The 124,733-nt window shown below is 35.6% G+C and overlaps 2 protein-coding genes, 3 long non-coding RNA genes and 2 pseudogenes across 5 annotated transcripts; 1 reads left to right on the top strand and 6 right to left on the bottom strand.

Annotated features, from left to right (window-relative positions):
* Window positions 1-2,727: 2,727 nt before the first annotated feature.
* On the bottom strand, window positions 2,728-15,583 carry LOC125679799 (uncharacterized; annotated as a pseudogene).
* Window positions 15,584-15,734: 151 nt separating this feature from the next.
* On the bottom strand, window positions 15,735-20,410 carry LOC125679719 (uncharacterized). The gene is made up of 3 exons (XR_008800558.1): window positions 18,650-20,410; window positions 17,927-17,950; window positions 15,735-15,928 (listed from the first exon to the last, which is right to left on the bottom strand). It is a non-coding gene; the product is annotated as an uncharacterized LOC125679719 (long non-coding RNA).
* Window positions 20,411-21,783: 1,373 nt separating this feature from the next.
* Window positions 21,784-23,063, bottom strand: LOC125679720 (uncharacterized; annotated as a pseudogene).
* A 6,517-nt stretch (window positions 23,064-29,580) lies between these two features.
* LOC130052181 (uncharacterized) lies at window positions 29,581-33,733 on the bottom strand. The gene is made up of 2 exons (XR_008800559.1): window positions 33,568-33,733; window positions 29,581-31,438 (listed from the first exon to the last, which is right to left on the bottom strand). It is a non-coding gene; the product is annotated as an uncharacterized LOC130052181 (long non-coding RNA).
* A 6,078-nt stretch (window positions 33,734-39,811) lies between these two features.
* On the bottom strand, window positions 39,812-43,606 carry LOC125680906 (uncharacterized). The gene is made up of 4 exons (XR_007372098.2): window positions 43,499-43,606; window positions 42,796-42,912; window positions 41,797-41,820; window positions 39,812-39,986 (listed from the first exon to the last, which is right to left on the bottom strand). It is a non-coding gene; the product is annotated as an uncharacterized LOC125680906 (long non-coding RNA).
* An 8,436-nt stretch (window positions 43,607-52,042) lies between these two features.
* Window positions 52,043-118,341, top strand: LOC125678692 (arginine--tRNA ligase, cytoplasmic-like). Its single transcript, XM_048917333.2, has 15 exons — window positions 52,043-52,176; window positions 54,953-55,099; window positions 56,728-56,910; window positions 57,311-57,400; window positions 57,994-58,172; window positions 58,751-58,934; window positions 59,665-59,794; window positions 60,687-60,791; window positions 62,216-62,394; window positions 66,876-66,985; window positions 100,160-100,265; window positions 103,630-103,743; window positions 109,941-109,999; window positions 111,426-111,673; window positions 117,941-118,341. Exons 1-15 carry the CDS (start codon window positions 52,135-52,137, stop codon window positions 118,048-118,050), a joined length of 1,986 nt encoding a protein of 661 aa, XP_048773290.1. The 5' UTR covers window positions 52,043-52,134; the 3' UTR covers window positions 118,051-118,341.
* On the bottom strand, window positions 81,786-87,469 carry LOC125678693 (uncharacterized). Its single transcript, XM_048917334.2, has one exon. It carries the CDS (start codon window positions 84,787-84,789, stop codon window positions 83,104-83,106), a length of 1,686 nt encoding a protein of 561 aa, XP_048773291.2. The 5' UTR covers window positions 84,790-87,469; the 3' UTR covers window positions 81,786-83,103.
* Window positions 118,342-124,733: the final 6,392 nt, after the last annotated feature.

Consider the following 124,733-nt stretch of genomic DNA (forward strand, 5'->3'; position numbering starts at 1 on the left):
TCAGGGAGGGAAGAGTCTACCACAGGCAGAGAAGCATCAATCCCAGCAGATCCAAGGGAAACAACTGGTGGTGAACAGGGAACAGCAGGAGATGCTTACTCCTCCTAGAAACCTGATTCCACCTCTGGTATATCCAGGGGTCTGTGTTTGCTCAACTATCTATTTTGTATTGCTTATAGGAGTTATGAGATTGATCAAGAGACAAAACAGGGGAGGAGGTAGCAGAAGGGACCAAAGCAGGCTTAACTGGTCTCTTCCGGTATTCCTAGTGGCAGGTGGACTCTTCCACGGTCAGGGACCTCATCATCTCTCCTAAAATTGAGGAGTTGTCCCGGACTGCCATGAAATCAACCTAAGCACTCTCTGCCTTCTCTCCTGCCAACATCTTATGGTCCAGATACCATTTGGGGTGCTTCAGGAACTTGGCCTTTTGGACGGATGAGAAGTTACACAAAGTACAGAAGAAAGGATACTTCTCATAAGTCAGATGTAGACATTAACGGCAAACTGACAACTCAACTGTATGACAAACGGGATGATTTCAGCTTCTTCATCGTCAACTTCCCACATTTATGTAGCAATATTCCATTATCACCTGCATATGATGTTTATATATCTCAACTGATTCGATATGCAAGAGCTTGTTCTGGGTATAGTCAGTTTTTAAATCGAGGTAAGCTACTGACAAACAAGTTGATGGTACAGGGATTTCAACAGTCTCGATTGAAGTCAGCATTTCGCGAATTCTATGGTCGTTATAACGATCTGGTTCGTCAATACAACCTCGCGTTGGGTCAAATGCTGTCTGACGTGTTTCATACCGATTGTTAAGCCGATCTTTGCACACTGATTTGACTGTGGATAACTATGTTTACCTGATCAGGATATGGGGCTCACGGCGGGTGTGACCGGTCAACAGGGGATGCTTACTCCTCCTAGGCACCTGATCCCACCTCTGGTGTGTCTAGGGGTCCGTGTTTGCCCAACTATCTATTTTGTATTGCTTGTAGGAGTTATGAGATTGATCACTGTTCGTTATCTTCACCTTGCATCGTCAAATGGTGATCGAAGTATTGGCTCCCGGAAATATTACGCGCGTTAACCATTGACTATCTTTTATTTACACAGTACACAAGGACCCATGACGTCAGACCAAAATACACGAAAGTCCTTACATCTAGTCGATGCCTGTCAACGTCATTCGATGTATAGTTATGACGTCATCAGTTTACTTTCATATTGATGAGATAGAAATTACATGACAGCAGTATACTATTCCATATTTCTTTGGATCTTAGTAGTTGCATGGTTTATTTTATGCATAAATAAAACGTACATATAAATAAAATTGGAATTCAATATATACTTAGTTATACAAATACAAATATTTATTGGCACAAACACAATTACAACTAGTAATCCTAATTGTTCGCGAACAATTAGAGGGCTTTCCACCTACAATGATTTACAAAAGATATTTAAGATGATGTACGAAACGCAACACGACCTTGAAAATTAATTAATAATTTTCAGGATGACATTTGACCTTGACCTCATTTTGAAGGTCAAAGGTCATCGCTCTTAATGCAAGTGATCCCATGTCTCTATCTATATTAATGTAAAGCTATAAGCTTAAAACATGTTAATCAAGACATTCAGGGGCAATAATTTGTTTAAGGGTTTTCGGTTAGCTTCTCAATGCTAAAAATACTTTGAAAGACCTTGAAAATGGGGGGGGGGGAATCATTTTGATGATGACTTTGACCTCATTTTGTAGGTCAAAGGTCATAGGTCTTAATGCAAGTGGTCCCATGTCTCTATCTATATTAATATAAAAGTTATAGGCTTAGATAATGATATTGGAGACTTTCAGGGGCAATAACTATGCTTAAGGGTTTTTGTTTCCCTTTGATTAATTTTTCTTTGCAAGAGGGTTTTACTGTGAATTCATTAGCGAAGGTTTCGTTTCTCTATGACATTCCATTAAGTAGGAGTAGCGATAACAAGGTTTTCGACGCGAGTCTCCGAAATTCACAGGAGGGTCAAAGTTCAAAGTTGTAATGCATACTATCAAAACCAATCAAGAATTCAATACTTACCCATATAATATTTCAACGCTATCTTAAGCAAGAAAGAGAGTATAAAAAGTGCTATTTTTTCCTCTTTTCTGATGACTTTGACCTTGACCTAATTTTCAAGGTCAAAGGTCACCGATCCTATTCCAGTTGGCCCCATGTCTCTACGACAAACCGTGCTCAAGCTCGACATGTTTTACGAATAAATCGCAAAACTTAAAGAGGCATTAATTCCCTTTAGGGGACACCGAATCCCTTCATTTTAAATTCTTCTCTTTTACTAATTACCCTCTATGTTTTAGTAAAGGTTTCATCCTCCTATCATTTACGGTTACAAAGTAGAAGCGCTAACAATAATTTCTGTGAAAGGTCAAATAACTCCGTAAGGGGTCAAAGTTCAAGTACGCAGGGTGAACTGTATTCGTTTCTCAAGAAGTACTATATGATGGACTATAAACTTTTTCGATAAGTCTTAAGACGAAATTTTTTTTTGACGGCAGGAAAATAATAAACAGAACAATAACAATAGGACTTTCCACAGAAAGGTGGAAAGTCCTAATAAACAAAACAATAACAATAGGACTTTCCACAGAAAGGTGGAAAGACCTTATAATTGGCAAAGGCCCATTGAACATCAATACATAATGTTTACATAATTTTTATGCAGTTGAAAGTAATTGACTTCTGTATTCAAAACAGTCTCTAATAAATTTCACAGTAATTTTAAGACTATGTATATCACTGTTAAAATATATTTGTAACAGGTATATTTCATTGTCCAGAGTAATATTTTTCTGTGTTATATTATAAATCTGTCTAAGGTAAGTGTTTCTTAGCTTATAATAAGATTTACATTGAAATAGAAAATGAATTTCATCTTCGATCACACTAGTATTGCAAGCATCACATCTTTCATTCATTGCTGTGGAATTATATCTACCACTTTCTATTGCAAGTTTATGTGCACTTGATCTATTTCTACTAAGAGAGGATCTCTCAGATCTTTTTCTGAGTAAATCAATATGTGGACTTCTTTTTCTTGTGTATAATTTTTTTTTTTTTTTATAAAATTAATGTTTTTTTAACCAAAGATTGTTGATGATTGCTCCTGGGTGCACTGGTCAATGATTCTTTGTTTTATGTTTGGTAAAAGGTGTTGAATTGAATCTTTATATTTTGTAATGTTTGAAAATCCCAGATTATCTAGAATAGAAAATATTTTCCTGGTCGAAGTGTTGTAATCACTTGTTGATTGGTAAAGTTTAAAAGCCAAAGAATCAGACGTTATCAGATGATTCCAATATTTAAAACTTGAGAATGAAATTTTGGACCAAAGTGGTAGTCTATCAAGTTCTGCTAGACAACCAGCATTGGACATTTTACAATGCACTCCAAGGATATCTTTAATAAATTTTAAGTGAAATTTTTCTAGATTTGAAATATCTTTGGATGAGAGATCCACTCCCCATATTTCACTACAATAAAGAAGAACTGGAAGTGCAATAGCATCAAAACGTTTTTCTAAAAGTTTACATGGGTTGTCATTACCAATGAATCTTCATTTTAAAACATGCTTTTCTGGCTTTTTCAATAAGCACAGCTGTTGCTAAATTAAACCTCCCATTACATTTCATCATAACACCTAAATAACAGTATTTTGGTACAATTTGTATTGTATTGCCATTAATAGTAAATTCATTCCTTTGAGGTTTACCATTTGAGTTAAATATCAAAACTTTAGATTTATCTACATTGACTTGCAGTTTCCAGTTTGAACATTAGTTACTGAGAATATCAAGGCTGTTCTGTAAACCACTTACATGTATACTTATTTCAATTATGACGTCACATTCTTTCACGGATTTTATCCCAGTAAAGATTTTCATAACCTGCCTTAACGTACCCGCGTAGTTGAAATGGATCTCAAAATATCTACATGTAATTACCTAGTGGTTCAAGTATTAAGTACCACACAACTACAGTCATGATATATCATACATATATAAAGTCCAACCCCCACTCACATTATGTGCCTTTACTTACCCAATTCGTTACTATTCCACCCACATTAATAAAATTTCGTCCCGAAAGTGTAATTTTACAATGAATTTCAAAATGTCTGGGTGTCATTTTCTCTTGTATGTAATGCACGGGGATCCATGATCCAAGTCTCGGAAAGTAAGTATGTTCTTCCATCTGGAAAGTGTACAAATTCATCTATCTGCACCTGTAAATATCCAGAGGGAATAATCCTTCCTCTGTAGTTCTGAGAGTGTTGTTTGGTTGCTGTACGTTCGCCCCGTAGAAGTGTTGCAGTGTGTCCCTTCATGAGCAAACAGGGAGCGTTTGCAAAACGAAACGGGGGTCGGCTTCGAAACAACTAGGATCCCATGGATCTGTTTCCTTAGCAGTGGTGGTGGTTGAGACCCCCATGGTTTCAGTGTGGGCGTCAGCCATGATGACTGGTTGAGGGATCCGACCGTCATCTATCTGGACTCCAGAATCCACCATGGTAACTGGTGGCATACGGGAATACTCCTCCCGTGGATCCGTGTGGATGTTGTTAGCTTCCATGGGAGTTGGCTGGTCCTGTATGTCTGGTGCCATGGCTTCTTCTGAGTCCAGGAATGAAAGAGATGGACAGTCCGGCTCCATCCACCCAGTCGCTGGCATCTGTAGGTCATTCCACAGGGCCTCAAATTCCGGGTCGTACTGTAGACCTTCTTGAGTAGATGGAACCGCTACAGGTAGGGCACATGAGGAGTCCTGGTCATTGGCATTGATGGTGGCGGTTGGATTTTCACAGACTTGACACGTGGTTGTCGGGAGGAGCGTCTTCTGTGCATCTCTTCATGCTTCCGAAAGACATCAGCTCTTGACTTCGGACACTCATAGCCACATCCCAGTACTTCACATGTCAGTCGTTCTCCATGGCTGCTTTTTATATGCCGGAGGAGTTTAGCTTCAACATTCCTGACACTGGAATTCCGGGGGCAATGCACAAGCATAAGCGAAGTCTTTGTACTGGAATCTTGACATGACTGGAAAGACTGAAAGAGATCATATCATAGTAAATCATCTCCATTTACATAAAATCTACGATTTCCCTGGTAATGGGGAAATAAAATGTCTAAATCAAAGAGAACATTTATCATTTCTGAATCAATAGTTTCTATAAAAACAGTGGACTTCACAATAACAAAATAGGTGTAAATAAGTTCCTGGTGGATACTCGCTGTGGTAATCTCATGGGAGTAGGATCATCATCCATTTCTGCATCATCTACAGAAGAATCTTCTTGTATATCTTCAGACGAAGGTCTTGAAACGCTTCTTGTACATCTTTTAATGCTGATTCAGGACCTTGATCATCATTAGTGACATCACTAATGGACAATGGAGCGTCCTCCATACTCTGGTCTCTCCAGGTCTTGGTACTGGTACCTACATGTAATACAAAGACATCAGATTCATCATCACAGTCATCTTCATCCTTTGATGAAGGTAACATGGGCTGATTGTCTTGACCTGAATCCTTTGGCTTGATCCTTCTCGTGTTGGAAATGGCATAGGAGAGGGAACATTTGTTCCTATGGGAAGGAGCAAATTTCTATGCAAAGTTTTGCATCTACCTTCACCGTCCTCTCTACTTGCCTTATAGACAGGAATATCAGTGTTGGGTTGACTTATTACGACGTAGGGGCAATCTTCCCATCGGTCAGCAATATTGTGCTTTCCTTCATAAGCAACCACTTTCACTAACACCCTGTCTCCAACACTTAGATTAACTCCCTTCCTTCTTTAGTCATAGATAGCCTTGTGTCTTGATTGGCTATTCTTTGTGTCTGTATTAACAATGTCGTAAGCAGACTTAAGTCGTTCCTTAAAGTTTTGAACATAAGTTGACATACTTTTAGTTCACTCAGTATTGTCTAATCCAAATAGTAAGTCAACAGGCATTGTATGTATGGTTCAATGATCCTATAAAAGCTTTCCAATTTGACTTCTGGTCAGGTGTGAGTGCCCCAAGCATGGATATCAAAGTTCTATTAAATCTTTCGATGATACCATTGCCCATTGGGTGGTATGGAGTGGTCCTTGACTTTGAAATTTCTGTAATTTGGCACAATTCCTGAATGAGTTTACTAGAAAAATGTGTTCCTTGGTCCGAATGAAGTTTCCTTGGAAGTCCATATGGAATAATGAAATGGTTTAGTAAGGCATCTGCTGTAGTTTTAGCAGTCTGGTTTCTAGTTGGGGCAGCAACTTCAAATTTGTTGAAATGATCTGTAATAACTAAAATATTTTGAATTCCACCCTTAGATGGTTCCAAAGTCAAATAATCCATACATACAAGTTCAAGAGGCTGAGTCTTAGAGATGCTGACTAATGAAGCACGTTGGTTGTCAGGTGTCTTAAACTTCAAGCATCTGTCGCACCGATCAATCCAGGTGGTAATGTCTGCGCATTCTTGGCCAGTAGAGTCTGTCTATCACTAGTGCTGTAGTCCTCTCCCTGCCTGGATGTCCCATCCTATCATGGAGGAAGTCCATTATAGTAGGAATGACTTCTGGGGGAACAACTACTTGATGACGTTCTCCATCCTCAGCACTGGTGACTGACTAGTAAGTCATTAACAACTTTAAGCTTCTTGAAGTGTTTGTATATGATCTGTCGTGATTGAGGTTTTCTTGGGCCTGTCCCAGCGTGAGCGCCAAAATGTAACAGACTTGTGTTGACTTGACAATTACAACAACGCTGTTGGTTCGTTTTCAACAAGACGGTCTCTTTATTATGGATCAATAAGAATAAGAAAACCCTGTAACAAATATTAAATATTTGTCGTATAACTATGACTATAGATATTATCATCAAAGGGAGATAATTCAATTACATGAAATCTACAAATTCAAGTCTCCCACTTCTTTAATCAATATATATTCATCACAAAATATTTACAATAATTATCCTTATAAGTATATGAACAGAATTGATTATTGCAATTTATTTAAAGAGGGCAACAATTCAATTAGAGAGATCATTAATTCAATTGTGGATATGTTGAATTGAAGATATCTTTAATTATATAGTTGCTCTCTTTTAAAGAATTATTGCTCTCTTCAATTGAATTAAAGATATCATTAAATCAATTATTGCTCTCCTCAAATGAATTAATGCGCACATCATCTTTTAAAGAGAAATATAATGATTACTTACGTGTAAGTTGTGGAATAATTATGATGAATATTTATATCTCAAATTATATAGTTACTCTCTCTAAGGAAGGTATTGCACACATCAATCACAGTAATGATATTGATTAAGAGTGCAACAATTCAATATTTAGGAGTAGTCACAATATCATATTTTATGAGCTGAAGAGTAATGTCCTGTAACAAACGGAGTGATTTCAGCTTCTCCATCGTAAACTAATCATAGTTATTAACAATATTCCATTATCACCTGCATATGTGTTTATTATACACCTATCGAAGATGGGATGTATTACGCTATACCTATCTCCGTCTGTTTGTCCATACATTGTAGGCAACATGCAAAATGAACAGTAAGCTCCAGGATTTTACAACTTGTTACATTTGATCACCTTGATGAGAAGAACATGTCTATTGTTTTCAAAGGTGAAAGGTCAAAGTTGTAATATCAGTTAATAGAAAACCTTGTAGGCAGAATACAAACCGAAATATTAGGGCTAGGACTGTCAAACCTGGTACACATACTCCTAATGCCAAGTGGAGGAGGTCTTTTTTTCTTCAAGGGCAAAGGTCAAGGGCGTAGTATCACTTAGGAAAACCCAGTAGGCAGAATACAGACTTAACCATTGGGGCTAGGTAGGACAGTCAAACTGGGTACACATACACCATATGCCAAGTGGAGTTTGTCTATTGTTTCTCAAGGTCGTAGTACATGAGTCACTTATTAAAGAAACCTTGTTCTCCTTTTCCATATTTTTTTTTCGCTATGAATGCAGGCTGAAATTTTTTCAGAACCTCTCTCAAATAGAAATACAATTACAAAATCTATTCACATTTCAACTTGATTGGTGCACAATGAACTACTTTAGGGCTAAAAGTAGGTTAAATTGATATCTGGATTTTTTCCTATCATTAATACAGATATTGCACTGAAGTTCTTACAAATTGTATATACATCTAAGATATTTTTTTTCTTTTAAGAATATGCATGGAGGTGGACCAAAGGAATACCCATGTGTTTCATGTGGCAGAAGAACAAAAGCTGACCAAAGGCGATTCATTATTGGATCTTCATACGAAAGTTACAGAGTGTACCTAGGCATCACCACCTGTCAAGAAAAAGACGTAACTTGTACTAACTGCTATTCCAAGTTTTACAGAGCAAGTCATATTCGGAATTCAGTTGACAAAACTACAGATTGTGTTTCAAATTCATTGTATGACAGTGATCCAAATTATGAACCATCAGTTAAAACAAGAAAGACATTGTCCGTGAAAAGCCCAAAAGTGATTCCTCTTCCAATACAGTATTCTGGGAAGAGCCATTCCAGTTGTGTAATTTGCAAAGGAAGAGACTCTAAGTTGCTAACAGTGTCTACAGATATCAGACACAGAATATTTATTAGGACAGGTCACATGTTACTGTCTTATTTTTTGTTTGCTATAAAAGTTATTCACTGTTTCCAGAAATCTGTGATTTTTTGTGCAAAAATCGCTTGTTTTCCCCCAAAATGAGGAATTTAAGCTTATCTATTGTTCTCAATGTTTTCCAATGTAAAGTTGTGTAGTGAGTTCTTATATATGCAGTGGGTTTTTGTGTTATTTTTTGTTTGCTATAAAAGTTATTCACTGTTTCCAGAAAACTGTGATTTTTTGGGGTGCAAAAATCGCTTGTTTTCCCCCAAAATGAGGAATTCAGGCTTATCTATTGTTCTCAATTTTTTCCAATATAATACTGTGTAGTAGGTTCTAACATATACAGTTGATTTTTGTGTTATTTTTTGTTTGCTATAAAAGTTATTCACTGTTTCCAGAAATCTGTGATTTTTTGGTGCAAAAATTGCTTGTTTTCCCCAAAATGAGGAATTTAGGCTTATCTATTGTTCTCAATTTTTTCCAATGTAAAGTTGTGTAGTGAGTTCTTATATATGCAGTTGATCTTTGTGTTATTTTTTGTTTGCTATAAAAGTTATTCACTGTTCCTAGAAATCTGTGATTTTTTTGTGCAAAAATCGCTTGTTTTCCCCCAAAATGAGGAATTTAGGCTTATCTACTGTTCTCATTTTTTTTCAGTGTAAAGTTGTGTAGTGAGTTCTAATATATGCAGTTGATCTTTGTGTTATTTTTTGTTTGCTATAAAAGTTATTCACTGTTTCCAGAAATCTGTGATTTTTGTGTGTGCAAAAATCACTTGTTTTCCCCCTAAATGAGGACTTTAGACATATCTATTGTTCTCAATTGTTTTCAATGTAATGCAGTGTAATGAGTTCTAATATATGCAGTGGGTTTTTGTGTTATTTTTTGTTTGCTATAAAAGTTATTCACTGTTTCCAGAAATCTGATTTTTTGGGGTGCAAAAATCGCTTGTTTCCCCCCAAAATGAGGAATTCAGGCTTATCTATTGTTCTCAATTTTTTCCAATATAATACTGTGTACTAGGTTCTAACATATGCAGTTGATTTGTGTGTTATTTTTTGTTTGCTATAAAAGTTATTCACTGTTTCCAGAAATCTGTGATTTTTTTGTGCAAAAATCGCTTGTTTTCCCCGAAAATGAGGAATTTAGGCTTATCTATTGTTCTCAATTTTTTCCAATGTAAAGTTGTGTAGTGAGTTCTTATATATGTAGTTGATCTTTGTGTTATTTTTTGTTTGCTATAAAAGTTATTCACTGTTTCCAGAAATCTGTGATTTTTTGGTGCAAAAATTGCTTGTTTCCCCCCAAAATGAGGAATTTAGGCTTATCTATTGTTCTCAATTTTTTCCAATGTAAAGTTGTGTAGTGAGTTCTTATATATGCAGTTGATCTTTGTGTTATTTTTTGTTTGCTATAAAAGTTATTCACTGTTTCCAGAAATCTGTGATTTTTGTGTGTGCAAAAATCACTTGTTTTCCCCCTAAATGAGGACTTTAGACATATCTATTGTTCTCAATTGTTTTCAATGTAATGCAGTGTAATGAGTTCTAATATATGCAGTGGGTTTTTGTGTTATTTTTTGTTTGCTATAAAAGTTATTCACTGTTTCCAGAAATCTGATTTTTTGGGGTGCAAAAATCGCTTGTTTTCCCCCAAAATGAGGAATTCAGGCTTATCTATTGTTCTCAATTTTTTCCAATATAATACTGTGTACTAGGTTCTAACATATGCAGTTGATTTGTGTGTTATTTTTTGTTTGCTATAAAAGTTATTCACTGTTTCCAGAAATCTGTGATTTTTTGTGCAAAAATCGCTTGTTTTCCCCGAAAATGAGGAATTTAGGCTTATCTATTGTTCTCAATTTTTTCCAATGTAAAGTTGTGTAGTGAGTTCTTATATATGTAGTTGATCTTTGTGTTATTTTTTGTTTGCTATAAAAGTTATTCACTGTTTCCAGAAATCTGTGATTTTTTGGTGCAAAAATTGCTTGTTTCCCCCCAAAATGAGGAATGTAGGCTTATCTATTGTTCTCAATTTTTTCCAATGTAAAGTTGTGTAGTGAGTTCTTATATATGCAGTTGATCTTTGTGTTATTTTTTGTTTGCTATAAAAGTTATTCACTGTTTCCAGAAATCTGTGATTTTTGTGTGTGCAAAAATCACTTGTTTTCCCCCTAAATGAGGATTTTAGGCATATCTATTGTTCTCAATTGTTTTCAATGTAATGCAGTGTAGTGAGTTCTAATATATGCAGTGGGTTTTTGTGTTATTTTTTGTTTGCTATAAAAGTTATTCACTGTTTCCAGAAATCTGTGATTTTTTTGGGTGCAAAAATCGCTTGTTTTCCCCAAAATGAGGAATTTAGGCTTATCTATTGTTCACAATTTTTTTCAATGTAATGCAGTGTAGAGGGTTCTTAGATATGCAGTTGATTTTTTGTGTTATTTTTTGTTTGCTATAAAAGTTATTCACTGTTTCCAGAAATCTGTGATTTTTTGTGCAAAAATTGCATGTTTTCCCCCAAAATGAGGAATTTAGGCTTATCTATTGTTCACAGTTTTTTTCAATATAATGCTGTATAGTGGGTTCTAATATATGCAGTTCATTTTTGTGTTATTTTTGTTTGCTATAAAGGTTATTCAATGTTTCCAGAAATCTGTGGATTTTTTTTGTGTAAAAACCATTCGTTTTACCCCAAAATAAGGCATTTAGGCATATTTATTGTTCATTATTGTTTTCAGTGTAATCCTGTGTAATGAATTCTAACATGTGGAAATGTTTGTTTTGTTATTTCTTGTTTGATATAAAAGTTATTTTATTGTGTCCAGAAATCTGTGATTTTTTGTTGTTTTTTCATTAATTTGCCCCAAAATTAAGAAAAAATATCAAAATCAATATAAAAATGACTGAAATTGATGACACTAATCGCAATTAATCAGAATACCAGCAAAATATAGTGTTTTAACATTGGGCAAATTTTGGCCCTTAATGTCCCTTGTCCTTTGTAGCATTAATTATGAGTTATCTATAGCTGCAGTGCTTTGAAATTTAAGTCATTTTCACGTTTTTGCCCTTTATAAAATGTTTGTCTGGAGGACAATATATTAAAGTGGTACCCTTATGATTGGTGGCTACACACAAACATAAGAGATGCGAAGTCAACAGGGTACCAGTTTAGGCAAATGAGAACAGAGAATTATTTTGTAATAACTATCGTATCCAATGTGTTTGTAAACATTCTGAGGAACTTTTTGTGATTTTCTAGTTATGATCTTTTATTTCGCCACCTTTTTGGAACATGCAAAAGTTTACCAATATCTTAGACCGTATGCCTTTAAGTATTTACACACAACTTTATATTCAAAGTCTCACTCTCATTAATAATTTACTCCAGGAAAAGTGATTTGAGGAATTAAGTGCATAATGACAGATTTAACATTTAATGAGGATTTAGATAATAATAATATATTAAACATTCGTATCAAAGAATTACTTACCATGCAAATGGAAATCACTGTCACGGTCTAAATAATACAAACTCAATACTAGTCACCAACACTCAAAAACTGTCCAACACTTTCAGAAGCTAGATAAGGTATGAACCAAAACCAGAAAAGAACTTTTGGTGGGAAACACAAGAACCAACCAAAAAGCATAAAACAAATTAAAACACCAATGAAATTAAGATGCAAAATAACCATGACCAGAATATAATTAGAGAATATAATTACATTGCTATGTACATGTATATGTGTATAATGTAAAACTTATACGGTACCAATTTTGATGCACCAGATGCGCATTTCGACAAATAATGTCTCTTCAGTGAAGCTCAACCGAAATGTTTGAAATCCGAAATAACAATGAACTATTATAGGGAAAAACAGTGTGCCAAAAAAGTGGTGTTAAATTCGTCTAATTATATAAAACACGAGTCTGTCACATATATAATAAAATAATGCAAAAAGAACAAGGTACGGTTGTATACATAAAAAGGCCCAAAAAATTTCTCTCTATAAAATGTGTCTGGAATTAACCTTAATCAGCGTTTTAAGAAAGTAAAATAAATGCCAGGTATACTATGTCAACAAAATCAGAATGATAGTCCTAAATGGATAGCATTATGACATCATGAATAAGACATTTCCCGCCTTTTTCTCAAAATAAGCCTGAAAACTGTCAAATGTCATACAAATTATTGCTCAGGAAAAGATGTGCGCATTTGTCGAGCAAAATGAAAATTATATATATTGTGTATTATTTTGAGATGAAAAACATGCTTCAATATGAATTTGCTCGACGCATGCGCTGTATGTTTTCTAAAAGGAAAACCACCTGAATTTGTGGATATTTTCATTGAAAATGGCATTTTGCAATTTTATGCCAACTTCTAGCTCTCGTCATATGACACAGATCATTTTGCTGATCAAACTGAGTGAATTTTGGGTTTGCTAAACTATTCCTTAATTGAATGCCAGGATTTTAGCTCCAAGTGAAATCATCAATATTTTGGGCCAGATGATTGTAGAAACTGTACCTACTTCTTTAAAATATTTTTGATTTTTAGAATCAACAAAATTGGACCATTCCTACACGGCTGTACGACCATCTATTGGAAAAGACTATACAGTAAAGACAGACAACTCTTTGCGCCTTAGCCTGTGTATTTTAGTTTAAAACAAATTTGAGTTATCTCTCTTTGGTACCAAACCTTCATGATTAGTAATGATTTGCATATTCATTCAGCACAATAGAAATGAGTGGTTTTTACACACAATTTCGTGTTTTAGATTTCAGATGGAATAGCTTAGGACACCGACCCTTTGTCATTGTAAACTGATAAATAAACAAGATGACCCCCATGTCTATAGTTCCCATGCGACAGGGTATCCACATGGCATTCTGCACAGGTAAAACGGTCCCAAGACTGTTTGGATGGAGACACCCGGAAATTCCACATGGCGTTGCTATTTCTAAACTACGAAATGTCTGTGTCGCATTTTCTGAATTTCTGTCACATTTTTTTCTGAAAACTCGCAAAATGTGACAAATGCGACGGGACAGTCCATCAGACGGCGCAGGTATGCGTGCCTTCTCTTTAGTGAGGTGTAACACTTTCACAGCAAACTGCTTGTTCAGCTGTTGAGGTACAGAAACATTAATATAAATCTAGAACTTCATATCCATAAGATTATATTTCCTTACTGATTGTCCATTCTATGTTGAAGAGAGAAATATGTTTTTTGATGGTATATACAAGCTCAACAAAAATTTTATCTAACAAATAAGGACAAATTTACTTGGTTGATGATTAATGAAGACAAACCAGTAATTGTCAAATTGAGTGAATATTTAGTGCAAACTTTCAGAAAAAGAAGTGATGCTTTAAAACTGCAAAAATCATTATAGTTTATTATTCATATATTGGTATAATACTGATACTGTCCATTTACTTGTATATATACATGATTAGCAATTCATATATGTATGTACTTGTTTCCCCAACATGCTGCATCCACATGCAGTTTGCAGTATACGTAACCTGTAGTTAATGTTGTAAACTTTCTTTCTTTTTGAATTTCCTTCTTTATAAACTGTCTTACTGTTATGCCCTCTGAGCCCAAAATTGGAATAAACTTATCTTATCTATTTCAAATTGAAAAAAAAACATACATTCTGTTATCATGCAATATGACGTTTGTAATGCTTGGAAACCGTTTTTCAAGTTAAGAAAAAGTCATGTGAATAAAAAAAACGTTCAAACTGAAATACAGCAAAGTCACATATGACGTGGTAATTTGAATGTCTTGTGAAGCGTTTGAAAGAGAATCATTGTCCCTGATATAAACTATATTTTAATTATGTTCAACTATAAATCAAATACATATAAAAAGACGGACTAAATAGAGCATTACAACTATTGCTGTTGAGAAAGATTAATAAAATAAAATGTACGAGACTCCAGTATCTGCTAGACTTTTTAAGTGGTCAGGCAGATGGAATCTCTATACGGACCGTTCAAAACGCCCCAAGTATAAGGCATAATTTAGGGATTATTATTCTGACCTGATAAAAGAATCACTCTTGAGGCAGAAGAGCGTTATCCAACACCAAATATCTATATGTTCTATTTGTGAAATATGTATCGTGTAAAGTGCACAACTATCGCAATAATGGATATGACATCCATCTGAAATAGCATTAAGCAATACGTGTTTTAACCATGCACCAACGCTGATTTTATAGTCTTCATCTATAAGGAATGATTGTACTGTTTTGCTGCTCAGTCCATGCATGTTCCGGAATGGAGAATTTCTCTTCGTGACGTGAACTAGAGAGGTCCTTTTGAGTACGAGGGACAGTCCATCGGACGGCGCACGTATACGTGCTGTTCTCTCTAGCGAGGTTAATACATTCATAGTAAACTGTGTGTTCAGCTGTTGAGGTACAGAAACATTTTTATATCCATGACTTCATATCCATAACATTATATTTTGAATTTTAAAAGAATACATTCCGTACAAGTTAAGAAAACGTCATGTGTCAAATAAAAAAACCCATTCAGACTGAAATGCAGCAAAGTCACATGTGGTATAGTAGTTTAAATATCTTTTGAAGCGCTTGAAGAAGTTTTTACTTTGGTATGCTAGTGTAACTTCAGAAATTTCCAATAGACGTTTATAGTCAGTTTTCCTCTGAGACAGCATCTACCGCGCGGCATCAAATAAATGATGTGAATAAAAACACCCATACTGAAATCCAGCAGTCACATATGGTGTGGTAATTTGAATATCTTTTGAAGCGTTTTTACTTTGGTTTGTGACTGTACCATCAGACATTTCCATTAGACGTTTAGAGTCGTTGTGACCACCACGCGCCATGACTAGATTCACAAACATCAGATCTGAGGAAGGTGAATTTAATTTTAGGAAAACATTCTTCTCTCACATTTTGTTCTATAGATACAGTAACAATGTTTTACAATATGACGGCGTAACCACCATTTATGCAGTAGTAAAAATGTAGCGGTTATATATGATTATGTGCCGTTCATGCTTCACATATTTATTCAGTTTGTGAGTACAATGATAAAAGTTTACATATAATATGTATACAAGTTTTTAAGAGATTGTTTAGATAAAATAAAGTACATAATTTTCATCCTGCACAGAAGTTTGGTGCACACGTGCCAGTTTTCTTACAAAAGCTGCATAGAACATCAGGAACTGCAATAAGGTGAGAAAATCAATGTTATATACAGAGAGAGAGAGAGAGAGAGAGAGTGAGAGAGAGAGAGAGAGACTAGAAAACACGGTTCGCCATGCAATATCTTTTGTGCATGACTTTTACAGAAATATTTACTTATGTACCTAAATTGCAATGTAAAGACAGTACCGTTCATCTTTTCACTTCAAATAGAGAAAGGCGCTTCAGAAGTTTAAAATATTACGCATTAGCCTCGCTACTGACAGAAATATGTCGACCTAAGAGTTGCATTGTTTTTTCGAGGACCAAAACGTTTAGTTTGTAAGTAAATATATGACAGACAAGGCTTTAAAAAGACATTCCGAACGCCATGCTGTCGTTTAGCTACCAACTCACCGTCTATAGAAATGTAGACGGCGCACGCTTGACGCGTTGTACATGCGATATCAGAGTGTCGCTCAAGGCAAAACATTGAAGTTGTAAGAGAAATTAAAGGCATTGTCGAGCGGAGCATCCCCTTGTAACATGACTTCATTTAATGGGTATCATAATTAAATATGCACTTTGGATTAACTTATTAGAATTCTCCCTATTACATAAAATGTACGAGTATATAGTAGGTCTGAGGTTTAAAACTCAAAAGACCTGTTTCTAATGGAGCTCTATCATTTGCTGTATTAATCTAGTGACTGGGACAACACACGAAACCAATTGACAGCTTTCTCTCCCCGTCATCTATATCTGTTGCAATTATTGGAAGAAAGACTGCAATGTTACACAATTATTCAGTCTATATTTGTGACATTGACCTATGATCTCGAGACGTAGAAATGAACTAATATTCATTAGAAATGTAAGACTTATACGGTACCAATTTTGTTGCACCAGATGCGCATTTCGACAAATAATGTCTCTTCAGTGATGCTCAACCGAAATGTTTGAAATCCGAAATAACTATGAAGTATTAGAGCTAAATATAGCCAAAAACAGCGTGCCAAAAAAGTGAAGCCAAATTCGTCCAAGAAAGTGAGACTAAAAAGAAAAATGGTGCTATTCATATGGTGTATAAAACGTTGTTAATTTAATTCGAACACTAATTGTGACCATGAATTAGAAATCAATAAGGGTATATCTTGACTTGCCTGTTATCTCTATAGCATGTGTGAAGACAGAAAACTGGAACGCACGTGCACATTTTATATTCTGACCACAACATTGTTACATACATTCGAAAATTGACTTTGGATCAGGTCACGGTGCCCAGTCTTGTCTTAAAGGAACTCGATCGCTTTGCAATCGGAAGACCCGAATTCGATTCTCTATCCTGGCGCCTAAACCTAATGGGATGTTTAACATAGGTCGTGGCTGCTCCTTCGCCAAGTACTCGGCATTAGAAGCGAAAGCCACGGGTCTTTATGATATGACCTTAAAAACAGCACAATAAGACCCCCACTGCTGCTGCCGGAAGTGAAAGTGAGCCAAAAATAACAACATCGAATGAGACATAAAATAAGAAACAAATCAAATCTGACCTTGTACTAAAATCAAAAAGATCTTTTCTCTGTGCATATATCACCCCTGTATTACGTGTTTGGCACGCTGTTTTTGGCTATATTTAGCTCTAAAACCTCATAGTTATTTCGGATTTCAAACATTTCGGTTGAGCATCACTGAAGAGACATTATTTGTCGAAATGCGCATCTGGTGCATCAAAATTGTTACCGTATAAGTTTTACATGTGACAGAAAACACTGTAGCTAGAGAGGTATTCATAACATCGCTACATTCAATCACTGGTTATGACCTTGACCTATTGATATAGATATTTACAAAACCTTCCTCTCCCCGCCGTTTATCATTGCAGCAAGTATGGAACCAAAATTTGAGATATTTCTTACATGCATTATTTTCTCCATACCATGTAATTCATTTATATACAGCAATATACTTACAAAATAAACCAAAAAATAAACTAAAACACTAATAAGTAAACCATGGCAAATGTTATCAATACTTACGGTTTTTTGGTCGTTTTTCCCCGCCTATTAAAATAGAAAATAAATAAAAATAAGATCTTATGCTCACAAAATATAAGGCTCGGGGACAGAAAACACACAACTCGTTGAGTATACTAGTAAATCATATCAGTCCACAATAATGGGAGATTCTTTTTATCACATGTTAACCTACCTACCCACCCCACCCCACCCCACCCCACCCCAGCTCCGCAATCGTAACTACTCGGCTATTTCCGTAACCACAAATGAACTTACCGGTTACGGAAAAGGGCGAGCGCGTGATCCGATTGCCCAGCTCCGGTTATTCATTTACGGTATTGTATTATTGGGGGGTTTGCTTCCAAACATTTTCTAAACAAACTACGTAAAATTGACGTTTCTTTGTGACGTCACAAACGGTGTCAGATAACAGCGTAATAATTACAATTTATGTACATGTAATGGTAATATCCACTGGACAAAGGAGTAAATATGTGATAAATTAACATATTACTGATGGTCTAGCACATTGGTCACACGCTGCATGCTAGGAGATTTGGTTCCACAAAGCAGATACATGTTATTTATTTGTATTCATTTTTAGACTCCAACATCCTTACCTTTACCTGCCCAATTCTGTGACTCCAACAATCTTACATTTACCTGTCCGAGACTACAATAACCTTACATTTACCTGTCGGAGATTCCAATATCTTTAACTGTTCAAGACTCCAACAAGCTTACCTTTACCTGTCCCACTCCGTGCTTGTCTGTGTTTGTTTCTATTATCTGCCCCGTCTCTTTGAATTTTCGTATGATGCACTTTACCCTTCCTTCCCCACCAAAATGAATCTGTCGTCACTAGAATCAGAAGAATTATAGATAGCAAAAATACACTTTTACACTTCATGATGTTTTTCTCACAAACATGAGAAATAGATAACAAATGTATTCTGGTATTTCCCATAATGCACAACATTTATCATTGTAGACAAGACGATTTAAGTACGACAAATTTTACACACAATCATGATGCATACATTTTAATTATGTTAATAATGTTTAACTTTACCAGGAGCTTAATCTCTTTTACAGCACGGTATCTGCATTTAATACTAGGTTGTTTACTACGTTTTCATATTATAATGTTTTAGTATATGGTTAAGAAATAAAGCACGAATTCTAGACATAACAATATCAGTACAATTAAAAACTATTTTCTAATAATACCTGATATAAGGGATATCATGGTACATTACATGTCTCGATCACGTGACTAATCAAGTTTAAATTTACATTGCGCATGGTGATATATCTAAATATCGAGTTTAAGACAACAACAACAAAAAATTTTCTTCTCACATAGTGGCTTTTGAATAAATGCTACATGTACATGTTGGAAGACTACGAAGATATTGTCAATGAGAAACTCCAGCATTATTTAGATATCAACTTCGGAGTACTTGTGCGTAGAACCAGAGTAGTGTATAACAAAGTAATGTTTTGAATGACTGATCAGAAAATTTCCTTTTTCTACTTTTATTGAAGAAATTTTATTTTTATTTTAAAAATTCATTTCAAAATTAACTCATGCACAGCTCTATCCTTGGATGAATTTGGTTCCAGTTTTTGGCACTTTAGTTTTCCTTTTAGCTCTTACAAGTTTATTGTTATTTCGAATTTCCAAACTTTCGGCTTGAGCATCACTGAAGAGACACTATTTGTCGAAATTCGCATCTGGTGCATCAAAATTGGTACCGTACAAGTTTTACATTGAAGAAGCAACTTTCTTGGATTTTAAAAAGTCTGATCTTTAATTAATCGTGGTGAATGGTCGTGTAAAGTGTTGAATAGTCACACGTTTTGAGTTTGTTGATTTGAAAAAAAGTTTTGTGATTTCAAATTGACTGAAAGTTTTTAGAATCCACGTGTGATTTACAGCACTTCTGACATCTGTAGTGGCACAGTGCGTTTGAATTGTCTTCTTCACTGCTGTAAATATCTTCATGAGGGTCACAGATAGGGGCTTGGTAAAACACTTACTGGATCCATCAATGTATCTTTGTTTGTAAGGGTTTTATGAAGTTTAGGAATCCAGTATAGGTACAGTAACTCATATGTCAGGGATATCAAATGTGTTGGAAACTGAATCATGATGTTGATGAATTTTATGTTTTGAAAGGGAGGTTGAAGCATAATTAGGATTACCAGATGTGGAATTAATGCCAGGTTCCTTTAAGAACAGTTGTAATAATGAACCTTACAAACAAATACAGTGCTGTTACAAGCTTCGTCAGATGGAACCAACACATATTCCTTGTGTATTAAACCTATCTGTTTCTTTTATCGCCTCTGGTTTACTAAACACAGCAGGATAGTTGGTAGGGGTTATGAGATTGATCACTGTTCGTTATCTTCACCTTTGTTTTAATGGTTCTAATACCTTATTTTAATATTCCTCTTACACCTTTTACCCATTATGACAAGTTGTCAAGTTCTTTTTTCATATTTAGTCCATCATCTGGAATAATCTTTGAAAGAATTCATAATAGAGATGACGTCTTGTCGCCAATTGGAAGAACGGGGTGTCTGAATTTAGGACCCCACAACGTAAGTGATTCCACGTCCTCATTTTCAACTGTATCAACACCACCGGTGATGACATGTCCAGCTGGACTATAATTGAACGAAGACACAAACACGCAGATAGAGGTGGGTTAAGTGTCCAGGAACTGTAAAGTCTTTTGAAATTAAACAGTTTGGACTGATTTTGACTGCGGATAACTCCGTTTACCTGATCAGGATATGGGGCTCACGGCGGGTGTGATCGGTCAACAGGGGATGCTTACTCCTCCTAGGCACCTGATCCCACCTCTGGTGTGTCCAGGGGTCCGTGTTTGCCCAACTATCTATTTTGTATTGCTTATAGGAGTTATGAGATTGATCACTGTTCGTTATCTTCACCTTGCATGCAATAGTAGAAGTATATCTGTAGGAAATACAGGATATAGACATGAACTTGAAATATTCTGGAATACAGGACAACTTTTTATGACGAAAAATGTTGGTTACCTTGACGGCACCTATTCCTTTGTTAGCAAATGTAAGTATAAGGAACAGAGTGGCATGATTCTGAAGGATTATCATCCATAACCCGCAGTGGTTTAAAGAGTCTGTCCTGGGCAGCATCAATCCAGTCTGTATTCTGATGTTTGAAAAATCGAAGTAGCCAAGGTGCCTAGGAGGAGTAAGCATCCCCTGTTGACCGGTGACACCCGCCGTGAGCCCCATATCCTGATCAGGTAAACGGAGTTATCCGCAGTCAAAATCAGTGTGCCAAGAACGGCTTAACAATCGGTATGAAACACGTCAGACAGCATTTGACCCAATGCGAGGTTGTATTGACGAACTAGATCGTTATAACGACCATAGAATTTGCTGACTGTTGAAATCCCTGTACCACCAACTTGTCTGTCAGTAGCTTACCTCGATTTAAAAACTGACTATACCCAGAACAAGCTCTTTCATATCGAATCAGTTGAGATATATAAACACCATATGCAGGTGATAATGGAATATTGCTACATAAATGTGGGAAGTTGACGATGGAGAAGCTGAAATCATCCCGTTTGTCATACAGTTGAGTTGTCAGTTTGCCGTTAATGTCTACTTTCAATAAAATATCTAAGTATGAAGCAGAAGTGGGCGACTCTGTGGTGTCCTTTATTTCGAGCTCACAGGGAGACATCAAATCGACATATGAATGAAAACTATCATTGTTAATAGACAAAACGTCATCGATATATCTAAAAGTCGAATTGAAGGTCATAGCGAGAGATTGTTTCTTCTCACGTAGAAGTTTTTGAATAAATTCTGCTTCATATGAATATAAAAACAGGTCGGCTAACAAAGGAGTTATTATAAATGTTTCTAAGGTAGGTGTTTCTTAGCTTAGAATAAGATTTACATTGAAATTTACATTGAAATAGAAAATGAATTTCATCTTCGATCACACTAGTATTGCAAGCATCACAACATCTTTCATTCATTGATGTGGAATTATATCTACCACTTTCTATTGCAAGTTTATGTGCATTTTATCTTTTTCTGAGTAAATCACATATGGACTTCTTTTTCCTGTGTATATTTTTTTTTTATAAAGTTTTTTTAACCAAAGATTGTTGACAATTGCTCCTACGTGCACTGGTCAATGATTCTTTGTTTTATGTTTGGTAAAAGGTGTTGAATTGAATCTTTATATTTTGTAATGTTTGAAAATCCCAGATTATCTAGAATAGAAAATATTTTCTTGGTCCAAGTGTTGTAGTCACTTGTTGATTGGTAAAGTTTAAAAGCCAAAGAATCAGACGTTATCAGATGATTCCAATATTTAAAACTTGAGAATGAAATTTTGGACCAAATGATAGTCTATCAAGTTCTGCTAGACAACCAGCATTGGACATTTTACAGTGCACTCCAAGGATATCTTTAATAAATTTTAAGTGAAATTTTTCTAGATTTGAAATATCTTTGGATGGGAGATCCACTCCCCATATTTCACTACAATAAAGAAGAACTGGAAGTACAATAGCATCAAAAAGTTTTTCTAAAAGTTTACATGGGTTGTCATTACCAATGAATCTTTTCATTTTAAAACATGCTTTTCTGGCTTTTTCACTAAGCACAGCTGTTGCTAAGTTAAACCTCCCATTACATTTCATCATAACACCTAAATAACAGTATTTTGGTACAATTTGTATTGTATTGCCATTAATAGTAAATTCATTCCCTTGAGGTTTGCCATTTGAGTTAAATATCAAAACTTTAGATTTATCTATATTGACTTGCAGTTTCCAGTTTGAACAATAGTTACTGAGAATATCAAGGCTGTTCTGTAAACTACTTACATGTATACTTATTTCAATTATGACGTCACATTCTTTCACGGATTTTATCCCAGTAAAGATTTTCATAACCTTCCTTAACGTACCCGCGTAGTTGAAATGGATCTCAAAATATCCATATGTAATTACCTAGTGGTTCAAGTATTAAGTACCACACAACTACAGTCATGATATACCATACATATATAAAGTCCAACCCCGACCCACATTATTTGCCTTTACTTACCCAATTCGTTGCTAATCCACCCACATTAATAAAATTTCGTCCCGAAATGTAATTTTACAATGAATTTCAAAATGTCTGGGTGTCCTTTTCTCTTGTTTGTAATGCACGGGGATCCATGGTCGAAGTCTCGGAAAGTAAGTATGTGCTTCCATCTGGAAAGTGTACAAATTCATCTATCTGCACCTGTAAATATCCAGAGGGAATAATCTAACGTCTGTAGTTCTGAGAGTGTTGTTTGGCTGCTGTACGTTCGCCCTGTAGAAGTGTTGCAGTGTGTCCCTTCATGGGCAAACAGAGAACGTTTGCAAAACGAAACGGGGGTCGGCTTCGAAACAACTAGGATCCCATGAATCTGTTTCCTTAGCAGTGGTGGTGGTTGAGACCCCCATGGTTTCAGTGTGGCGTCAACCATGATGTCTGGTTGAGGGATCCGGCCGTCATCTATCTGGACTCCAGAATCCACCATGGTAACTGGTGGCATACGGGATGACTCCTCCCGTGGTTCCGTGTGGATGTTGTTAGCTTCCATGAGAGTTGGCTGGTCCTATACGTCTGGCGCCATGGCTTCGTCTGAGTCCAGGAATGAAAGAGATGGACAGCCCGGCTCCATCCACCCAGTCGCTGGCATCTGTAGGTCATTCCACAGGGCCTCAAATTCCGGGTCGTACTGTAGACCTTCTTGAGTAGATGGAACCGCTACAGGTAGGGCACATGAGGAATCATGGTCATTGGCATTGATGGTGGCGGTTGGATTTTCACAGACTTGACCCGTGGTTGTCGGGTGGAGCATGTTCTGTACATCTCTTCATGCTTCCGAAAGACATCAGCTCTTGACTTCGGACACTCATAGTCACATCCCAGTATTTCACATGTCAGTCGTTCTCCATGGCTGCTTTTTATATGCCGGAGGAGTTTAGCTTCAACATTCCTGACACTGGAATTCCGGGGGCAATGCACAAGCATAAGCGAAGTCTTTGTACTGGAATATTGACATGACTGGAAAGACTGAAAGAGATCATATCATAGTAAATCATCTTCATTTACATAAAATCTACGATTTCCCTGGTAATGGGGAAATAAAATGTCTAAATCAAAGGGAACATTTATCATTTTTGAATCAATAGTTTCTATAAAAACAGCGGACTTCACAATAACACAATAGGTGGAAATAAGTTCCTGGTGGATACTCGCTGTGGTAATCTCATGGGAGTAGGATCATCATCCATTTCTGCATCATCTACTGAAGAATCTTCTGGTATATCTTCTGACGAAGGTCTTGAAGCGCTTCGTGTACATCTCCTAATGCTGACTCAGGACCTTGATCATCATTAGTGACATCACTAATGGACAATGGAGCGTCCTCCATACTCTGGTCTCTCCAGGTCTTGGTACCGGTACCTACATGTAATACAAAGACATCAGATTCATCATCACAGTCATCTTCATCCTTTGATGAAGGTAACATGGGCTGATTGCCTTGACCTGAATCCTTTGGCTTGATCCTTTTCGGTGCTGGAAATGGCATAGGAGAGGGAACATTAATTTTGTTCCTATGGGAAGGAGCAAATTTCTATGCAAAGTTTTGCATCTACCTTCACCGTCCTCTCTACTTGCCTTATAGACAGGAATATCCGTGTTGGGTTGACTTATTACGACGTAGGGGCAATCTTCCCATCGGTCAGCAATATTATGCTTTCCTTCATAAGCAACCACTTTCACTAACACCCTGTCTCCAACACTTAGATTAAATCCCTTCCTTCTTTAGTCATAGAGAGTTTTGTGTCTTGATTGGCTATTCTTAGTGTCTGTATTAGCAATGTCGTAAGCAGACTTAAGTCGTTCCTTAAAGTTTTGAACATAAGTTGACATACTTTTAGTTCTCTCAGTATTGTCTAATCCAAATAGTAAGTCAACAGACAAAGTTGACTCCCTGCCAAACATCAAATAAAATGGTGAAAATCCTGTTGTTTCGTGTTTGGTGGCATTGTATGCATGGTTCAATGGTCCTATAAAAACTTTCCAATTTGACTTCTGGTCAGGTGTGAGTGCCCCAAGCATGGATATCAAAGTTCTATTAAATCTTTCGGTGATACCATTGCCCATTGGGTGGTATGGAGTGGTCCTTGACTTTGAAATTTCTGTAATTTGGCACAATTCCTGAATGAGTTTACTAGAAAAATGTGTTCCTTGGTCCGAATGAAGTTTCCTTGGAAGTCCATATGGAATAATGAAATGGTTTAGTAAGGCATCTGCTGTAGTTTTAGCAGTCTGGTTTCTAGTTGGGGCAGCAACTTCAAATTTGTTGAAATGATCTGTAATAACTGAAATATTTTGAATTCCACCCTTAGATGGTTCCAAAGTCAAATAGTCCTCATGCATAGCTCTTATCCTTGGACGAATTTGGCTCCACTTTTTTTGGCACGCTGTTTTTGGCTATATTTAGCTCGAAAACTTCATAGTTATTTCGGATTTCAAACATTTCGGTTGAGCATCACTGAAGAGACATTATTTGTTGAAATGCGCATGTAGTGCATCAAAATTGGTACCGTGTAAGTTTTACATACAAGTTCAAGAGGCTGAGTCGTAGAGATGCTGACTAATGAAGCACGTTGGTTGTCAGGTGTCTTAAACTTCAAGCATCTGTCGCACTGATCAATCTAGGTGGTAATGTCTTTGCGCATTCTTGGCCAGTAGAGTCTGTCTATCACTAATGCTGTAGTCCTCTCCCTGCCTGGATGTCCCATCCTATCATGGAGGAATTCCATTTTAGTAGGAATGACTTCTGGAGAAACAACTACTTGCTGACGTTCTCCATCCTCAGCACTGGTGACTGACTAGTAAGTCATTAACAACTTTCAGCTTCTTGAAGTTTCTGTACATGATCTGTCGTGATTGAGTTTTTCTTGGGCCTGTCCCAGCGTGAGCGCCAAAATGTAACATACTTGTGTTGACTTGACAATTACAACAACGCTGTTGGTTCGTTTTCAACAAGACGGTCTCTTTATTATGGATCAATAAGAATAAGAAAACACTGTAACAAATATTAAATATTTGGCGTATAACTATGACTATAGATATTATCATCAAAGGGAGATAATTCAATTACATGAAATCTACAAATTCAAGTCTCCCACTTCTTTAATCAATGCAAGGTGAAGATAATGAACAGCGATCAATCTCATAACTCCTACAAGCAATACAAAATAGATAGTTGGGCAAACACGGGCCCCTGGACACACCAGAGGTGGGATCAGGTGCCTAGGAGGAGTTAGCATCCCCTGTTGACCGGTCACACCCGCCGTGAGCCCCATATCCTGATCAGGTAAACGGAGTTATCCGCAGTCAAAATCAGTGTGCCAAGAACGGCTTAACAATCGGTATGAAACACGTCAGACAGCATTTGACCCAATGCGAGGTTGTATTGACGAACTAGATCGTTATAACGACCATAGAATTTGCGAAATGCTGACTTCAATCGAGACTGTTGAAATCCCTGTACCATCAACTTGTTTGTCAGTAGCTTACCTCGATTTAAAAACTGACTATACCCAGAACAAGCTCTTGCATATCGAATCAGTTGAGATATATCAATATATATTCATCACAAAATATTACAATAATTATCCTTATAAGTATTTGAACAGAATTGATTATTGCAATTCATGAAAGGTGAAGATAACGAACAGTGATCAGTCTCAACTCCTACAAGCAATACAAATTCGATAGTTGGGTAAACACGGACCCCTGGACACACCAGAGGTGGGATCAGGTGCCTAGGAGGAGTAAGCATCCCCTGTCGATATATAAAATCACAACATGGATACCATTCAATGGGAATGAGTCGTGAAACTCACAGTATACACGAATATACACTGACAGGCTGATATCCACACATCAATAATTAACTACTTTGTAGATATTTACTAGGCATAAAACAAAAAGTTTACTATAAAAGATGAAACAGTAAGACATCATGAATTAAAGGCATAGGGTCTATCCTTTATGTCTAAAATGACATCACAATATTTTGCAAGCAGAACTCCAAAAAAACCAAAAAAACAAATTTGTAGCATTAATTATGCAGTGCTTTGAAATTGAAGTCATTTTGACGTTTTTGCCCTGTATAAAATATTTGTCTGGAGGACAATATATTAAAGTGGTACCCTTATGATTGGTGGCTACACACAAACATAAGAGATGCGAAGTCAACAGGATACCAGTTTAGGCAAATGAGAACAGAGAATTATTTTGTAATAACTATCGTATCCAATGTGTTTGTAAACATTCTGAGGAACATTTTGTGATTTTCTAGTTATGATCTTTTATTTCGCCACCTTTTTGGAACATGCAAAATTTTACCAATATCTTAGACCCTATGCCTTTAAGTATTTACACACAACTTTCTATTCAAAGTCTCACTCTCATTAATAATTTACTCCAGGAAAAGTGATTTTAGGAATTAAGTGCATAATGACAGGTTTAACATTTAATGAGGATTTAGATAATAATAATATATTAAACATTCGTATCAAAGAATTACTTACCATGTAAATGGAAATCACTGTCACGGTCTAAATAATACAAACTCAATACTAGTCACCAACACTCAAAAACTGTCCAACACTTTCAGAAGCTAGATAAGGTATGAACCAAAACCAAAAAAGAACTCAAAGAATTTTTGGTGGGAAACACAAGAACCAACCAAAAAGCATAAGACAAACTAAAACACCAATGAAATTAAGATACAAAATAACCATGACCAGAATATAATTAGAGCCCTGAGGCTAACTCTTGACCTTTTTAGCAAATGACCATTTAAAAATCAATACACTAAACTACAGGTTGGTTGAATAAATCTAGAATTCATCTGTAGAACTTTAACCGTGTGGTATTTAATGCAGACACAACACAGTTGATTTTTTCGTTAGGTTCTATATTTGTGATCTTGAAGATGAATATAATATATATATATATACCCTACAAAACATATAACAACATATCAATTACAGTATCAACATAAATAAATTATCACATTGTTATGATAAAATCTAGATATCTTACATTTATCATAGGTAATATAATAATTGCATTACACTGAATTAATCTGTATTATGTAATAGAATAACTTCTATTTTACTCAAGCAAAATAGATTGAATATAATAAATCTCAATTATGAATATATTTACAATGCTAATATACAATATCATACGCAATAATTACAATAGTTACCGAATTGTGGATTCAGGCAAAAGAAAAAATTGGAACCATGTCCATGGTGTATTTACAACACATCCGACCTGTATATAGTAATACACACATTCACTTTTGTAAACATATATAATAATGTCTTACATCAAGGCTGATCTTGTCATATCTACCGATACATAGCATTAATTCTATATCAGTGTAATTTACTTTAAAAACTATTGATACATTTATATTTGATCACTACTCTCTTTCTCATACATACATGTATAACTATAACTCATCATTTTCATACTTCCATTCATACTCTAGATTTGTTAATGGAAATTACTAAAAAAAAGATCTTCAATAGATTGTCCGATTTCCTTCAATTTTCTTAAATAATGGCAATTATGTAGCACTGGCAATCTCTCTGACTGCTAACTTCAAAGTGATTTAAATTTACAGAATAAAACTCTCCAGAACTTTGACCTTCAAGACCTTCCAATAAAATTCCAGGAATACTTACAGTGACCAATCAAAGACTACTGACCTCTAAACTAGTCCTCTGCCTATACTTGTCTTGAATGAATAAAACACTAAAGACAACTCTTATTCTAAAGAAAGATAACTCTGGTTATACTTCAGTAATAGAAACGTGCAGTGCTGGTTAGTAATATGTACATGTATTTTATATAAGTAATAAATTTGTATTATTTATTTACAAGTATTTAATTGGTATATCAATACTTAATTTTAGATTATCTTAAGTTTAAAAACACTTCAAAATAATACATTATCACAGAAATGTAATGCAAATAACAATATATTTACACAGTACCAATTTCTTCAATAGATGCACATGCAATGTACATTGCTATGTATATGTGCATAATGTAAAACTTATACGGTACCAATTTTGATGCACCAGATGCGCATTTCGACAAATAATGTCTCTTCAGTGATGTTCAACCGAAATGTTTGAAATCCGAAATAACAATGAACTATCATAGGGGAAAACAGTGTGCCAAAAAAAGTGGTGTTAAATTCGTCTAATTATATAAAACACGAGTCTGTCACATATATAATAAAATAATGCAAAAATTTAAAATATTTTTGATTTTTAGATTCAACAAAATTGGACCATTCCTACGCGGCTGTACGACCATCTATTGGAAAAGACTATACAGTAAGGACAGACAACTCTTTGCGCCTTAGCCTGTGTATTTTAGTTTAAAACAAAAATATGAGTGATTTTTAGAATCAACAAAATTGGACCATTCTGTAACGTGCGCCGAATACACAAATCTATTTATAGCGAGTTCAATTGACACACTTACAACAACACCAGTGAAAACGATTTGAAACTTTTACAAATTTTAATTCTACATAATTAATCACATATATATAAACATACAATGATACAGAAGTACACAACACAGATCTAAAGTTCTACTCAACTTGTTTATAATGATCAGCGTCTCCGTGAATCAGTTCAGGAATCCTTGCACACGCGTTAATTACACGATTTCCATATCACACAGATGCGCGATCCTAGCTAGATGATCGGGCCAGGCACTTCCACGGACCGGCTGATTACGAAGTGCTTCCATTTTACCGAGATTACTGCCATCTTCTTCTCCAGCCACAACACTACTCCTGCAGACGATCACGCGCTCCACCCGTCCCGTCATCCGATCACACACGAAGCTTTCCAAGTGACGTCACAGATACACAAAAACAAAACAGCTGATGCAACAGTTTAAATATATAACCAAATATCGTAACACCTCCTCCCTTAAAGAACAGTTTGAGTGTATATGAAAACTTTTACACAATAACCAATGCACATACCATTAATTCACATAAAATTCAACAAAATCAGATAAAAAATCATAACATATCACTCTACAGGTACTCTCGACAATGCGTCTGCAATGATATTTTTTCTACCTTTGATATGCCTAATGACAATGTTATGTTCTTGCAACTCTAAACTCCACCTCATTAATCTCTGATTCTTGTTTCTCATTTTGTGTACAAAGGTAAGAGGATTATGGTCAGTAAATACAACAACTGGATGTGCAGATGAATATAAATAGACATCAAAATGTTGCAGTGCCAATAACATAGACAAACACTCTTTTTCTATGGTAGAGTAGTTTCTTTGACATTTTGAGAACTTTTTAGAAAAATAAGCAACAGGATGGCAAACAAAATTTTCATCTTCCTGTAATAACACAGCACCACATCCTACATCACTAGCATCAATATGCATAACAAATTCTTTATCAAAATTGGGAGATGAAAGAACTGGAGAGACCATGAGAATGGCTTTTATTTGTTCAAAAGCCTGTTGGCATGTTTCATTCCATTTAAACTGACTATTCTTTTTTAAAAGACATGTCAATGGATTCGCAATGGTTAAGAAGTTTGGACAGAACTTCCTATAGTATCCAGCCATTCCCAGGAATCTCATGAGTTCTCTCTTACATTGTGGTACAGGGAAATTTGTAATCGCATCAACCTTAGCTAGGACAGGCTTCACATGGCCATTACCAACAATATGGCCCAAATACTCGACAACTGCATGACAAAATTCACTTTTAACAAGACTAACAGTCAAGTTTGCATCTGATAATTTCACAAACAAGGCCCTAATATGTGACAAATGTTCTTCAAAAGTATTGCTATGCACTATCACATCATCAATATAAGCTTCACAGTGATCTAATTTACACAATAAATGATTGATCTTTGAAAGGTTGCAGGTGCATTCTTCATCCCAAATGGCATCACCTTATATTGGTAAAAACCATCTGAAGTGACAAAAGCAGAAATTTCTTTTGCTCTCTCTGTTAGGGGAACCTGCCAATACCCTTTGAGAAGGTCAAACTTACTCACATACTTCGCACATCCTATCTTATCGATGCAGTCTTCAATCCTTGGAATGGGATACGAGTCTGTTTTAGTAATTGTATTGACCCTACGAAAGTCTGTACAAAACCGAAATGAACCATCTGGTTTTGGAACAAGAAGACAAGGAGAGCTCCAAGGGCTATTACTATGCTCAATAATATCATGTTCCATCATATATGCCAGTTCTGCACGACAGTGTACTTGTTTCAAGGGGTTCATTCTATAGGGATGTTGTTTTATGGGAGATACATCTCCAACATCTACATCATGGTATACAAGAGTCGTTTTAGTAGGAACATCTGGGAATAAATATGAAAATTCCTGTATAAGAGACATGAGCTCTTCTTTCTCTTTATCATCCAAATGACCAAGTTTACACTCTATGTCAGACAAAATGTCTGAGTTTTTCAATCTCGGAGTAGACATATGTTGGTCTTGATTTGGTGTAGTGACCTCAGTTCCAGTAGTGGCGACTGATTCTACTTTGGGATGATTTGCGTCATTTCTGTCATGATATTGTTTTATCATGTTAATATGGCAGAGCTGTTTACTCTTGCGCCGACCAGGAGTTTTGATAATGCAATTCAATTCATTGACCTTTTGCTCAACTTCAAATGGGCCAAGGTATTTGGCACGCAATGGCTGACCTGGAATAGGTAGCAAAACAAGGACCTTGTCTCCTGGATTAAATGTCTGGTCTTGGTACGTTTGTCATACCACGTTTTCATTTTTTCTTGACTAGCCTTAAGGTTTTCTCTTGCTAATTTCCAGGTTTAGGATAGTCTCTCTTTGAATTTTGCGACATAGTCTAATAGATTGGGCTGACTTTCTTCACCCAACCATTTGACTTTAAGCAACTTCAATGGTCCTCGCACAGTGTGACCATAAACAAATTCAAAAGGACTAAAACCAAGCGATTCCTGCTTTGCACCCCTTACAGCAAATAAAAGAAAGGGGAATCCCTGATCCCATTCTTTTTCATTTGACAAACAATAGGTTGGCATCATATTTTTCAAAGTTTGATGAAACCTCTCCAGGGCCCCCTGTGACTCTGGATGATAAGCACTAGATGTATGATGCCTAAACCCTAACTCCTGCATGACTTGTTTAAAGACCTTTGAAGTAAAGTTGGAACCTTGATCAGACCGCACTGATTGGGGTAAACCAAAATTTGTGAAGAACTTAGTCAAGGCATTGACAATTGTTTTTGCTTTAATATTGCGAAGCGGAATTGCTTCTGGGAAGCGTGTTGATGCACACATAATTGTGAACAGGTACTGATTACCTGTCTTGGTTTTGGGTAAAGGACCTACACAGTCTATAATGACCTTGGCAAATGGCTCATCAAAAGCAGGGATAGGCTTCAAAGGAGCGTAAGGGATTCTTTGATTAGGTTTCCCTACGACTTGGCACACATGGCAAGACTTACAGTAGTCCACTATATCCCTTCTCATCTTTGGCCAGAAGAAGTGAGCCAAGACTTTATGGTAGGTTTTCTTGACACCCAAGTGACCCGACATTGGTGTGTCATGGGCGAGACCTATGACTGTTTTACGGTATGCCCTAGGTACTACAATCTGATGGTGAATCTGCCACTCATCTTCTACTAAAGCGTCTGGGGGACGCCATTTTCTCATGAGAACACCCTGATTTTTATAATAACAAACAGAGACCTTATCTGTCTCCACAGGAGACAAAACCTGTTCATTAAGACCTTGTAATTCAACATCCGACTCTTGTTCGGATATCAACTTATCTCTAGTAAGAGGGGTGTTGTCTAACATTTCCTGTAAACCAAACACGTCGTGTTCAGACTGAGACTGTTGGTTCTCAAAAGAATAACTTTCTGCTTTTAACAGATCTGACAAAAATGTCTCATTGAGACCTAAAGAAGAGTCATCTCCTATATCTAACTTCTGACTTACCGTCTGTTCAGCATGCCCAAGTTTCTTAGCCATAGCCCTTGTCAATGCACAAGAAGGAAACAATTCTTTATTTTCTTCATCCAAAATAAGGCTAGGTTTTTCACAAATAATCGGGTCAGGTACAACCTTACCTCCCGCTAAATCATTTCCTAACAAAAGAGAAACCCCCTTAACTGGTAAAGTAGGTCTGACCCCTACCACTACATGCCCAGAGACTAAATCTGACTTCAAGTGTATCTCATGAAGAGGAACTTTAACAATCCCTAACTCTACACCCTGAATCAACACATCAGAACCAGTATGTGTCTTCTCAGACAGTGGCAGCACGCCCTCTAATAACAAAGACTGAGAAGCACCTGTATCCCTCAATACTCTAATTGGGTGAAAGTCAATACTATTTACAGACACTAAACCTTTAAATACAAAAGGTCTAAATTCCTCTCTAAGAACATCATGCTCTGGCTTTGGCTTAGCATCTTCAAACCTACTACACGCAAACTTACCTGTCACAGATGTAAGGGCACTAGGACTAGGCTGGGTGTCAGTATTAACAGGCCTTTTCTTCTATAATGTCCAACATTCTGACTTAATGTGACCCTTCTTTTTACAATAATTACATGTTGGAATATGCTTGAATGTTTCAGTATTCTTGAAATCATTACCTTTCATCTCCGAGTAGCCTAACTTAGAACGAGTTCCTTGTGTAGTGTCTGGCCCTCCTCGAGAACCATCAGAGTTGGTCATTTTCTGTTGATTAATGGGTTTTACAAAAGACACTCTATGAGTAAGTCCATAGTCATCTGCTGCAGTCGCAGCTTGTTCTAGATTTTCAACTTTCTGTTCATCTAAGTATGTTCTAATTTCAGGATGAAGGCAGTTTTTTAATTCTTCCACCAAAATAATTTGTTTCAACCTGAACCAACATTTTTAGAAATACACCATCTATCAAATATATTTTGCTTTTCCCTTGCAAATTCAACATGAGTTTGTTCATTTAATTTCTTGAAATTCCTAAATTTCTGTCTATAGGCTTCAGGCACAAGTTCATATGCCTTTAAGACATTTTTCTTAATTACATCATAATTTATACTTTGATAAAGTGACAATGCTCCATAGACTTCTCTAGCTTTGCCGACAAATGCACTCTGTAATAAAAGTGGCCAGAATTCTTTTGGCCATTTTAAATTCTCTGCAATTTTCTCAAAATGTATGAAATACTTGTTCACATCTTTCTCTTGAAATTTAGGAACCAGTCTTATGTTCTTTGTCACATCAAAGTCAGATTTTGATCTAGCCCTAACTTCAGCCTCTACATCATATTTCAACTTTTGAGTCTCAAATTCCAATTGTTTAAGTTGTAACTCATGTTCTCGATCATGCGCATTTTTCTCTCTTTCAAATTCACGTCTTTCTCTCTCCTGTTCAATTTCTAGTTTCTTTAATTCTAATTCATACTCAAAATTTCTCTTTTCTATTTCAACATGTTGAAAATCTACAACCAATGACATTGCTCTTTCATCCAAAATTTCCTGTTCAACCAAATATTGTACAACAGCATTTCTGATTTCTAATTTCCGTGCACTACGTTTCACATTTAACCCAAACTTTATCACAAACTCAAACAGTTCATCTTTTTTCAAGGTTTCAAGTATCCGCGCTTGCGGCGTTTCCAGAAAAGTATCCATGTTAAAAACCATCTTAACTGGTGTGTTCAGAATTAAATCAACTTCCCAATCATATGATTTCTTGTGATCAAAATATACGAGATATCGCTATTGAAAATTACCTACAAAGTCCTAAAAGTTCGATTATCCCGGACGAGCCCCCAATTTGTAACGTGCGCCGAATACACAAATCTATTTATAGCGAGTTCAATTGACACACTTACAACAACACCAGTGAAAACGATTTGAAACTTTTACAAATTTTAATTCTACATAATTAATCACAAATATATAAACATACAATGATACAGAAGTACACAACACAGTTCTAAAGTTCTACTCAACTTGTTTATAATGATCAGCGTCTCCGTGAATCAGTTCAGAAATCCTCGCACACACGTTAAACATACGGATTACAGATCAGATGCGCAATCCTAGCTAGATCACTTCCACGGACCGGCGGATTACGAAGTGCTTCCATTTTACCGAGATTACTGCCATCTTCTTCTCCAGCCACAACACCACTCCTGCAGACAATCACGCGCTCGACCTGTCCCGTCATCCGATCACACACGAAGCTTTCCAAGTGACGTCACAGATACACAAAAACAAAACAGCTGATGCAACAGTTTAAATATATAACCAAATATCGTAACAATTCCTACACGGCTGTACGACCATCTATTGGAAAAGACTATACAGTAAGGACAGACAACTCTTTGCGCCTTAGCCTGTGTATTTTAGTTTAAAACAAATTTGAGTTATCTCTCTTTGGTACCAAACCTTCATGATTAGTAATGATTTGCATATTCATTCAGCACAATAGAAATGAGTGGTTTTTACACACAATTTCGTGTTTTAGATTTCAGATGGAATAGCTTAGGACATCGACCCTTTGTCATTGTAAACTGATAAATAAACAAAATGACCCTATGTCTATAGTTCCCATGCGACAGGGTATCCACATGGCATTCTGCACAGGTAAAACGGTCCCAAGACTGTTTGGATGGAGACACCCGGAAATTCCAAATGGCGTTGCTATTTCTAAACTACGAAATGTCTGTGTCGCATTTTCTGAATTTCTGTCACATTTTTTTCTGAAAACTCGCAAAATGTGACAAATGCGATGGGACAGTCCATCAGACGGCGCAGGTTTTCGTGCCTTCTCTTTAGTGAGGTGTAACACTTTCACAGCAAACTGCTTGTTCAGCTGTTGAGGTACAGAACCATTAATATAAATCTAGAACTTCATATCCATAAGATTATATTTCCTTACTGATTGTCCATTCTATGTTGAAGAGAGAAATATGTTTTTAATGGTATATACAAGCTCAACAACAATTTTATCTATCTAACAAATAAGGACAAATTTACTTGGTTGATGATTAATGAAGACAAACCAGTAATTGTCAAATTGAGTGAATATTTAGTGCAAACTTTCAGAAAAAGAAGTGATGCTTTAAAACTGCAAAAATCATTATAGTTTATTATTCATATGTTGGTATAATACTGATACTGTCCATTTACTTGTATATATACATGATTAGCAATTCATATATGTATGTACTTGTTTCCCCAACATGCTGCATCCACATGCAGTTTGCAGTCTACGTAACCTGTAGTTAATGTTGTAAACTTTCTTTCTTTTTGAATTTCCTTCTTTATAAACTGTCTTACTGTTATGCCCTCTGGGCCCAAAATTGGAATAAACTTATCTTATCTTATCTATTTCAAATTGAAAAAACATACATTCTGTTATCATGAAAGTTCTGTCGAAGATTATGCCAGACGATGGGCTACATATGAAAAAGAAGAACTTGATACATTGTCAGAATGGGTTAAAAGCATAAGAGGGATATTAAAATCCCGCATTAGACACATGAAAACAAAAGTACGTACCATCTATCCTTCTGTGTTTAGTAAACCAGAAGTGATAAAAGAATTAGATAGGTTACATGAGGAATATGTTTTGGTTCCAGCTGACAAAGCTAGTAACAACATTGTCTTTGTTTGTAAGGCTCATTATTACAACTGTATTTTAAACGAACTTGGCATTAATTCCACTTTTGGTAATCATACTTATACTCCAACTGCCCTTTCAAAAGACGAAATTCTTCAAAACCATGCTTCAGTTTTAGACACATTTAATATTCCAGTCAATGGGTCGAATGAATATGAGTTACCGTACCTATACTGGATTCCTAAACTACATAAAAACCCTTACAAACAAAGATACATTCCTGGATCCAGTAAGTGCTCTACCAAGCCCCTATCTTTGCTCCTCACGAAAATGTTAACAGCTGTGAAGGAGAAACTTCAAACTTACTGAGCGACTACACATGCCAAAAGTGGTGTTAATCAAATGTGGATTCTAAAAAATTCTAAAGAACTTTTAGTAAACTTTAAATCACAGATTTTTTCCCAAATCAATAGCATTAAAACCTATGACTTTTCAACACCATACACGACCATTCCTCACGATAAATTAAAGACTAGACTTTTTGACATCATAGACAATTGCTTCTTCAACAAAAACGGAAATATTCATATCTAGTGATCAATCATTCAAAAACTTACTTTGTTAAACACCACTCTGATTCCACACACAAGTACTCTGAAGTTGAAATAAAAAATATGCTAGAGTTCCTCATTGACAATATCTTCGTGGTCTTTGGTGATCAGGTCTTCCAACAGTCTGTTGGAATTCCCATGGGCACGAATTGTGCTCCTTTGTTAGATGACCTGTTTTTATATTCATATGAAGCAGAATTTATTCAAAAACTTCTACGTGAGAAGAAAAAATCTCTCGCTGTGACCTTCAATTCGACTTTTAGATATATCGATGACGTTTTGTCTATTAACAATGATAGCTTTCATTCATATGTCGATTTGATATATCCCTGTGAGCTGGAAATAAAGGACACCACAGAGTCGTCCACTTCTGCTTCATACTTAGATATTTTATTGAAAGTAGACATTAACGGCAAACTAACAACTCAACTGTATGACAAACGGGATGATTTCAGCTTCTCCATCGTCAACTTCCCACATTTATGTAGCAATATTCCATTATCACCTGCATAAGGTGTTTATATATCTCAACTGATTCGATATGAAAGAGCTTGTTCTGGGTATAGTCAGTTTTTAAATCGAGGTAAGCTACTGACAAACAAGTTGATGGTACAGGGATTTCAACAATCTCGATTGAAGTCAGCATTTCGCAAATTCTATGGTCGTTATAACGATCTAGTTCGTCAATACAATCTCGCATTAGGGCAAATGCTGTCTGACGTGTTTCATACCGATTGTTAAGCCGTTCTTGGCACACTGATTTTGACTGCGGATAACTCCGTTTACCTGATCAGGATATGGGGCTCACGGCGGGTGTGACCGGTCAACAGGGGATGCTTACTCCTCCTAGGCACCTGATCCCACCTCTGGTGTGTCCAGGGGTCCGTGTTTGCCCAACTATCTATTTTGTATTGCTTGTAGGAGTTATGAGATTGATCACTGTCCGTTATCTTCACCTTGGAAACCGTTTTTCAAATTAAGAAAAATTCATGTGAATAAAAAACGTTTGAACTGAAATACAGCAAAGTCACATATGATGTGGTAATTTGAATGTCTTTTGAAGCGTTTGAAAGAGAATCATTGTCCCTGATATAAACTATATTTTAATTCTGTTCAACTATAAATCAAATACATATAAAAAGACGGACTAAATAGAGCATTACAACTATTGCTGTTGAGAAAGATTAATAAAATAAAATGTACGAGACTCCAGTATCTGCTAGACTTTTTAAGTGGTCAGGCAGATGGAATCTCTATACGGACCGTTCAAAACGCCCCAAGTATAAGGCATAATGTAGGGATTATTATTCTGACCTGATAAAAGAATCACTCTTGAGGCAGAAGAGCGTTATCCAACACCAAATATGTATATGTTCTATTTGTGAAATATGTATCGTGTAAAGTGCACAACTATCGCAATAATGGAGATGACATCCATCTGAAATAGCATAAGCAATACCGTGTTTTAACCATGCACCAACGCTGATTTTATAGTCTTCATCTATAAGGAATGGTTGTACTGTTTTGCTGCTCAGTCCATGCATGTTCCGAAATGGAGAATTTCTCTTCGTGACGTGAACTAGAGAGGTCCTCTTGTCTATAATGATGGATGTGTGTACGAGTTTTTTGGAAGAAATTCAAAGATGTAATGAACCCGAGACAGTTAGTTTGAGCACGAGGGACAGTCCATCGGAAGGCGCACGTATACGTGCTCTTCTCTCTAGCGAGGTTAATACATTCATAGTAAACTGTGTGTTCAGCTGTTGAGGTATAGAAACATTTTTATATCCATGACTTCATATCCATAACATTATATTTTGAATTTTAAAAGAATACATTCCGTACAAGTTAAGAAAACGTCATGTGTCAAATAAAAAAACCCATTCAGACTGAAATGCAGCAAAGTCACATGTGGTATAGTAGTTTAAATATCTTTTGAAGCGCTTGAAGAAGTTTTTACTTTGGTATGCTAGTGTAACTTCAGAAATTTCCAATAGACGTTTATAGTCAGTTTTCCTCTGAGACAGTATCTACCGCGCGGCATCAAATAAATGATGTGAATAAAAACACCCATACTGAAATCCAGCAGTCAAATATGGTGTGGTAATTTGAATATCTTTTGAAGCGTTTTTACTTTGGTTTGTGAATGTACCATCAGACATTTCCATTAGACGTTTATACTCGCTATGACCACCACGCGACATCGAATAGATTCACAAACATCACATCTGAGGAAGGTGAATTTAATTTTAGGAAAACATAAGTTGTTGACAGTCCCACCCTTCTCTCACATTTTGTTCTATAGATATAGTAACATGTTTTGCAATATGACGGCGTAACCACCATTCATACAGTAGTAAAAATGTAGCGGTTGTGTACGATTATGTGCTGCTCACGCTTCACATATTTATTCAGTTTGTGAGGAAAATGATACAAGTTTACTATATATATATATATATATATATATATATATATATATATATATGCAACTTTTGAAAGAGATTGTTTAATTACGCTTCACATATTTATTCAGTTTGTGAGTACAATGATAAAAGTTTACATATAATATGTATACAAGTTTTTAAAGAGATTGTTGAGATAAAATAAAGTACATAATTTTCATCCTGCACAGAAGTTTGGTTCACACGTGCCAGTTTTCTTACAAAAGCTGCATAGAGCATCAGGAACTGCAATAAGGTGAGAAAAATCAGTGTTATTACGGTAAGAGAGAGAGAGAGAGAGACTAACTGGAAAACACAGTTCGCCATGCAATATCTTTTGTGCATGGCTTTTAGAGAAAGATTTACGTATGTACCTAAATTGCAATGTAGAGAAAGTATCATTAATCTTTTCACTTCAAATAGAGAAAGGCGCTTCAGAAGTTTAAAATATTACGTTTAGCCTCGCTACTGACAGAAATATGTCGACCTAAGAGTTGCATTGTTTTTTCGAGGACCAAAACGCTTAGTTTGTAAGTAAATATATGACAGACAAGGCTTTAAAAAGACGTTCCGAACGTCATATTGTCGTCTAGCTACCAGCTCACCGTCTATAGAAATGTAGACGGCGCACGCTTGACGCGTTGTATGCGATATCAGAGTGTCGCTCAAGGCAAAACATTGAAGTTGTAAGAGAAATTAAAGGCATTGTCGAGCGGAGCATCCCCTTGTAACATGACTTCATTTAATGGGTATCATAATTAAATATGCACTTTGGATTAACTTATTAGAATTCTCCCTATTACATAAAATGTACGAGTATATAGTAGGTCTGAGGTTTAAAACTCAAAAAGACACTGTTTCTAATGGAGCACTCATTTGCTGTATTAATCTAGTGACTGGGACAACACAAGAAACCAATTGACAGCTTTCTCTCCCCGTCATCTATATCTGTTGCAATTATTGGAAGAAAGACTGCAATGTTACACAATTATTCAGTCTATATTTGTGACCTTGACCTATGATCCCGAGACGTAGAAATGAACTGATATTCATTAGAAAGTGAGACTAAAAAGAAAAATGGTGCTATTCATATGGTGTCTAAAACGTTGCTAATTTAATTCGAATAATAATTGTGACCATGAATTAGAAATCAATAAGGGTCTATCTCGACTTGCCTGTTATCTCTATAGCATGTGTGAAGACAGAAAACTGGAACGCACGTGCACATTTTATATTCTGACCTCAACATTGTTACATACATTCGAAATTTGACTTTGGATCAGGTCACGGTGCCCAGTCTGGTCTTAAAGGAACTCGATCGCTTTGCAACCGGAAGACCCGAATTCGATTCTCTATCCTGGCGCCTAAACCTAATGGGATGTTTAACATAGGTCGTGGCTGCTCCTTCGCCAAGTACTCGGCATTAGAAGCGAAAGCCACGGGTCTTTACGATATGACCTTAAAAACAGCACAATAAGACCTCCACTGCTACTGCCGGAAGTGAAAGTGAGCCAAAAGTAAAAACATCGAATGAGACATAAAATAAGAAACAAATCAAATCTGACCTACTACTAAAATCAAAACGATCCTTTCTCTGTGCATATATCACCCCTGTATTACGTGTTTGGCACGCTGTTTTTGGCTATATTTAGCTCTAAAACCTCATAGTTATTTCGGATTTCAAACATTTCGGTTGAGCATCACTGAAGAGACATTATTTGTCGAAATGCGCATCTGGTGCATCAAAATTGTTACCGTATAAGTTTTACATGTGACAGAAAACACTGTAGCTAGAGAGGTATTCATAACATCGCTACATTCAATCACTGGTTATGACCTTGACCTATTGATATAGATATTTACAAAACCTTCCCCTCCCCGCCGTTTATCATTGCAGCAAGTATGGAACCAAAATTTGAGATATTTCTTACATGCATTATTTTCCCCATGCATTCACCGTCAAATTACAATGTAATTCATTTATATACAGCATTATACTTACAAAATAAACTAAAACACTAATAAATAAACCATGACAAATGTTATCAATACTTACAGCTTTTTGGTCGTTTTCTCCAGCCTATTAAAATAGAAAAAAAAATTAAAAATAAGATCTTATGCTCATAAAATATAAGGCTCGGGGATAGAAAACACACAACTCGTTGAATATAAATCATATCAATCCACAAATCAGGGGAAATCCTTTTTATCCCATGTTAACCCACCCACCCCACCCCAAGTCATTTACGGTATTGTATTTGGGGGGGGGGGGGTGCTTCCTCACATTTTATAAACAAACTACGTAAAATTGACGTTTCTTTGTGACGTCACAATCGGTGTAGGATAACAGCGTAATATTAACAATTCATGTACATGTAATGGTAATATCCACTGGTCAAAGGAGTAAATATGTGATAAATTAACATTTTACTGATGGTCTAGTGCATTGGTTACACGCTGCTAGGAGAGCAGATACATGTTATTTATTTGTATTCATCTTGCCTACTCAAGACTCCAACATCCTTACCTTTACCTGCCCAATTCTGTGACTCCAACAACCTTACATTTACCTGTCCGAGACTTCAATAATCTTATCTTTACTTGTCCGAGACTCCAATAACCTTACCTTTTTACCTGTCCGTGACTCCAACAATCTTACATTTACTCTCCGAGACTCCAATAACCTTACATTTACCTATTCGAGACTCCAATAACCCTACATTTACCTGTCGAGACTCCAACAATCTTACATTTACCTGTCGAGACTCCAGTACCCTTACATTTACCTATCCGAGACTCCAACAATCTTACATTTACCTGTCGAGACTCCAATAACCTTACATTTACCTATCCGAGACTCCAACAACCTTACATTTACCTGTCGAGACTCCAATAACCTTACATTTACCTGTCGAGACTCCAATAACCTTACATTTACCTATCCGAGACTCCAACAACCTTACATTTACCTGTCGAGACTCCAATAACCTTACATTTACCTGTCCGAGACTCCAATAACCTTATCTTTAACTGTTCAAGGTTCCAGTAACCTTACCTTTACCTGGCCAACCCCGTGCTTGTCTCTGTTTGTTTCTATTATCTGTTCTGTCTATTTGAATTTTCGTATGATGCACTTTACCCTTCCTTCCCCAACAAAATGAATCCGTCATCACTAGAATCAGAATAATTATAGATAGCAAAAATACACTTTCACACTTCATAATGTTTTTCTCACAAACATGAGAAATAGATAACAAATGTATTCTGGTATTTCCCATAATGGACAACATTTATCACTGTAGACAAGAAGATTTAAGTACGACAAATTTTACACACAATCATGATGCGTACATTTTAATTATGTTAATAATGTTTAACTTTACCAGGAGCTTAATCTCTTTTTCAGCACGGTATCTGCATTTAATACTAGGTTGTTTACTACGTTTTCATATTATAATGTTTTAGTATATGGTAAAGAAATAAAGCACGAATTCTAGACATAACAATATTAGTACAATTAAAAACTATTTTCTAATAATACCTGATATAAGGGATAACATGGTACATTACATGTCTCGATCACGTGACTAATCAAGTTTAAATTTACATTGCGCATAGTGATATTAGATGAATATTTGTCACCATAATTCTTATTTTAATCTTTGCTAGTTTTACGATGAAATTCTCTTTTTAAAGCTGTATGGCCCGATGTTCATGTATTATTTTTGTACATACTTAATTTAAAGCCGATTGATTACCTTATAGAGTTATTAACTTTCCCATAATCACATGCTTGAAAACATCTGCATGTAAAAGAAAACAGTGACTCGGAGAATATTAATTAGAAAGTAAATATAGTGTGATACAATGTACATATATAAATCATTCGGAAAACCTCGGGCCTTTTACCCAAAGCACGGTATTACGGTGAAAGGCCCGAGTTGTTCCAGATAGCGCATAAATTATAGTGTTAGACGTCTATAAATAGACCCACGCGCGTCAGGGGAATCCCAACATGATGTATTAACCCATACGCAACTGTCTAGTTTTAAGGCTGAAAGAGCGTAAAAGAGGTATATGATATTTTTATTTCTATTAAACTTATGGCACGGTACTGTTGTAACAAAATACACAGCTTTACACAGATAAGACCACCGATGATCTGAAAGTTTGAACTGGTCACGTGACTGTCACTTGAAATGGCAGAGTGACGCGGTTATTTGTAAACATCGATTTAAAATCAAATAATTTTGGTTAAAACAGGTGAAATAATGTATGATATGTCATACAGCCTCATAACTACATACGCGCGATGATTTAATAGCGTTTTTACGAGATGGAAAAAAATGTTGTAATTCGGACCATACAGCTTTAAAGTAATTCCAACCTCCTGTGATGTCATCAGATTTTGCAAAATCAATGATATATTTATATTTATACATGATAGGAACATAACTTTTGTTGGAGTCTGTTCCTATAGTTATTGTAAAAATCTTGTTAAAAATAAAATATTTCAAAAGTCTAAGTTATAGATGAATAATTAGTGATACGTTTCAAAATATTGAATTCAAGGGCAATAACTCTGTTTCTATGGATTTTTTTATCAAATGCGATGATTTCCTTTATTTTTTACAGACATTTTATATATTTTTGTGAAGATACAGTTTCATGAAATTGTTATGAATGCTACTATATCGTCATAACCAGTTTGTGTGGAATTCTAATAACGCTGTTTAAGGAAAATTGCAATTTTCTGACGGTGATATATGATTCTGTTTATGTACGTCTCATATCTCAAAAACTGTGATGACCTATGCATTTTATTTGATAATTTGTTAGTTGTAACTCTAATGAATGGAAATAAATACACATTTTAACTTGTATCAGATAAAACTGCGAGTATGGAGTTACGTTAAACAAGCAAAGAAGCAAAGAAATGTGAATGAAAATGTGAAGATAACGAACAATGCGTGTTTAAAGATCGAACAACTCCTATAAAAATACAAAATGATACCACTTCAAAGTATTTCCATCCTCAAAGAGGCTGTATGCAAGGGGGTCCAATCTCACCATATTCTTTCTTACTTTGTGCTGAAATCCTAGGCATTATATTCTAACTCGAAATAATAAAGAAACTAAAGATTTAGTAATTGATGCTGAAGAGCATAAAATTTCACAATTATGGAAATAATATTTCATTAATGTGCGATAGGTCACCTACATCTCTAGATGCTATAGCAAGAGTTCTAAATAACTACGCACAAATTTCAGGGTTAAAAATTAATATAAGTAAAACCGAGTTGATTTGGATAGGTAGTAAAAAGTTTTCAAGAGATGTATATCATCACTCAAGATGGAAATTTGATTGGAATCAAACTTCATTTGAACTCCTAGAAATTATATTCTCTATAAACTTTGACGAAATGATAAATATGAATTAAAACAAAAACCCAGAAAACATACACAATATACTTGTTGAATGGAAATAAAGAAAATTGACCCTGATTGGCAAAATTGCTGTCATCAAAATACTAATTGTGCCAAAAATGAACCACTTGATAGTAACTTTACCAAAACCCTTTTGATTAGTTTATTAAGAATTTTGAGGGGGGAAAACCAAGTTGAATTTCTCTGCGATGGTAAAAAAGATAAAATTAAAAAAAGAACACAATTATGCAAGATTACAAAGGTGGTCATTTAAAGATGATAGATTACACCAACTTTATCATTGCTCGTAAATCTAGTTGGATCAGAAGACCAATCATAGCTAAAAATTCTAAATGGAAAACGTTGTTTTGAGTTTGGAATTTCAATTTCAGATGTTTTGAACTTTGGCTGAAATTACATAGAGTTGTTAAAATGCAAAACAAGTAACACATTTTGGACCGATATTCTGCAAAGCTGGATTGATATAAGTACTGCAGACAAATATAATATTCCAAGCATTGCATGTAATCATCTGCGGTATAACTCAGATCTAAAATTTGATAAATTACAAATACGCTATAAAGAGTTATCCACAAATAATATAATACCAGATGGTGACCTATGCAATGTGGACAATTCATTTACGAGGTCTGTTCGATATGCAATGTGTAATGTACCATAGCGTGATAACGCTTTGCACGATTTCGTAGATGATGATATTCTTGAATAGTTCTATTCAATACCTTTCCAACGGTATAAACACGAGCCTTCAGTGCCACACAGTTTTAAACTTATCGTCATTTCAATAGAGCCAGTTGTTGACCACTGTTGTAAAAATGGTTGGGAACCGAGTTGAGAATATTGAAGAAATTAGAACTTATATAAAAGTTCGCACAAAGCTCGGTCATTCGGTATTGCAGATTTTTACTGAATTGGGGGAAGTTTATGGGCCTGATAAGGTATGTTATGAGACAGCTCGTTGGTGGAGAAAGAAATTTCTGACTGACACAGAGTCATTCAAAGATGCAGAGAAATCTGGCCGACCTGTGACTGTAACAGGCCAGGCAAATGTCTCAAAAGTCAGGGAAATAATTGAAAGTGATGGCAGATACACGATTCGTGATATTGCCAAAGCTGTTGGCATATCGCTATAGCGGGTGCATTTCATTTTGAAGCTTAGTTTGAAAGTACGAAAGATTTCTGCCAGATGGATATCGCATATGTTGACAGGTGACCACAAACGGATACGAGTACAAACTGCTAAGCACATTGCTCAAAATGTTTCCAAAATTCAATCAAAGACAATTTGCAAACACTGTTACTGCTGACGAAACATGGGTTCACGATTTCGAACCCGTAAGAAAAATTGGAAACAAAATATGGCTAACTAAACACGGTAGAATGCCTTTAGTTGCTAAAAGAACCATAAGCACAAAGAAGGCTCTTTATTGCATATTCTTCTCATTTGATGGTATAGCCGTACAAATTTCGGTGCCTAAGGACAAAAGTGTTACAGTTCGGTATTACCGAGATGTTATACTAAAAAAGCTCAAGAAATATTATCATAAACGACGCCCTGTGTCAGGATTTAGGCATGTTCGTCTACTTCGTGATAATGCTCCATCACATACATCTGAGCTTGTGAAGCAATTAGGTTACCGTCTTGCCACACCCACAATACTCTCCAGATCTAGCCCCATGCGACTTGTTTCCTTTTTCCAAAACTTAAAGTTCTTATCTGGTCCTCGTTACAAGTCCCGATAAGCCCTTGGATCAGCCGTCAGTCAGTGCCTCAGAGGTCTACCTAACTCAGCGTACCGTGACGCATTTCAGATTGAAATTAGGTATTTCAAACCGCAGAGAATACTTTGAAGGGATGTTCATTTCACTATTTGAATCGAATGCTTTTGAGATATCGTACAATACACATTACATATCGAGGGTCGAGGCCTCTGCTGGTGGACTGTTAGTCCCCGAGGGTCTCTACAGCCCAGTAACTAAGTACTTCGTTACTAGCTTGAAAATACGGATGTATATTTAGTTTCTGTTATAAAATTTAGAAATTCATTTCAAAATTAAGGATTATCTCTCTCACGCATAGCTCTTATCCTTAAACGAATTTGACTCCACTTTTTTGGCACACTGTTTTTGTCTGTGATAGCTCTAAAACTTCATTGTTATTTCGGATTTCAAACATTTCGGTTGAGCATCACTGAAGAGACATAATTTGTCGAAATGTGCATCTGGTGCATCAAAATTGGTACCGCATAAGTTTTACATATCGAACAGCCATCGTATGTCATTTACAGAATTCAAAGACATGTCTACGGGAAAAGTAAACTTCCTTCAGTTTTCTGGTCTTGTTGGTCGAGAATTCTCGTGAGAGACGTTAAACAAGATACAATCAATCAATTTTTGTTAAAATACTATGAATGTGAAATTAATAAAATTGTTTTTAATAAAATACAAATTTAAGAGTAGGGCAAAGACGGACCCCACAACATACCAGAGGCAGTAGCTGGTGCCTAGGAGGAGTAAGCATACTGTCGACCTGTTACACTCGCCGTAAGCCCTATCTATCGATCGGGTAAACGAAGTTGCATTGATAAATAAGATCATCATAAAGACCATACAAGTTGCGAAATGCTGACTAAATAAATATGGGGAATTGACGATGGAGCTGAAGTAATCCCATTTCTCATAAAGTTGAGTTTTTAGTTTGCCGTTAACATCCACGTTCCATGAAATATCTAAGTATGACGCAGGTGTGGAAGACACTGTGGTGTCTTTTATGTCGCGTTCACCTGGATATATCGAATCGACATATCAATGACTATGGCAATGAAAATGAATATTGTTGATGATTAAAATGTCGTCAATATATCTAAATATCGAGTTTAAGACAACAACAAAATATTTTTTTTTCTTCTCACGTAGAGGCTTTTGAATCAATGCTACATGTACATGTTGGAAGACTACGAAGATATTGTCAATGAGAAACTCCAGCATTATTTAGATATCAACTTCGGAGTACTTGTGCGTAGAACCAGAGTAGTGTATAACAAAGTAATGTTTTGAATGACTGATCAGAAAATTTCCTTTTTCTACTTTTACTGAAGAAATTTTATTTTTATTTTATTTTATTTTAGAAATTCATTTCAAAATTAAGGAATATCTCCCTCATGCACAACTCTATCCTTGGACGAATTTGGCTCTAGTTTTTGGCACTTTAGTTTTCCTTTTAGCTCTTACAAGTTTATTGTTATTTCGAATTTCCAAACTTTCGGCTTGAGCATCACTGAAGAGACATTATTTGTCGAAATTCGCATCTGGTGCATCAACATTGGTACCGTATAAGTTTTACCTTGAAGAAGCAACTTTCTTGGATTTTAAAAAGTCTGATCTTTAGTTAATCGTGGTGAATGGTCGTGTAAAGTGTTGAATAGTCACACGTTTTGAGTTTGTTGATTTGAAAAAAAGTTTTGTGATTTCAAATTGACTGAAAGTTTTTAGAATCCACGTGTGATTTACAGCACTTCTGACATCTGTAGTGGCACAGTGCGTTTGAATTGTCTTCTTCACTGCTGTAAATATCTTCGTGAGGGTCACAGATAGGGCTTGGTGAAACACTTACTGGATCCATCAATGTATCCTTGTCTGTAAGGGTTTTATGAAGTTTAGGAATCCAGTATAGGTACAGGAACTCATATGTCGGAGATATCAAATGTGTTGGAAACTGAATCATTGTGTTGAAGAATTTTATGTTTTGAAAGGGAGGTTGAAGCATAATTAGGATTACCAGATGTGGAATTAATGCCAGGTTCCTTTAAGAACAGTTGTAATAATGAACCTTACAAACAAATACAGTCTGTTACAAGCTTCGTCAGATGGAACCAAAACATATTCCTTGTGTATTAAACCTATCTGTTTGTTTTATCACCTCTGGTTTACTAAACACAGCAGGATAGTTGGTAGGAGTTATGATCACTGTTCGTTATCTTCACCTTTGATGGTACGTACTTTGTTTTAATGGTTCTAATACCTTATTTTAATATTCCTCTTACACCTTTAACCCATTATGACACGTTGTCAAGTTCTTTTTCATATTTAGTCCATCATCTGGAATATTCTTTGAAAGAATTCATAATAGAGATGACGTCTTGTCGCCAATTGAAAGAACGGGGTGTCTGAATTTAGGACCCCTCAACGTAAGTGATTTCAGGTCCTCATTTTCAACTGTATCAACATCACCGGTGATGACATGTCTAGCTGGACTATAATTGAACGAAGACACAAACACGCAGATAGAGGTGGGTTAAGTGTCCAGGAACTGTAAAGTCTTTTGAAATTAAACAGTTTGGACTGATTTTGACTGCGGATAACTCCGTTTACCTGACCAGGATATAGGGCTCACGGCGGGTGTGATCGGTCAACAGGGGATGCTCACTCCTCCTAGGCACCTGATCCCACCTCTGGTGTGTCCAGGGGTCAGTGTTTGCCCAACTATCTATTTTGTATTGCTTATAGGAGTTATGAGATTGATCACTGTTCGTTATATTCACCTTGCATGCAATAGTAGAAGTATATCTGTAGGAAATACAGGATATAGACATGGACTTGAAATATTCTGGAATACAGGACAACTTTTTATGACGAAAAATGTTGGTTATCTTGACGGCATCTATTCCTTTGTTAGCAAATGTAAGTATAAGGAACTGACGGGCATGATTCTGAAGGATTATCATCCATAGCCCGCAGTGGTTTAAAGAGTCTGTCCTGGGCAGCATCAATCCAGTCTGTATTCTGATGTTTGAAAAATCCAAGTACAGACTAGCTTTGGCTTCTTCAAATAACGTATTCAAAACCCTAGATGGAACATGGCAATGTTCTGTGAGAATATAATGGGGACCTGATTGTCTATTGACATCAGCTAACAGTGAATCTAGTGTGACGTCGTGTATATTTGGTCTTTAATATGAACAATGTCCTTGACTGTTTATGTCTTTGTGTTATTGGAAAGAGTCCCATCACATTCATGTTAATTCCTAATAGACTAATAAAATTTCCTACATTATATACCTGAGTTTGATATTCTCTGAAGACAAATCCTACATAGTCATGGTGATGCAGAAGGGGAGTTTTCTTATGTCCCATTTTATTGAAGTTACAATGCACGTGCTCACTTTAGAAATCATTTTGTCAAAGAACATGAACATCAACTTCAGCATCGTCTTGGATAAGAAGTTAAAGTACGTTTTCGTGTAGCCCTGTTTAAAACACGATCTCTGAAATGTTCCCGATTACTTAGGGACAACAATATGGTATACAGAGATGGCGACAGAATTATGGACAATGCAAATTTTCAAATGTTTCTCTCTGGAATTGGAAACCATACAGTGTAGCTATCATGATTCTTCAGATTCTTATTGAATCCCGATTGTTTTCAAATCAAAAGTACTCAATATCGAATAACACTAAGCGTGTGAATTCTGGCATTTATATAAAAATGACTAGTACTTCACTACCATAACATCAGGGACGGGTAATACTAGTATTTACAAGTAGTTCTGAATGTGGAATGTGGAACCCAGCACAAACCTCGTAATATTAAGATTCTGTATACGTTTATCCGGACACTATAGGTTTTCATTGAATTTTCATACTGTAAGGTTGGGTCCGGTCGCCCCTCTGTCCGCCTCTCTGTCACACTTTCTTCTTCCTCAAACCGCTCCTTTATTTTAAGCAGTGACCAATTAATCTTTTGGAATATATCGCATGGTGGTGGTATCATGTACGTTAGTATAAAGGTCCCTGGTTTTCCCTAACAAATTTCTGGTTCCTAGAACTCCTCTTATTTAAAGTATACTTCGTTTCGATTTCGTTTCACATTTTACAGGTACTGTCGATAAACAGACATTGTCAAACTGAGTTACAGAGTGGGATTCTTTTTTTGTTTAAATCATGATCATTGTTTGGTATGCACATCTTCTATTGTTGAAAATACATCGGTTTTTATAAATTCATCTCGTCGATGTACAGCAATGTGCGTCATATTGATTTGTTTGTATTTTAGAAGAAGAAAGGTTCCAATATTAAATCTACTTTGTTAAATACAATACCATTTTATTCATCAAAGAATTCCAAGATACCAAGAACATTTTTGTTGGTAGAACCCTTATACATAGTTTCCGTTACAATTTCAATAACAACCTGTATACAGGGGCGGATCCAGGCAGCGCCCCCCCCCCTAAATCCGCCACTGGTATAAGATATATTGGTAATATCTTCAATCCCCCCCCCCCCATGACATTGGTCGTATATTGGAGATGGAAAAAAAATCCTCCTAGGCTTCTGATCCCACCTTTGGTATATCCAAGGGTCCGTGTTTGCCCAAATCTCTATTTTATATTCCTTAATAAAGGAGTTATGAGACTGATCATTGTTCGTTTTCTTCACCTTTCATGTAGAACTTATAAAAATAAACAACCTTGTTATATTTTGACACTTTAAAATATATATCATTGAAATGGAAATTTTGAATGATGTATTTAACATTTTCCTTAGAGATTTACGATTCACCATTGAATAAGACCTACACCTACTTTAGTACAAGTAAAATATATTTTGTAACAATGTTATATAAACCTTTGTTTTTTCTCGAGAAGAAAGAGATGAAGAACCTTCATTCTGTTTCATGCGTTGACAATGATGAAACACCACGGGGTACTGCCATTCCAACAATAAGTCGCAAATAAAGCCCAGGATCAAAATATCTTTATTTGCAACTTACTGATTAAATTTCAAGTGCCTGTCAGCGTAGATAATGCATAGCGGGGACGATGGAAACGAGCCTGCGCTTTTCCGGATTAGTGGCGATCTCTCTGATCGATTTTCTCTGCTAGGCACTACAAGCAGCGTGGATCCTGTTCCGTCTGTGTTGCCGGCAGATTGCATCACTGACTTGACGATGTCTGATATTTCTGTGCTGCTCGCACACGCCGAACAAGCGGTAAGAACACTCATTTAGGTAGAAATGTAAATTTTCCTAAAGTTTACAAACTCCGTCCTGTGATCTCTACCGTGGTTAGATCCTTTTTCGTTATGTGAATCTTACACCCTCGCTTTTCTTTCCCCAAATTTGGAAGTTCAACCACAGGGGCATCTTATCCGCTCTGTTCTCTATCATTACACATAATAAACACAATGTTTGGAATATTTTAGTCTGGGTAAGTTTTAGGACATCAGTACATACGAGGATTTGTGTAACTTTTCTCAAGTAAGGTGTTTTTTGACTTTTTAAAAGTTTGTTTACAAATCGTGTTCTACTTTCGATTCTTCCCTTGAGTATCCATGGTATGTGTGATAGAGAACAGAGTGGATACGATTCAACTGTGGTTCAGCTGCTATCATGGTTATAACCCACAACAATTCATTAAAAAGGAGAATTTGAAATGAGGAAGACTAAAGTGTATGAAATAATGAATTGCACACGAGGTGTCTTTATCATTTATCACCTAGTTTTCTGGGGCGCATTTTACAAAAGAACTTACGACTTACGACCAAGTTTACATACTGGAATTTTCTAGTTTATTGTAAGATCATTCACTCCAAATGCAAAATATTTTTTTCTAATATTGAAAACTAAGCCTCAGAAAAGTTTTACTTCATTCACTCAAAGTAATAACAGTGTAATACAATTTAAGACTTGCGACTTCGTCGTAAGTTGTTTTGTAAAACGGGCCCCAGTATATTAAACACGTTGGGAACACTTCCCCTATAGTAAGATATTCTCGCAAAAACTTGATTATCCCGTACAGTTGAGAAAAACACTCGTGGAGTACATCTCTGTGTTTCACGTGAAAAGAAAAAGTGCTAGAATGTCAGATACTTCTGCAAATATATAAATCAAATAAAAAATACTATGTGCAATGGATTTCATGATTTCAGAATCCTTCCCTCCCGCAGCAATATTGACATGAAATTTCTTGACTGTGTTGTAAATTTTATAGAGTTTTATGAGTTACCGTACATATACTGGATCCCTAAACTACCTAAAATCCCTTATAAACAAAGATACATTGCTGGATCCAGTAAGTGCTTTACCAAGCCCCTATCTTTGCTCCTCACGAAAATATTAACAGAGTGAAGGAGAAACTTCAAACTTACTGTGCGACTACATATGCCAGAAGTGATGTTAATCAAATGTGGATTCTGAAAAATTCTAAAGAACTTTTAGTAAACTTGAAATCGCAAAAACTTTTCTCTTATCTATAACATCAAAACCTATGACTTTTCAACACTATACACAACCATTCCTAACGATAAATTAAAGACTAGACTTTTTGACATCATAGACAGTTGCTTTTTCAACAAAAATGGTAAAAGGAAATATACATGTCTAGTGATCAGTCATCCAAAAAACTACTTTGTTAAACACCACTCTGATTCCACGCACAAGTACTTTGAACTTAAAATTTAAAATATGCTAGAGTCTCTCATTGACAATATCTTCGTGGTCTTTGGTGATCAGGTCTTCCAACAGTCTTTTGGAATTCCCATGGGCACAAATTGTGCTCCGTTGTTAGCTGATCTGTTTCTATATTCAAATGAAGCAGAATTTATTCAAAAACTTCTATGTCAAAAGAAAAAATCTCTTGCTGTGGCCTTCAATTCGACATTTAGATATATCAACGACGTTTTGTTTATTAACAATAATAACTTTCATTCATAACTGTTATGTGGAAGTTGAAACTCGTGCATGTAGATTATTGCCTTGGCTCAATTGTACATATGCATATATTATATATGATATGTCGATTCGATATATCCCAGTGAGCTCAAAATGAAATACACCACAGAGTCATCCACTTCTGCTTCATACTTAGATATTTTTATTATTGAAAGTAGACATTAACAGCAAACTGACAACTCCACTGTATGACAAACGGGATGATTTCAGCTTCTCCATCGTCAACATCCCATATTTATGTAGCAATATTCCATTATCACCTGCATATATACATGTATGGTATTCATATCTCTCAACTGATTCGATACGCAAGACCTTGTTCTGCGTATAGTCAGTTTTTAAATGGAGGCAAGATACTGACAAACAAGTTGATGGTACAGGGGTTACAACAGTCTCGATTGAAGTCAGCATTTCGCAAATTCTATGGTTGTTATAACAATCTAGTTCGTCAATACAACCTACATGTATCATTGGGTCAAATGCTGTCTGACGTGTTTCATAACGATTGTTAGGCCGTTCTTGGCACACCGATTTTGACTACGGATAATCCGTTTACCTGATCAGGATATAGGGCTCATGGTGGGTGTGACCGGTCGACATTGGATACTTACTCCTCCTAGGCATCTGATCCACCTCTGGTGTGTCCAGGGGTCCGTGTTTGCCCAACTATCTATATTGTATTGCTTATTGGAGTTATGAGATTGATCACTGTTCATTATCTTCACCTTTCATAGAGACAATTCGAGTCATGCTGGGTGTGTCAATGTGTCACACTTATTCAGCATTGCACGGAATTTTCCATTATTTTCAATAAAGACACTACAACATCTGTTTATGATAATGTTTACTTTCTCGCTAAAGAGGAATAATTGCATTTTAGAGAAGATCTCACTATAGGGGGGGGGGGGGTGTTCCCAACCTGTTAAATTTTGTTTGATGTTTGACAGATTGACACTTGGTGAATATTTACCATTGTTATTAACAAATGATTAAACTGTCCTTTTGTTACATACACTGCATATACGTGTGTTGACAGGAGGCGGAGATAAAGAAACTCGAGGAGGAGATAGCCACCCTCCAGGACCCCCAGAAACTGTTGGCTGAGGGGGTTGTGTCTCCAGCTTTAGAGGCCCTGCAGAATGAAAATGCCAAACTTAAATACCAGATTAACACGTTGAAAAAGGTAGGCTATGAGCATTTTAAGAATTCTAAGAGGTTGTTTATGTAAAGATTGTTAAATCATTGGCACATACCATATATCATGGGTTTTTTTATCACAGTATTACTTCATTAACATGTATTCCTTTTATGACAGTTGATTTTTGTCTGAATACATTGGGTTGGATATACGAGGGTTGTCCCAAAATTCCATGCACAAGTGGCATTTCTCAGTTATCTGATGTCATGAAGAGCAAACAATTTCCATTAAGAAGATGTGCAAAGTTTCAATATTAATAAAAATTAAAGTCAGAAAATGTTAAAAGTTTTTATCATAGCAGGGTTTGACATTCATGCTTGTCACCTCATCATTTCCACCCTGAAATGATTTTTGACGACCCGTTTTTAACTTAGTTCGCCAAAATGGTGACCTGGTAACGAGTTTGAATTGTCAGTAAAATTTGAATATATATTTAGAGAATGAATACAAATGATATTAAAAGGAATAAAATCCAGTCGGTAAATCTTTTTTAGTATTTTGGTCTGTTGCGATAATGAAAGTCGTCTAAGACTTTCAGAATTCCAGAAATGTACAATTTACATTTACACGTGGGCATTCGATCTGGTTAGGGTAAAGAAACTGCCTTGCTGACGCCTAAACAATCTAAGAAACAGATTAAATTATAAAGGAAAGGAAACTTGCATGTAAAAGAGAGGCCGTATAAGACATTGTTGACCCAGGGGCATCCAGGCTCATTTATGAAGATGAGAAAATGTTTAAAATTTGTTCTTGCTGCCAAAATACCCGCGTTATTTCAGACTTTATTCAGTGCTCAACATCATTCAGATTTGAAGTTGTAATATGAAATATATGAGCTTCTGATTCCAGACCCAAGAATCTGCCAAGTGTAAACTATAAGGACAGAAACAATGGTTGAAATTCGGGCTGAAACAAAGTGAAATATTTTAGAATGAGAATATTGTTTGGTTTGGTTTTTTTCAATATTGGGTCCATTAACGGCATACAAGAACAACAAGCATACATAAGGTAAACAACAGAGAGGGGAAGAAATGAAAATGATAGACATATTACATAAAATATCCATTTAAAATTGAGTGTGAATGAAGTTGGGAAAAAGATAAATGTTAAGACTGAAGTGAAGAGAATGTAGTGGTAGAGAGCATGGAAAGATTCGAAGAGAATGTCAGTGATTATAAGGAGATGGGTGAGGGTGAAAACAAAGAGAATGCCAGTGATTATAAGGAGATGGGTGAGGGTGAAAACAAAGAGAATGCCAGTGAATATAAGGAGATGGGTGAGGGTGAAAACAAAGAGAATGCCAGTGATTATAAGGAGATGGGTGAGGGTGAAAACAAAGAGAATGCCAGTGAATATAAGGAGATGGGTGAGGGTGAAAACAAAGAGAATGCCAGTGAATATAAGGAGATGGGTGAGGGTGAAAACGATGTTTGCAATGAGAGAGTTTTTAAGATTCTGTTTGAAACTGAATTAGAAGTGCGATAAATTAAAAAAAAAAAGTACATTTAATGCCCGTTTTGTTTGGGCAACCTGAATCCCATTCGAGCAACCTGTGATCGGTGCCTACGTTGCCTGAATGGCGAGTGAAAATTCTGATTGTTGAAATGTTTTAGAGTGTAGCTGCTGAGAAGAGCAGGAAACCCGATTACATGATGAGCATCAGTACCATCGTGGCGGATGTGTTTGGACTCGCCATACGTAAGGCATTTCCTGGAATAGAAAATCCGCTCACCATGATTCAGGGAAGCTCCAAGTTTGCAGACTATCAGTGTAACAGTGCCATGAGTATCGCAAAGGTTGATATATATATTCTATCTAATCACTGTGTAGAATGAGACTTTTTGTTACTCTCTGTTATTCCCTATATTAGGCACATAAGACTTAAAAAAGCACAACGAAAAGTCTAATTAAATTTGTGAATCTTATGTGTCAAATCATTCCCATGACCATGCTAACCAGTGGTAAAATGTCTGACAAATTAAAAATTATTGTGTATTGATGTATTAATCATCTGTGATTTTTTTGGATAGTTTGTGGTTGTTAATTGTTTTAAAAGTATGGTGCTATTAATTGAAAGTGCATGCATTACATGTGTACTTTTGCAATATATAAAGATATGCATATGAAAATTCAATTACAAGATGACAGTTCAAAGTGACAATACAAACTGTTTACAATGGTTTTTCTTTCCAACAGATATTAAAAGAGATGGGGCAGGGAGCCAGTCCAAGAGAAATAGCAGATAAAATCGTACAAAACCTCCCACAAAACGAATATTTTGAAAAGGTTAATTTTATTTGTACTTACTGGTTTATCAGGTCTTATAATTGAATGTTTACGATTGGTGTCTTATAATTTATGTTTTATAATTTATGTCTTATAATTTATGTTTTATAATTTATGTCTTATAATTTATGTTTTATGATTGGTGTCTTATAATTTATGCTTTATGATTGGTGTCTTATAATTGATGCTTTATGATTGGTGTCTTATAATTTATGTTTTATAATTGATGTCTTATAATTGATGCTTTATGATTGGTGTTGTGATGTGAAGGTGCTGAAATCAAATGAATGCAAATCCAAATATTTCAATTTCCGATGTTTTTACCGTCAATATCTGTACCAATTGAAATAATAACCATTTCCTCATGAATGCTTCATGAAGTGTGATGATGTAATGTGTCGCAGTTCATGCCCTCATGTATTTTCAAAACAGAAATGTATTTCTTAGATAAGGCATCAACAGTGTTTCAGGAAGTGCAGTAAAACATGTGATTTTCTTAAAGAGGAAATTAAGAACTTTTAGAAGTACTATATATATGAGCTTCTCCCACTCCTGATTATAATAAACCATAGCTTTGTATACCACTATTACAGGTAGAAGTACAAGGGCCTGGGTTCATCAACATCTTCCTCAACAAAGCCTTTGTATCTGACCAGATAAGCGAACTGTTGACCAGAGGTGTGAAACCACCTAGAGTGGGGGTCAGGAGGAGAGCGGTAGTGGACTTCTCCTCCCCAAATATAGCCAAGGAAATGCATGTTGGTCATCTAAGGTAATTGGATGTTGTAGCCTTTAATGGAGGTGTTCAGACAACAACAATTTGATCTACCTGATCACAACTCAATGGTAGATTCATTTTTACTCTTCCGACGATATCAAACGGAGACATTTTTATTTCCCTTCATCAGTGTGTCTGGCTAGTCTTTCATTCACTTATCTATTTCTGTTAATGCCAGGCGATCTACTGGTACCAGTATGAGGTGGTACAAATTGAGGTCGGAGGGGGGGGGGGGTCCTCAGTAGGTTCAGGGTGAGGATATGGTGGGAACCTAAGGGGGTGAAAGCCTAGAAGCTTCAGTAACTAGATGCATGAAACACTATTTTAAGTTGATTGTGGATTTAAATCATTGCAAACTGTCTGTTAGAAAATATAGGCCATTTTGTGTTGGGGGGGGGGGGGGGGGGGGGGGGCAATCCTACTCCTCTTCTGCATCAAGTATCCTGACTTGACAGAATTTGCTTTGTCTGGGGAAAACAACATCAAACGTTCTACTGATATATGTAAGTTTAAGTTCTAATGCCCTGTTGCAAATTTGGTTGTAGTTTGAAGATTTTCCAAATTTTAAACAGGTCTACGATAATTGGTGAGAGTGTTTGTCGTCTGCTAGAATGGGTCGGCCATGATGTTTTGAGGATTAATCATGTAGGGGACTGGGGCACTCAGTTTGGTATGCTAATTGCTCATCTGAAGGACCAATTCCCTAACTACAATGTGGTGTCACCTCCAATTCAGGACCTCCAAGCTTTCTACAAGGTAAGGAAGGCCAAATTGTTGTCAATTAGATGAAGTTGAAATCTTTATCAAAAGATCAATCCTATTCAAATAAAAAAAAAAAGGATTTGAAATCAGCTATAGCATTTTTTTTACATTCATATAACCATTTAGTTTTAATTGGCAGTGTGAACATTATGCATACTTGTATATATATTTGCATTTCCAATGTTTTTGACCTTCATATATCTACATAGATAACCATTTCCTCATGAACATGCTGCTGTTGTAAACAATGCAAAATATAGTACGTCTATTTTATTTATTTTTATTTTAACGACTGGGAATTCCAACAGAAAAGAGTGTAGATATAAGAAATAGGTTTCATTTTTGAAAATACCCGAGGATATGAACTGCAGTGCTTCATGCCGGCGTACTTCATCAAGTACTATTCCAGTGTGATGTGTCACAGTTCATACCCTCATGTATTTCCAATCTTTAATGTGCTTTGTGCTTTACATACATTTTATATCATGAGTTTTAAAGGTTTTGGAGTTATCACTCTTTGCACCAATGAACATGATGATGAAAAGATAATGTTCACGTATTTGATTTATCATTGTTTGTGTCTGTGATGTGTTGGGTTATGTGGGCTGGAGATATGATTTTATGTTTATTAATAAGCAGATCCAGAGGAGTGCTGCTATAAATCTGCTGCTATAGATACTCTGGACATTATTTAAGAGCAGGGTTTTTTTTTTATTTGCCCTAGGAATCCAAAGCTCGGTTTGATGCTGATGAAGCTTTTAAAAAGAGAGCTTATGAGGCGGTGGTGAAATTACAAAGTTATGACAAAGACCATATCAATGCCTGGAAACTTATCTGTGATGTGTCCAGGAAAGGTCAGTACTCCTAAAGTTCATTCTCTCCCCCTCTCTTTTGTCTCTCTCCATCTCTCTCTCTCCTCTTTCCCCTCTCTCTCCCCCTCTCTTTTCTTTCTCTCTCATCTCTTTCTCTCCTCTCTTTCTCTCCTTTCTCTTCTGTATTTCTCTTCTCTCTCCCACCTCTTTCTCTCCCTCTCTTTTCTCTCTCCTCTCTCTTTCACTCTCTTTCTTTCCCCTCTCTTTTCTGTCTCTTTCCCTCTCTCTTTTCTGTCTCTCTCTCTTTCTCCCTCTCTTTCTCTCCTCTCTCTTCTCTTCCCTCTCTCTCTCCTATCTCTCCCTCTCTTTCTCCCTCTCTCCTCTTTCACCTCTCCTCTCTTCTCTCTTTCCCTCCTCTCTCTCTTCTCTTTCACCTCTCTCTCTCTCAAAAAGAATAAAATTGTCTGTGGCCCCTGTATTTTCAACTTATTCAAATGCATACATGTGCGTTATGTGCTCAACTATACTTTGTTATAAGGAGGTTGTGATAGCATCTTTGTATCAGTTGTGTATTCATTTATAGTTTTTAAGGCACTGATTTGTGCCAGATTAGACTGAAATACAGGAGTAAATTTTCAACATAATTACTTGTGTGTTCATTGAATCCCTTTTCATCTTTACAATAATTCTTCTGGGAGTTCATTCAAAATTTGTGTCTAGAATCTTTTGGTGTTTGATAATGAAAATGGGACCAGAAATGATGGACATTTCTTTTTATTTTGAGAGTAAGGCAGTTTTAAAAAAAATACTGTATATAGAAATCTTTGGTTCAAATCTTATATAACCCATATCTGTACAGAGAAGGTGCAGCATCTTTAATTACTAGTTTTTATTGTAAATGTGGGTATGGTAATATTTCTTGTACATCTTTCAGAGTTTCAGAGTATATATGATCGCCTTGGAGTGACTCTCATTGAGAGAGGAGAATCGTTTTATCAAGAGATGATGAAAGATGTTGTCAGGCTAATTGACGAGAAAGGTTTGTGTTTCAAGTCCATTGTTCTACATGTAAACTTGTGCTAGAATAATAATAATAATAATAATATTGAAAATTGAGAAATGTTAATGACACCCCTGGGGCCTTAGGGGCAGGGCAAAAACTACCCAAAAATGACCAATTTTCAAAAATCTTCTTCTCAAGAACCACACACATGTAAGAAAAACTAAATGCATAGTGATGTAGAGCAGGAAGGCCTCTACCAAACTTGTAAATTTCATGATCCCCGGGGTAGGGCCTAACTTGTTATATAGTGTTTATGTGTAAAACACTTAAATATCATTTTCTTTAGTGCTTTTGATACTAAATTGAAACTAAATGGATAGAGCAGGTAGTCTTTTACCAAAATTGTAAATTTGATTTTCCCCAGAGTAAGGGTTTTGACCCCAGGGTGGGGCCAAACTTAGTATATACTAGTATTTATGTGTAAGTTTGCCGATACTGTATAAAATCTAAATGCATACTTAGGAATAACAGAAAAGGATGTACAAAAAAATGGTGAATTTCACAACCCAGGGTTATGACTAAGATGAGTCCAAATTAGTCATATCTTTTGATATTTTAATGTTAATACACCAATTATTTAAAGCTTTTCATCAGTGTATGCACTTTTGAGGGCAGTGAAGTTTTAAGAACACATCTTGTTTTATACTGTTGCTGAACATTTGAATTTAGCATAGATATTCAGAACAGGACATTTTTTCTAGATTTCATAGCCCATGGAAGTAGTGATATTTTTACACTAGTATGCAGGTGACCGATAAGGCCTGTGGGCCTCTTGTTAAGATATATTTGTGTAATTTATCTTTTTTCCAAATGACATGTTTCTTGAAAATTTTATTTGTTGATTTAAAAAAATATTAACAAAAACCTGTTTTGATTTTCATCAATATTTTTTTGTCTAAAAAGTTAGAACATTTACCCCAAGTCCTCTTCGCAGGTTTTATTAGATATTTATATCATGCATGAAATCACAGTGACATCTGTTATTTGCAAATAAATCACCTTTTTTATCATACCGGAAAAAATCATATGAAATAATTTTAAAAGACCATGTTTCACTCTTTTGATGTTGAACTCATGTTTCATACCAGGTGTTTAAACGAGCAACTGAAATTTTTTTTAGTGTAATGAACCACCTTAATTACTTTTTAAGACTTGTATAGAGAGTACACTAACACACACATAAGAACAATGGCAGAACACGAAATCTTTACAAATAATAAATCACAATTCTGCTCATTCATGATTGAACTAAACTGTTCCTGACCTATAGTTCCATTTGACTTTGAATTCATTATTTAGGTACATGTATAATATTCTAAACTTAAATAAGAGTGCGACTGTTATTGTTTGTCCATTTTTTTGTAAATCAGTGAAGGGATGTGATTTATTTTTACACACAGGTAAACTAGAAGAAGAAGAGGGACGCAAAATAATGTATGTCAAAGGCTTGTCGGTACCATTGACGATTGTCAAATCCGATGGAGGATTTACGTATGACACGTCTGATTTAGCGGCCATTAAACAACGTCTCCATGACGAAAAGGGGACCTGGTTGATATACGTCGTTGATTCAGGACAAGTAAGATATAAAAAATATTGTATGCTGTAAAGTTGATTTTATTTTTGGTGTGTATGTACATCATTCAAATATGTCGTTGATTTAGGACAAATAAGATATTGTTAGTTACACAGTCAGTTTGGTACATAATATGGAGTAATCCAGAATGGGAAATGGAAATCCGTATTGGGCAATTATACTGGATTAACCAATAATCACGAAAGTCACAGCAGTTTTTAAATGAGTAAATACATTATATACTTCATTATTTGCCCCAAAAACATACAACACATAAGAACAATTTGGTCTGTATTTTGGTCTGGCAATTTGATGGTTTCATATGAAATAATTCCACCCAAGTTTTTCGTAACAATCTGATGAAGAAATTGACCAGACTAACATCTGTTAGAATGCTTCCTAGATCTCTGATATGTACTTCCTGTAAGCATTCGGCTGGTGGTCATACCGTGGAATGAAGGGGGGGGGGGGGTTGTACCGAAAAATTGAAAGTGTAAGGGATGCTGTGTTCCTTATACATACAAAATTGTAGGTCACGGTTTGGAAGATACAGACGTTGCCCACGACTCCGCCCCTCTCTGAGTGTATTTACAGGCCCTCTGGTACAACAAAAACAGACTGTTGGATAACATTAAGGAAATCATTTGAGCCGTACGTTCTGTACAAAAAGGGCGGACCTTTAAGGAATTTAGTGCTAGAGTGTGAACTATAGAATACAAGCCTTCAAAATATATTACAGCAGTATTGTTAAGATACATGTATTACAGTCAAGATGAGACCTAACTGGTCATTGGTCAAGATGAGAACTAACTGGTCATTGGTCAAGATGAGAACTGACTGGTCATTGGTCAAGATGAGAACTAACTGGTCATTGGTAATAACAACGTCTTCCTTTTACAAATTTTCATTGTGACATTTTAAATGGGCATTAGCTGTGAAAGTGATGGCAATTTTTTCTCAAAATCTTTTAATGGCATAGGAATATATTTCAATGACTAATAAAAACAATTATTTTGTACGAAAAGAAGGGAAACTTCAAAAAAAAAAAAACTACATTAGATGACCGCTTTTAGTGAAAATAAATATGTAAGGAAGAATTATTGTCTTGCAAGACAATAATTATCTAATCACCAAAATTACACATTTCTGTGCCTACTTTGAGTTTAAAAAGTGTTTGAAATAATCAAATACAGTCCCTGAAATGTTCTTCTTTCCCACTTGAACGGTGAACGCACGGTGAGCGAACGGTGAACAAACGCAGAGTGAATGGTGAGCGAACGCAGAGCGCAAAGTGAACAGTGAACGAACGCTGAGCGCACACTGAACACAAAATGATCTATTTACTCGGAATGTTTCAGATTTTTCCCTGGGATTTTACTTATTTCATAATCAAGTAACAAAATACATGTACATGTATATTTCATCAATTAATAAAAAATAAAATAAACCAGAATCGTGATGCAGCATATTTTACAGTTCTGGATATATTCAATGTAATATATTTTTGTACAAGTACCGAGTATACATGTATATATTTCATGAAATTATCGCAAATTGTACATTAATACACGCAACAGTCATATACAAACAAAAGCAAATTTCGTATGTACATTGTGTATAACATTACATGTACAGATACATTTAATGCATGGGTATGATATATAAACAATGCATGTGAAAAGGAAAACACTATAGTCTACATGTGTAGTGACATCCAGAATTTACAGGTGTTCATGTAGGGCTTCAAACTTTAATAGCTGGATCGTTTGGGATACCTGTAATTAACAAACACCCCCGAAAGGAGTCAAGATAGATGCAGTAAACAAACAATACAGACAGTATACCCTATGTCAACACCTCAACACTTCTATCAGTATTAAATATTCCTACTTACATTTTGTGTCATTCATTTGTCGCAGCTACATCGACCCGAGGAAATAATCCTAGAATTTATGCACATGCAAGTACAAAACTTACTATTTTTATTATTAATGTGACCATAGATTGTATTTAGATCGAGCAATATTTGCATGATGTTTAAAGGCTAGTGCAGAAACGTACCAGATAAACAATTACATCTTTGCATTAAGGACAAATGTTACAAAAGTTTCTAATTTGGCATGAGTAGTAAATATCAGTTTATTGACAATGTTTTTCATAAATATAGGCATAAAATAGCTATATCAATTTGACATTCTGACATGTACATACGGTACAATGTACATTATGTAGCATCGTTTGTTTGTTTTTATTTTTCAAAGTAGGGGGGATGACTTGTTTAAAACTCGTGTCAAACAATGCAAAATAATTATAATAATTTGTGCTTTTGCTCGAACTTGTAAATGCTAAATCGTCAACACAGGGGAAGAGGTTTTCATTACCTGAAACTTCCTTATATTTTGTACCTGGGTTAAATTCATAACGACAAACTCTTATATTCGTCTCTCATTTAGAATTTTTTTTAACAAAAGCTCAAATGAACCTTTCGGCATTCACAGTGGATAATCCTGACCTTTTGTACTTCAAAATTAAATTTCTGATATAGTAAGAAAGTCTCCTTCCACTTTTACGCACATGTTCAATTTTCATTTTCGGCTTGCTATCAAGATTGGTCCTTTCACTTTGGTGTTTCGAATGACAATGAAAAGACTGAACGATGAACGAACGGTGAGCGCACGCTGAACGCTTTGTGAACGGTGAACGAACGGTGAGTGCATGCTGAACGCTTTGTGAACGGTGAACGAACGGTGAGCGCACGCTGAACGCAAAACTGAACGGAGAGCGCACGGTGAACGCACGCTGAACGAACGGTGAGCGAACGGAAAAATGGTAAAGTAGAATGTTTCAGGGACTGTAGTGGTGTTATTATTGAAATATATAATATAGAGCAATTTTCATTCCGTTCAAAAGGGGCCTCCGTGGCTGAGTGGTTAGAGCATCACGCTCAAAATCACAGCAGCATCTCACTTCTGTCGGCGCGGGTTCGAATCCTGCTCGCGCCGGTAAGTGAGAAAGTTTCCCAGTTTACTTTTGGAAGGTCGGTGGTCTCTTCCCAGGTGCATTATATCTGGGTTCTCTCTTCCTCCAATAATAAAAAAAAAACTGGGCACCACTATATAACTGAAAAATTGTTGAGTGTGGCAGAAAACATCAATCATTCAATTCAATTTTTGGTGACAAAATGACGGCCAATGCCCATTGAAAACATTGTTGGATAAGATAAGGGTTTTTATTTTGCTAGTAACGGCTCATTCCTTGATAAAGACCAGTGATGATCGATGTTTGAGAGATGGTGATGTTTTTCTACTGTGTGTAATGTTGACGCACATATCAAAGTGTCATGTGTTTGTACTTTGGTTGATGACAGTTTACTGTCTGTACTTTGTAGTACTGTACTTCATGGTTACAGCGAACCTTCAGGGCAAGTGAAAAATTACTTTTTAATCAAACTTCGTTATATCCAATACAATTTTTGTTGTTTGCTTATAGGGGAATAATATTTAATAAATATCACTTAGCAATAAGCATGAATCCGTTATAAACATGTTTTTGGTGTTGTGTTTTGTCCAAGGGACATCTACTAGATTTAAGGTTTTTCAATTCGTTTACTGTTAAGGATGCAGTCAGCAGTTTTGGTCGTAACATTACGTGTTATCAGAAAGACGAGAGAGTGAATATTATAAAATCTCTTTGAGAAAATACTAAGAATGTGAAGTCAGTAGATTAGAGCAACTCCAGTATGAAATAATTATGTGCACAATTAATCAAATTAATGGATATTTTACATTTTGTAGTCATAGTATTCTAATTGTGACATCATAATCACGAAGACAAATTTTGATCCTCATGTAATATAAGAATTTATTAACACTTCCCTCCTCCTCTTCTTGGCTTACAGCGGGAGATTAATAGAATCCTTTATTAGTACGAGTGTGGGATAGGGAAATGTCACCGAGGGAACAAGATTCGCAGTCTAGGACAAGGCTTTTCCGAGTCCTAGACAGCGTGTCTTGTTCCAGAGGTGGAATTTCCCTATCCCACACAAGTAAATAATGAGGGATTATTTTTCTCACATTTTACCCACAGTTTAGTGCATGAATTCAAGAGCTTCAAGAAAATTCAAAATGATCAAAATCCTCATTTGAACTTCAATGCAAAAACTAATTAGACAGTCAGAAAGAGCATACCCGAAAATGGTTCACACTATAAGCGTAAACTAAAAAACCCAAGGTTGTCCACCAGAAGGCTGTATCAAATTGAAATTTAAAGAAAACAATACAAAATATATTACTTCACCATGTAACGTAAATCATATGAAATATATGACATCACAATCAAATGACATCACAGTAGTGTGAAACAGAAAAATCTCACATAGCTGTCTAACATGAGTAAAGTCATTCTCACACTGGTGATAATGTGAGAAAAGTATTCATATCATTTTGGCACAGCTGGGTTTAAATAAAATTGTTTTTTGTGTGCAGGGATCCCACCTCCAAACCGTGTACGCTGCTGCGAAAGAGTTGGGCTGGTATAACAGCAAGCTGACGCGTGTAGAACACGTAGCCTTTGGAGTGGTGTTAGGCGAGGACGGGTAAGTAGCTATCCTGTAGATTTCACCATTTAAAGCTGGACGTAAAGACCATCACAGGTGGTCAATCTGTAATCCATTGATACCAGCAGACCCCTTCAATTCAGTTTGATGTGACCTGGTATTTGATGGACAAGAGATCAAAAGTCTTGAATATTTCCTTGTGTTGAAAAAAGAAATCCGCCCACTCATCCAAATATTCATGGTCTGCATGTAATGACATCTCAACAATAAATCAGGGGCGTCATTAGGGGGGCATGTAATGACATCCCTATAATAAATCAGGGGCGTCATTAGGGGGGCATGTAATGACATCCCTATAATAAATCAGGGGCGTCATTAGGGGGCATGTAATGACATTCCTATAATAAATCAGGGGCGTCATTAGGGGGCATGTAATGACATCCCTATAATAAATCAGGGGCGTCATTAGGGGGCATGTAATGACATCTCTACAATAAATAGGGGGCGTCATTAGGGGGCATGTAATGACATCCCTATAATAAATCGGGGGCTTCATTAGGGGTATGTACTGCTTTTGCAATACTCTCAGAATGAGCCCCGTATTCTCAAAGTGCTTGTTTAATGTACTCTTTTGTAACTTAGAACAAATTATAAAGTAAAATTTCTAACTAGTGAGAAATTCTTGAAGTATTTGTATTGGTCTATTGATGATGTCATTACTTGAATTTTAAATTTTTTTTTTAAAGGTGTTCATATTTTTTGGATTATTATATTATTTTCTAAGGAAAGTCAATATTGGTGATTTTGTTAGACTGCAATATATAATTTCATCAGTTGATTGCTGCTTAAATATTTAAAAAAAAAAAAAATTCTTAAAATGAACTTTCCCAGCACCATGCTCTCAGAATTATATATTGCTAGGGACAGTGATTTGTTTGTGTGAGGCTGGCATAGCTTTATCATTCAGCCCCGGAAAGGCAGGAAGTTTGCTGTAATCGATAAGCTTATATCTGTTGTGTCTCTTTGTTCACGGTGCTGTAGAGAGCTTTTGTGATGTATCCTCATACAGGTGTCTTTTAAGTTTGTGAAGGCTGGTCGTGTTGTTTTGTTCTGAAGAAAACTTAATCCTAATTAGCCCTGCATTGTGGGGGAAGAAACCTGTATATTGAAGAGAGGTGAAATTGATTTCATCTTAATGTTGGTAGTTTCTTCAACCAGAGTTATGGAAGAACACAAAGGTCTAAAACTGTAAAATGTACATAAGTAAAGACATCTTCAGTGAGGGAAAGTTTGAAGTGCAATAAATTTACGTAGAACCTCATGTTTTTTAAGCTCACCTGAGCTGAAAGGTGAGCTACTCTGATCACTGGTTGTCTGTCTGTCTGTCCGTTTGCCTGTAAACTTTTCACATTTTTCATCTTCTTATTCAGAACCACTGGGCCAATTTCAGTCAAACTTGGTACACATCATCCATGAGTGAAGGGGATTCAATTTGTTTTCAAATGAAGGATCATGACCCCTTCAAAGGGGAGATAATCACAAAAATGCAAAAATAGGGAGGGTCATTTCAAAATCTTCTTCTCAAGAACCACTGGTTTGCGTTGTTGTAAATAGAACTGCATTCTCATTGGTTCCCACTCTTTTGTGGAAACAATCAGAACAGGTCCAACTTTTTGATACTCACTGATGTCAAGGGTTAGTGTGAGGTAACGAATCAATAACCCTTGACTTGTGAAGATGACACCAGGCCAGAAGAGTTGAAACTTAAGACCTTTCAGGTGTGTGATCTTGTAACCTAGACTTGGAAGTTTGACCTACTTTTAATAAAAATCTTACCTATTTGATATCTCTTGAACTATTTAAGGTATATAGATTTCTCATATCTTGTATATATATTTCTTATGACAAGACCTTTCATTTAATATCATATGACCCTGTGACATTGAACTTGGAGTTTGACCTGCTTTTAAGAAAACATAACATATAAATATATTTGGAAATATTTTAGATGTGGCTCTCATATTTTGTATATAGATTCTTTATGGCAAGACCTTATTATATTGTTAAGCTTGACCTTGACCTTTAAGTTTGACCTACTTTTAATAATAGTTTTGCCAATTTAATATCTTCTGAACTATTCAGTTAAGATAGAGCTTTCATATTTTGTATAAAGATTTCTTATTGCATGGTCTTCATATCATACTATGATCAATGACCTTGTGACTTTGGTCTTATCCAGAATATCAAGATCATATTAGTCATATTCATGTTGGGCATCTCTTACAGCTGTACAGCTGACAATATGTACATTGTGCTTTTAAGGTCTGCAGGGAATTGAATTTTTTCTTATTGAATTAACAGAAAAATTGCAATTTTGTTATGCCCTGCCATGAAATGGACAGAGCTTGAATTGTTACCTTTCTCCATACTTCTCTTAATTCGTCGTAGATCAGTTTCCGTTTTATTATCTCTGCTTTGGATGCACGTATTCATCTGAAACTTGGTATATAGATACACCACGAGACTATCCAGATTAGGTTTCTATTTGCTTGTGGTTGAATATTTTTTAAAGAGTTGTGCCCTTTGGATATAGAGTATTTTAGATGATTCACAGTGTCTGATCATTATCTCTGTCAGACATCAACATTTTGAATTGAAATTTAGGATATAGATATGTTGTGAGAATACACAGGTGAGATAACTTTTGACAGACTTATGGCCCTTGGGCAGTGGCATTTGTTTCGCTTCGACACCACCCAGTTTTGCTAATCTAGGTAAAATTTTATTATATTACAGTACTTACTCATTATTATATATGGTCAGTGTGTTATTCCTCTTAAATGGAGGGCTTTAGTAAATTAAAGATTTAAAAGATCTTCTAGTACACAGTTAATATAAGGAAGATTTTCATATAATCAATTGTCCCCCATTTCAGACTGAAACTTTCATTGTTAATTCATCAGCAGCTAGAAGAGGCAAAGCTTTAGGGTATTAAATGTTAAAACTCAAATCATCACTTCCATTTTCACACCAGAGTTTTCTTACCTAGATCAGCAAGGCTTAAGGGTGTTAAATGTTCAAACTCAAATCATCACTTCCATTTCACACCAGAGTTTTCTTACCTAGATCAGCAAGGCTTAAGGATGTTAAATGTTAAAACTTAAATCATCAATTCCATTTCACACCAGAGTTTTCTTACCCAGATCAAAAGTGAACACTGGTGTGTCTTCTGATCTTTCCAGGTAACCGCCTTTACGAAGCGTACAGAAATTCAGAACCTCAACAATCCCGCTTCATTTTTAGTCTATTACTTGCTGAATAAAGAGATGACATTGATTGATTTCGTTAGGAAAGTCTCCATCAAATGTCTGTAAATTTCTACAAATGTTCAAGCAAGTAAATCAATAAATTTTCTCTGAAGTGGTTTAAATACTATATCAATGCTAAGGCACTGTATATTTAGGGAACCTGTACTTCTTACTATTAATTAACCATCAACTTACATGTAACCTTCAGAGATTCTATATATACTCATGTGCATTAAGAATAAATGGTATATAAATAATAAAAAATAAATAATTAAAATAATATGTGTATATTTGAACACTATGAAAATGAAGTATATAAAGAGAATTGAAAAAAAAGTTAGAATAATACTTTAATTAAACATGTTTTATCACAGTCAAAGTAATGCTTTAATTCAAGTAATGCTTTAATTAAACATGTTTTATCACTGTCAAAGTAATGCTTTAATTCAAGTAATGCTTTAATTAAACATGTTTTATCACAGTCAAAGTAATGCTTTAATTCAAGTGATGCTTTAATTAAACATGTTTTATCACAGTCAAAGTAATGCTTTAATTCAAGTAATGCTTTAATTAAACATGTTTTATCACAGTCAAAGTAATGCTTTAATTCAAGTGATGCTTTAATTAAACATGTTTTATCACAGTCAAAGTAATGCTTTAATTCAAGTAATGCTTTAATTAAACATGTTTTATCACAGTCAAAGTAATGCTTTAATTCAAGTAATGCTTTAATTAAACATGTTTTATCATTGTCAAAGTACTGTATAACAGGTTAATATCGCGGTCGGAAAAAATCACGGTTTTTTCATTTAGCATCAAATTGCTGTCGGTTTAATTTGCAGAAAAACAAATCTTAATATCCTTCAATGTATTTCTTTTCAATATGAAAGATTAATTCACTGAATATTAAATTCGCAGAAAATTTGTTTCAGCGAATAAAGCGAAAATTAAATCTGTGAGTTAATTTCCTGCTATACGGTAACTCTTTGATTTAGGCATGTTTCATCATTGTTATAATGTTGATTTAGGCATGTGTTTTATCATTGTTATAATGTAAATTTATAGGCATGTTTGATTTAGGCATGTTTGATCATTGTTATAATGTTTAGGCATGTTTTATGAATATAGAACATCAGTATATCACAACATCGCTGGATTGATGTCCTACAAAGTGAGACTGTGTTCAGACTGGAATGATTATTACACCATTCCAACATCATGGTGCTAGCTTATAGAATATGAGACTTTTGATGATGGATTATAATGGTGTATATTGGATTTAGAGCTGTATAGATGTCGCATCAGCTGATGAATTGAAGTACAATACATTGTTTTTTTTTTTAGCTTACTGTAGCTGAAAGCTCCAGTAAGAAGTGCAGATTAACATTTGTAGGGCATGCATCTGTCATTTGTAAACTTTTCACATTTTCCTCTTCTTCTTAAAGGGACTCATTGTAGTACTTTCGATTTTGTTTTCCCGGGATAGGGATAGATCTCTCGACTTTTGTTGTTGTTCTTATGGGGTCCGGGTTAGAATAGATCCTCGTGACCCCTTGCTTGTTGTAAGAGGCAAAATCCGAGGCCCCGGGCCGTGTCACAGCAGGTGCGGCACGATAGAGATCCCTCCCTGCTCAAAGAGTGTAAGCGCCGAGCATAGGCCTAAATTTTGCAGCCCTTCATCGGCCATGGTGACGTCTTCATATGAGTGAAAGATTCTCAAGAGGGACGTTAAAACAATATTCAATCTTACTGGATGATTCAGCTTCGTCAGGCATTTTTTATTTTAGTTAAGTCGCAGCAGGAATATTCGTATTATTAAAAAAAATACTGACATCGGTGATTTTCGAAATGACAATCGATTACTCACATCGTTTCAGTTATAGCGACCGACAATCGAAAGTCGGCGATAATCGGTACATCACTAAAGGTGAAGATAACGCACAGTGATCAATCTCATAACTCCTATAAGCAATACAAAATAGAGAGCTGAGCAAACATGGGGGAAAAAATGCATCATTGGTTGCATGGACTACTGTTTGTTTTGAATTTGAAAGTAGGATCTAGTGACACGTCACAAAATTCGGAATAAAAAATGATAGCCAGGAAGCGATATTCTTCAGCTAGGAACTTTATGCTTCAATTTTTATCCCCCCCCCCCCCCACCATGATCAGAGATTTGGGTGCATATATAGTTTATGGTCCATCTGTCTTTCTGTCTGCAAAAACTTTAACCTTGACTGTAACTTCTAAATGGATGGTGATAGCTGTGCTTTCATATTTCACATGTGCATTCCTTATGATAAGGCCTTTTATTTTGGTACATTGTACCAAAATATTTTTGACTTTGTGACCTTGGAGTTTGACCTACTTTTGAAAAACTTTACTTTGGAATGGTTATTCATATTCCACAAGTGTATTCTTTGTAACAATTAAGGCCTGTTTTTACCTCATGACCTTGGCCTTGGAGTTTTGCCATACATGGGCATAAATGTTTCAGAAATGCATCTTATTTAACATTATCGAATTTGGTTTGATATTTTTAATGAAGAGAGTGTGCGCTACAAAGGTGATGTTCACAAGGGATATAACTGCTACTACAATCTGTCTTCTGTATATCTAATCTTTAATGTTTTACAAAGGAAGTTGCAGTAGCTCAAGAAGAGGGATGTGGTTCATGAGTCTTGTGTTTTATTGAGTTCTATTTATATTTCATAAGAGGCCGGAATTCCCCATCCAATGGATGGCTCCTAGAGTATTGTATGAGCAAAAAATAAAGAAAACTCTTCAATTTCTGTGTTGTATATTGTTTGCATTCGAGAATGATTAGCCTTAAATGGACTGAGCAAAGTAACTGAATTAGAGGCATAAGTCCTAATCATTCTGCCTAAATTGGTCAGTTCCTCCTTCTACTTTCTGTATTCCAAGTATGTACTGATTGGAAAATTGTATGATCTCCCTTTCTTTTCTAAGTTGTCCCCCAAAATAATGGTAATGCTTTCAAGCTTTTGTCACCTTTTTGTGACCCTGCTATAATTATCCCCTTTTTCCCCCTGCATCCTGAATCTCATTAGCCTCTTGCTAACAATCTCTTCATCCCCGAGAAATATACAGGTTGATAATTGTGGCCTGTTATCGAACACAATGGAAGAAAATGGGAGTAATTGTCTGCATCCCCATCAGCTATCCATGATATGCGTGTTAAGTGAACGGCGGTGGCGGTGGCATGTCATCAGAATTGCCCAGAAAGTCTTGTTGAAACATCATTTTCCTAACGGCATATTTTTTTCTCTCTCATCTTAAAAGTCATGCCTGTCTCCTAAAAGTAATCAATAAAATACAAAAAAAGGAGACCTCCCGAAGATCACAGCCTAGTTGTGAGAGAAAAATTGCTGGTTAATGATAGAGCATTTTCTTTCAGCACCTCATTCCTCCAGGGGTTATAGAAAACAAATTTGCAATCAACAAGCTATTGTAATGTTATAGTCTTCTGTCTTGTTTCATTTTGTAAGTAAATATTAACTGATCATTTCATGTGATTATCTTCTGGTGTGTATTGATTCAGAACAAACCTGGCAACTAATTCGGATTATTTATGGTATGATTGATGCAATTATTCCTAATGTTTGTCCATCATCTGTGCATATAATGGTTAATGGTATTTTTGGTTTTGTTTTTTAAAATTCTGATTAACATAGTCTTGTCTATTTTAGGCTATTGAAAGGTCCTTAGTCTTCTCTATTTAGGCTATTGAAAGGTGCTTGTCTTTTCTATTTAGGCTATTGAAAAGTCCTAAGTCTTCTCTATTTAGGCTATTGAAAGGTGCTTGTCTTTTCTATTTAGGCTATTGAAAGGTCCTTAGTCTTCTCTATTTAGGCTATTGAAAGGTGCTTGTCTTTTCTATTTAGGCTGTTGAAAGGTGCTTGTCTTTTCTATTTAGGCTATTGAAAGGTCCTTAGTCTTCTCTATTTTAGGCTATTTTAGGCTTCTCTAATCAGCCTTTTGAAAGATAGGTGTTTAGTCTTCCCTTTTTAGGTCTGCTTTAGAAAGGTGCCTGTAAAATATACAGTTTATTCATTTTTAATTCACTGGATCATTTTTTTTTTTTTATAGAAGTCTGTTAGTCACTGGCATGCTTTGGTTTTACATTTCACATATTCAATTCTTTTTTCAAAATCACTGTGTCAATGTCACCCAAACTTGGCACAAAGTATCCTTGGCTAACGGTTCAAATCAAGGAACAAACTCTCTTTCAAAGGGAGGAATTTTTAGAAATTGTTAAAATAGGATGACTTATAAAAAAATTCTTCTCAAAAACCACAGCCAAAGCTTGTACCGTGGAATCAGGAGTTTTCGTGGCATTTTGTTTAAGGAGGTACTCTACATCGTCATGATGTCAGACTTCCTTTTAAAACATGGATGAAAATATAAATATCAGCAATATCAAATTTCTCTGGTTTAGCATATAATACCTCGTTAATACAGTGCTGCGAGGTGGAAGGGGTGATACAGTAGGTTTATGTGCCACGTCATGTAAACAACCTTATTTTGATATTTTAACTCGCGTAACATTTGATAATTTAATGTCTAGAGGGTCCTTGTATAGTTTGTATTGTTGGACTTCACATTTTTTGTTGACATCATATTTTCATGGTGTTTACAAAGTCAGTTATCTTTGGAAATTTAATTTGGTATTGAAAAGAACATGAAAAGTTTACAGTTTCAAAAATATTGCATTTATTACAAATTTTGTCATTCATGATTAGTAAAACTGTTAAAACAATTTATTATACTTATAAGAAATATGGGATGTAATTTCGTACTTGCATTTCGGGAGACTTCAGAAAGATAAAAATACCACAAAAATATGTATACATGCATAATTATGTATGTGACATTAAAACACATTACAGGATGGTATAAAATCTTCTGTATATGTTCATATACATGTAGATCGAAGTTTGTTTAAACCATGAGCCCCAATGTCAGGGTTGCGCCACTTGGGGTTTCAAGTTTTACATGGAGATATACGAGATTAAGATCTTTGAATGTCTTCTTCTCAAAAACCATAGGAGAGCAATTTGTGAAGTTTGAATTGATACTTGGCTGGTGCCTGTTAGACAGTGAAGTTTGAAAAGATGCTTGGCTGGTGCCTGTTAGACAGTGAAGTGGCTGGTGTCATCTTCACTAGCCAAGGGTTTTTGGTCCATACCACTCCCTGATGGGAAGATGGGCTGATGCCTATAGATAGTGCCACAGTAGGGGTTCATAATGGTGATATTAAGATTTTAGATCAATTCAGAATCCATGACCCCCTGGGGCCAGCGTGGGGCCACTAACAGGGGTTGAAGGTTTTACATCAGGAGCATGTGGGGAAGATGATTAAGGAACCAGATGGGTGCAATATGGTAAATTTATATACCAGCATGTAATACTATACACATGTAGTGAAGATTCAGGCTTGTTCAAACATGACCCTGCAGGGGTTGGATGAAGCCATAATAGGGGTTTAAAGTTTAACAAAAGAATATTGGGGAAAAGAACTATAGAGCCACAAAGTACCAAAATTCGCCCTTTCACCAAAATATATGAGACGTTCACAAATGATGCTCTAAGATTTATAGGTAATAGAACAGTTTCATTTATATAGGTATATCTTTTCAAGTTTTTGTTTTACTGTTGTTTAAACTTTGTGTTATTTTTCAGCATGAATACAATATAATGTCATGACGCTTACGTCATGATGTTGAGGTTATGAGAATTAAAGTAACACATGCACCGTAAGGCACTTGCTACAAAAAAAATTGGATACATAGGTTAATACAATTATTTTGCTAATCTGATTAGCTAATAAATTCCTGAAATGTTAGGAACTTGTATATTTTCTATGATGTTCAAAATTTGTGATATATTGCCCCTCGATCCCTATATAGCAAGACTATGGAACCATATCCGGTTCTAGTATGTACACTGTATATATTTGCTTTTATTATGCCCCCGAGATCAAAGATCGTGGGGCATATTTATTTTGTCATTCTGTCTGAAACTTTAACCTTGCTGATAAGTTTTTAACAGTAAGTGCTAGAGCTTTGATATTTCTCATGAGCATTCCATGTGACAAGACCTTTCCGTGGATACCAACATTTTTGGCCATTTGACCTTGGAGTTTGACCTACTTTTTAGAAACTTAACCTTGTGAATAACTTTTGAACAGTGAGTGCTAGAGCTTTGATATTTCATTTGAGTATTCCTTGTGACAAGACCTTTCCGTGGGTACTAAATCTTTTGACCTTGGCATTTGACTGACTTTTAGAAAATTTGACATTGGTCATAACTTCTGAATGGTAAATATTAGAGCTTTCATATTGCACATGAGCATTTCTTGTGACAAAAAAAATTAAGATCTTTCTACTGGTACCAAGATATTTTTTCTTTTGACCTTGGCCATCTTTGGAATTGGCCATTATCGGGGGCATTTGTGTTTCACAAACACATCTTGTTTTTACACATTATAAGAGCCATCTTTTGGGGGTTTGTTAATCAAGTTCTTTTCTTGACAAAAACCACAATGGTGCACTTTGTTGCATTAGGATTTGAGAGTCCCCATTTTAGATTTGATACTACAGTGTAGGATGTAAGAGTCCCCATGTTTCTGTGCAGGTTTCAATTATTTTCAAAAATACAAGGCTACCGTTAGGTTTAATGTTTTACACTTAAAGTGTTCCAAACTTCTGACTATACTGTAGATTCCTTAATATACGTGAGGAGTTTCTTATGATCTTGTAATTTTGCAGGAGGCAATCACTCGCAAAATAAAATTACTTGCTTTTAATTTTCTGGTACTAATTAAAATACATGTAAGTACTCTTGCTTAACAGATGATAAGCAAATTCATGTTCACGCGATTCGACATATACGAGTCATTTCGCCTTATTATGAGTATACTCGCGTAAAATAAGGAATCTAAAGCATATTTCTATATATTTAGAAAGTGTATTATTTTTTACCTATTTTAGAACCAAGATTTAGATGGTTCCAAATTTGGTCATTAAAAAAAAATTTTTTTGGGTATCATTTTAGTATTATTTTCTTGTATCATTTTCATATTTATTTTCGATATGGGTCTCTACATGAGCTAGTTGACTTAGATGAGCTGTATGGCCCATGGGCTTAACAAGAGGTCTATATGGGCCACAATGCTGTTAGTTTCCAGTGATGTTTTACAAATTTTTATAGTTTATTGTTAAATCTGTATTGCAATGTTCAAGTGAACAGGCATGCATTATGTTAAATCTCTTGAGTCGTGCTGCACATTCAGAAAATGGACAGACACTCCTATTGATTAGAAATATATATATAAACGTGTGCTTCACTACTATATGTTTAATACATTTAAACAATGAAATGATATTCATAAATGACTGCATGTAAACAATATTTTCTAGTCTGGCTAAAAAAAATCTATGAACTTATTGACAAAGTGGGGGTTTACAAACTCCGAGTATAATATCATGTTACGTGTGACATTAAAATTAACAGCTGGTGCATTGGTCAAGGATTCGTCGATTTCTATCTCTACTCTATAATTCTAAAGTTTAAATGGTCTTTATAGAATGACTGAATAATGGCCCTCTGATGCATCTGTAACAGGCTTTAATATCATAAGCTTCCTGATATTTGTAAGAAGGTATTGCTCAATCATTATACTTGAGGCTACAAAGTAAGTGTAAAAAATACAATTAGCAAGGGTTTGCATGAAGCAAGTGTTCATATTATATTTATTAATAAACAGAAAGCATGAATTCAAATGTAATCAACTTGGGTTTAACATATCTACCAACCATTCCAATTTACGTAGAATTATTTTGAAATTTGAGATCACTTAATTTTGTTCGGCATTTGGAGTTTCTTTCTTTCTTTTTTTGGTTATATATTAGATTCTATATGCTTTTTTAAGGAACTTGTCTTTCATTAGACTATTCCAATCTATTGTGCTTTGTCTTAAATATGACTGTTATGTTTCATTAAAAAAAAAATTCACATGAAAATACGCGAGGGTATGAACTGTGACACTTCACAGTGGTGCATACGAAAAGCATGACAACCTGAAGTGTCGCTTATACAAAAAGCATGACAACCTGAAGTGTCGTATATACGAAAAGCATGACAACCTGAAGTGTCGCATCTACAAAAAGCATGACAACCTGAAGTGTTGCAGTTCATACCCTCATGTATTTTCAAGAATAAATTCATTTTTTATATTTACAATTTACTTTTATTATGTTCCCCAAACAAAGTTTGGGAACATATTGTTTTTACTCTGTTTCTTATTATTATTATTATTATTATTATTATTATTCTTTTTCTCCGGTACTTTTTTGTCCGGTAGTGTTCTCAGAAACTACAAAAGGGATCGATATGAAACTTTGCAGGATGATAGTATAGCGTTTGTAGATGTGCATAGTGATAGTCATTTTGTTTCCACGTGCATGCACGCGCGCGCACGTGCATTGCAATTTTGGTACAAAAAATGGAAAATCAGAATATTGAAGGAAGCGATATAAAACCTAAATAGGATGATAGTATATCATTTGTACATATGAAAAATAATAGTTATTTTGCCAGCACGCGCACGCATGCGCGTGCACGCGCATTACAAAATTTGTACGCTAACTTTGGAATCAGTCTAACTTTTTTGTTGTTCATTGAAATGGCTTGAAATTCATATCATAGGTAGATATTGAGACCCTTAACTGATTTGCATGGTCAAAATTACCAATTTGCACGCGCATGCACGTGCGCTTCATTTTGATTGGATAATGCTAAAACGTTTGTAACTATCTTATTTATGAAGCGAATGAGATGATATTCACAGCATATGTAGACAATATGTGTATCTATATGTTGGTGTAACAAAAAATGCCAACGTACACGCGCATGCGCGTGCAACGTTTTTTAAATGTTCAATTTTTAAAGGACGATAACGTTTTTGTTTTTCATCAAATTCTATTCATATTAGGGGTTTAGATGTATCTTGGTACTCCTTACAAATTGCTGTGGTTAGAATTACTGCTCAGCACGTGCATGCACGTGTGCTGATTTCTGATTGGACGATTTTAAAATCGCTATAACTTCCTTATATTTGGTGAAAACGTTATGAAATTCATACTGTGGGTATATGATACAAATGCCTGTTGAACGACATCAACAAAAATTCGGAATCATACACGCGTGCGCGTGTATGCACGTGCAACGCTTTCTTTCATTTCTTGGTACTGAAATGACCATATTGAACGTACTACATGTAATTAAAGGCTACAATAAAATGATTTTTTCCTATAGATTCACAAGGACATCACTTTTTAATTGGGGGAGGTTTGGGGAACATATGTAACGGTCCCCGTTACAATTAGAACTAGTTTCTGTTGGAATTCAATTCTCAGATGTTAAACTATATTATAGACATACAATATTTATCACGATTCACAAGCACATATTGTTCACAACTGCAATTCATGAGGTAAAGGCCATTACAATTTGTTAAGATATCAATGGCAAAAACATTGAAAAACTAGATATTGTAGTTTGTTTTTTAGGCCAATTCAACTGAATTGATAGATTATCATCCCTGCCCGCCCCTCAAAAACCGCGGTCCCAAATTTTTTTTATTTTGCAAAACTTGGGATTTTGTGGAAAATTTTCTTGTCCGACTCCATTATTTACACTTCTTGTTTACATTTCTAGTATAGCAACATGAAAAGCCACTTGATGAAAATAGATATGGTTTTCTTAATTTCTCGCGTTCTTATGGGTGTATTAAATCTTGTATAAGTTTGGTATCTTTCTGTGTTTGAAATTAAAGCTTAATAACCTGGAATTCCTCTGTGAAATAAGCATGGATTATCCATTTGGCATTAAATCATGCACTTCTGGTGACAAAAACTTGTTTGTCATTTAAATTTTCTCAGAAAATAAAAATAAAAAAATAAAATCCTCCCACTTGCCCCATACGTTTTGGTGACCCTAGATAATAATCTACAAATTAAGTTGAATTGGCCTTATTTGAGTTCAGTGTTTTTGCCCGTTGTACTAATTTAATTATATGGTCTGTCAATTAAGGGACTAGACTATGCAATATGTACGATATTATTTGCAATGTTAAAAGGATAAACAATAAAGCGATGCCGAATGCCAAATCAAATGTAAGAAAATTATGTTGTTCTTTCAAGCAAGAGTTCGAGGTTATTGATGCTGCAGTTTGGAGTTTATATGACTGAGCATTCCTTGCCAATTAGTGCTTTAGACTATGCAGGAAAGTTATTCTGAAAAATGACTTAAATACATCTAAATGTGCAAGCGGAAGAACAAAGACAACAAACAGTACTATCAACACATTATCATTGGAGTGGTAAAGAAAATAATTGTAGAAAACTGAAGGGGGAGAAAAAAAAACCCATTCGAATAAACACATTCCACTTTAACTTGATCAATTCCATTTGATCAAAACCCTTGTATGGTTGTTAAAGAAGCTAATTTTAACAACTGTTTGTTAGGAAAACTCTAAATATTACAATGAACACAGCATCTTTGTCCAAAAATTGATAGATGGGTCCAATGTGACATTAATGTTGAATTGTATCCATATTGTGTGAAATATTTTCTTGTTTGTTTCGAAAATGCTTTATTTTCTGTTCTACAAATTTAGATTACTTATAGGTACATGTATGTGAAATATTATTTTTATAACATTGATGAAATTCAGTGCGTTTTCTAGTAGATCATTTTTATTGCAATTGGTATAGGGGAAATAAAATATGATTTGAAAGGTAAATTATACATCAACATTTTAATTACTTATTTCATGAGAATTAATTACGCGACTATTTATTTTTTTAAAATATGTCAATTGAAATTAAGTATAACTGAAATGCATCCAGAGTCTTTTAAATGCTAAAGTCTTTGGACTTTGGGGGTTGGGGTTGAAATAGCTTCCAGATGTAATCCTGCTGTGCTCCTTTGTAATATAAGAGTATTGTATATGGAGTCAGTAGGTGTGATTTAATGGGTTCTGTACATTTTCACAAAACATGAATGATGACTTATATGTTAGTCACCATGCAATTTCCCTAGGATAGTGGCAGCAATTTATATACACCCAATGGCAAAGTACATTTTCAAATACGTAAACAGATGTTGTGTATTCCTGTTAAATATTGATGTGATAACACAGATTCATAAACTCGTGTTTTATTTGCGGACCTGATTACGATGGAATTTTGTAATGACAAAACTATTCAGTATTTTCAAGTACTCATCAGATTGCTGCTAAAAGATATGATTCTCCTATATTTCATGCATTTCTGGGAATTAAATAGACCCAGTCAGGACTACCTGATGACCAAATACATACAGTATATTATTTGAATGTTTACCATTGATCTAAATGAAAACCACGTACGTCTTAACTATATATATATATATATATATATATATATATATATATATATATAAATTGCATTTTTACCCAAAATATATAGTCTTGTAGTAGTTTATTTTATAGGAAATGTAACCATGACAACGATTTTAGCAGATCAACTTAACAATAACTGCTGCATGATAAAGAAGTCGGTGCACTCCATTTTCGTACTGTTTTTATTCACAAGCATTTTTATGCTCAATTGAAAACTCAACTTAAGTTTGAGATTTCTTTGCAAAATCCAAGCCTGCATGGACAGTACTAGTGGTTTGAGACAATCATGAGAATTTAAGAGTTTGTTGGCTCAAATCATGTCCCATATATCCCAAGCCAGATGAAAAGGGAAATGAATATATCTTAACATTTTAAAGGCCTTCATGATATACAAAATGTATGTATAAATTGTATTAAGCAGACTTTAGTTTTCATATTTATTAAAATTTATAATTTAATCCTTTAAGCCATCTACACCTAACTTTAATGGTTCTGTTTTATTTTACAATAAATTTTGTTTGCTTTATATTTATTATCTATCTACGCTTACTATGGACAGATTATCACTTTGTCAAAACAATATTTTTTTCCTGAATATCATGAGTTGGGAGTCTTTAATTGAGAAGTTATAATTACTTGTACATCAATGAAACTGCAATTTTTCACTAAACGAGGTAAATTATTATAATAATTTTACTGTACACTGGGAAACTTTCGTCTTCAATATATATTTTTGCCTAGTTCATCCACATTCTAAGTGGGCAAATTAAAAACTGGGCTAATTAAAATTGAATCATTGTTCGTTTAGAGCACACTGAATTAAATGGCTTTGACAATGTTTAGATTTAAAATGGGACAAAGTAAATTAAAAACTGGATGAAATGTTTTCCTCCGGACCTTTAGATGCAAATAACAGTGGCGAAAATATCTGTGTACATTTTTTCCCCCATACATTACAATCTAATATGTCTCCATAACGACACTGTTGATAAATCAGAAGACCTGTCAGGAGGATGACACCATCGTAGTCAGATTTTTTCTTCTTTTTTTTTTTTTGCAGTTTCAGAACACACTAATTGTAGAGAATTCAAATGAATGTTTTCAATAACACAAAGCCTAAAACTAATCTATGTGAAAGATGACTGCTTCAATCAGCACGCCATTATAATCATCCTGATTCGGTGCACTGACAACACTGTTGTAAATCTGATACTGCATTGTTCCCTCAACCTCTTGGTATTTGTAGAGATATCCATGTCTATTAGATTGAAAAAGTCTAGTAGTGAGATTAATTATAAAATTAGTTGTCTGTTGGTTCGGCTTTGTTAACATGTCTCAATCGCAATTAAAGTCAATCTTTATAGATGAAGTTGTACACATCCTCAGACTTGAGTGTTTGAAATATCTTCTTCCTCTTGATTGGTTGCTGGTACGGCCTCTCTTTGGTAACACAAACCAAAGCACTTGATGTGGATTGTAGAGAGCATTTTCTGAAAACATTTGTAGACATGAAAGTCGAGAATTGAGATAATGAGGGGGAAGATCAGGGTTTGAATTGTTGACAATGCTAAAGTGAAAGTAAGTAAATTTATGTAGACTGACACAGAAATGAATTCTTTGAGAGTCTCGATTATAAACATAGGCAGCGCACAACACAGAAATGTTAGCACGAGAGAGCAGGAGAGCTTGATAAAACTCGATGAGGGGTCTCTCTCATGAGCTCTCTCGCGAAACTCATCGGCTGTTGTATCCGATATCGTCAAAAGGGGAGGTAATTCATGCAACATTTCATTTGAATTCTTCACACTATTTCTGCTTGTTTGGGAATCAGCATCTGTTTCTTTCACACTTTCAGTAGTTCTGTTGTTTTGTACCAAGGGAGACTGCTGGGCAAGTTTAATTCTCTTTAACATGTCTTCTTTGGCATTAGATTTCTGCAGGGATTTCTGAATTTCTGTGTCGGATGAAAATGGAAGGCCTGATGCATGCCTCTTTGGATTTTCAAGTTGCGCTTGTAGTGCCTGAATATCTACAGAAAATTTACGAACATAGTTATACTGCTTGGCTTTTTCTAAAGTTTCCAGCCCAGTAGTTCCAATTTGCCCTATGGTGTGCCTCCGTCTGCCAAGGTATGCAGCCATATTGACACCTAAGTGATTGCCCTTTGGACGAGGTGGAGAAGGTAGATCTCCGAGTGTGGACGTGTTGTCCTCCTTTCCAGAGTAAGAATCAAGAAGCTGATTCGCAGATCTGTCCTCGTCTTCATCTTCCTCATCCTCCTCCTCCTCATCAGAATGAAGAGAATTCTCCAAGTGTTTGACAAGCACCTTAGGAATGGTGGATTTGTTTGGGTTGTGAGGCTGTGAATACTCAGATGACACATCCAGCTCAGATCGCTTTGCTCGGTGTGTGACCACAATGAAGGAAATCATCCCTGCTAAAACAAAGAGGATGATCATGATCCACAAGCTGAAGTAGGTGATCCTAAAGAGGAAAGGTTTTGCATTCAGAATATGGAAGGGAGTGGAAGAATTGTACTCCTCCTCCTCCAGTTTGGAAAGCATGCCATATCCTACAGCAGGACAGAAAATCACAAGCATTGTCGTAATCACACAGAACGCACACAACGCAAACCTGTAGGCGCGCGTGAATTTCTCCGTTACGATACAGAGGTTCTTCAAACTAATGAAAAGCAAAACACACGAAACGGCAGAGAACACAAGTAGATATATACTGGAGGAAACATATTTCAGTTTCATCCATGAGTTGTTAGAATTCAAATAAAGAGCTATCCTAGCTAACTCGACAGGACAGTACACGATGTCTGTCAGGAGAGACGCGAACATCAATAGAAGAAGGAGGGCATAACGAACCTTTCTGAAGAGCCTTTTCCTGCACATTGTAATGATAACAAATAGGTTGCCACTTGTTCCAAGTAGTGCAGACAAACTTAAAGCACTTACAGACAGTATTGCGAAACTCAATTCCAATTTCATGACATCTGTTTCAGACTTCGTTACATTCAAATTCACAGTTTCATTGTTAAATCCTTCCATTGTGTATGACATCAAACTTTGTGTATTACATCAGTTATCATGTGAAGTTTCATTTAATGGTTGTTCAAATAATCTAGAATAAGATTTGTAAAATTTTGAAGACTTCCAGCATTTAAAATGCTCCAATTGTAAATCAATGAGAGTTCACTATATTGGTCACAGCACAGAGAGCTGGGGATCAAATCTGACTCAGGCTTGAGAGAATTGCTCTTCTACTTTAAATCTTTGTCACAGACAGCGAGCTGTCCTTGCCTGTTCTTCTGTATAAATCAAAGTTCCTGCACAGTGAAGCAAACTTAACTGGCGTACATACAACCACTTAAGCAACATCCGTTCCTAAAGACATCAGCTCAGAAAAGGAGAATTTTCAGATGCAAAAAGAATCAGACCTTTTCTTTTTATGATTGAGTTGTCCAGAAAATTCCTTTTAATGCGAGATCACAAACTCAATTCCAGTCTCTGGGATGCAGATCTGTGATCGCTCTTCTTTTCAAATTCCACTTCCGTTTCTATCCCCAAGAAATATGTTACTGTTCAGTAAATCCAGGAATTTGAAGCTTATCCGATTCACTTCCTACATCTTCAGTGTGTCGTTGATGCTTGGTGAGGAGTTATATACAATAATTCTTTGTATTGATTCTTATAAGAAGAGAGCACCATGGGATATATGCTTTCTGTAGCCGCGGTTACTATAACTTAGTATAGTACATTGGTGAAATCGCATCACACATCTTAAATATCTGTAGTAGATGAGTTGATTGTAGCATGTTTAAATTCTCAAGTTTCAGTAAATTGCCCATTGGAGATCATTTCAACAAGCCTAAATCTGGAGATTCCTGTGAGTTCCACAATATAGTCATTAACATTGACACTTCAGAGAAGAATCTATGTTTCATAGTGTGTACTGTGACACAACAAGCCTGCATTAAAATTTCATTGATCCAGGAGAGATTTAAACTTGATAATGAAGCCATACACTATCCACGCTATCTCCGTTAAGATTGAATTTTCACTTGGTAGTCTTCCTTAGGATGGTTAATCCCGTTAATGAAGTGGAATCCCATTGATTTATTCAGTCCTACAAGCAGCTGTTTTAAAATCCCTGATTCAAAATTCTTTATATGTGATAAAAATCAGCCACGGTAAAAACTCAGATAGCGTGATCGTGATTAAAACTTTCCCTCAAGGTAAAACACTGGTGTTTATACGTAAATGTAACAATATCATATCCAATCAAGTTGATGCACAAAAAAGGGAAATGATTATAGTGTTAAATATCCAACCATAGACTTAAATATCAAAGTCTCTATCGTACAGGAATTGTTATTATTTCCCTCTGTTCAGTCTGATACTGAAAATGTCTTTTAGAAATATTCACAGCAATGATTTCGTTACGATATTTTCTTCCGCTGTTACTTTTGATCAATATTGTATTGTAAGTAAATTGATTTAGCTAGATGCACTTACTGGTAAACAGATTTTACACTGCCCAAGGAACTTTTTGTATATAGTTCTGATTTTGTCTAGACTAGCTGGTAAAATTTGTTTGATCACTGAGCTAAAGATTTCCAATGTTCAAGTACCAGCAGGCATTAATATCAGTACTATCTGTAGAAATACGATGCTTGTTCTGCTCCGACAGTAATATCTAGAAATACGATGCTAGTTCTAAAATATCTGTATATAGAAATGTGATGCTATAGTTCTAAAATATCTGTACAAGTTTTAAAATATCTATACAAATGTGATGCTAATTGTTTTGCTCACAGTAATATCTGTAGAAGTATTTCAGAAGGATCATCTGTTCCATTGAACTAATCACAATTTACAACTCTGTATGATAACAAAACTCCTGTGATTTTTGTAGGTGCATGCAAACTTTTTGTTTTTGTACACAGCCAATCATAGTTTTATTGTACATGTCACTGTAGTTTGGTGTATGTGTCACTGTGGTTCTGTGTACATGTCACTGATTCTGTGTACGTGTCACTGGTTCTGTGTACTTGTCACTGGTTCTGTGTACGTGTCACTGTGATTTATGTATGAAAGGTGAATATAATGAACAGTGACCAATCTCATAACTCCTATAAGCAATACAAAATAGAGAGTTGGGCAAGCACGGACCCCTGGATATACCAGAGGTGGGATGAGGTGACTAGGAGGAGTAAGCATCCCCTGTCGACCAGTCACACCCGCGGTAAGCCCTATATCTTGATCAGCTAGGTAAACAGAGTTATCCGTAGTCAAAATCAGTGTGCCAAAAACGGCCCAACAATCGGTATGAAACACGTCAGACAGCATTTGACCCAATGATACATGTAAGTTGTATTGGCAGACTAGGTCGTTATAATGACCATATAATTTGTGAAAGACTGTTCAGGTAAATGGAGTTATCCATAGTCAAAATCAGTGTGCCAAGAATATATGTTACTTCAGGTTTGGTGTATGTGTCACTGTGGTACAGTGGTAACTTACGGCTCTTCGTTAATTGTATCTCTGTCTCTGAGGATATATATATTCTGATGGCAGGTTTTGTCTGTATAATCTTTATGATCAAGATCACTTTTATTTTACCAAAATGAGTCTTCACTAGTCATTTCCATAGCCTGAGGAGGTCATCCAGTCCTCTCTCGACATCAGAGAGGGCTCCAATATAGCTGATTGTTTAATCTGATCATCTCTTGACCTCTTGCTCGGGATTCATATATACAGTGTACGTATGTCAATTGTTTATCTTAAATATTAATTTTTATTTAACTGTTGGGGTTGGTTTTTTTTTTGGGGGGGGGGGGAGGGGGGGTTGTTTCAATTACTTTAGATGTACAATGTGTATTTGAATTTATTGCTCTATGTCTTAAATTGGGGTGTAAAAAAGGCAAATTAAAACAAGAGACTGGTGAAGATGTGTATCAGCTAGATCCGGTGATTCTTAAGTCTGCATGAGGAGTCTATAAAGCTTGGTTACGGAATCAGCTAGATCCGGTGATTCTTAAGTCTGCATGAGGAATCTATAAAGCTTGATTACGGAATCAGCTAGATCCGGTGATTCTTAAGTCTGCATGAGGAGTCTATAAAGTTTGGTTACGGAATCAGCTAGATCTGGTGATTCTTAGTCTGCATGAGGAGTCTATAAAGTTTGGTTACGGAATCAGAAAGTTGATAACAATGTATGATACTGGCCTGGGTCACAGAAATGTTAACACAGCTAGGTAACCTGTATACGACATCTGTGAGATAGACTTGCTAATGTGTTCTCCATTAATTAAAGTAACAACATGTGGGTGGGTGAGGTTTAAGACACAATTAGAAGCTGATTTCATAATTATAAATTTCACAATTAAACAAGCCTAATAGTATTATTGAATGAAATTGATCTTAAAGTTTTCAATGTAATTTAGTTTTAGAAATCACAGTGACTGCATATATTTTTTTTGTTTGAAAAATTTGGCCAAAATATTGGGAGAAGTTTGTTATCCTCACAGATTGATGTTTGATTTCCTCATCTTACATTGCACTAGAAATCAAAACAATGGCGATTCTAATTCAACAAATTATGGCTCCTGCATTTTACACAGTTAATGATTTAGAGCAAAAACAAATCAATATGTCCAACAGATGGCAATATATGTAATATGTGCTCTATCAGGCAATTTTGCAGCTTTATTCCGTGGATATTTCACGAGTTATGTCAATATTTTCTCTCCAATAATAATTTTTTTGGTCCTGTATTGAAAAAGCATCTCAAATATTACCTTAAGTTATTAGCAATATGTGCATTCTAACTGCATGATCACCCAGTGCTTCATATTTTGGTTTGTTTTTTTCAGGGAAGTTGAATTTTGATTAGAAAATGAATGATTCATAAAGTTCGCAATTGTGCATCAAGGAATATTTAAATTGCTTTATTAATTTTTGCGGGACAAAATGTTTTGCATTTAGCAATGGAAGTTTTCCATCATAGCTATAATAGTTATGACACACAATTGGAGATTCAAATTCATAAGCAATTTGTACATGTTGACACAGCTGTTCATCAAATGTTAGGTATTATACAGAATTCAAATGAACCATGAATATGGTAGCCTAATTATATAAGATATGATGTTTTTATGATAGTGCCATGCAGGTAGCTAATTATCAGCTTTTGAAAACCATTGGAAACTTTGGCTCATGAATGGTAATTTCTTGCAACAGAATTTTATAGAGATATCCATGCATGGATTAGTTTTTGTCACCAACTAGCACTTAGTAGCTATAGTTTAATAGAGATCTTTATAACCGGTACTGCAAAAAAATCTGCCATATCACCAATGATAACATAATTTGAGTCGCAAAATGGTTACCGCGCTTCTTTTGCAGCTGTGAATGTCATTCAGATCAAAATTAAGTGCATTTTGATGTTCTTGCATCAATTAAATTGCTCGTATGATTATGCTACATTTAGCATGAGGGTTTCACGGTAGTCCTAAGAGCACATATTGATGTGATGGCTAAAACAAGGCTGAAGATTCCTCAGTCCATTGTGGACTTGATGTAATGGTTGAAACAGACGAGATTCCTGTCCAGTACTATGGACTGGGCCTGTCTCAGATACTGCTGTATAAATCAAGGAAGAAATTTTAACCTTTTGGTTACCATAATATATACAGTAACTAATTCAAGGTTCAAGTATTTCTTGATAAAAATTCAAAATTTTCAAGTTGACATAAAAAACGTATATATTGCAGAATATGAAAAATATAAATAAATGTCTTTGTTGTTTGTATTGGGGGAGGGGGGGGGGGGAGAGGGGTCCAAAACAATTAAAGGATGTACGTGGTCTGCACATTATGTACACTTTATTCCTTAACTAACAGCAGGTTCAATTTTAAAGAAAACTAAACTCCATTGCTTTTACAATGATTATATAACAAACAAGTTCTACAACTAATATTAATGCTTCTCGTCGACTCAGAGTTTGGCGTGAAGGGGTCATTAATATGGGAGGAAACCAGAGTACCCAGAGGAAACCCACATGTCTGAGCGGGTGGCCACCATACCATCTCACCTACAACCATTTCCGATCCTGAGGATCAGCGACCACTACGCTATATATACATACCCGTCACCCAAATGGTCCCATTGATTTTAGCTTTCAAAACAAAATGTACCTACAGACTGTTGCATAATTTCCAGGTGACGGTTAAAACCACACTGCCACTGTGCAGCTTCTGAAGCACCACTACTTCAGATTGTTAAAGAAATCTGTGTCCTTTACAATTAGACCTAAAATAAAATGAAATTTGAATGTAATTATGACAGTTATAAAGTCCGTATGTTTATAAATTGTTTAATTGTTCTAAACTTTTAGCAAAGATTAAATATTTTTCCAAAATGGTACGTGACGATTGTGCATTTGATTTGTTCCAAGGAACATGAGGGCACGTATAATATGGAACTGTTTTCTGGTATAGTTTTCTAGCTCATTAATTTTGTTAGCTAGCTGCTGACATCTCAGTCACAGGCTTGGTTAAAACTTGTTGTATAATATCACTCACAGGACAGCGGTTAATGGGGAAGGGACGTGTAAAATGGAGTGTGTTCTACGTCCTGAAATTTCAAGTGTCACAAATAAAGGGGAGATAATTTTTTAAAAATACCAAAAATGTAGTCAAACTACAAAAAATTCTGAAGAAACTTTTTAGATTTAAAATAAGATTCAACGTTGCAACATAATATCATGTAGATATACATTTGCTCAGAAGCATTTCATTGGAGTCCCGTGTGGATCCGGGTTAGAATAGGTCCTCAGTACCCCTTGCTTGTCGTAAGAGGCAATTAAATGGGGCAGTCTTTTAGATGAGACCGTAAAAAACATTAAGGCACCGTGTCACAGCTAGCAGGTGTGGGACAATAAAGATCCTTCCCTGCTAAATGCTGTAGGCCCCGAGCATATAGGTTTAAATTTTGCAGCCCTTCACCGGCAATGTTGACATCTCCATATGAGTGAAAAATTCTCGAGAGGGACGTTAAACAATATACAATTAATCAATCATTTCATTGGCTGTATGTTTTAAAGTAAAAGAGGTACAGTTTTTGTCAAACCTGTATTCCTGGTGACAAAACCTTACCTTGATGTTGTGGCCTTGAACTCACATGGACCTTAGATTTAAGTGTAAAAAAGAAAGAAAAAATGCCATTGATTGAGTCTCTTTAGGCAGAACATTGATATTCCATTTGTCAAATCTATTTGACAGGATCTGTTTAAACACAAAAGCATTTCGTCCTGTGACTATAATAAGGACTATTGACCTGTATGCACTTATCAAAAAGTTAATCCTTGGCCTTATTACCATTCAAAATGCAAAACTGTATAGGATGATGTAATTATCACTTATCAGCCATTAAGGGAATTTAAGGAAGAATCTGGGTATTTAATGACATAAGTGTGTAATAGCAGCCGGGGGCATGAACCTACGACCCATGAAGCTAGCATGCTATGTAAGGGCAAGCCTACATGACAGCTTCAGATAATCTATATATATTTAGTGGCTATTAACAATTGCTGCAAACAAAAAATTTTGAAATGATAAAAACTAAATTTCATGTTTTTATAAGTAAAATGAATACAATTTACTGTAAGGAATGTAATTCCATGATTTCTTGATTAAGTCCAAAAAAGTCCCTTTATTGCTTAGGAATTCTAAATTTGTACTTATTACAACCAAACAAAACCAATATATATATATATTAACCCAATTAAGCCTAATTTATTTTTTTTGTATCCTTTAGTGTCCATTAAATGTTGATGGAACTGAACAATTTGTTGCAATAATTTTTATTGTAGATGTATTCCAAAATAATGCACTCTGGACCTTTATAATGCTGAACATTTTTCTGAGATGTATATTGGGAAATTGGATAAGAATGCCATGGATTTGTTTTTGTGTATTTTGCAAGTTACTTTCAGATGCTGATAGACTTAATGAGTGTTCAATGAGGCTTCATTTTTCCTGAGAATATTTCATTGAATCGTATAAATCACTCAAACTGCGATAATTTTATCTACGCAGCTAAATATTTACTTATGATAAATCATTTCAGCGTAGGTGGACAGCATATGGGTTGAAATGTTAATTGATACAGAAGAAATGTGTAGGTTGTTTGTAAATTAATATACAGAAGAAAGTGTAGGTTGTTTGTAAATTGATACGGAATAAATGTGTAGGTTGTTTGTAAATTGATACGGAATAAATGTGTAGGTTGTTTGTAAATTGATACGGAATAAATGTGTAGGTTGTTTGTAAATTGATATACAGAATAAATGTGTAGGTTGTTTGTAAATTGATACGGAATAAATGTGTAGGTTGTTTGTAAATCGAGGGATGGAAGTGTGATTTACATGGTGGATATATGTTGCTTAATTTGTTTCTGTTGTGAAACATATTGGTCATCCAATTTGAATTCTTATGGATGAGAGCCAATATGATCCATTACATTTATGTATTAGGAACCCTGGTATATTGCAGCCGGAAATCATTCTGTATATACAGATATATAGTAATGAAGTGTTACGTAATTACGGAGTTCAAATAAATCTGGATTGTGTGCAGTAAAGAGGGATACAAGTATTTTATAAGTATACAATATCTAGGAAACCATGCAAACTCAGTCATTTATTGCCTCTCTCCTTTTATTTTGCTGCAAAATTTGGAATATTTATAGCAGTCAAATTATATCTGATAGACTCAGCAGAACAGTCAGGGAATTCAAAACAGATATCCAATACGACAAAAAAGGTTTATGAATATTATCTCTTGAACATTTTCACAAGGAAGATGACAAATGTCTGTTGACCGCATCTTGATATTCTGATGCACATCTTGATATTCTGATGCACATCTTGATATTCTGATGCGCATCTTGATATTCTGATGCACATCTTGATATTCTGATGCACATCTTGATATTCTGATGCGCATCTTGATATTCTGATGCACATCTTGATATTCTGATGCACATCTTGGGTAATATAGAGCTATGTGATTAGCATTATTGTAGTCTTTTTTAACGACATGATGTACGTCCCCAATTAAATCTGAATGACAAATATCGGTAGGTTGATGACTGCCGTTTAAGGTCTCCAACAGCAGGTGAATCCATCAGAATGTGATCCTGTGTTTTTAAAAAGCATGTTAAGTGATCATGAATTTTCCCATTTGGAAGATTGTATTTCTACATATGGAGATTTCATGGCATCATTTGCACGACGCTAGAGGATGAAAAACTTAGCAATTTCCGGTGTAAGATGGATGACGGGTCATTGGGATTCTGAGCACTGTAACAAGATTTCAAGGTATTGGTTTCTCGTGGTACACTGTACTTTGCAACCTCCTCTATGACTTTTGTTAGGCAGGAGTGAAATGAGATGGAGAAGTCGAGCCTAATCCTTGAAATCCCTTAAGTGAAGAATTTATTCAGACAAGGAATGGGGAACGAACGGCGGACAGTAATTATGGAGGATTGAAGAACAATCATCTTTACATGCATGTGTAGATTGCTCCCTGGTAACTGTCCACAGGGTATACACTAGGAATGGGAGATGATTGACACATATTGAAATGGGGACTTTGCATTAAGAAGTCTTGCATTTCATGGAGAGAGAGAGAGAAAAAAAATTGTATGAAGAAATACTAAGAATTATATGGTTGTGAATTGTAGAAATTAATTTGCAAAAAGCTATTTGGTCATCTCAACATGTGCAGTGAAAGTAAGTTTGTCGTGACATATTGGGTGAGTTTATATCCTGGTTGCTGTTTTTAGAGGGGTTTCAGGTTTTTTTTTGTGCAGTAATTATTATATTTCATTAAGTGTACATTACTGGTAAGAAAAGGAACAGAATGATGCTCTAGACATTGTGTCCCGAACACTGAAATTTAAATTTAATACAACACTGAAATTTAGATTTAATACAACATTGAAATTTAAATCTACTACAACACTGAAATTTAAATCTACTACAACACTGAAATTTAGATTTAATACAACACTGAAATTTAAATCTACTACAACACTGAAATTTAGATTTAATACAACACTGAAATTTAGATTTAATACAACACTGAAATTTAAATCTACTAACACTGAAATTTAAATTTAATACAACACTGAAATTTAAATCTAATACAACACTGAAATTTAAATCTACTACAACACTAAAACTTAACTTGCACATCTACTACAACACTGAAATTTAATTAAGTTGTACATCTACTACAACACTGAAATTTAATTAATTTGTACATCTACTACAACACTGAAATCTAAGTTGAACATCTACTACAATACTGAAATTTTAGTTGCACATTTACTACAATACTGAAATTTTAGTTGCACATTTACTACAATACTGAAATTTTAGTTGCACATTTACTACAAGACTGAAATCTACTACCACAACACTGAACTGTGAATGGAGAGGGCACGGTGAACACACGCTGAACGAACGGTGAACGCACGCGCTGAACGAACACTGAAACTTGAAGTTGTACATACTAGTAGTAGGCCTGCTTGTTGTGCACCTAATGTTTTTAGCTCACCTGAGCTGAAAGCTCAAGTGAGCTTTTCTGATCACCCGTACTCCGGCGTCCGTCCGTCCGTCTGTCCGTCTGTAAACTTTTCACATTTTCAACTTCTTCTCAACAACCACTGGGCCAATTTCAACCAAAGTTGGCACAAAACATCCTTAGGTAAAGGGAATTCTAAATTGTTAAAATAAAGGGCCAGGCCACCTTCCAAGGGGAGATAATCAAGAAAAGGTAAAAATAGGGTAGGGTCATTAAAAAATCTTCTTCTCAAGAACCACTGGGCCAGAAAAGATGAAATTTATAGATAAGCTTTATTAGGTAGTGCAGATTCTAAATTGTTAAAATCATGGCCCCCGGGGGTCGGATGGGGCCACAATAGGGGGTCAAAGTTGTTTTTGTTTATTTTCTTTCTTTTTTTCATTTTTTTTTTTTTTTTTTTTTTTTTTTTTTTTTTTTTTTTATATAGTGCAGATTCAAGTTCGTTAAAATCATGGACCCCGGGGATTGAATGGGGCCTCAAGGGGGGCATCAAAGTTTTACATACAAATTTATAGGAATAATCTTTTAAAATCTTCTTCTCAAGAACCACTGAACCAGAAAAGCTGAGATTTATATGAAAGCTTCCTGATATAGTGCAGATTATAAATTGCTAAGATCATGGCCCCCGGGGGTCGGATGGGGCCACAATAGGGGGTCAAAGTTTTACATACAAATATATAGAAAAAATCTTTAAAAATCTTCTTCCCAGAACCACTAAGCCAGAAAAGCTGAGATTTATATGAAAGCTTTCTGATATATAGTACAGATTCTAAATTGTTAAAATCCTGGCCCCTGGGGGTCAGATGGGGCCACAATAGGGGATCAAAGTTTTACATACAAATATATATGAAAAATCTTTAAAAATCTTCTTCTCAAGAACCACTAAGCCAGAAAAGCTAATATTTACATGAAAGCTTTCTGACATAGTGCAGATTCAAGTTTGTTCAAATCATGGCCCCTGGGGTAGGATGGGGCTACAAGGGGGGATCAAAGTTTTTCATACAAATATATAGGGACATTCTTTTAGAATCTTCTTCTCAAGAACCACTGAGTCTGAAAAGCTGATATTCACATGAACAGCTTCCTAACATAGAGCAGAGCTAAGTTTGTTCAAATCATGGCCCCCTGTTGTAGGATGGGGCCACAATAGGGGATCAAAGTTTTACATACAAATATATAGGATTTTTTTAAAAAAAATCTTCTTCTCAAGAACCACTGAGCCAGAAAAGCTGATATTTACATGAAAGCTTTCTGATATAGTGCAGATTCAAGTTTGTTCAAATCATGGCCCCTGGGGATAGGATGGGGCCACAAGGGGGAATCAAAGTTTTACATACAAATATATAGGAAAAATCTTCAAATATCTTCTTCTCGTGAACCATTGGACCAAAGAAGTTCACATTTACAAGAAAAATTTCTGACATAGTGTAGATTCAAGTTTGCAAAAACTATGGCCTCCAGGGGTAGATTGGGGCCATGATAAGGACTACGGTTTTACATGCAAATATATATAGAAAGTCTTCTGATATGGACCAAGGTGACTCAGGTGAGCGATGTGGCCCATGGGCCTCTTGTTTTGTTTGTTTTGGAGGCCCCCTGTACACCTAATGTGGCACTGTATCTCGAAATCTGCGGGGTTGTCATGTTATTTCTCTTTTTTCAGATCAAAGAGTTACAATTTTGCAGCTACAATTGTATTTATAGCAAGATCAGATAGCCCCAACAGTTTTTGATCTGCAGAACAATGTGTACCAATGTGTTACACTCAATGTTTTAAACTCTACTGGTTCATATCCAAATTCTGCAGACAAATCATCAGTTTATGTCCTTCGTTAGATGATCCTAAGATCCTCCTGGACATAAATCTTGATAAATATTCATAGAGGGATTCAGAAATTCAATTAAATGTTTCACAATATTACCGGACTGGGTGTTGTGTGGAGAGGACTAAAACATCTCATCGGCTGAGGGAATTGGTCTACAGGGAAATAAGTATAATATTGTCTTAAAATTGCTCGATTTGTTTGGATGGCCAAAATTCATATAGGAAAGTGAACTCTGATTAAAAACAATTACACTTATAGTGCTAAGCTGTCTATGTGATGGCAATTTTTTCCCCCTTGAATTACATGTACATATAGTTTACTGCAATTAATCTGAATTGGGAAAGATAATAGTCAATGGAGTTTTACTCAGATACTTTAAACTAAAGTTAATTTATTTTACATATAGAGTTCGCATTTTTGTCATACCTTATTCCCTTGAAATTGCACTGTTTTAATTAATTTTTTGATTTAGGGGAGGGGGTGAAAGTTTACTCAACATTTTCTAAAACATGCAAATTTGGAACCAGTCCAGTATCATCATTGTTTATAACAAAGCACAGCAAATGATTCAGTTATAATTAAAGATGATATGACATGATTTTGTTCAGATCAATATCAGACACATCTGCTAGCTGTTTGCAGTGTAGTTTGTGGATACAATTCTGTTACGATAGTCCGATACATTTGAAGGTGCCTAGTTACTTGACTTACAAGTAGGTTTTGTAAAGGAACTAGTGTGGTAGTGTTTTAGATAGTTTTTTAGAGGCATATGATTGACTCTGTTACATTTGGTGACCATGCAATATAGGGCCCGGGTACTTTCTGGTGAGTGAGAGTGATTGCCCCCCAGAATTTTGTCCCAAGGTGCTACATGTATTATGCAAGGACTGCAGAATCTGAGAACCCCCCCCCCCTCGCCCCCTCTAACTCTCTGGATCATGGGCACAATGTGGTGATGTGAGATACATGGCCTTCTTACTTGGCTCTGGCTAGTCGGTTAACCCTTAATTTAGTTCAGTCTGTATACTCGATGGTCATACCCTAGGTCCCAGGATTCATCCTCCGCAGAAGCATTACTTGACTCGGTTACACTAGCATGATCCACGTATATGTACATAAGAATCAATCAGCTTGGATGGAAATAATTGTTTTTGTACTTTCTGTCTGACTCAATCTGTGTCACAATTAAAATCTTGTGAACGCTTCTCCCCTTGTATAGCTTATGGGATAAACTTGAAACTCTTAACTTTGTACAATGCTTCGTTGCCATTTGTAAATGTGTGTATTGTTGGAACATGAGGATCCAATTATTTTCCTAAAAGTTATTATGGATCTAAGAGGGGTGGAGGATGTAAAATAAACAGGTGACGTGTCTCATTCCAAACAGGTGACATGTCTCATTCCATAATAAACAGGTGATGTGTCTCATTCCATAATAAACAGGTGACATGTCTCATTCCATAATAACAGGTGACGTGTCTCATTCCATAATAAGCAGGTGACGTGTCTCATTCCATAATAAACAGGTGACATGTCTCATTCCATAATAAACAGGTGACATGTCTCATTCCATAATAAACAGGTGGCGTGTCTCATTCCATAATAAACAGGTGACGTGTCTCATTCCATAATAAACAGGTGACATGTCTCATTCCATAATAAACAGGTGACGTGTCTCATTCCATAATAAACAGGTGACCTGTCTCATTCCATAATAAACAGGTGACCTGTCTCATTCCAAACACTGAGAATATTATAGCGATTTTATCAATCAATTTAAACATCTTTACAATACATGTAAATACATGTGATATAATATCTTTTTACTTCATACATATTGAGATATTATTATCATATATATGTGTTGTAAATTTCTCGCGTTTATCTTTCATGTACCTTAAATTGAACCATTAAGGAGAAAGCTTATATATAGGCTCTGCCTAATCCTATATAACAAAATATTGTTGAAATAAAAAAAATAATAACTGGTATTTGTAGGGAAAATGAATTAGTTGTGATGTATGTTACGACTTTATCAGGCTTGAAGATCGTTATGTGAGATTGCATGGTAACATCAACTAGCATAATTCATGGAGTGTGTTGCATTAATTAATGTATTTGTGTATGTTGCTTTTAGAAATGATCGCTGTATAAATTTGTTTACGCAGCTTGAAGTTGTGTTACCAAGGTAATATACATGTAACAGATTCATTTCACATACATAACAAATAGATTTATTAGCACCTTTTTAAATTTATCGACATATTAAAGTTAGGCAGGCCCCATAGTGAATATGCTGTTGAATATAGTTAGGTCATCTGCAGTCATATCAAACTTTGTTATCGATGGAAATTTATTATGTAATAAATGATGCATGGTTATATGAAATGAAATTATCGTAACTCTTGTTACGGTATGTATGTAGTTTTAAAACAAAGGTAGAATAGCCGAATTTTGAAATTCTGCTTATCAGAATATCAGAAGAAAATATAAATGAATATATTGAAAATGATCTGGTGCAGCGATATTAGATTAGATTTGCCAAAATATACGATTATGCGATATTAGATTAAGTGGTTCCCACTATATAACAAATATTAATATATCTTAACAAAACATAAACATTCATTGCTTTTTGTAGGAGAGGCGTAGTCCACTGAAACTCGATTATTGTTCCTCCCGGTTTTCTATATGTTCTATGGGGCAGAATTAGCAAAATATTAGATATATATATATATATATATAGTCATTTGACCACCACTGACTGCATGACTACTGACTACTTGAGATTGTTTTCTTTATAGATGAATAGCCTGTTTTGGCTGTCATAAAGTCAAATTTATCAAAAAAATCTAATTTTTTAAAACTTTAAAGAAAGCCTAAATGTTATTTGACCTCTTTTAAAATACATCCGTGGGGAACTTGTTGCATTAGAATAGGTCCTCAGTGCCCCTTGCTTGTCATAAAAGGTGACTAAATGGGGCAGCTAGTTCTTCAGATGAGACCGCAAAAGCCAAAGCCTTGTGTCACAGCAGGTGTGGCACGATAAAGATCCCTCCCTGCTTAAAGGCTGTAAATATCAAGCATAGGCCTAAATTTTGCAGCCCTTAAACATCAATGGTGACATCTCCATACGAGTGAAAAATTCTTGTGGGGGACGTTATACAATATACAACCAACCAACCCTAGTACAAAGAGCTCATTTTAAACGCATATTTATAGAATTTCAAATATTTATGGTGCTTTGAAGTACATGGGTACCTCATAAGAGGTACAGGAGAGTTACTGAACAGGGGGTAGTGGTTTGTGTGCCCGTTCGTTGTTACAGCTAGGTGTCCTTTAGTCTTAAAGCCCAGGGTTTCTTCCTTCGGGAATCATAAACTGTGAAATCATTTTATTTCGTCAAGGCAAATGTTCGCGGGTAAGTAAAATTTTGCTGGTTTTCGTGGGTAAGCGACACGATGTCACGAGGAAAGGTAACTCTACTTGGTTTTAAAAAATGTTCAAATTAAGACACGTGAATTCATGGGTGAGAGTGACCCACGAAATCCACGAACATCAATCCCCCACAAACAATGATGATTCCACAGTATTAAATTTAACTCCGAGATCAAAATTTGAAACAGCAGTATGTGGGCTTATTTGACTATTCCTCCTTATTGTTTAGTATCGCATACATTCTAACTCACCAGTCCAGAAATAGTCCCTATAGATATTCTCTCTCCAAGTGGATTCAATTTATAAGATATATATTTTGGACTATGTTTTTTTATATTTTGGTACTGTGAAATGAAATTTGCTGCAGATGTTGAGCATTTTCTACAAATCATTACTGTAAGACTATATGATCGTACATGCAGAGTTATTTCAGATTGTTCCTTCGGTAGATTCTGCCATAAATGATGATGCAATTTGGATAAATCATTATGTCATTGGTCTATAATAATTTAGGAAGAAGTTCAAAACCCGATCAGGGGAGACGGTGCGGCTGGTGGACTTGTTGGATGAGGGGATTAGCAGAGCAGAGCAGAAACTGATAGAGAAGGGGAGAGACAAGGTGAGGTGTTGATAAAGGCAAGGTGGGGAGTAAAATGTATTGTTTCAATTTGAGATATCTGTGTATCGATCTGTCCTTAGGTGTTATTTTGGTCATAAAGCTTTGAGTGATGTAAAAGTAGGACAAAGATTTAATACATGTAAAAGTTATGTTAAAGTCAAATTTTCACAGAGGTAAGTGACATTATGTGTTTCATCAGCACATTTTTAATTGAGTTTTGTTAATTATTGATTAGTAAATGAGTCATCATCTGTCTACATTTATCTCCTAAGTTTCCTTTTATTGAAAGCCAAATGTTAAAACTTGAAAGGAATCTGGGTTTTCAGCAGAAACATTGAAGAAGAAAGGTGATAATATTATGTGTCCCTTGAGACTAATTATCCAGTTTTCTGAAGCAGATTTAGAGGCTATAAGTTATCTCAAAGGTCATCTGTCAAATTAAAGGTCAATTTATAGGCATTTTCTGTAAGCAGTTTCTGATTTTATTCACAGAAGTTATATATGCTATCAAATTTAATTGAAATAAGAAAGTTAATTTCTCAAATCATGATACAAAATCTTTGATTATTCTCAAGACACATGGACTAATTTGCTATTAAGCCAGCCAATGAAGGGATTACTAGTTTTTAGCTCACCTTAGCTGAAAGCTCAAGTGAGCTTTTCTGATCGCCTGTTTCCGTCTGTCAGACTGTCCGTCTGTTTGTAAACTTTTTACATTTTCGACTTCTTCTCCAGAACCACGAGGCCAATTTCAACCAAACTTGTCCAAAAGCATCCTTGGGTGAAGGGCTTTCAAGTTTGATCAAATGAAGGGCCATGTCCCTTTCAAAGTGGAGATAATCACAAAAATGCAAAAACAGGGTGGGTCATTTAAAAATCTTCTTCTCAAGAACCACTGGGCCAGAAAAGCTGAAATTTACATGAAAGCTTCCTGACATAGAGCAGATTCAAGTTTGTTCAAATCATGGCCCCCGGGGGTTAGATGGGGCCACAATAGGGATCAAAGTTTTACATGCGAATATATAGGAAAAATCTTTAAATATGAGCCAAGCTGACTCAGGTGAGCGATGTGGCCCATGGGCCTATTGTTTTTTACTCAAATTGCACAGTGGCTGTCATGTATGTAATTGAGTGAAATAGAGACAGTCTGTAATTCTGTATGTGAAATTATAGATATCGATATGAATTAATATATAGTTGAGAGTAAATGATGTAAAAATGAAAAATAATCTTCTCATTTCATTAACTGACATAATGCATTCTGGGTTTGGATCGATGTCCATTGCATAAGGGTATAGAGGTGACTTCACATCACCCGGATGCCTGGAATTGTGTATGGATTAGCCAGCAGCATTAAGGGACATAGGAGATTTCATTTAATTTTGAACTTGTAATATACATGTAACTGATCCATACAGATATCAGGGTTCAAAATTTTTTTTTTTTTCAAGCGCTAGTGACTATTAATGTTCACTAGTCTGCAAAGTTTTTCTGAATAACTAGTTCGTTCACTATATCATATATTAAAATGATAACATTATATTCATTTTTATTCAATGGTATTTAATCAAACCAAACAAGTCACATTTGCAAACAATTAAGTTTCTGACACCTGCAGTTGCAAAAGACATATTTTTGTTTTCTTTAGAAATATACAATAACCTCTGAGAGACTCCTGTAACCCCTTTATAAACCTTCACATATGTTTGCAACGTCAGCATGTCATTGTCAGGCAAACACTTAACCATGCAGGTATTCAACTATAAATTCAAACATTTAAGAGACTTAGACAAATTTGCTAAAATCTTAACTAACTCGGGATTGATATCTTGATTTTCACTTGTCTGTGTGGACTAATGCCATAGAGAGAGTTTACTAGTCTGACATGTTTCTTCTACTAGTCTCAAACTTACAGATATGAGGTAATTTTGAATGCAGGATATATTTGTAAAATATCTGTATATTTTCCTATGGCATGATTTACAGTAATTGTTTTGGCTATAGTTTTTACATGTAGTATATTATTACAGAAGAGGATAAGCCATGGCTGATTTTATAGTTGAAATACCATTGATGGTAATGGGTAGTCTTGTAGTTGTTATATAATTTACTGCAGTTGGTAAAATGTTACAGTCATTGTCACAGTTGTGGCTAATCTTAAAGTGGTATAAATCATTTACAGTTGTGGCTAATCTTAAAGTGGTATAAATCATTTACAGTTGTGGCTAATCTTAAAGTGGTATAAATCATTTACAGTTGTGGCTAATCTTAAAGTGGTTAAATCATTTACAGTTGTGGCTAATCTTAAAGTGGTATAAATCATTTACAGTTGTGGTTAATCTTAAAGAGGTTAAATCATTTACAGTTGTGGCTAATCTTAAAGTGGTATAAATCATTTACAGTTGTGGTTAATCTTAAAGTGGTATAAATCATTTACAGTTGTGGCTAATCTTAAAGAGGTATAAATCATTTACAGTTGTGGCTAATCTTAAAGAGGTTAAATCATTTACAGTTGTGGCTAATCTTAAAGTGGTATAAATCATTTACAGTTGTGGCTAATCTTAAAGAGGTTAAATCATTCACAGTTGTGTCTTGTCTTCAGTTTAAACCTGGTGCCGTGCCTCAACCTAAGATGTTTAACTTTGGTAGTGACTGTTCCTTTGTCACACCTCATGCATTTAAAAGAAGTGTCTATTGGATATCACCTTAGAAATGGAGGGTCCATGTTATTGTAGGAATTTGTGGCTCATCACAAAGCTAGAGACATCTCAACATGAGTGTAAAATTCTTGGATGGGACATAAAACAGTTTGCAAAACAAAAACAATCTTACAGCTGGATTATTTACATCTGTGTCTAGTCTTTCAGTTTTTAGATTATTTACACTCGTGGCTAATCTTGGGAGTCTTTATATTATTTACAATTGTGGTTAATCTTAGAGTTCTTATATCATTTACAGTGTGGCTAATCTTAAGTCATTATCTTTACAATCATGGCAAATCTGAGATTCGTTATATTAATTACAATCATGGCGAATCTGAAACTCATTATATTAATTACAATTATAGCTAATCTTAAGCAACTGTTCTATTATTTATGATCACATCTAATCTTTAAGAGTTGTTATATCATTTACAGAGGTGGCTAGACTCGTTTTTATTTACTGTTGTGGTTTAGGCTTGTGGTCTGTGTGATGGATTGATTTTACCATGTCCTCTCTGATTCATAGCCTTGCCAACACAATATAGAATTATATTCTGTAATGGTGTATAAGGACCTCGTAATTACAGAATGTTACTACAGAACTTCAGTCATTGGAACTATTTCCTACAGACAATGCTTGCAATTCAGCATCTCTTTTGCAGGAATTGACAAAGGAGGAGATGGAAGCTGTGAAGAAAGCGGTTGCCTATGGTTGCATTAAATACGCCGATCTGTCACACAACAGAAACCACGACTATGTCTTCTCGTTTGACAAGGTATCGCTGCTGTAAATAAACTCCATTTCATTTCATTAATAGTAATTCATGTCCCCCCATTTAGTTATTCATGTAACCCCATCTACAGCTATTCATGTACCCCCCATTTACAACAGAATTATTATCCTCAAGATACAATTTTATAAACAAAATAATTTTGTAATGAAACGATATGTATGTAGGTAGATGAATTTGGATGTAAATTACTAATTTTGGATGTAAATTACATTCACTGATGTAAATGTATCAAGTTTTATTAAAGGAAGGGTTGAGAGCACATGTTTTCCCATTAGGGAACTTGAAAGCTATTACATGCTAAAATATTCAACATTCTAGGTGTTTTAATGTCGCAATATTTTATGGTCTTTAAAAAAAATCCATTAGTCTTTGCCATAAAGTCTGTGTGTAATTGTACGAGTTTCAGTCTACAATGCTGTACCGTGCACTCCTTATAGTATGCAGGTACATAATTAAGTAATGTCGCTATTCGTTATCGATTTGCAAGAAAGTAAAACTAGGGGTGCATGGAGAGACTGACTGGATATTCTTATGTTTGGCACAGAGGTAGTTAAAGGACACAACGCATGTTTCTAAACTTTTTCATTTTTTCAGCAAAATTAACTCTTTTTATGCCTAAAACTACTTTAAATGTGTTTTGAATGAAATATTTTGCGTAGTTTTCGAGTTTGAAAGCGATGAAATTCAAATCTTGCGATATGCATATTTTCTTTCGCTAGTTAACGCGCCATTTTGTGTGACGTCATATGCGCCCTCGGGTTTGAAAACATCTATTAGCCATTTCATAAACAGATTAGATTTAATCGACAAAAAACCAATTGTCACGTTAACGGCTTGTAAATAATAATGCATTAAGATGTTTTGTGGCGTGCTCGGGTGTACTAGTTGTCGGTAGAAAGGATTTAGACTGAGTATTTTTCAATTTTTCGAAGGAAGGTACGAAAAAAAGACGTGGATAATTTTTTTGTTGGAGCAAGAACTTTACCTTAAAAAACACACCCAGTCACCTTTTCAAACATCGCTTGGACAGAGACCCTGATAAACTGTGAGAAAATGGATATATCGAAGCTATAAGCACTGGTAGGCCTATAGCATACATTCTGTTTTGCTCTTCAAATTCAATACACACTCGGATCAACTGACCTTCACCTTATAACAACATATATCGACGATACAATGTAACTTCTACCAACTGGTAGATTTACAACAACAAAAAATAAAGATACAAAATAATTGAACTTTTAATTATACAAATAATAGAATATTGTATTTCCTAACTTTAAATTGAATTATAAAATTATTTCTTTATTGAACTCGTAGCATCTTGAGTGCGTCAGTAGGCTATAACGCCGTTCTCCCACTTCGTACTTCCTAAAGACGTGCAGATCACAATTCAAAAATAGTAATAAGATTGCTTTATCAAAATAAAATAATGTGATTACCACTTTATATTTGAATATTTTTATTTATTTGTGATAGTGTTGTCTTTTTCTTTCTTTCCGAAATGCACGCGTGACAATAGCTTGGCATAGGGCCTAGTTGTCAACAATTTAACGTATCATAATTTGTCTAATCCAAAAATAAATAATGATTGCACTGTTTATTTTAGAAAAACAGCGCCAATTACAGATGTATAAAGGAATAACATCCCCAAACAGTTTGTAGACTGCGACCCATATAAACAATATTTACTCACAATTTTGCCGATTTCATACACGCTTTACTCGCTATATTTGGGTATTTACATTGTTATATGTGTGCACTGGTGGCGAACACATATAAAACTCGGACAATTTATCAACATCGATTTAAATGTTGCCCATGGTAAATTAATTAGGCCCCTAAAAGTTGAGTTTTTAATAATATCTCGCAGTACTTTCACAATCCGAAGGGCACATGTGACGTCACAGTACCACGTGACTACCTACCTAATTAACTTGACTTTTTGAAATCGGGGCTTAGATTTAAGTCTGTATTGTGGTTAATTATCGCAAAATTTCGGCGAACGAACTATTAGAATTAATTACTATAAGCATAAAGAAGACAAAATGCATGTAATATTGTATACTTTGAAAACATGAGATATGTCCTTTAAAGACAGGATGTTGTGTTACATATGCATAACCATTAGCCAACGTCATGGTCACTGATCAAAACATTTACTAATAGTTATGTGGGTTATAACTTTGTAATGATAAAAAGTTCTTACTGATTGGAACAAATGTCCCTTACTTAGGATCAAACATGTTGTTATGACCCTAAGTCAAGGTCATTTAACCAATGTCAAGGTTACTAGTTAAACAAGTTAGACATTAGGAGCTTAATTGTTGTAAAATTGGGATAAATTTGTAAGAGGCTTTTCTCTCAAAATTAAAAGTCCTGCAGAGGATAGAATTTGGAATTTCATATATGTGTGGAGTATATTTTAAGATTGAGGTGATAGCTATTTCACTAGCTTTGATCCTCACATAATCTGAAGAATTTCCAATATTTGTTCGAGCCTTTACTTTGTAATATAAACCTCAACACATGAAATATAATCTGAACAATTTACAATATTATTTGTTTGAACCTCAACTCATGAAATATAATCTGAACAATTTACAGTTTTGTTTGAACCTTAACTTTGTAATATAAAGCTCTACACATGAAACATAATCTGAAGAATTTACAATATTTGTTTGAACCTTGACTTTGTAATATAAAGCTCTACACATGAAACATAATCTGAAGAATTTACAATATTTGTTTGAACCCTGATTTTGTAATATGAACCTCAACATATGAAATATGATCTGAAGAATTTACAACATTTGTTTGAAACTTAACTTTGTAATATGAACCCCAACACATGAAACATAATCTGAAGAATTTACAATATTGGAATGAATGGAAAGAAGGAAAAAAGATCAAACAATAGCTTTTTGTGAGCATTTAATTCTTTAGTCCAATATAGACTAAAAAATTAATTAAAGAAATCTGATGGAAGCAAATATATTTTATGAATAGAAACAATCTTGTATTCAATGCTGGTTTTCTCCCAGCACACATGCATTACAGAGGTTGTTGACATGGATTTATGAATATGGAGGCATTTGCTATAATTATATATATTTTATGCTCATTAAAAATTTTGTTGATGGAAGGCAATTAGGAAACTATAATCAATGAGAAGTTTAATTTTCTTATAAAAAACATAGCTTAAATCAATCTACTCCTATCATGCCACAATTTTATATTGGTAATTAAAATGTACGAACTGAATAAAACTGATATTTTTAGAGTATGAACAGTAGCAGTCATTGCACCTGGACCATCATGGGTATTTTTAGGTCACCTGAGTAAAACTCAGGTGACCTATTGCCATTAGTTGTGCATTAACAATTGAACATTTTTAACTTCTTCTTAATAACTACCATTACAATTCTTTTCAAATTTGGTATGAAGCATCATTGGGACAAGAGGGACATAAACAGGACTCCAGCACCCCTGGGACCCTAGAGGCGGGGCAAAAACTGCCCCAAATTGACCAATTTTCAAAAATCTTCTCAAGAACCACACACGTGTAAATAAAAACTGAATGCATAGTGATGTAGAGCAGGAAAGCCTTTACCAAAACGTAAAATTCATGATCCCTGAGGTAGGGGTTCTGACCCGAGGGCAGGGCCAAACTTGGTATATAGTGACACTTAAATAACATCTTCTTTAGTGCTATTGATACTAAATCAAAAGTAAACAGATATTTAGAAAGAACAGGTGGTCCTTTACCAAAATTGTAAATTTGATGATCCCAGGGGTAGGGTTTTGGTATCAGGGTGGTGCCAAAATGGTTAGTTGTTAAATGTGTGAACAATAGACATTTTTAACTTCTTCTTGATAACTATCATTCCAATTCTTTTCAAATTTGGTGTGAAACATATTTGGAACAAGGGGGACATAAATTTTAAATTTCATGATTCCTGCACCCCTGGGACCTTAGGGGCAGGACAAAAACTGCCCAAAATTGACCAATTTTTAAAAATCTTCTTCTCAAGAACTGCACACGTGTAAGAAAAACTAAATGCATAGTGATGTAGAGCAGGAAGGCCTCTTCCACAATTTTAAATTTCATGATCACTGGGATAGGAGTTCAAACCCCAGGGCGGGGCCAAACTTGGTATATAGTGTTTATGTGTAAAACACTTAGATAACATCTTCTTTAGTGCTATTGATACTAAATTAAAAGTAAATAGATATTTAGAAAGAGCAGGTAGTCTTTTACCAAAATTGTAAATTTGATGATCCCAGGGGTAGGGGTTTTGATATCAGGGTGGGGCTAAAATAGTCACTTATTAAATGTGTGAACAATAGACATTTTTAACTTCTTCTTGATAACTATCATTCCAATTCTTTTCAAATTTGGTATGAAGCATTTTTGGAACAATGGGGACATGAATTGTAAATTTCATGATTCCTGCACCCCTGGGGCTTATGGGTGGGGCGAAAACTGCCCAAAATTGACCAATTTTCAAAAATCTTCTTCTTTAGAACCACACACGTGTAAGAAAAACTTAATGCATAGTTTTGTAAAGCAGAAAGGCTTCTAGCAAAATTTTGAATTTCATGATCTCTGGGGTAGGGGTTCTGACCCCAGGGCAGGGCCAAACTTACTATATAGTGTCTATGTGTAAAACAGTGTTATTGATACTAAATTGAAACTAAATGGATATTTAGAAAGAACAGGTAGTCTTTAACCAAAATTGTAAATTTGATGATCCCCAGAGTAGGGGTTCTGACCCCAGGTTGGGGCCAAACTTAGTATATAGTATTTATGTGTAAGTTTGCTGATGCTGTATAAAATCTGAATGCATAAAGGATGTACAAAAAATGGTGAATTTCACAACCCATGGTTTTGACTTTAGGATGGGTCCAAATTAGTCATATCTTTTGATGTTTTAATGTTAATACACCTATTCCTATTATATCATGTAAAGCCTTTCATCGGTGTATGCACTTTTGAGGACAGTAAAGTTTTAAGAACACATCTTGTTTTATACAGTTGCTGAACATTAGAATTTAGCTTAGATATTCAGAACAGAAATTTTTTTCTAGATTTCATAGCCCTTGAAAGTAGTGATACTTTTTCACTAGTATTCAGGTTGGCCTCTTGTTAAAGTGCCTTTCACCGATAAAACCATGCAAAACAGTCCACAGGCCCATATGTAACCAATCCTTGTGATATTCTGCATAGAGATCGAATCACCTGTGGGTGGTATCTCCATTCTGTAATATATTTTCAATTTAAGATAAGATGATTTCAGCGAGAATATATTTGGTACGAGCGGATTAATTTGATCTCCACCGATAACTATAAATAGATCACCAGATCAAAGTGAACAGTACCTACATGTACATTATGTATTAATTGCAGCAACCACACGGCTTGGGTTGGAAATAAACATGTTAGTTATTTATTTTGTTTTATTTCTAAGAGTGAAATAATAGTCCATGAACACTATACTATATGGTTGGTGGTATGAAGAAGAAATATCTAATGAAAATTTAGATAAAATGTCTCTATAAATGCAAGTTCTTGGTACGCCGGCCATCCCTTTAAACCGACCGTTTGGTACAGTCCGAGATATGGCTGGCTTAGAGAAGTTTCACTGTATCCATGTACAGCTGTGTGTTCTTATTATACAGCGCCACCTACTGATGCCTTTATCAGTGGTACCCCCAACAAAATAGCTGATTCAACAGTTCTTTTACTATGTTCAGAACCATCAGTCTTCCAAGGTAGCAAATAAGGCCAAATATTTTTTTGATTTTGCCCGTTTCTCTCTGAGACAAGCACTTAAAAGTGGCTGTTGAGGCCTGTGGGCCTCTTGATTGACCTTTTGGACATGCCAAAATTAATATTAATATTGCTGTCTTTGGAATACAAGCTAACACCGGTTTTGTCTTGCAGGGAAAGTGATAGTAGAGATGACTGCATCAGTCCTGTGATAGCTATACACTACACTGGTGGTCTCTTATAATCAATGGATGATTAATTTGGTTTTGAGCCATGCAAGCAGATGTACACTAATTATGTGATGCTTGAGGATAACATCTACTAAAGATGCCCATTGTTGGAATTAGGGATGCTAAATATAGGATAATCTGTTTGCAAATAAAAGAGAAAATAATTAATTTTTCAGATGCTGGACGATCGTGGAAACACAGCTGCCTATTTGCTTTATGCTTACACTAGGATAAGGTATTTTAGCAATCAGTATTTCAATATGTCTTGATAGTCGGCAAAAAATGACAGAAAATGTATGGGGATTAATAAAGAGGTGGCACACAGGGTAAAATAAAGATGAATGGAAATAGGGAAGGGGATGAAGAGATTATAAGAGGGAAACGGAAGGAGGCTTAAGGACTTAGAATATGGCAAGGTAACAAAGTTCTGTGACCATTTACAGTTGTATGATGGTGCTAATATTAACTGATGTAGATCTGCATAAGCAAGTAATGTGAAACCTGTCTAATCTGACACACACTGGGAGACATTAAGTACAGTGAAACCTGTCTAATCCGACACACACTGGGGTACATTAAGTACAGTGAAACCTGTCTAATCAGACATACACTGGGAGACATTAAGTACAGCAAAACCTGTCTAATCCGACACACACTGTGAGACATTAAGTACATGGAAACCTGTCTAATCCAACATACACCGAGATACTTTAAGTACAGTGAAACCTGTCTAATCAGACATACACTGGGAGACATTAAGTACAGTGAAACCTCTCTAATCAGACATACACTGGGAGACGTTAAGTACAGTGAAACCTGTCTAATCTGACCCACACCGAGATACATTAAGTACAGTGAAACCTGTCTAATCCGACACACACTGGGGTACATGAAGTACAGTGAAACCTGTTTAATCCGACACACACTGGGGTACATGAAGTACAGTGAAACCTGTTTAATCCGACACACACTGGGGTACATTAAGTACAGTGAAACCTGTCTAATCTGACATACACTGAGATACATTAAGTACTGTGAAACCTGTGTAATACGACATACACTGGGAAACAAATATTTTGTCTGAATACACAGGGTGTCAGAATAAACAGTGTAGCAAACATTGAAATTGCAAATAAAAATAAGGGTCTGAATGCCCTGTGAAACGTATTGTACAAGTGTCAGATTAGGCAGTTTTCACTGTACAAACAAGAAGCAGAAACACTGACATTTTACACAAGCCACAAACCAGAACTCAGAAACTTCACCGTACTGAATCAAGTCTTCAACAATTTCTATGTGTATGTGCATGTAGGTTTCTAGTCTTAAAAGAACTAGATGCACTTAAGTTCTAATTTGGTCCTGTGATATTTTCAAAAATTCAAATTGATAATATTGCGAATAAAAAAGAATGTTAGGGTATATAATACACAGATTCTAAGTTCTTTACAACCCTAATGAAGAGATGGAATTCTTTAAGATTTAAAAGATAAACTTAACACTCGGGTCATCATTAGCTTTATATGAAAAAGATAATTGAGAAGAATTGCTGATACAAATTTATATGATCTTTGACTATTAGATATTAAATTATTATAGGATTAAACTTTTAGCTGTTTCTGTCGAGTTGAAAATTTGACATGTTTTGCCATTTCTTCTTGCAGATCAATAGCAAGGAATTCTAATGTTTCGCAAGAAGACTTACAAAAGTCAGCCAGTAGTACAAAGATAGCACTGGAACATCCCAAGGAGCTGAAACTGGCAAAGTGTCTGTTGAGGTTACCCGAAGTCATTCTCCGTTGCCTTGACGACCTACTCTTACACACACTCTGTGAATATCTGTATGAACTGTCCAACACCTTCACCGAGTTCTACGACAATTGTTACTGCATCGAGAAAGATAAAGCAACTGGTGCGTAGTTCAGTGTTCAAATTTTAACTTGTTTGTCGTTAAGTTCAAGGATAAAATCATATCCCAAATCATTGTTAGTAGAGTTTTTTGTTTGTGGGTGAGATATGCAAGACTTATGAAATTTAAATGACATTAATTAGATTTGTTTTATTATTCATTAAAATGTTTCAATGAGATAAAAACAAATTGATGCACAAGAATATATTAACAATAAATGTGCTCTCGTTTGAATTACCTCCATGGTTTAGAAATTATTCAGGAAGTTGGTTTCCTTAAGTAAGGTTCCGTGGGGATCTGGGTTAGAATAGGTCCTGAATTACCCCTTTCATGTCGTAAGAGGCAACTAAATGGGGTGGTCCTGTGGATGTGACCACAAAAATCGAGGTCCCGTGTCACAGCAGGTGTAGCATGATAAAGATCCCTCCCTGCTCAAAGGCCATAAGAGCCGAGCATAGGTTTAAATTTTGCAGCCCTTCACCGGCAATGGTGATATCTCCATATGAGTAAAAATTCTTGAGAGGGACGTTAAACAATATACAATCAATCCCTTAAGTACGGTTCTGTCAGTATCCATTTTACAAATAAATGATGCATGTTAAAAGTTCTTATCCTTTTGGTGAATCACATTAAGGAGGTACGTATATACTCTACATCATCATAATGGCTGACTTCCTTTTAAAAGATAGATGAAAATATAAATATCAGCAATATTTGTCTATTCATTTAAAAAATTCTAGCCTAGCTGAGTAGCTCAGTAGGTTAGCACATCAACTGCTAATTTGTAGATCGTGTGTTCGAGTCCAGCAGGGGTTTTAAATTTTTCTCAGATTGCTTTCAACTAAAACTGCATTTTTGACTAAAGAAAGTAAATTTGAAAGTTTTCATTTTCAAAATATTGTTGTACATACCCTCCACTTTTCATCCATATCAAATTTCTCTGGTGTAGCATACCTCCTTAAATTCTGTAATACCATACACCTTTCTGCAAGTATATTTGTTTATTTCTGTGATATTGCAGACTGGTTCTCCAAATGACGGCATGGATTCCTAAAGCCTCTGTGCCTCAGTGCTTCTTTATATGTGAACGGTCTAATTGATATCTTAAAGAATCCTCAATGCTTCTACGGTCTAAATGACATGTTATGAAACCCACGGTACATTTGTGTAGGTTATTCCTGCAAGTAAGAGCCTTAGTCAATGCCCCTGTGCTCCTTATATGCCTCACAGTATCAAAACACACATGATTACCGTATTTTGCCGAATATAATACGCACTTTTTTTAGAGAATATTTTTGTGCCAGAAAGGGGTGCGTATTATATACCACAATAGGTTTTTGACCTTTTTTTCCAGATGAAACTCGGCGATTAAGTAGTGTAATATTTCACTCAAAGACCAAGGCTTCGGATACTGTACGCCTTTTCACGTTCACCTATTTATTAAGTAGAAAATTCGACCTCAAGAAAATTACTACAGAAACGTAAAATTGCAGAAAATGTGATATATATACTTACAATATCTAAATACTTCAATTATCATGAAACAAACAGCCAATCAAATTGCATTGGATCTGACTATTCATTACATCGCATGCCGCCATTATTGAAAGCATGTGTACACAATAATGCCTTGACACGTGCTAAAATTGTTGGAAAATAATTTTGTCACTTGCTAAAAGTTTATTTACTGTAAGTTTTATGAATAGGCCTAATTTTTAATGAAATACTTATTTGAATCTTTGAAATAACTATTCTTGCGTAAAAGCGTGTGTTTTACGAAGCCATTGTTGTGTACACTGCTTTCTCCGGGTAAAGAAATACCTAACAAAATTTTTTTTCACACATTTTAATAGTCATCGTAGTTAACGAGGAGTTGATAATTTGCATCTTTGTACCTACCATGGTGTGTTGATTACAGTAAAATAAGCGATAGTTTAATTGTTTAATTTTATTTTTATAACATCGGCTATTTGATTGATTTTAAGTTTCAACAAAGGAAATATCGAGTCAGTTAAGACTTTAATGCTACAAAATCTCGTGCTTTGCTGAAATGAACAGGCTTGTCCAGGTTGATATTTCCCTGAAGATTCTCATTGAAGATTACCGCGATGTAGACCTCATCTCAAAAAGTTTGCAAATTATTGTGCGTTGTTTAGAATTAATTATTTCTGCAAAAATATTAAGTGAAAATTAACACCAAGTATAAAATAAAGATTACCGCTTGGTAAAAATTTTTGCTGCGTATTATACACCCGAAGTGCGTTTTTTCACCAACTTTTAGGCTCAAAGTGGGGGGTGCGTATTAAACACCACTGCGTATTATATTCGGCAAAATACGGTACATAGAATAAAAGTAACATCACTGAACCTCTAGCTGTCTAGAGTACTACACAGGTCAACAGTCTAAATGATATTAATATACAGCCTAGAGTAGTACTACACAGGTCAACAGTCTAAATGATATTAATATACAGCCTAGAGTAGTACTACACAGGTCAACAGTCTAAATGATATTAATATACAGCCTAGAGTAGTACTACACAGGTCAACAGTCTAAATGATATTAATATACAGCCTAGAGTAGTACTACACAGGTCAACAGTCTAAATGATATTAATATACAGTCTAGAGTAGTACTACACAGGTCAACAGTCTAAATGATATTAATATACAGTCTAGAGTAGTACTACACAGGTCAACAGTCTAAATGATATTAATATACAGTTGAACTTCCATATCTGGAACACTGATATCTCGAATACCATGGATATGTCGAAGTGATTCAGAAGTCCTAACCACTTATTCTTTAACTACTTTACCTTCAATTTCTTGAATCCTCGGATATCTCGGGAAGTTTTTTCTCAGTTCCATTGAGTTCGAGATAATGAGGTTTGACTGTATTTTGCACCCACAGTAAGTATTGCCATGGTGAAGGAAGCAGTCTTCCTTGAAATAATGTAGAGGCAAGCATGAGTATAATTTGTTTTTCAGTGGTGAGGTTGGTTGAATTGGGTATTACATGGACATTTTGTATTCTAAAAGAATTCACCACCAGGATGAATTGAACAGATTTGCACTTCATTGATTTCCATATGTCAAATGACTACCTGATTCCAGCCCTCTCAATTCCTCACCTGATTCATGTGTACCATCACTAATCACTGCCGGCTAATGTCGATATTGAACACAGTAATTCAATCACACCCTTCTCTGGTATTGAACTTGAGAATTAAGCTTGAGACTCAATAATATGGGGAGAAAGGGATTTTAGTGGTGTGTCATTGAAGTTGAGAATTAAGCTTGAGACTCAATAATATGGGGAGAAAGTGATTTTAGTGGTGTGTGATTGAAGTTGAGAAGGAGCAAGAACAGGGCTGGTATTCTTTGAGTTTGATTTTTATTTCATTACAAAGAGTGATGAGAAACACGGAATTGGTGCAGACAAGTGCAGAATGACTCTCGGGTTATTCATTCATAGAAACTGACAAGCATGTCAGGACATTTACCAATTTTCTGAGAGAAATTTGCTGACGAGATAGAATTTCAGATGGTCACTTGCATTTTGTATTGTGCTTGGCCACTGGCTATTCGGTATGCAGACGTTGACTTTCTCTCTGTTATTGCCAGAAGCTGATAAGGATTAGCAGGGGAACAGAGACTGATGACAGGCTATGGATCCAACAAAGATATGTGTTTGATCACAGATTAGTCATGTTTGCAAAACATTTTCATGGAAATTGAGGTGGAGACTTTTGAATGTGAAATGAGTGACACAAAACAAGGGAAAAGCTGAAAGTCAAGTGCTGTAATTCATTATCGCGACAGTGGACTTTGTTTGCCAAGCTCTCGTACACAATCTGCCAAATTTGATTTAATGATTTATAAATGCAATTTTCCTCTCCGGTATCACAGATTATGTCATCAAAAATCAAATTGTCATTAACTTCTGCATCTCAATCTAAACATTTTCTAATCCCATTGATTGCTTTATTTAACTATCAGTTCTAGGGTGGAAAAACCCTTGTAAATGTCATAGACAGTACCTGGATGTAGAGCAATATATTGAAAAATGGACGTTAAGCATACAGTTTTCACCTGGAAATACTTACTGGTAAATGACATGTGAGAATTTCTTTTATTAGACATTTATTTATGGAAAGGTTGCTCTTTGTCGATAATAAGTTCAGCTGAATTCAGGTCGCCGTCATTCTTCTTATCTGTTTATGGATTCCACAATTTATCATCTGTCTTTAAACATTTATAAACCATTTCAACTTCTACAGTCGGCCAATTTCGACTAAATTTGGCATGATAGCTACTTTGGGTGAAAAGGATGCTGCAAATTTGCCAAAGGGAAGATGATGAAGAAATGAAGTTTCTGTTAAGAACATATTCTGCTGTAGAATATGTGATAGCTTTTCCATTTGTTTTGGACACAGGAAATTTATCCTTGGCTTTTGGACCCAGGCGTACAACTGGAAAGCCATATGGTTTTGTGTTCCATAGAGATTCTTCACAAACGCTCCTTGTATTGCTTTGCTGGTTACATTCGTATTAGTTGAATTACAGGTTCTCGGAGTGTTCCTACTAGTTTTAGCTAGGGAATCAAAACTCGATTATTACCTTATGGTTTCACTGAAAGGTGCTTTTAATGACTCGACACAGGACAAAATGAATTGAGATAAATCCCTATGATCACTTGTGTAGAACGTCTTGAAAATTTAATAGCATATTTCAAAATTAAACGCTTTATTCATCACCTAGGCACACAGAATAATACATTGACACAAATGTATTATAAATACCACAGATAATCTAGGAAACCATTGTTCTCGGGAGACAAATCATCACTTTCAGGCAGACAGGGTGGTGTTTGTTTTCCTAACAATTTCAACTATTCCAGTGAACGGAACATTCGAAAATTAATGTCCTGATCATTAATGTTGAAAATTTGAAACTCTTTACGTTTCATATATTTTTCAAGCTTGGAATCAGGGATTTGCTAAAATATCATCTTGCTTAAAATATATACCCTATTTTTTCAAAATGGTACGAATTTTTCATCTCGGTAAAATAACCACTAATATAGTATTTGTGAAAATGTGGGTTTCTAGGTTACTAAAACTGAAAGATGTGGGTTACCAGATTACTAAAATCAAAAGACGTGGGTTACCAGATTACTAAATTCAAAGACGTGGGTTACCAGATTACTAAAATTGATTGCTAGTGTTACTAGATTACTAAATCTAAAAGATGTGTTACTAGATTACTAAATCTAAATGATGTGGGTTACTAGATTACCAAATCTAAATGATGTGGGTTACTAGATTACCAAATCTAAATGATGTGGGTTACTAGATTACCAAATCTAAATGATGTGGGTTACTAGATTACTAAATCTAAATGATGTGGGTTACTAGATTACCAAATCTAAATGATGTGGGTTACTAGATTACTAAATCTAAATGATGTGGGTTACTAGATTACTAAATCTAAATGATGTGGGTTACTAGATTACTAAATCTAAATGATGTGGGTTACGAGATTACTAAATCTAAATGATGTGGGTTACGAGATTACTAAATCTAAATGATGTGGGTTACTAGATTACTAAATTTAAATGATGTGGGTTACTAGATTACTAAATCTAAATGATGTGGGTTACGAGATTACTAAATCTAAATGATGTGGGTTACTAGATTACCAAATCTAAATGATGTGGGTTACTAGATTACCAAATCTAAATGATGTGGGTTACTAGATTACTAAATCTAAATGATGTGGGTTACGAGATTACTAAATCTAAATGATGTGGGTTGCGAGATTACTAAATCTAAAAGATGTGGGTTACGAGATTACTAAATCTAAATGATGTGGGTTACGAGATTACCAAATCTAAATGATGTGGGTTACGAGATTACTAAATCTAAATGATGTGGGTTACGAGATTACTAAATCTAAAAGATGTGGGTTACGAGATTACTAAATCTAAAAGATGTGGGTTACTAGGTTACTAATAAAAATATGGATTACTAGATTACTGAAGTCTGTTCTTTCTAACAGACAGAGGTATAGGCCAAGAGCTAATGTTGTTGTGCTTTCAAAGAAAAAAACCTGAAGACAACAAACTATACAGATCCGTGTAACACTGTACTTTTTTTTTATAACTCTCAATAGTAGTAAAACACTGTTTTATAATGATTAGTTTAACTTGTTAATGGTGTACTATTGCAAAATGGATCGTTAACGTTTTCAATACTTGTTTTTCAGGAGCGATTGTGAAAGTCAACATGAGTCGTCTTCTGCTTTGTGAGGCTACAGCTAATGTCATTGCAACCGGATTCAATATCCTGGGAATCAATCCAGTACAGAAAATGTGACCACCTGGCTGACTTTGAGAATTTAATGTATTTCTAAAATCAGAATAATAACCTTGGGAATAAATGTATCGCTGTATTTTGGTCTTCATAATCTACTACTGGGATAGACAACAATGGGCTTGATTCTTTTCCCACTTTTCAAACATTTCTGTAGTGGGCTGACAACAGACAGGTTGCAGGCTTTAACATTTTTACACGTGATGTTGTGCCTGTCCTAATCTTTACAACCTGGGCTTTCTTTGTTTATATCAAGTACATGTTATTGACGACAAATACATTTTTTTCAATTGATATAGTTCTTGTTATTTTATTCCGTGCAGGAATATATAGTGTGCAGTTATTGACTGGGTTTCAGGTCGACATACTAGTACTGGATAAAGTATGTAAATGTTGACTTGGTCAGAGGGCGACATCCTAGCAGTGGATACAGAATGCAGTTGTTGACTGGATGAGAAGGCGATATATTAGAACTGAATACAGTATGCAATTGTTGACTGTGTTACAGGGTGACATACTAGTACTGGATACAGTATGTGATTGTTGACTGAACCAGAGGACAACATGCTAGTACTGGATACAATAGGTAGTTGTTGACTGGGGTGTAGGGCATCATACTAGTACTGGAAGCAGAATGTAATTGTTGACTGAGTTACAGGGTGACATACTAGTGCTGAATACAGTGTGTAATTGTTGACTGGGTGAGAGGGCAACATACTAGTACTGGATACAGTCTGTAATTGTTGACTGGGTGACAGGACAACATACTATTTCTGGATACAGTGTGTAATTGTTGACTGGGTCAGAGGGCGACATAATAGTACTTGATACAGTGTGTAATTGTTGACTGGGTCTGAGAACATACTATTTCTGGATAAAGTGTGTAATTGTTGACTGGGTCAGAGGGTGACATACTAGTTCTGGATACCGCATGTAATTGTTGACTGGCTTACAGGGCATCATACTAGTACTGGATTCAGAATGTAGTTGTTGATTGGGTCAGAGGGCAATATACTGATATTGGTCTGACCTGACATAGGAACAGTTTTTGCCCAACATGATTTGGCAACAATTTGTCAAGGGTCCTAAAATGTATGTACTGTGTAAGGGACCTTGGCTAAGCAATCTAAACCTGGATCATTCAGCAGCGAGACTCCTGTATTGTGTAAGGGATTAGGCTAGGCTCTGTACTGTATAAGAGACCTAAGCTAGGCAGGCTAAGCAGTGACATTTCTGTACCATGTTAGGGACCTAAGCTAGGCAGGTTATGCAATGAGAGCTCTGTACTGTCAAGAGACCTAAACTAGGCAGGCTATGCAGTGAGAGCTCTGTACTGTATAAGGAACCTAAGTTAAGAAGCTTAACAGTGAGAGCTCTATACTGTGTAAGAGACCTAAGCTTGACAGACTAAGGAGTGACAGTTCTGTACTGTGTAAGAGACCTAAGCTTGACAGACTAAGGAGTGACAGTTCTGTACTGTGTAAGAGACCTAAGCTTGATAGACTAAGGAGTGAGAGTTCTGTACTGTGTAAGGGACCTAAGCTTGGCAGACTAAGGAGTGAGAGTTCTGTACTGTGTAAGGGACCTAAGCTTGACAGACTAAGCAGTGAGAGTTCTGTATTGTGTAAGGGACCTAAGCTTGACAGACTAAGCAGTGAGAGTTCTGTATTGTGTAAGGGACCTAAGCTTGACAGACTTAAGGAGTGACAGTTCTGTACTGTGTAAGGAACCTAAGCTTGACAGACTAAGGAGTGAGAGTTCTGTATTGTGTAAGAGACCTAAGCTAGGCAGACTAAGCAGTGAGAGTTCTGTATTGTGTAAGAGACCTAAGCTAGGCAGACTAAGCAGTGAGAGTTTTGTGCTGTGTAAGGGACTTATAGTTAGAAAGTCTAAGCTGTATGTGGGACTCGTTACTGCCACTTCTGATGCTGAGTGATTGGCGAAGGAAGTATTTTACCGACTCTGGTGTGACATGCTCTTGACTAAGACAATGAATGTAGATTTCCAACAAATTCCATGTACTACATAGCTATAGAACTGAAGTACTTCATGCATGTACGCGTTTCAGGGTCACTTGATTGATCCAGGCATAACTTCTATGGACAATTACCAGTACATAAAATAATTCTCTGAAGAACACATTGATTCAGAGAATTTGTGATGAGGCCTCACAAGTTTTCAAAGGACCCTAAATTTATCATTCTTTCCTACGTAATATCTGTCAATGATGTAATTCTGCCTCCTAATGGCACAATTTAATGCGTAGAGTGTTAATGGAAGTGAACTTAAAGGCTTCGTCAAAACTGTTGGCACTTGTCTCACATTATTACAAGGAGATTTCTCGTGTGAGGGCAGGGTGTTCCACGATGGAACCCGGTCCTCAAACTTTTATTTCCGATACCAATCTTGGGCTATTGACCTACAAAAGGGTGCCAGATGACAGTCGGTGTCCTGGTTTGATTGTGAAGAAAACAAATTGCCTTCAGGCTATATTATCAAACTGTTCATTCTTCATAATTTCTTTGACTTGGCCTAGTCCCTTACTCGGCTATTTGTCACCTAACACCAGCTTCCTCATTACAGGACCCGCACTACACCTGTTACACAAACAGTTTTTAGATGAAAGTTCATGATATCTTTAAATGTCTGTAATGTGCAACATATTCAACTTTTTCTCCAGAACCACCTGGTCAATATATCAACCAACTTTTCACAAAGCATCATTGAAATTGAATAAAAGGAATTCAAATTAATTTCAATGAATTTAAGGACCGCACTCCCCTTTTAAAGGGAGATAATTTATATTATAAATACTGAAATGGATTTTTTTTTTTTAAAAAGAAATCTTTTTCTGACGAAAAGACATTACATTCTTTTTTTTTCAAGATCAGCTGGACTAGAAAATTCATAACTTGAATAAATACTTCCTAATACATATGATACATGTTCAGCTTTTGTCTTCCCACAAAAATCCCAGGCCAGGAATGAACACGAGAGAGATTCAAAGTTTTAAGTAAGAAAATGTAGAAAAATTCTTTTAAAATTTTCACAAGAACCACAATGGTAAAATTGTTTGCCTGCTGGGACGAATGTCCAGAGAGGTATCGTCGTCATACATTTTCTGAATCAATGCATTCTGCAGAGAATTTGATCGCCAGTGGCCAAATAGCTCCTAAACTGGTAGAGCGCCTGGGTGGGGATTCTGGGGGCCCAGATTTGAATCCTGGTCTGGTTTATTGCATTTTCTCCCTTCCTTCTACATTTAGTGCCGTAGACCAGCCCCTGGAACTGATAGGTGAAATTGCCTAACAAGGGTGACAGGTTCTCAACTTTTTGCTTTGAGCTATGAGGCTGAAATTTAGCATATAACTTCTACATCCTTATAGATCAATTTTAAGTTCCATCACAGTTGAGTGCATTTTACATGATATATGGAACTTTGTGCCAAATATACGAGTAGTTTTCCCGACTTTTCCCCCCACATAATAGTACTATGCTTTAACTTAGGAATCATTATTTTGACATTTATACAAAAAAATTATACAAAGCACTAAAATGACCAACGACACGAACAACCAGACTGTCAAATTTTCGGGACAACCTATGCCTTCTTGGGGACAAATGAAAAGAATTACATAATGTGGCCAATATTAACAGAGAATAATATCAAAACAACAAAAACTACATATAAATACACCTAGCACTACAACTACACTAAATCTACAAACGTATTTACACCACAGACTATATGTTTTTGGTTTTTAGGTTTGCCAATCAAATTGTTAAAGCGAAGCGAAATAAGACATGTCCTATTCGTCCAAAGATCTGTAGTGTTTCTTGTATTTATATGTAGTTTTTGTGTTGTTATCATTCTCTGTAGCATGTATATACATGTAAGGTTGACACATTCTAACCGAATTTTTAAGACTTTTTTATACGGAAGCCAATAGGTGCCACTTAATTTATCTGGCGGCCGCCACTTATTATCTGGCGGCCACCATATAGATTAACTGGCGGCCGCCACTTATTATCTGGCAGCCGCCATATAAATTAACTGGCGGACGCCACTTAATTTATCTGGCGGTCGCCACTTAATTTATGTGGCAGCTGCCACTTAATTTAACTGGCGGCCGCCACTTATTATCTGGCGGCCGCCATATAAATTAACTGGTGGCCGCCACTTAATTTATCTGGCGACCGCCAGTTAATCTATGTGGCGGCCGCCACTCAAATTAAATCATTTATATGGCTGTCGCCAGTTATTCAATTCCTCTCTCTTTCTCTATCTCTCTCTCAAAATGAAAGGGGTGCAATCCCTCCCCAATGCTTAGTAATATGTATGTGATATATATACAATTAAGAGCATTAAATTATTGTTTTTCGATTGTACTGTTAAATACGTAGAACCACGGGGCTGACCCTCCATTTTTTTGACAACGTTCAATTTCTGTTATTTTCACATGCAAATTAAATTATTTTTACATGTGAAATTAGATTAATTGGTGGATTGGCCCCCATCCCACTCTTTTGGTGGTAGTAATGAATGGTAAAAATGTAATAATGAATTAACTGATCAATTGAAGGATGAACGGAGCCCCCTCCCTCCAATTTAGGAGTACGAAGTTTGGACAAAAGAGACATTTTAGGTTCCTTTTCTGCTTGTCAACAATTATAGAAGACAATTTCTCCTCTGACTGTTCCTATACACGATGCTGCGTGTTAGCGTACTATTCTAAATCTTTCTAAAATAATCACTCAGCGATACGAATTACATTGTTTTTGCAATTGGCAGCCGCCATATATACATTAAGTGGCGGCCGCCAGTTAATTTATATGGCGGCCTCCAATTAATAAGTGGTGGCTGCCAGATAATTAGTGGCAGCCGCCAGATAATAAGTGGCGGTCGCCATTAAATTTAGTGGCAAAATGCAAATGTGATATTATTTATAGAATGTGTTATTCTATGTGATATTGTGTAATGTCAATTGTTATTCTTTGTCTAACGTGCCTTTATCTGAATAAACATAATAATAATAATACAGTCCTCCCTCCGTCAATGTTCTGTATACATTGGCAGACATTTCCACTTATCAGCTCCAGGGGCTGGTCTGTGGCACCAAATGCAGCAGGAAGGGAGAAAATGCAATGAACCAGACCAGGATTCGAACCCCGGTCCTCTGAATCTTTATAGTCAGGTGCTCTACCAAGCAGTTAGAACAGTAGCAGATGGGTTCAATCACTGGTGGACAGATGGCCCAGTGGGTAGAGCACCTGACAGGAGATTCAGGGGGCCAGGATTCAAATCCCACTCCTTCCTGTTACATACGAATACAATTGTTTACAGTTAAGTTTCGTCACAGTGGACTGATTTTTGTATTAAGTTTATGAATTTTGTGCTGAATGTACATTTCCAGACTTTTCTGTGCAATGTTTTTAATTAGGAGTCTGAAGTTTTATATGTGGTTATCAAATAAGTATTAGTTATACACATGTTTTTAAAGATCCATTTTTGATGCAGTTGAATTATTCTAACAAAAATTGTTAAAATTAATTTCATGGTTGACTGAATTATATGTCCCCTCTTCCAGGGCGAGATATATTGTTTGTATACGTTCTGTCTATCCATCTGTCACAAAATCATGTGAAAGCTTCTCTTCCTATATAGCTTATCCATAGTCTAAGACGTGAAACTTTGTGCAATGTTTCAATGCCATTTGTAGATTTACATATTGTCAGGACAGGAGGATCCAATTGTTCCCCTTAAAGATATAGTGGATCTAAGAGGGTGAAGGGTGTAAAATAGCTTGTGAACACTTCTCCTCCCATATGGCTATTCGAATAGCTTTGAAATTTTGTACGATATACTTCATTATCATTTAATGACGTTCACCTTGTTCTGACCAGGGATCTAATAATTCCTTACAATTTAGAGTGGATCAAAGAGGAGTACGTATTTTGTAGCTTTTTTTCATGTACAAGGTTATGTTCACTTTCTTACTGGTACTTCAACATAACAGTCCTTATTTTTGTATCCTATACACATCAATGTTGAATTGAATATTTTCTCCATCTTTTCCCTCAACACACAAAGTAGCATTCATAATGTCTATGTTCCTGCTCATGCTTTCTCCTTCACACCATGCAGTACATTAAGGGGAGGAGGTTGTAATTTGGAGCACTTTCAATTTGAGGAGATGTAACAAAAACAAATTATATCTAATTCTTTTACTCTCTCTAGTTCTCCGATTGTTTTTATTGTGCGAGATCTGTAGAATTCAAGGCATACCAACTTGTTATAGAATTTGTCTGATTTGCTGGATCTATTTACAAGAGATCGAAAATCTATATTTCCTTGTATTGAAAAACAATATCCGCCCATACATCCAAATAGACATGGTCTGCATGTGATGACACCCCTACAATAAATATGGGGTGTTATTAGAGGGCGTGTAATGATATCCCTACAATGAATAGGGGACATGTTATGACATCCCTACAATAGGGGTATATGACATCCCTTCAATAAATTGGGGGCATGTAATGACATCCCTACAATAAATTGGGGGCATAATTAGGGGGCATGTAATGACATCCCTACAATAAATTGGGGGCATAATTAGGGGGCATGTACAGCTTTTTTTAATACTCTCAGAATGAACCCCGTACTAAGTCCTGTTAATTCTTGG

The sequence above is a fragment of the Ostrea edulis genome, chromosome 2 (genome assembly GCF_947568905.1).
Source record: "Ostrea edulis chromosome 2, xbOstEdul1.1, whole genome shotgun sequence".
NCBI lineage: Eukaryota > Metazoa > Mollusca > Bivalvia > Ostreida > Ostreidae > Ostrea > Ostrea edulis.

What these genes read in the sequence shown, in the direction of transcription:
- LOC125678692 (XM_048917333.2), top strand. Translation starts at nt 52,135, where the DNA reads ATGTCTGATATTTCTGTGCTGCTCGCACACGCCGAACAAGCG. An exon ending in AGATTAACACGTTGAAAAAG is followed by an intron (nt 55,100 to 56,727) that starts GTAGGCTATGAG and finishes GAAATGTTTTAG; the next exon opens with AGTGTAGCTGCTGAGAAGAG. An exon ending in CAGGCTAATTGACGAGAAAG is followed by an intron (nt 60,792 to 62,215) that starts GTTTGTGTTTCA and finishes TTTTACACACAG; the next exon opens with GTAAACTAGAAGAAGAAGAG.
- LOC125678693 (XM_048917334.2), bottom strand. Translation starts at nt 84,789, where the DNA reads ATGTCATACACAATGGAAGGATTTAACAATGAAACTGTGAATTTGAAT.